This window comes from Apis laboriosa, unplaced genomic scaffold (genome assembly GCF_014066325.1).
Source record: "Apis laboriosa isolate Shangri-la unplaced genomic scaffold, ASM1406632v1 scaffold151_cov152, whole genome shotgun sequence".
In the NCBI taxonomy this organism is placed as follows: Eukaryota; Metazoa; Arthropoda; class Insecta; order Hymenoptera; family Apidae; genus Apis; species Apis laboriosa.
Genome location: NW_025221867.1, coordinates 2,935 through 147,113, shown reverse-complemented (window position 1 = coordinate 147,113; position 144,179 = coordinate 2,935). Strand labels below are relative to the sequence as shown.

The window sequence follows — 144,179 nt, the reverse complement described above, 5'->3', positions numbered from 1 at the left end:
TATATATNATATATATATATATATATGTAGATAATAAATAAGAAAAATTATAAAAAAAAGACGTACATATGAAAATTCGCTTTTTTAAGTAAATAAAAATTCTTTATCAATGAGATTGAAGGATTATAGAAGAAAAATTTGATATTTAAATTATATTTATATTAAAATGATATTAAATTATATATAATTTTAACTCTATTCAATTTAAGTTGAAATATACTTTTTTCATTTTGAAATATTAAAGTATCTTTTTTAGTTACTATAATAGAAAATGAATAGAAATGGATTAATTGTTTTTTATCTTTGATTATCATATATATTTTTTGATAGAAGAATAATTTATTTCAAATATCACAAAAATTAATTAAAAATTATTTAATGATAGATATTTTATTAATATTTATTCAAAAATTCACAAATTATTAATTAAATCATAAGAAAAAAGACGATGTATTTTTTATTGTTAAATGATTGGAAAAATATTGGAAGAATATTACACAAGTCAGCTTTCTTTTGTAATATATTTCTTTATTTTTATTTAAGTAGAACTTAAATCCTTTATATTTATAATTCTCAGAACTATAATTTTGAAAAAATTAATAACTGATTTATTGAGCTACGAACGTTTCAAGGAATTACTTCTTTGAATTATAATCTCGGAAAAATAAATGGGAAACTAATATTTTAAAGACTTAGAAAGGAACGTTAACACTTTCAATTTGACGTCTGATTCATCGTTGATTGCTTCACTAAAGTTCACATGTATTCTAAACTATTTCGTAGGTGTAATATTGAATCTGTATACTATAAAAGTTACAACATCTAATTTTCACTTTTCATCATAAACTTTGTCATTTAAAATTATAAATTTCTTTCTCAAATATTCAATATCATAAAAAAAAAAAAAAGAAAAAGAAAATCAAAAAACAATATTCAAAGGACATTATACTATAATATAATATATAATATAATAATAATATAATATAATATGACTAAAATAGGAGAATATTAATTATCCGAACTAATTGAGAAACAAATTCTAATTTCAAATAATTGATCAAGAAGGGGCAAATTAACCAATAAAACAACAACCAAATGAAACAACTAAAAAATTCATAATAAACAACAATTCTCAAATATCATTATTTATTATGAACAAAAAAAAAATACTTAATGAGAGAAATTTATTGAAAAATAAATTAATCTCTTTTAAACACGTTGAAATAACCAAACTTGGAATAATTTATACTCTATTATAATCCAATCAATATGCCAATCAATATAATCTTAAAGAATAAAATAAACAAAGATGAAACAAATTAATTTATTTCTGTAATATCCGTTTCTATACATTCGTATATCGTATAACTTCAGCCATTGACTGAACTCCTATTAATTTGTTCGAAAAAACCATTCACTTCCTCGTCTAAAATACATAATACATTAAGCATCGTTTTTAACGCTTTGAATTACCATATCTCTATATCTACAACGATCGAATCACTTTCTCGCCAGGTCCACGAGAGCAAACACGAGTCGATCGCTGGCTTTCCAAACGGGATATGTTTCTTTTTTTCGATTCCTACCTTCAAGGCAGAAGAATACATACAAAGATGCGCGCGCCACCTGCACCACCTGGATGAAAGTGAAATTGAATTTGGCGTGCGTTACGTCTTCTAGCCTCCGGGTAGGCGCTCTCTTAGAATGCTCGCGGTATACACGCTTATATGTCAAGGTCGCCCTCTACCATAACTTCTTCGTCAGTTTTACGATTTATTTGCTGTGCGCGCTCATTACGTGCGTCTTCAATTCCCCGAGGCACCATAGGACTCGCGTAAATCCGTTAGATTATAGCCGCTATCGATCATCTCCTTCAGAAAATTCTTAATGCAACGTTTTGTTCCAATCGATCAATTTAAAACGTCTTTTTCGTGATCGAAATTGAATGACGAGCCGTCCATGACGACGTTGTCGTGGAAATACCGCGGATCCTATTAATTGCGCATTATAGGGGAAATGTCTATGAAAGGTATACATGGTTAAATTTAATGATTCTTAGATATGATAGTGTAATAATTAGATTGATAATTTTTTTCTATTCATGCTGACTGCTGATGATTAATAAATGTTACTTTTTTATAATAATATTGAAGATATTAAAATTTGAATTTGATTCATAATTTTATTTTATGATCTTTTATTTAGTAATTTATAATAATTTAATTTTTTTCATTAATTTTTTTTTACTTGTTTATGAAAAAGAATTACAATTGATTATAAATAAATTGTTGAAAGAATTAAGATAATTATAATTGTTACATGTAGATTGTTTAGTAATGGTGCAATAATATAATAATAAAAAAAAGTACTAAGATAATATTAAATTTAATTGTATTATAAATAGAATTTATATATCAGAAGTAATACATGAATCATACAGATTTAAATAAATTACAGATATATGAATGTAAATGTTTTGCAATTCAAATGGATCGAGATACCCCAATCATTTTTAAGCGAATCTATTCTAACTGGATATTCTAAGAAATCCTAAGATTAAAATGTCATACTACATGATTTATTGTGCTTATTTTCTCGTGTAATATTCTTACTTTCAAACAAATATTTAAATTTGCTTATTTTTTAAAAACTATGACTTCAACTCAATTTTATTATTTTTAATTTTCATCTCATTTCGTGTCATTAGAATCTCTCTCTAAGATTATATTTATAAATTACATAATATTATAATTAATTATAATAATCGAATTACTGTATTACAATTGTTTATATACAATTCAAATTTATCAAATGTATTTAAATTCTATTTAAAACTATTAATTTTTTCGAAATAGGTTTTGAATTCAATATTAATGTTCGAATCAGTTATTCAATTATATTTGATACTAAATAACATTCAAATATGATACTTTTTTTCTTACAAAAAAATTAACAAGACATTTGCTATTTTTAGATAAAATATATTTTAAATATAGACAAAAGCAATAATAACTATATTATGAAATATCTATTGTTTCTTAAAATGTCAATGGCTGAAGTCAAAGTTTATTCGCCTATATAATTCAGCATACGTCACATATTTACCAACTTGAATAATACATTTGATTTCTATTTAATGTTTGAACAAAAGAATATGTAGAATGAAGCACGAGTAACAATTTGCTTTTAAACGTTTTTTCTTCCATTTTAAAATGTTTCGTGGCGCCATCTGCTAATATATACAGCAAAATGTATTTTACTTAATACGTTCTTATCCGAAAGGAACACGTGTGCGCTATCAGCTTTACTACGTGTTCTGCATTTAAGCGCATAAATCTGAAGATTCAGTTTTCGCATAAAATTATTCCAAAATTTCGGCTACTCTTTGGACAAGAATTATCCAGGCTTCGAAGCGTGACAAGCCAGCTTCACTCGAGATGGCGTATCTTTAAAACTTCGCATTATTTACTTTGTTGTTGCATAACGTGACAATGATTTTCTACACACCTTCGATTATGTAATAAAATGAACGAGACACGAACCGTTGTGTCACGATATTTCACGATGTATTTGATGTTTGCACTATTTGTATTTGTGTATAAAACTGAAAAATAAAAGAAAAACTCGTTTTTACTTCCTTCTTCCGTATTCCCTTTCCTTCCATATTTTTGAGTATCCTCCCATGTTTTCTTTTTCATTGAGATTTGTATCGCAAACTTGTTGCGGTAATAACAAGTGAAAAATTAGGATTTTAAGAAAAATAACTTTTAAAGATTTTTAAATCGATATAAAAAACATATATAAATATTACATCAAAATAGAAAAATTATTATTTGTTTTCTTATTCTGCGTATAATTTTCTTCTTTACAATAAAATGATCATTTCATCAAAAAGAAATCAAAAAGATTTCCTACTTTTTTGTTCTATTCATTTCTTCTTATCCATTTTATTTTTTAAAGATTAATCACTTCATTGAAAAAAAAAACTATATATAAATATTTTTTCTATTTTAAATTCTTCTTTATTTCTTTTGTTATTCTGTTTTTGTCATATAATTTTCTTCATTGAAAAAATATTTAAAGAAAAAATTAAAATGATCATTCTTTTTATTCTCTTTTTTTCTTTTATATTCTTTTTTTTTGTCATTGATACTCAATTATTTCATTAAAAAGCAATTGAAAAAATTATTACTTTCAATCATATAACTTCTTTTTTCATTGACTTATTTTTATTGAATCATTTCTTTGAAAAGAAATTAAAAAGACTTTTTCTTTTTTCACATTACTTTTTCATAAAAAATTTCGAAAATCTTTCGTATATTTGATCAAAGAATCTAGATAGATTCATAGCTCAAGATTGTTGCAGAAATTTCGTTTCATCTTGTCTTCAACAGATGACATTTAAAAAACGAGTCGCTGAGTAAGTCTTTATCATATGTTGCAATTATGAATATTGTTAATGACATGAATGATACTTCTTTTTGTGTAATTTGTAAAATCAAACAAGATCCTCGTCATTATCTAGTCGAGGAACGTTTATCTGATCATTAAGTCAGTTCATAAATTTGTGCATCTGATGTCACTGTGTGTTATTCCTTTATTATCATTTATTTATATATTTTTTCTTATATCTTAAATATCAATATCAATGAAATTTTTCCCACTTTTCATATTTTTTAAAAATAATATTTTACATTCTACATTTCTTCATAAGTAAATGTGAAACTTATAAGTGAAATAAGTAATGTGAAACTTATAATTAAATATTTTATATGTAATGTTTATTTAAAATGTTAATTAAAATTCATATTTCGAAATTTCTTTAATGAAAAATTCATATTTTAGAAAATTTTTGAAATTCAAATCTATTAATTAAGATTCATTTGAATAATTATTGCATAAATAATAATCATTGATCATTGATTAATGTGTCATGGATATAATCAACATTATGGATTATTTCCTAAAGCATTAATCGTTAATTCTTTTTTGTTCCAAGAACAATTAGATTTTCGAATGTTTACAGATATAATTTATGTATTATATAATGTCACATTTTTTAAATCATGATTACGATATTTCATGAAAGTAATATTGATAATGAGGATAATGAGATTTTAATAATAATTTATCATATCTATATCTTAATTTAATAAAATTATATTATAAAATTTTGCTCTATGATATATTTCAGAACTTTAAGTCAATATTTAATTCTTGATAGTAAATGAATATTCTGTAATGATAAATGATGATGAATCATCTCAATTATTTTCAATTATCGTTAATTGACCAATAAGATTTTTTTACTATAGAAAATATAATTTCAAAAAATCTGCAAAGATAATATTTGATATTTTTTTTATAAAAGATAATTTTCTTATAAGTTTTTAAGATTATCTTGAATTTTTTAAGAAATGTAATTAATTAAGAAATACATCAAAACGAATTCAATAAATATCTTTTATCTAGTAAAAAAGATATTTTTATAATAAACAAAATTTAATTGATTTAATTAAATTTAATTGATTCATTAATAAAATACTTAATTTGTATATTTTATGTGATATAAAATAGATTGATTTAAGTAAACTAATTTATATATGAATATTTAAATAAAATATTTGAATAAAATAAGAAAATAATGATATTTTATAATTTTTAATTATAATAAATACATTGTATGGATTTGAAGTATGCTACTTTGTTTAGAATTCATAGAGAATGTAATGATATGTAATTGAAAAGTCAGGATATGAATAATATTAGTATTTCATGGTCTTCATTCATGAATATAAATTACAATGTTAATACTAAGCTATTATTGATATTAAATCTTCTTTCTTATTATCTCATACTATAATGATCATCATACATAAATTTATGTTAAATGTTACATTTGCAAATTAGAATTTTTTTTTTTCACTTTTTGATATCTATTTTTGTTATTTGTTTCTCTTCACTTTTACAATTTCTTATAAATCATATTTTGTAAATCTTTACTTGTTCTATAAAATAAAAGTTTATTTAAACTAATTAATTTTCACTATAATATTCTTTTATAAAAAAAAGAATATAAAAAAATGTTTAATTTTTAAATATTTAATGTTTTATCATTCATTTGCAAAAAAAAAATTCCAGACAAAATGGCATTCAAAATACGAAAGAATGCTGAAACTTTCGGAATTAATTTTTATTTTTAAAGATATTTCTTGTCGACAAAAAAAATTTTTATATATTAATATACAAAACTATTGTTTAAGACTTAATTATTAAATTATAAAGATTTGAAGTTTACATAAAGTGAAACGAAAATTGAACAAGACAGCTATATGATGAAAATAAATCTATCTATATCTCATTTCTTCTAACACAAACTTCAATTGTTTATAACTTAATAAATAAATTTCGACATTTTTGTACACCAACTTTTTTATTTGTTTCTGTCTTTATCTAGAATCAATTCTTTAAAGAATATCCCACGAATATATTAATACGTTGCATGCAAAATTTTACAGAATACACATAACATAAAAACATCCAAAACACATTATATTTTTCAATTTGTATTCAATACAAATTTCATCGTTCAATCAATTTTAAAAAATTTCATTAAAATCAGAATTATCAGATGATTAATTGAACATATATGAACGATTTCATGAATCATTATAATTGATCTCAAAGTTAAACAAGTATCATACCATTCCACGTGATCACGGCGATCTCTTCTTCTGTCAGTATGGAATCCAGAGGGCGTTGTGTCGTGACGAGGAAGCGAAGAACGAGGTATGCGAGGAATCGCGAAGAAAGAGACTTTCTCCGTCTGGCTGTCTATTGGAACGATCAAATAGATACGAGCAATTAGATCTGCTGATCTAGTTACGCAATTTGGCCATCCAACTTGTTGCACGACTTTTAGGACTATTATACTGTCCGTGCAATAATGCGACCCCTAGCCACGAAGAAGATGCCACATGATCACAGCGCCAATTAGATATTTCGAATTACGGCCATCTCGAGTGTAACTTTCTCCCACCAATTGAAGATTCGTGCAAAGATATAGGTAATCTATGGTTCGACGAGCCTCGAATGCGAAGTTTCTACTTGTTTTGTATTTGAGGAAGCAAAGTTCGTATTTGATAAATGGAATGTACAACCGGGATGGATAGTCGAAGGGTGAATTGTGTATCCATTGATTATGCTATACTAGCTATACTATTGCTGTATTTTTATAGTGTTTCTTTAGAACGTTTTATTAGCGTTGGGTTGCTCATTGTTTGCAACCCAAAGAAAGAGCGGGTTTGTAATAACGTCTTAGAGTAATCATAAGAGAATTTTATATGAATTTCGTGAAAAATTGTAAAAATGAGAAAAAATTGTTTAATTTGATTTTAATAGAATTTAAATTTATAAAAAATATGTGAAAATTTTGTGAATGGAAAATCTTTTTATAAGATATTTTGTATTATTATTTATACTGAAATTAATTAAAATTTTACACGTTATATTTAAAAGATTGGAATTATCATTTTTGTGATAAAATGTTTAATATATAATAATATCGTATTTCGAAATATTTTTGATTTTAATCTTGTCAATTTTAATTTTCATTATTTTTTCTAATTAATAGAAATAAAAGAACAAAATAGAATTAATAGAATAGAACGAAATTTATTTTTATTTGTATTTTTATTCTATAAAATTATAAGGTGTAATAAAATATTAGAAAAATTTTATGGTTTCTATTTTTCTAATTTAATTCTTTTTTCATTTCTCTGCCGAACAAATAATTTTACAAATAATTTAGCATGCAATTTTTTCTTACACATATATAATATAACTAATATCTAACTAATTAATGTTTTCGTTTCACATGCAAACGTATTTTTCACTACGTACATATTTAGTTATAGCATTTATTTTGCATAATTTTTCAAGTTATATCACCAGCGTCCTATTTACAACTTATTACAACTTTCATTACTTACAAAACTGCATTACTAATAATACAATGAAGATCCTCAATTCTTAGATTTCTCCAATCAAATCAATGTCAAACAATTTTTATACAAAAATTACTGTCAGTTAGAATTAGAAATTATTATTAATGAAAAACTCTATACTTTTCACATAAAAATTATCCTTTTAAATATTTTAATTTCTAAATTTTATCATATTTTTAAAAGAAATTAAAATTAACTTTCGAAATTTTATATGTAAATTTAAATTTTTCTAAAAATCAATGAAATTTTTAATTGCATGTAAAATGTTCATGAGCATTATATAAATATTTATTGCAAATCAAAGAATTATCTATCAAAGATAATTTCGTACAATTCTTAACTATGAGTTCCACGAACACAATGCAGTAGCTAATCGTAGTTAACAAATCGGCGATTTAATCGCTTTAATTGACGATATATTAAACATGGAAAATACCTAATGAATTAATTCCAAGGATATCGTCTAAGTATTTATGAAGATTATCGTATTTAAACATCGTTTATTCAACTATTTGTTTTTAAATATTAGATACAATTATTATTAAAATTGAATATAAGTTTATACTTTAAGAAAAATTTATGTTTAATATAGTTTCAGTTTTTTTAAATAATATATCATTTTTATATTTTATATTTCTATAATAGTTTAAATTTTGTAGTTTCTGAATCGATAGAAAAAAAACTATCGTTATTTGTATTTTTTACTAATAAAATTTTTTAATTGAATTTTTCATTATTAGATATTATTTATTTTTCAAAATGAGAGAAAACATTTACATTAATTAATTGTTTTATTATTATATTAAACAATGAATAATTCTTGTATTTGTCTACAAACTTTATGAAAACATATCTTTTCATACATCTTTTCTTTCTATCAATAGAGATTTATTATAAAATAAATAATAAAATATTTGTTTATGAACTATCAAAATTATTTTCTTTGAAAGTATTTTGATCTTAATCTAAATTTTTCTAAAAGAATATCACTTTTTTAATTTTTCTAGAGAAATTGACTTATCATTTGAATTGTGTTTTAAATAAAATAATTTTTTTGTTTATGGATATCTTACTTTTTTATAATATTATATTTTATTATATAATTTTTTATAAATAAATTATAATCTCATTATTTTTATTTATAACTAATTATCAAAAACAATCTAATTAATTGATTTAAATTAATTTGATTTTATGATTATTGAGAATTTCAATTACATATATATATATATATATATTATATCATAGATTAATCTATTAATTAGCTTAATAATATTTGATTCTATTCTATAATCGTTATATACTTCTATAATCGTTACCAATATATTAAATATATTTATGTTACTATAAATGAAGCCAAATCTCTTAAAAAAATATTTATTAAAAAATTTAAATGCGAAGTCATAAAGATTGTACGTGATAGAACAATATAATATTTGCTGATGAAAAGGAATTTAATCTGTTTGAATTGAACGAATGTGGAATTATAGGACATAAAACAAATGAAGAATTGGAAATGAAAAATTTAAAACCAAGAATAAATTACAACGATGCATTTTGACCATATATAACTAAACTAATTTTCATGAATTTTCATGAATATTTTAGACAAAAATATATAAAAATATATTATATATATTTATAGAAAGATATCTTAAAAATAAAATTTAAAAAAATTTATTATATATGGTAAGTTTTATATTTAACCATTATTTTATCATTTATATGTGGTAATTTTATATTTAACTAAACAACAATCATGATACATAATATTATATTTTAATTGTTTCAAATATTTAATTATTGTTATTTTACAATTATCACATTAAAATCTGATTTTAAAAATTTAAATTTATTTATGTTAATTAGATCATAATATTCAAACAAAGTTTATAAAAACAATAATAAAGTTTTTATTAATAATTTCAATTGTAAATGAGAAAGTAGTTAAAAATTATTTTATTATAATTAATAAAATTAATTCAAAAAAAAAGGATTGATATAAAAATTTCTTATAAAACCAGAAAATAATGATACATAATACTAAACATTACTATAGAAATTTGACATTGTTATAGAAATGCTACATGTAATATATTTAATTAACAATTAACAATTACATTTTTGTTTTTGTATAACATTCCAATAAATTCTGACTCAAATAAATCATTATTACAATAAATAAACAATACATTAAATCTACCAATAAATACTACAATTTCCAGTATGACAAAAATTCGATCAATCATCCATAGAGCAATTCTCAAGAAGAATCTCGATTTTTCTCTACTTCGATTCTTTTTTTCTCACCGAGTCCTAGAAATCGGCCAACCAAACCGCGGCCATATTAATTATAATTCTTCTGAATAACGCGTGTCACGTGAAACACGCGCGACTTTTGTGGAACTTGCCTTTTCCCCTGTCGAGCCATGCATCACTGTCGTTTTACGTGTAATGTGTGACAACTCTGAACTGATGTCGGTCAATGGTTAATGACATCATCATATACCGAACAACATTCGTGGAATGTAGCCGTGTATCTTCTGCACGGATCCTCGATGCTTTCCTCTCCGTTTTTGTTCCTCCTTTGTTGTTTGCTCGGAATATTGGGAAATATGGACGAATTAATTGAGAAATGAACACGAAAAGAAACAGTTTCGAAAAAGTGAAAAAAAATAGAAGCATGCAATATGCATTTTGCATATAGCTCAAGCTTATTCGGTCAATGTGAATTCTTTGAGCTTTCTTTCTTTATCAATTAACTAATAATTTCTGTCCAAGTAACTTGAAATCATTTTATTAATTCAAATCTGTCATTTGACTTGATTTGAAATATCTTTTCAAGTTTCAAATTCATATTCATTCAGATTCTTTCAACTTTTCTTTCGAATGATGAATTTATGAACTTATGAAAATTTACAATTCTTTTCTGTTTCTCTGGAAGAAGATAAAAGTTGATATTATTTAAAATTTTTCTTAAGACGATGTTTTTTTCATCATTTCATAAAAATATTTGAAAAAGGAAAGGAAAATTAAGAATTAGAACGTTCGAACATTTTCACAAATTATTGTACATAGATATACTCACAATCAACTGCATTTATTCTACGTACACAGTTTCTAATCATTCCGTTTACGCTTTTCGATCATTGTATCCCCGCAAACACATCACCACGTCAATTTGCATTCGCTCGATCACCACCCATTCTAACCAAATTTAATTAGTTTCAATAATCAATACACTAGAGCTCCATTTATCGGAACTCATGGACAAAACGTTTATATAGATATTGATTTATATTGATTTTCCTTTACCAACAATCATTCTTTGGTTTAATTAGACATTAACATTTCGAGGAACGAATTTAATATATTTATTCGTTTATCTGTTTATAGTGATTACATAAAATGTTCATCTATGTTCTATTTATTGTAACAATAAACGAAACTCATTGCATTTTTCTCCATATTTCACCAGATTTGAATCTAGTTATTTATATTTCAAAATGTTTCAATCTTATAATTAGTTATTTTAATGCGTATGATTATGAAAAATTATAATATTTTTTTGTCTCTTTCTTTCTGATATATTTCCTTTTCTTTCCATCTTATCATATATCAGCATATTAGTATGCTATTTTCACTATAATTTCGTCGATATTTAAAATTCCCTTTCCTTTTAAACTACTTACCTTGACATTACATACATATTTTAAGATACGAAATGGATGTTGTTATTTTATACATATTCTTGAAATTTATATTTTTTCATAATGATAAATATAAATAAATTTTCTCTTTTTTATTTTTACAAGTTATATAAAATCGATATATTCCATTAACGCATTGAATGTTTATACAAAATGAAATTTAAATTGATTAAAAAAATGGAGATTTGATTTTTTATTCTTCGATCATCATAATGCATATTATATTTTGTTGCTTTTTTGCATATTATATTCTTTAGATTTAAATTTTGCATAAACATTACATAATTATTAACAATATTATTTATGTGCATGTTATTAATTATCGACACGTTATCTCGTAGGATTAAATTTTATACTGAATGTTGGAATTAATTAGTCAAGTTAATAATCTCCTTTAGGTAATCTTATGAAGTAACAGAACATTCTGATTAAGATTATTAGATACATAAAAATACGTATAATAAGATATATGTTTATCCTTTCAAAAAATCTATATCTTTTTTTTTCAATAATCAGTTTCTAAATCTTTATACATTTCATTTACGATTGATACTTGTGACGTAAGAAGTGTTAATCAGTTCCTTGAAGAAAGATCTGGCTAATCTGCATGAATAATCGAATCTGTACGTCTAAGCACAAACGTAATTTATCATCTTATTATGCAATTATGCAATATTGTTCCATAATACACTAGTATATAGTGTATATATGCGTTACAAAATTTTGACGTAACACGATAAAACTGACTTTTTAATCTTAATAAAAATTGATCGATTATGAACTTGTTCTCTCTTAATTGTTATGAAACGTTCGTATGAAATCAATCGACACTGAGATATGATATGAATATGAATAATGAATTATGAATAATATCTATGACTGAAAAAAAAAAAATAATAAATATCAATATACATATTCCATGATTAAATTATGGAAAATATTAAAGCAAAAATTTAAATTAACAACATGTGTTTCATCACATTGTTAATTAATCATTTCTAATTATTCAACAGAAATTGAGGATTAAGAATGCCAGAAAACCAAGTACAATAAACAGATCTTAAATATATATTTATCATTTTATATTCATAACAATTTTAAAAGAATTCCAAATTTCTATCTAAATAAATTTAAAATTAATTCTCCTTAAAAAAAGAACTATTCTTCATCCACAATTGATGCGTTACAATCCTCTATTAATTAATTACATATTTGCACATAAGAAAGGATCAGACAAGAAGAAACGACTTAAGAACATAAGATTATTAATTCAATTTAAACGCTTAAAAATTTATTGTATAATTGAGACAAATATTTATACACAACCATTATCATATAAACATCGATCACGTTATCGAATCACGACTTATAACTCTAATTACATATCCATATCTTTTAAAAAAAAAAAAATAATGTCAAGCAAATAATGTCGCGTTGTTTCACGACTCACTACATTAATAACATTTGACGATTCAATGACGAAAAAAAAAATAGAAAAATTAAGTAAAGTCTATATAAAAAAAAAAAAACAAAAATACACTGCGTAACGATGAGCCTCGAAACTTTCGCACTCGATCCATCGTCGGGTCAATTACGCCTTATTTCTACTTTTATTGTTATTCGCGTGTTGCGTAGATCAGCGCGCACTGTCTTGCTCCGGATGGGCTGCGATGTACTCCAAAGCTTTGAGAATCGCGGCCGGGATCGGATGAGGGGTTGGAAGGTGTTCACCTTGCGGCTGGAAGCCATTTTCGTCGGCGACGTACGTCAACGCGACAGGAGATCCCTCTGCATTTGGATAACTGAACGATCCTTGAACGACCACTACCGAATTCGTGTCGTTCACTTGTTTCAACTGACCGTGCTCCTCCACCTTAATGCCGTTTCCAGTTTCGTAGGTGAAGACGTACGAGCCATCTACGTTCGGTCCATCGGCGCTGTACGCTATTATAGGCACTGGCGTGTTGTCAACTGGCGCGGCGGATGCGGAAACCGCGATGACGGCGAAGACAGCGCAAATCTGGAAAGTTGATTTTTCTATCGAAATTTCGTTGCATTTTGAACCGTGGTTGTTATTGGTATTGGTAGATGGAGAAAAATTTGATAAATCTTTGAGTTTTTTTTGTGATTTTATCGAGTTTTTATGGATAGAATATAGAGGATATGGAAAGTTGAGATATTTGATATTGTAAAATATATATTTTGTTTTTGAATTGTGTATAAATGATGTTGATTAGTTTATGCTTTTGAAAATTGAGATTTTTTGAGAAATATAATAATAGATGATATATTCATAATAAAGATTGTTTTATTTAAGTTCTTGAAAAAATGTATATTTATAAATAATAATCTTTCCTTTACAATATAATAGGAGATCAAATTTTAATTCCAAAGAAAAGAAATGTAAATTATTGAGAGATTTTGTTATGATTTTGAATATTCACATTGTAAAAAAAAAATAGTAAAAAATTTAATAGAATAGAATTGTCATGAAAAATAATTATAGATTTGTATAATTCATTTAGATTAAAAAAACTTAATAAATCAAAAAATTGTAGATAAATGTACTAAAATTACAGAAAGATATATATTGAAATATACAATTTAAGTAACTGTTTTAATATACTGTTTAATTTTATATATATTATAAAGAAAATAAAAAATGATTTTTAAATATTGTAAAGAAAAGACACAAAGATAAAATTTAATATCTCTGATAAAAAAATTAGTATTCTCAATAAATATTCCTCATTAAAATTATTATAAAAATTTTAAAATATACGAAATAGTTAACAAAAATTAACCCATTATAATCGAACTAAAAATCAATTTATTATTTCAAAAAATAAATTTTACATACTCAATCTCAAAAATTTTCAAACTTTTACATACAATTCCCCCCTCACACCAAGCAATTTTAAAGAAAAATTTTTTTGTTCAAGCTATCATTCTTCTATTACATTTTTAATTGTTAAATTTATGAATTTAATTTACACGTAATTGAAAATTAATTATTGAAAATCTTGAATGAAAAAGTACACAACAAATCTCTGTTAATACAACACGATTTTAATAACAAAGTAGATGTCCAAAATACCCAACACCATACGGAACTCACCAAAGTGTTCATGTTGACCGGAGTTGTTTTCTGGTTGTAAAGAGCTAGTCTAATGGACGCGTTTATATAGCGGTGCCGAAACCTTGCGAGGTGCGAGGACCTCTCTCCCATTGATAGATTTCTGGCCGAGGCTTAGACACCGGCAAATATTACGAAATTTTCAGACAGGGGGTCTAATAGGGGGGTACGCATGGGTGTTGACCATTTGTACAGTTCAGACGTTCGACGTCTCATCGACGTATAACATCGTGTCTCTATGTTTTTTGGAGAAAATATTCGCATTTTCATCGATTTGAAAATTTGGAGAGATTTACCAATCATCGTGTAACCGTGAGTATAATTCAGATGATTACTTTAAGAAAGAAAAAAGAAACAATGCTTTTATTTTTTTTTTTTATTATTGAAATTTATGTAATGTAAGAAGAAGACGATGACAATTATAAGAAGAGAACATTGGTGATTGATATTTATAAAATTTGAATAAAATTTTGTACTATTATTTTTGTTTTATGCTATTTCTTTTAATTAGAACTGAAAATTTTTTCCATATAAAGGTTTATAAATTGTAAAAAAAGATATCAATAATCGTTTCGAAGAACTTATAAATATATATAACTGTTTCGAAGAACTTATAAATATATATAAGAAAATTCTTTTAAAAAATGGGATAAATTTTTTTAAAAATGGGGTAAATTTTTTTCGTAAAAAGAGTAATGAAAATGAAAAAGGAAAAAATTCTTAGATTAATCTATTGAACAAATATTTAAATTTTCATTGAAATCAGCAATATATCAATCATCGATGTTCCTTTGTAAATATTATCCTATGAACATATTATTATACTTAGATATTAAAATAAGTGATATAAAAAAAAAAAGGAATATTTCTCAAAGATTGATTTTATAATTTAAAAAGTTATAGACATATTTTTACAATTTACATAGAGTAGAGAGTGAAGATTAATTTCATTTCTTTAATCATTGTTATTAATAATAACTGCTTATCGTATTCAATTAAATATGGTTGTAATATTTCATGGTTATTAAGAAATTGTTTCAAAACTTACATTTTTCCTTTAACTCTTATAATATTTTTACAATATCTCAAATGTACAATATCTCTTGTTTCACTGTCAGAGAGTGAAAAGAAAAGTATGTGAAAGCCTCTGGAGAATTTTTTTAAAATCAATTATTTAGAAGTTTTATAAAAATAAAAAATATTTTATATATACATATATATTATAATATATTTCGTTACTTTTATCCTATTTTTAAAAAAAAAATTGAAATTTTATTTCTTGCATCCAAATTGAGTGAAAACGAACAAAATTGAATTAAGAAGCTTTTTGAATCTAATTGAAGCCTTCGTCATGTTCTCACATTTATAAAATTCTCATTAAATTAATTCTAATTTCAAACTTTAATTATCAAAAATTTAATTCCTTTGTATTACTATTACTTTATTATTGCCATTAAATAATAAGCAACCAAATTACTACAAATTATCATTTTTCGAAAAGAATATTTCATCTTCATTCGACAGTTTCATCCGACCATCTTTTGTAACATTTTGTACAAAAAGATGCACGTAATTTTGTGATTCGTCGCAGATTGAAAAGAAGATAGGAAAGGACAGGGGACCGGATGTCATATTTTGAAATGCATTTTAAGGACATAAGTCGAATTCGAAGTCGAATTCCAAATATGGGATTCATTTTCAATGCTTCCATTGACCCGGTGATCCCTTTGTGCGAATTTTCGTATTTCGCGTGTGTTATAAATTCAGCCGTGTAACGAATCTCTGGAGCCTTGGTCGCGGTACGCGAACCGAATATATAAAGTTAATCTATCTTCACCCGTGGCAAGGGGATCGCTGCCAAAATTCCTTTTCTGCAGGAAGTATGCATCATTTGTTTGACCATTCTTATGCACTCCCTGCAATATTAACGCGAACTATTTTTTAGCGTACATACATTGAATTTTTCATTTAGGACTAAGAGAAAATGAATAAATACAATAGAATTATTCGAAATAATTGGTTAGATTTAACTATTAAAATTAGATTAAATAATTTTTAAATACAGAAATTTATTGGATAAAAGAGAGATATATTTTAAAAATTGTAAAAAACAAATTAATCATTTTTTTAAAATGAATTAGAATGTGAATATTTTCAGATATGATCTCGTGTGATAATTCTGTTATTGTATAATCTATTTTAGAAACATATATTTTTATATCTTGAAATAATGCAGAATTTTGTTTTATTTGAAATAGTAGTTATATAAAGAAATAATATTTCAAATGTATTATTTAATATTAATTCATGTCACAAATATTACTTTATGTTTCATTGATATATAAAAAAATAATATTCTAAATAATAATATTTTCAATAAATAGTTTTTAATTTAATTATTAATATAATATATTCAACTTGTTATTTTAATATGATATATAAAACATTCAATTTATTTTCAATGTCAAGAAATAAACACAGTCATGAATATAGTGTAATATTTTTATATTTATTATATTTTGATTAGTCGGAAAATAAGTATTATTTATATTGAATCTGAATATAAATAATAAATAGTATTTGTCAATAATTTAAACATTAAATGAAATAATATCTTGTAGTAGTATTTATTCAACGTACATTTATTCAATTTTACATTTCATAATTAGCAGATAAAATTTAGAATTCTTAACAAATTTTTATCTTTATTTTTGTTTATTGTATTATGTTTTATAAAGAGAGTAATAATCATCTTTCAAGATGAAATTATGAAATTTTTTGGAATAATTTTGGAAAATATTAAACGAAAAATTATCAGAGTTTTAATCAATTGATTTGCATTTAAATATCATAAAAATCATAAATATATAAAAACTAATAGAAATTATTAAAATGCTAATTAATTTTAAAAACTTATTTATTTTGTTATACATTTTATGCTTTAAATTTTTATTCTATAAATAAAAATTTCACCTTATAAAAAATGATAGATAATTTTTACATTTATTATTATATCTTGTATTGTTTTCAACTTATACGTGAAAATGACAAGTTCACTTAAAACTGACTTGACAGAGAATGTGTTAATCTGTTTAATTGCTGTAAAATCGAATACAATGTTGTGTCTTCTAGCCTGTCATCAATTCAAATCAGAGCATCATTTTTCTTCATCTAATTTATCCATTCATAGTTAACCATAGTTAATCATAAATTTTCCTAATTCATGTTTAAAACTATAAATCAAAGTGATAATCATTAAATAAAGATTTTTAATTCCTAGTATTATGAAATATGTATAATATATTATATTAATTTTTTATTAATATTATATAATTTGTATTATATTAATTTTGTATTAATATTTTTGTATTATATTAATTTTGTATTAATATTTAATTATTTTATTCTATTCAATTTGTTTTATTTAATTATTTATATTAAATAATTATTATTTCAATGCTTATTTTTTTTCAAAATATTAAATACTTGTATTTAGTTTATGTGGAAACATTATTATATTTAATCACATATAATTATATTATAATTATATTAATGATTTAAAATAAATATTTCAAATATTTAATATAATTATATTTATAATATAAAAGATGTATTAAGCATAATTTACAATCAATTATTAAAATATTATTTATTAATGTTAGTCTTATCAAAATGTTAAAGTTTCATTAATTAATATTAAATAACTTCTTTAAATTGTATTTTAATAATAAAATAATTTTTGCTATCTACTTAATCTTTAGATTCTTAACTATATGTAGAAACTGGTAATATAATAAGACAAAATAGCAGAATAATGAGAGAATAATATAGAGAGTGATATATGAAGGTAATATAACATTAATTTATCTATAATTTAATAGTTTTTTAAATTCAGATTTTTATCCTATTTTTATACAATTTCAGTGTCTCTTAATTATTGCGCAATTCTCCAATAAAATTTCATTTCAGTTACACGCATCAAAATATGTCGTCTCAAAAGATATCTTAAATATCAGAATTTAAACGATCGAAATTAAACATTTTAACATTGAGAATTCATGTTTGTCTACGAATCTCTTATAATCTCAATTCGCAAGTTCGAACGAACTTTCCAAGGTTTTCAAGACATTCATTCTTACCTAACTCTTCCAGAATACAATTTTTTAAGAATAGAAGAATTCTTCTAAAAAAAGCTCTTTTTTTTTATCAGTCATTAATGAAAACATTGTTTCTTTTGCAAAGAAAATAAAAGAAATTTATTAATTGAATGTTCAATAAAAAACTAATTATATTTGGTATGCAAATAAATTTGAGAATAAAACTCGCAAGTGTTGTTCTCGGAGGGGTATTTTTCATAAGTGGACTTAGCCCGAGGATAACTTTCACTCTTAACACAATGTCCATTATAGAAAAAAATAACTGTCCAGGGCAACTCTCGAGAGTTTTACTCCAAAAATATTTTAACAAATAACTAATGAATGATTGACTATTATTAGTTAGACTCGCAATTAAAATTAATCATTTAATAATCAACACGCGATTACGTCGTGCGTGCAGAGTATTCAGAATGAAAGGGTTAACGAACAATTGTCCAAATATCAATTCATTCGTAACTATTTGAAGAAGGAAGACATGGAATTGTTTACTCATCAAATTTCGCCGTTAAACGGCGAAACTTCCATTTCTTTTTCGTGTTACGCCTACGTCTCCCCCTGTACAAATGCATGTGTATGGTTCTGTAATTTGGCAATAAATCTTCTTTCTTGACCCGGGAAAAAAAGGAGTGGAGAGAGTCAAAGGATCACGTGCAACAGATGTAAGCGAGCGCCATGATGTCCTTTATAACCCACGGCTATCGGATTTCTTTTTCTAAGGTTATGCGAAAACGAACGTCCAAGAAACCGGTAAACGCGGTATTTTGACGAATCGAATTTGGTAATAGGTCATCCTCTCATAGTGTGTTTCGTCATTTCGTCGAATTTTAAAATTTGATGCTCTCATCATGATGATAATTTCGATAGATCTCTTTTTTTGTTATTTGCGCACGTGAGATGTGAATTCATGTGTATTTGTGATTATAATCTATTATTTTTTCTTTTTTATTTTTTGTGTGTATATAAGAATTTAATTATGAATATATATGTATAAAATATCATCGTTTTAAGAAACTACTCATCGTCAATTCTTATTTGATTAACGCTTCTTTGTGCCCTCTCGTTGTAAGATACTTGGTTGGTGAACGTTTGGACCCGAGTGGATGCTGAGAAATATCCTTTTGAGTCATCTATCAGTTTCTGCGTATGATTGTTAGCCAGTTCTTTTACTGTCGGTAAGACAGACAGTTTTATTTGGTTGCAAATAATAAAGAGGTTTTGAAAAATTTAATACATAGGAATTTTTTATAAATTCTATTTTAAATAATGAAATTTGTATGTCTATATGTATAAAGAAGTTGTTATATTCTTTTAGTTTTGATATTACTTGAGAAAAATTAAAAATTATTGATCAGTTGAAATTAATGTTTTTTTTTAGATATTAAATTTATTGGTATTAAAATAGTAAAATTATATAATTTATATAAATAAAATATTCGTTTATACATATATATATAATTTTAGATATAATATATATACATTTTTTATAAATAAATTACATATTCTAATAACAATTAATATTTAAATAATAATTTAAAGATATTTCAATATTTTTCAGAAAACAAGTTATTACATAATTAGAGTTTTAAAAACATTTTTTGAAGTGAAAAATAAAAAAATAAGAAAGTTTATAAATCAAAAAAATGAAAATTGTCATAATTTTATTATTTCTTTATGTTATATAGTAATATTTATCAATAAATATCATATTATTTAAATTTACTTAATTTTAGTATTAATAAAATATTTTTTTTTAGAAATATCTTAATAACATTTTTAATAACATTAGTATTTAAAATAGAAAATAAAATCTTATTTTCTAATGAAAAAAAAAAAAAAGAAACACGTAAAATATTGACTTATAATAAACATAAAAAACAATTCTATGATATCAACAAAAATTTCAGAATAAGAAGTTTACATTATGACCTATTAAATTTTAATCTGCCTTTTATCACGATATTAATTAATGATTATAAAAGAACAATAAATTCATTCCTGTCCAAATTTTATTTCAATGCTCATAGTTCTTGAAGCTTTCAAATTTTTTTATAAACAATAAATGTCATAAATTATTTCGATACGAAAACATAGTTGCAGGAATGTAACTTTTAAGTGAATTTATATTACTGTCATTTCTCAATGCGTCATATATTATTTAAACTTTTATGAAAACTCTTTCAACTCTGACTTTTTTGAGAATGAAGCCTACGTAATTCTTAATTTCAACTGCAAATAATATTATATGTTACAATAATTATAAACAAATTAAAATTTATATGTAAATATCATTTTAAAGAGATGAAATTAAAGTTTCAATAATTTTTCGTTTTTAAATATAATTTTGTGATATTAAATATATTATGATCAAAGTATGTTATAATTATAATTGTATCCAAAATTGAAAAAATTTTGGAACTTTTGGGATTTTATATATTTTCTCAAAAAGATATCCCGCTGAGAAAAGCGTTATACACGTACAAACTTTCAATAAAATCAGAATTTTCGAATAAGATGGATTTCATTGTAATTTAAAATACGAATACTTTTATAAGTAACTGTACACATTGGCATGCAAAAAAGATAATTGTTCGATGCTTCCTGATAATAATATTTTTCTCTTTTCCATATTAATAGTATCATTATTAATATTATCTATATTATGAGTAGTGTAATTATCTATTATTATCTAGTTAATTTCTAAAGAACTATTTATTGGATACTTGCATAAAAGGCAATATAACATTATGCGAATTTTTTTTCCACCTTTTTCTGAAAATTATATTTCTATTTTCCTATTTATCATATTTTTCCACTAACTTTTTACATTCTTGTGCACAATAAAAATTATATTGATAATTTAAATTATAAAAATCACGAGTCAATCTTCTAATTTAAAAATAATTTATTTTATTAAATTATAATATAATAATTATTAAATTATAATAGATTATAATAATTAATAGATAATAATAATTTTGAGATTCTATTTTGAATATTACTTACAAAAACAATAAGTTTATCAACATTGTTGTTCAAGTATGCCTTTCAAAACATTTCCATTCTAAACATACAGCTACATTCTAATCATCCTCCTCCCCCCCTCCCCCCAATCAACAACGCGATTAATATATAAAATTAACTCGTCAAAGTGGAAAATTTAAATAAATTTCACACGCGTCGGCATAACATGATACATCGTATCAATTCCACGAAGAGACAATCATCCTCTTTCACAGATTATATCACAGACATTTTCAAAATTAACGCGTACGGGTGAAAATTGATAAGGGAATCGAGGAGCACAATTTCTCATGCCCGTTAAGTCGTAATAAAGGCGGAGGCCTCGTTGGCTGAAGGCGGATCCCCATGAATGGTGGTGATAAATTATCATAACTCGTCGTATGCGGCTCCTTAATCGTCCGATACCACGTAACTTTCGTTGGACCGGTTGAAGGGAGTTCGGGCTCATCCACTTCGTGAAAGTAAAAATACTGTGGAGTATTTAGGTTAGCGAAGATGGCCACCGCGCGACGAGTTATGGTGTCTTCTTCGCCTTCCATCGCGTGCAGGACCTTTCTTCTTCGTGCACGTAAGTAAAGCCGGGAAGGATCAAAGTGCGAGGTGCCCCGAGGGCATTTTAATTATCGGGTGTCGTAAATTGTCTCGATGAACGGCGAAGCTTATTTATTGATAAATCGAGCTGCACGCATGTTTTTAATAATTCTGTAATTTGGCCGATATAATTTACTCCGTTGAATATTTTTGCTCCCTCGATATAATATTCCTCTTCCATCCCTCCCTCCCCTTCGATGATAATCGTACGTTTGTTAAATCTTACGACGCCGTAACATTGCTTTCACCGGGATGTTATTGATCGGGATAATTAATAATAAGGTGTAGCGAGTAACGAGAGATGTTTTAATACAATTGATTCGAGGAAAGGGGGTATTTGCTGTGGAAAGTAAGAAATATTGTTTGTATTTAAGTGAATGGATTCAGTGATTTTTTTTAAAGAAAGACGATACTGAAAAGAAGGTAAATGATAAAAGAAAATTTTCCCTTGTTAGGTATTGGGGATTTTTTTAATTTTATGTTCCATTGAATTGAAGGGAAAGCAAAGTTGGAAAGTAATTATTTGTCTCTCGAAGGATTTAATTTTAAATATTTTTTATTTCTTTTTTTTTGAAATAATTTTTTTAATGAAATAATTTGAATATTTTTCTTTCTTGTATTGTACATATAGCTAAGTAATTAATTTAATATTATTTAAATAAAATCTAAATATCCAAATTATTTTGATGCATTTATTTTTTAAATAAAATTCAAATTTTGGTTTTCATATAAAAAAAAAAGAAATTGAAGAAATAAAATAAATTGGAAACATTCATGAAATAGAATAAAAGATTAATTGTTCTATAAGAAAACATTCATAATACATTATTGAAATATATATATATATTTATAAGTACGATTAGAAGAATATTATTAATATTCTTGCAAATGAAATTTTTTGTCAAGTCATGTTTATAATGTTGTGACATATATAATGTTAATCCATATTGAATTTTAATTAATTATTTCAATTATTATCTCGTACATTTGCGAGAAGAAACGTTTGAATTATGTATTTCTGTTGAAATCTTTAATTATGTGCTACTTAATATTCCAACACGGTCAAATGATTTAGAATCATGAAATTTTTATCTGCGGCAAACAAACATGTTTAACTTATATCAATATAATGAATATCATTCTAAAAAATTGTGATGAATGATAAATTCATTCAATTTTCAATACATAAACTAGATAATAAGTGATATTATTTAATAATAAAATTTCAAAAAAAATTCGAATAGTGAAAATTTGGAATAAGTGAAAATTGATTGATCCACGAATTAACGAAACATTAAATAAATTAAAAACATAAATTTTTTTCATATCAATATTTTACGATCATTCGAAAGAATTTTTAATTGAATGAAATGAAATATCGTTTCGTTTATGTCAGAGAAGGTACAAATGTATAAATTCTCATTACAAACTTCATCGAATTACAGATTCATCTCTCATAATGATGATATTATCACTGTATTATTACTTTCTTTCAATAGCACATAAGCAATCGTAAATTAAAATTACAAGTTTGTTTTATCATAATTTACAAAAATGTAACCAAGTTGCAAATGTATAATGTGCTTCGTTTAATAGATAACATGAAAGTTGATTTATTCATTCTCTGATATAAATTTGATTTTCTAAAAAACATATCTCTTATTTGTTATTATTTATTATTTATTTGTTAGAATGATTTTTATTTCTTCAAGAAATAACTAATCAAATATTCGTAACTATCTTATTATATCTAAATGAAATGCGGAGCTTGAATTTAATGAAGCCAATACCATCCATTAAATTTCATCCTATCGTCGAGTGATATCGATCACATTAAGGAAGAAGAAATTTTATGTAGTACACGTGTATCGAATGTTTCAGGAAGATTTATAATAGAAATGTTAGAATTTCCTTATCAACTGTCATGAATAATCAAAATATTCATGGATGACCTTTTTAAAAAAAAGTATAAAAAAAAAATTGTTAAAAATAAAAATTCACTATTTAAAGAAACTGATAAATAACGTTATAAATTAAGATTTTTTAAAATTATTTTTCGAGAATATGAATTTTTTGTTATTCTAACATTCATCTTTCAAATAAATTATCTTTTCAAATAAATTATTTCGAAACGAAAGAATTTTTGAATTTTAGAACTTTCAAGAATTAGATGTAATCGGAAAGAAAAATGTAATAAAATCACATTTTGTACAAATATAAAAAAAAAAGATACGTTTTGTATAAATCAATTCTTATTTAAATAACACTTTTCGAACACCTGTAAACATTTTGCATCAACAAGAGTATTGAAATTTTAATTTCTCTACAAGACTCTACAAATCTGATACACGATCGATTAACGATTCCATTCTCTCTTGGTTATGCAGATTTCGACCTTCGTGAGAACTATCTTTCTTTTCATGTTCGAAGGTTTTTAAAAGTAGTAATTGCAGTAGTCATAAAATCCTATCACGATAATCTGTCGCGATGAGGCAATAAACACTTTTGTGACATCAAAATCTCGTTTCCAAATAAATCTCACGTAAAAATTTCATCGTGAATATCACGAATAATTGCAACGGTATTATATATAATACAATATGATAATTGGATTATGAATATTTATGCAAATTGAAATTTTTTATTAATACAATCAAAGAAATGGAACTTAAATAGGGATTTGTTTAACGCTTATAGTAGTGTAAAATATATATTTTTTTTTTCATTTAGAAATTATATTTGTTCGAAAAAATTAAAATTCATCAAAGCTAAATGTATAATTAAATCCATTTGTCTATACAGTTCAGTCAAATAATATATATAAGCGATAGTTTATGAAAAAGTAAAAAAAAAATATATAATTTTTTCGAAAAAATTTTTGAATTTGAAAATTTTTCGAACATAAGTGAAATTTGATTAATTCTCAATTGGAGACGAGTGATTTATCGATAGGAGATTGTTCTATGTGAAAAGCAAAAAATATAAAATTAATTTTATTTTGTTTAAAAATTAGTTTTCGAGAAAAGCGAATTTTAGAATTTTGGAATATAATTCTTGATTATATATATTCAATCTCAATTTTTAGAAATAAGAATTTTATTCTATATTTTTTATTTATTTTTATATGTAGAATATCTATCTATTAATAGTAAAAAAAGTTCATTCGTATCGTATATTATATTTGAAAAAATTTTAAATTTGATTTATTCCATGATGAAGCCAAATAAAAAAATTTTATTCTATATTTTCGATTTATTTTTTCACATAGAATTAGTCTTCATCTTTTCCACATATTCATTTTGTAATATTATAATATATATTTTATTTTAAATATTTTTTATATATTTTATATATTTTTGTATATTTTTGAACATTTAAATTTTCCATAAATTCATAAAAATTGGTAATCTACTGATAATCATCTCGAATCATGACGAAATTTTATTACACAAACATTAGCCTTGAATAAAATGGTAACTTTAACATAAATGATTTCTAATTAGATCTTCAATTTTCTAATTATATTTTATCGTATTATAAATTACGAATAAGTAATAAATTTTCTGGTTAAATAATCGATCTGTAACTCAGATTTATTAATCATCTCACAAAAATTATCTTCTACAATGAGTAAATTTTATGATCATGAATCAGATCAAATTACTGATATTTCTTCTGATATCATAGTTGCAACATTTTTTTTATCTTCGAGTACTTTTAATTATCACTGACATAATTAACTGATAAAGAAATAGAGAAAAAAATATTAGGTTGTTGCAAATGAAATGGCCAAATTCTTAATGTTTATTAATGTTTACAATTTTATTGAGAATAATATCAATCAAAATGATTTCAACAAATTCAATAAATCAATAAGCAAGGATAAAAAATATTATAATCAATTGATTTGTTTGGCTGTTTTTATAATTATATTTGTCAATTTTAATTTTTGTAACATCATGGAAGATGGTTTCTTTTTTTTAATTTTTTTTGAAAATTTTATTAACGAGTTAATAACAATTTTTTTATTCGTAATTTTAACTTCTATAATTTTAAACTTGTATAAGAAACCAGTCGAATTTCATGTTAAACTATAATTCATGAGAATAATTTATTTTTTTATAATAAAAATATATAACAAACATTCAACGAGTTACATTTTTGAATGATTTTATTGATTTATTAACTAAATTAACTATTTCATCTACAAAAATTTAATTTTTACGATACCTTTATCAATACATTTGAATTTTAAAAAAATTATTTTTTATGTCACAATTATTGTCAATTTAATCAAATTATAGTATCAATAACTTAGTATAACAAATAAATTTAAATATCGAATATTTTTGATTAAACATGAAATATTATACAAATACAGTCCCTTATAAAAATTTAAGTTAAAAATTTAAATTTTATTAAAATTTTGCAACATTTTTTAGTAAGAAATTAATGCATTCTACATTTTGACAACGATTAAGATTTTATTATTATTCGCATATTTTAAAAAAATAAATATTACACGAAATTAATAAAAAAATGTTTTTTGAAACAATAGAATGTAAAACAATTTTTATGGTACTGTACATTTTTTTTTTAAAATATGTGTAAACATTTACAAGATTTAAAAGATGATTTTTCTGCGTGAGATACTCGAATATACGATATTTATGATACGAGTCAGAAAATATTGAATATTGAAAGTTTTATATATTTTTTTCGTTAAATAATTTAATAGATTGAAAAAAAAAGAATATCTTTCATAATAGTTAAAACGAATATACTGTTTTAAATATTGTGAAATACTATATTATATTATATTACACTATTTTAGCGTAAGATTGTAAAAAGAATTAATAAATAAATATAAAAGATAAAATTACATTAAAATATTAAGAAAAACTATAATCAATACAATAAATTATTCTATAATTAATTCTATAAAAATTTAACATATTTATATTAAAGAATCTTTTTTATTATATTGCAAATAATTCTACAATTTGATAAAGTTAAAAATAACAGTTAAATGTTACTATTTCATTAGGATGATGGTAGCAAATTTTTATATTTTTTACAATACTAAAAATAACTATATATTTTTATTCACTAACTTTCCGGTTTCTGTTTCTACGTCAAGGACCACAGGTTACGAATTACGCCACTATTCCAATGATCATATATAAGATCACGCTTATGGATATTTTCTGTGATTTTTTTTCTTTTTCAAGTTCGTGTGGATGATTCTCAGGAAAGATGCGAATATTCGTGCGTGGTCGAAGGTTAGAAAGTAAGGTTAAGTGTTCTCGAAAAAAAGCTGAAAAATAAATTATTTAATATTAATATTAAAAATAAAATTAATATAAAATTAATGTAAAAAAATTATTGTATGATACATGAATAATTACTGTGTCCATAAAATTAATATAATATAATCTCCATAATAATTTTAAATTTTTTGTGAAAAAGCCATTTAACATTATGCTTTTAAATAATAAAAATTTTAGAGAAACTTATGAATTTATATTAGTTTTTATTTTTTTTGTCTGAATTTTGTAACAATAAAATTCAAAATTATAAATGACATAATATTACATTGTGATAATTATGTGTATCATAAATTTTATTTTTAATTTATATTTAATTACAAATACATATAATATAATATTCATATTAAGTGTAATAAAATTCTTTCTGTTCACAATTTATGTAAATAAGATTGCATAATAGGCTTTATAAGGCTATTGATAGGTTTAAGCTATTAAAATGGTAAATGTAAATTAAAATTTACAAAATATTTGATATATATAATATTTAATATTATATTTTATAAAATATAAGTTTATAAATTTTTTATTTTAAAAAATTCAATTAAAATTCAATAAAGTTTTATCGTTATAAAAATTAAATTTTTATAAAGACATAATAATAGAATTACATACAAAAGTATACACATAATATATTAAATATGCTGGCTTTTGTATAAAATTAAAGATAGATGTATCATTTATTTTTAAAAACACAGAAATGAATATTAAAGATAAAGTAAGAAATATAACATTTATCTTGTCTTTTGGTAATAAAATTTAAATAAATTTAAATAGATATGTCACTTGTTTCCAGAAATGAAGATAATTAAAAATAATAATAATATAATATAATATTAATAATATAAATATAATAATATAAATAATAATAAAATATTTACTGACTACAAAATTTACATTCTTTTTTTATTATATTATTGAAGCTTGCCAAATATTAAGAAGATTATCATACTAAATGGCAAATCCAAATTCCATATAATAATTCAAACAAAGAGAAATGATCTTATTTTAAAAAAATATAAATAAAAATGAATTATATTCAATGTATTGGTAATTTAATTTAAAAATCAGAATCTTAAGTAAAACAAAGAATTAAAACACTTGCACGATTTAATAATTTGCAATAATTTTCTTATTTTAAAAATTATTTTTATTTTGTAATATCTTTAGAATTTATATATATATATAATTTTTTTTTTACAGTTTTATATATATTCCAATTTTTGATTATAAATTCATATCAATTTTAATTTAAATACACTACAATAAAATTTATCAATGACAATCATTTAAATTCGAATATTCGATAATTCCCTTAATAAGTTATCAATATTTCCGTCAAGAGTTTAAAATTGAAATTGATAAAAAATTGAAATTGATAAAAATCAGTTGTACAGAGAATGTAAAAAAAAAAAATGATGAGAATTCTCTTTCATTCAAATTCAAAGAATCAAGCTGCAATTCGCATATATGCTTTACACACACCAATTGAATTGGCAGTTTATGTATTGCGAACATCTTCGAGATTAAAAGTTTCCCGTGTTACAAATTCTTATGCGTTACGTGCTTTAAAATATCGGAACATTACGTTCTCGGATTTCTTATATAACGTTACGCAAGTACGCAAATGTACCGGATTTTACACCTGCGGGATGACATTTGCCCGTAAACGAAGATGCGTGTCGGAGAATTTACGAGATCAAATTGATTTTATAACAACTTTTAATTTATAAATTGATTTCACTCTCGCCGATTAATCATAATAATAACACGTTTAACACAAGAAAAGGAGAATGCTAAAATATATATATATATATATACATATATGGTTATAATTTGGGTAACTTTTGACAATTAAAATATCGATGAAGTAATTAATTGTAAAAGGCACAATTATATGTGATGAATGTGACAAGAAAGTTATTTAAAAAGAGAATGAAGTAGAAAGTGAAAAAAATTGTTGGAAACTTCATTTTAATAGAAGAAAGAATAAATAGAAGAATAGAAAAATTGATATTTGTATTATTTACATTTTTATATTTTAAAAGAATTATAATAAAAATATTAAGTAACACTAGTTGGAAATAAAAATAATTTGTATTATAATTTATTTATACATATAATCTTTATCGTTTTTTATGGATGTTCATTAATATTTTTATCATTTCTTTTTTACGTACAACATAAATTTTGATTCTTATCTATGAAATAGTATCTTTCTTTTTTCATATGTTTGTTTTAAAATTATGACCATTTCAAATAAATGATTTCTAATTATACACTTTCTACATTATTCATTCTTTTTAACAACTTTTTCATCACATTAATAAATAATTATTAATATTTCTCTGGAACTACAATTTATATAACAATTTATATAATAAAATTTAATTATTACAATTTCTTGGAATTTATAACGAATAATGATTTATTTTACATGTCAAAGATTACTCAAATTTTGATCATTTTTTAACATTCTCCTCTCACTCGCCCGATGTGAAATTCGATTTAAAATTTCATTCAGAATATACATCGAAGACTCACCTTTCCTTATCGACCTTTCCAAATTAATATATCGAGATATTTGTCATCGTCTATTATGCATATCCTAAGCAAAAAGACATTGAAAAAATGCAAAGGATAGAAGATGTATCTCACAACTTTCGAGCACTTTGTCATTCCATATGTCTGGATCATCCGTAAAATTTGAAGGTGTCCTGTTCACAGAGTGGGAGATAAAGGGATGGAGGGGGATTAAATAAGGCAACAGCTTGGTAGAAATTTACCGAATGTTCGGCTGATGGATATATAAAGGGATCCTGTGCCCCATCTTGCAAGTCAGTGTAGCGAGGACCTCTTGCGGAAGAATTACAATTCCTTTTTCAGACTTTGTAGATAAAGAATCAAGATGAACAAGCTGGTGAGTTAACAGTGTCGGTGTATGGTGTTCGATATATTTTTCAATGAGGATATATGGGAATTTAAGAATCGATATTATGTCGTATATTATGTCGACATATTATAAGATATAATATAAGATGATTGTGTAATATAAGATATTGATTCAAAAATATTGAAGAAATAATAATCGTATAAAGTGAAAAATTAAAAATTATATAATTATTTTTAATTTATTTAGTTTTATAAACTTATTGATTTATTTTATGAGGAAGTAGTAATCAGTAATCTAGTTTTTTAATCTAGTTTTAGAATTTCTTCATCCAAAATTGTCTATAAATAATAAAAAAATTTATTGAGAAATTATACTATTGCATAAAAATTTATTAAAATTATGAAATGAATGAAAGTAATTTTTTGGTTTGCTAAAATCATAAACATAAACTTGTTGATAAAACTTATGTTTTAACAAGTCAAATAATATTATTTAAGATAATTTTTATTTATAAAAAAATTATGAATAGCAAAAAAGAATTTTAATCTTTATATTTGTTTCTATTTTAATATAAAATATTTATTTTTGAAATTTTTCACTCAGAATTTTATTAATCTTGTAAGTATAAAAATATTTGATTTTTATTAGAGTTTATTATATTTAATATTGGAAAGAAAAATAATATTTTTGTTCTTTATTCAAGGAAATATATGGTAAAATTTATTTTTCAAAGAAACCTATAAATAATAACTAATAAATTAATTTTTTATGATTTAAAAAAGATATATATAATCTATAAATTGTATTCATTCTTAAAATTATACCATGATATTATTTATTTTTATTTATTTTTATTTATTTTTAATATTTAACATAAAATTAATTATTTTTTATATATAATTATATAGAATATATTTTATAAAATTTATAAACATATTATATGCATAATTCAATACATTTTATGTAAAATTAATATTCATAAAAAGTAAAGATATTTTGTAAATTAGTTTTTTAGTCAACTTTTTTAGTTAAATTAGTTTTTTTTTATAGAAGTTAAAATTATTTTTTTCACTAAAGTTAAAAATTTAATTATTATTATTTTAATCAAAATGTACATGATATATTTAGTCTAGAAATTATAAATTATTTTCATTTTTCTTGCAAGAAACTTTCAAGCAGTATTATGTATTATTCATAGTGTAACCCAGGTTTCTTTAAAATCTGAAACTCTGAAATTCATACATATTTCTCTAGTTAAATAACTTTTGGCATTCTAATAACTATATTGCTTGATTATTTTAAAAAGTTAAAAAATTCTAGAAAACAATTTTCTATTCATTAATTTAATATAATAATATTTTAATTTTCTTTTTTTTTTAAACTTAAATGCCAAGTAGTATGTTAAAAATAATACTTTTTTCTTAATTCTACATGTTTTATATTTGTAATTAAAAAATAAAACTAAAATTATAATAATAACCAAAATTTGTTATAATTCAAAAATTTTTATAAATTTTACGATTCTAAGTTTTAAAATAATTTAGAATTATTAGAATAATTAATATTCTCAAAAATTTTTTAGAAAGAAACTATCTTTAGTTATTTATTTTATTTATTAATATAAAAAATGATTGAGTAATTCAATTTTTAAAATGAATATTAAAATAAATAAATAAATTGTTATGCCATATTTTTTCTCAAAGTTGTAATAATTTAAAAATACAATTTTTCGATCAAAATTTAATGATCTACATATAATTGTTAATCATACTGCAATTCCAATATATTTTTCTACACATATTTAAGTATAAAAACATACTGAATTCAATACAATAATTCACAATTATACTACTTCAGAACTTGATACAAAAACTTCATACAAATGGCTATATAAAAAATATATAAAAATAAATGTAACGTATTAATCTTTTGACTACAATCACCATCAATAAATAATTGCCATCAATAAACGATTCTAAGGAAATCGAAAACTTTTAGCGCCATTATCAATGCATACATACTTAAAAAATTATTAAAATATATCTTTCGCCTAACTAATCACAAAAAAAAACTTTATAAATAATCTCAACCTAAAATTGTTTCAGAAACAATTTTACCCTATCTAATCTACCCTATCTAACCCTTTACTAAGAAAAAAAATATAAACAAACACTCGTGTTACAGATTATCGTATTCTGTGCCCTCGCTTCCATGACAACCGCCGCCTCTTTAGCCGGATACACCACTCCCATTCCCATTTTGAGACAGAGTTTGGACGGTCCAAATCCAGATGGAAGTTACAGTTACAGCTACGAGACGGCGAATGGCATCCAGGCGCAGGAAATCGGATACGTTAACTATGTGGGTATCCAGACGGAGGCACGTGCCGTCCAACAGGCCCAGGGTAGTTACACCTTCACCGCGCCGAACGGTGAAGTTGTCCAAGTGAACTACGTGGCTAACGAGAATGGATTCCAACCCCAGGGTAGTCACATCCCCCAAACACCACCGGCCATCCTCAAGGCGCTCGAGTACAACGCAGCTCACCCCGAGCAGAATAACTACGGCACGCAATGAAACGGGATGAACGAGAGAACAGGATCGGTCTCGAACCTCCTCGATGATTACTACAATATTTGAGCCAAAGTTTGGGGAAAAAGAGAAATCGAATGTTCTCCTTTTTTGTTAGAAAGGATTTGCTCGATTGTGCCCTCCTGAAAAGAAAAAGTGGAGAGAGGAGATTTGAAACTAGATCCTCGTGCTATTTTTTTTTTTAATCTATGAGTTATTATGTTTCTTAGATTTCTTATTTTTTTAAAGGGAGAAATTGTAAAACAACGCACAGAATTATTGTAAATAAATTGTATATTCGAACTTTTATCATGCTTTGTTGATCGAATTATCGAAAAAATGTTTCGACGTATGCGTAAAAATGAATCTAATTTTTGTTAAGGATTAGTTTTGTTAACGGTTAAGTTGAACTAGTTTTAATTTTAATTGATCGGCCGATGTGCGCAAGGATTATTTGAAGATATAGCTTTAGTGTAGATTTTCTGAATACTATGGATGCTACGGATTTGAATATTTATGAAATATTGATAATAAAAGATAAAACGATAAGATTTTCAATTGAATTAATACAACAAGCTTAATATAATAATAATATTGTAATACATACTATGTTATTATCATTATAATTACTTTCATAGAATTAAGAAATAATTGTTGAAGTTTTGTTCAATTTTTAAGATAATCTAAATAATCGTATAAAAGCTTTTTACATAAATATTTATTTTTATAAGTAATTATTTGATAATAATAATATATCATTGATTTGAAATAATGGCAAAATTGCAATAAAGAAATATTTCACGAAATGAAAAAAAAAACAATTTTACGTAAATTGTTTTAGTTAAACTTAATTAATAAATATAATAATGTACACTTGTTGGAAACAAAGTAATTGTAATAATAATTTAATTTTAAATTATATTATATATTATGAAATGTTGCCAATAGTATTAGTATATTTTTAGTATATTAAATTGTTATTATATCATAATTAAAATATCATTAAATTAAAAAACAAAAAAACAATTTGTTAAAATAAAGAAAAACTTATTATATTGAAAATATTTCTGAAATCAATATTTAATTAAAAATTTGCAATTTTGCAGTTGCATTAAACTGAGATTATAATAAATGCGTTTTCCTGACAAATAATTTAAAAATGTTTATAAAATTATAAAGTTTATAAAAAATGTTTATAAACTCATATAAAGAAAACATATATTATATATGCAATAATTTGTTTGTTTAATTCTTCTACCAATTTGTTCATTAGAAAACGCATTTATGATATAAAATATCTCTTTTCTTTCGTGAAAAGCATAAGTTAAAAAAATCTTTGCGAATATAAAATGAAAAATTACTTAAATGATTATTATATTTATGAATATTTATTATATTTATTATTTAATTAATTATCATAATGCGCAGAAAAATTGTTATTCAATTAATTATGAAAATTATTCTAATATATGCAATTAGTATATTATATATAAAATATAAAATATATATATTATATTTATATTTATAATATATTATATTTATATTATATTATATTTATAATATATATAAATATATATTATAATATAAAAAGTACTTCATATTAATATCTCAAAATTTCTTTTCCTTCATTCGATTAAACTAATTCGATTAAATTAAAACTAAAATAATATTTTTTTATAATAAATAATTTATTATTCTATTAAAATGAAAAATATATTGTTAATGTATATTTTATAAATAATTGTATATAAAATATATAAATATATAAATATAATATGTATATAAAATATATAAATATAATATAAAAATACTTTAAATTATATAATACTTTAAATACTAATAATACTTTAAATATTAAAAATACTTTTAAATTATATTATATTTTAATCTTTTACAATTTTACTTGCAAATATATAGAGTTAATAATATTTGAAGCTCTGTTTTTAAATACTTCAATATTTTAAATTATTAGAATTACAGTATTAAAAGTGCATATTTAATTATTCTGGACATAAATTTGACTCTAATCAGATCATTTTTATAAAATGTCTTATTAATAACAATACTTATTTCATTATTTATTTCTGCATAAAATATTATATGAATAATCAAAATTTATTTATTATTATTATTGAAATAATGTGCCAAACTATATTGTTTAAAGTATATAAACTATTATGCATTTATAATTAAAGTAATTAAAATTTTTAAAAAGTGCTAACTCTTGTTTTTATTTTAACAAGTACAATCACATTTAAACTTAATTACTTCGTAAAAGAAATATTTTTTTAAAATAAAGTTAAATGTGTTTTAAATATACTAATTAATTATTTTTAAAATTCATTTAAAGAAAGTATTAAAATAAATATATATATTTACTAAACAATTAGAATTCCTTATCTTAATTTTATTATCCTTATCATATATAATTTAAATAATAATATCTTATATAATCAACTATTACTATACTATTACTATACAATTACTACACATTTCATAATTATAATTATGATTTATTTCATGTAATAGATAAAAATAATAAATCATAATTTTGATTTATCTTTATGATATATATTTGTATGAGAAAAAAACTATTAGAAATAGTTTGTAAAGAGTTGATCTTTTTATAAAAAAATACAGTTAAGCAAAAATAATAAAAAACAAAAAGCAATTTATTTAAAAAAATAATTTGAAGTTTAATTTTAATTTTTAATGCAAATATATGAAAAAATTTTTAAAATAATAAAATTATTTAATATTATATTACTTATATTTATATAAGTAATTTTATATATATCATATGTTTTAATATTTATTATTTAATATTTTTTTTTTTTTACTATTTTATTCTATCTAAAGTGAGTTTGAATTGAATTTTGTTTTTAAATTTAAAGAATTTCAACAAAATTTGAATATATTCATAATGCATACATATAAGATAAAATGTAATTAATGTTGATTAGTTTTTAAAAATATGAAAACGTTTAATATATTAAACTTTTTAAAATTTTTCTCTTTTTTTATTTATAAAATGACTAAAAAATTATTAAATTATTAACATTTTCTTTTTTTATTTATAAAAAATAACTAAAAAAAAATAATTTTCTCAATTAATAATTAAACATCACAGAAATGATAATTTATTCGAATACTGCCTGAATGCGATATTAATACAAAGATATCATTATTTATTTGTAATTAATTTGTATATGTCCAAGAATTTGTATATTTTCTGCACATCATATAAAAATTTTTCTTTAAAATAAGAAATTCTCGCAAAAAGTAGAAAAATATTAATTTCTATTTTATTAGGATAATTGAATTGAATGAAAATGAAACTTTTCTTGGTATTAAATGCATATTTAACGACTAATAAACATCATTCGACAAGGAAAGGAAGACGATTAAAAAGTACAACACGAAGAGAAAGAAAAGAAAAAATAATCAGAAAAATCGATTATATAATCAAAAATAAAAAAAAATAAAAAACAAAAATTATACAAAATTATATAATAATTTCTTTTTAAATGTATTTATGAGATCATAATAAAATATATCAATTATTATATCTTCTAACTTTCTCGAATAAAAAAAATCAATATGAACGTTCATCGATCAAACGAGTCAAATTCATACCAAATGAATTTTCTATGAAAATATAAATTTTATTTTGTACATTGTAAAAAAAAAACTAACATAAAAACTTGTTCTAACAAATAAGATATTCCCTCCTTAATTAAAATTTTTCATCTAACATTTCCATTTTTCATGATACATTCAAATATTCGAAGTTTTATGTACCATTTAAAAATTAGAAAACCTTATATATTTTGCAAAGATTTAAAATTGTTAAAATTAATTTTTGCTTTAACCAATGTTTTCTAACAACACATTACAATTCAATTATTAACAATTCTCACATATATGTATTCTTAAGTAAAAAAAAAAAAAAAACTTAACCTAAAAGTTTTCGCAAACTTAACCTAAAACCTCGCAATCTTTCGAAATAGAAATATTAATTTACAATTACATAGAAATGTTAGACAAGATATTACGGCTAAGGAGGTATTTTAACGAGTCACGGATCACGAGTAATCAGTTTCGTTGATTCGTTCGTGGCGGTTTGTATTGCCGATTAGTGCTTGCTGGAACAGCGTTTTGTTGGCTTGGTGAGTCTTTGCCAGCCTCCTCGGGTTCCGGGGTCGAGGGTTGTTTCGCAATCCAGTCGAGGGCCCTCTGAATGGCTGGCGGTATTGGGGGTGGTGTTGGCACGTGAGTACCGGCAACTTGAGTGCCGAATTCGTCGGCAGTCCAGCTAATCGCTATCGGTGTGCCGTCTGGGGCGTTATACTGCACGGAGCCTTGGATCAGCTGAGTTTCGGACGGTGTGCCAGCATACTTTCGACTTCCGGTCTCCGTTTGCACGATACCACCCTCGGTCTCGTACGTGAACGAGTAGTGGCCACGATTGTCGCCCAAGTTCCGGTTCTCGCTTATGATCTTTTCCGGTTGCCGGAAATATTCCTGGCAGTGAGCCGTTGCGACAAGGGCGAGGAAGATCTGAAAGACGATGTTGAATATATTTCAAACGAAAAATATGGGGAATAATCGTTGAAATAATTTTGGTGAAATAATATTTGAAAAATAAATAAGGGAAAAAAGAAATAATGAAATGATTTTTATTACATGGTGATAAATGCATTTGTGGAAAATGTTGATTTGAAATATAGCAATTATTGATTCAATTATTAATTGAATTGATGATTTTGTAAGATGTATTATACACGAGAAAATTCCACAATAATGATTGTTCCATAAAATATTTTAAGTTTATGTTAAAAGAATATAAGCTAATATATTGATTATTTTAATTAATGAAAAGTAAACAACGTATATTAAATTTCTAAATAGAATTTTGTTACCAAATTTAAAAATTTAAATTATATATTTTGATCTATTTTTAATCTAAGGATCATATTTTTAATTTTTATTTTAATTTCTATTTATTATATGTAATTAATAAACTAAAAAACTAATTTTCATTTGAAACTATACAACTTATATACTTTTTATAATTTTGAATAATTTTTACATAAATAATATTATAATACTTTTATTTTAACTAAGTAAATTATTTAAAACTTTGTATTTTAAAAATTTGTAAAACTTTTTTGAAATAATAATTGATAAACTATATTTTGAAAATAGTTATATTGAAAATAATAACAAAAATTGTACATTTCATATAACAATAAAAAATAAATATATGAAAAAAAAATCTTTTTTCATATATTTTTTTTTATGGTGATCCTTTGTGACACATTTTTTATATTTGGTACCATTTTATTAACGTTCGATTAGTTAAAGAACATGTTAAACATGTCTAATATGCCAATGTTATTTTGATAGAGACTGTCTAGACAAGTAGGTAGTTAATAGTACGATTAGAGAGAGTTATGATTACCATGTCAGTGATTGATGTAAGCAGCTAATGTAACTTACATCATACGTAATGGCTTCTTAAGAAAAGTCGATATGACGAACCGTGTAAATCAGTGGAATAATAATTTTTTCCCTTTTTTTTTTTTTTTTTTGAATATTTAAAATTTCATGAAAATATTTTTTTCATTGTATAATATATCTATTCATATTTTTACGATAATGTTTATGATTACATTATACGATAAAATGAATGTTAATGATTTTAAAATTTTTTAAATATAAATATTTTCTTCAGAATTAGTTTGTAATGTTAGCTATTATTATTCTTTTATGATCAATGAAATAATTAATCTTTAAAATTTATAAATTCTAAATATAAATTATATATTTTTATTTTCTATTGTCTATTTCATTCACAATTAAATTATAAGAAATGTTACTTTATATTTTCATATCAAATAAATATGTAATATTACTATAGGTACAAGATTTTTGAAATTAATAAAATCTTGTATATAAATATTTATATATTATAATAACTTATTATAATAAATATAATAAATATTAATTAAAATTCTAAGTAATAAATAAAAACAATTCATATTAAATATGCAATTCTTAAAAAAAAAAAGTCTATAATAAAATGTATGTATATATGAATGCTTTAATCAATAGATTCTTCATTTATTTAAAATCTTCTTTTAAATTCTTTATTTAAAATCTTGTAATCTACTTCTTCAATTCATATTATATATATCTATTCATTTTTTAATCGTCATTTTTAATTGTTTCTAACTAAAATTTAACTTTAAAGAAATAAATATTTTGTGTGTTTTAATCTTCATCATGCCTGTCCTGTAAATCTGCTGAGATACCTTTCCCCGTGAAAGGTCAGGGTAAGACGAATGTGTTAGAAGGTAGGTCAGAATACTCATTATGATTGCAAGCGGTAAAAGGGACAAACCTGGCTCTAATGTTATTCCATGTAATCAATGAAAAAAATATCCAACCAAATAGTTAATTAATACGTAATTTTTTTCTAGAATTGATTATTTTTCTTGAAAAATTTTATTAATTATTTTTTCATGATTTTATCGTATTAATTTAACAATATTAAATTTGTTACATGATGCAATTTGATCAAAAATTTATTGATCAAATTTTATATTAAAATTATGTTAAACAAAAATTTTAATACTTTCTCCTCGTGAAAGTGTATTTAATTTGAATAATTTTGTTGTAAATTTCATGTTATTATATTTATCATTATATTATTAACTTTTTTATATAAGTATATAAAATTTGCATTTTTTGTCAATTAAAGCTGTTTTTAAAAAATAAATTCTTAAATTGTATATGATGAATAATATATATTTTAAATCAAAGTATTAAATAATTTAGTAATATTATAATTATTACATATATTAATAAATATTTATAAGTTTTTGTTATAGATATTGTTAATATAGAAAATCACTGCAAATCAAAAAGAAAATTTAATAAAATAATTTGAATAACGAAAAAGATAAATTAATAATCCATATTTTTTATATATATTTTGAATTAAAGAATTTTATATAATTTATATTTTTTAATAAATTAATAAAATTTTTTATATATTTTATAATCAAAATTATATTTTATCAATATTTTTTATAATTTCTTCTAATAATAATCAAAAGTTAATATAGAAAATTTTTTTAAGTTAATTCAATATTAATTGTTTATATATTATATTATACATGTGTATTTCATAAAAATTTACTTAATTGAGTAAATTCTACTAATTATGTTTTAAATAATAATTAAAAATATGAACATCAATATTTCGCATTATAATATATTATACAAATGACAATAACTCATAAATAATAACTTTTCTCGTTTTTATATCATAATTATAATTCAAATAAAAAAGTAATCAATTAAATTAACATTATTTATTGCAAATTATCTTCATTTCCAATAAATATCAAGAAATTTTATCAGTCATAAAAATACAAATCATTATAAATATAAATACGCAATATTTTACTATATGCGATTACTATAAAAATAAACTAGAAAATCAAGTTTAAACGATTAATTCAATGCCGTTGACCTGACTTACCCTTGTCACATCATCAAAAGTAATCATTCGATTCTTATTTAGATTTAGATCGTAAATCATCGTATTTTTTAAAAGAGAACAAAAGTTAAAAAAAAACCCTAAATTTTTCATTAACATGTACCAATAACACACTTATTGCATGCGTGATTGAGAATTTCCTATTCTAGGGCGGTTAGCGTGTACGATCGCGTCATAAATTTGTTCAAAAAAAAAAATTTATTTTCCACACTGATCTGATTTTCCTTTTATGCGTTCTTTGTATAAATATATACAACTATATTTTTCGGGATATTCAGGGTTTTACGACTATTCTCTTAAAATTAACACCGGGAACATCCAATCTTTGATTTTTAGCACGGTATTGAACATGTTAACACTTTATCTACAAGCTCCTGATTAAGATTACTCACTCACTAACGACTCGATCAAATCAAGGGGTCGATTAATAGGCCATTGTTCGATAAGCAATAGGCATTAGGAATAAGCTTACCAACAGATAAAGTGTTAAGATCACGGAGCTACGAACGAAAGAGGAAGCGAGTGAAGAAGAGAACAGGTGCGCAAAACGTGGAAAAGAAGAGAATACTTACCAAGGAACGCATGTTGCCAAAACTGCGCAGCGATGTACACGTGCTCCCACGAGAAAATTGCAATAGTGTATATGTGTGTGTGTGGAGAGATAAAAAAGGCGTCAGACGTCACATATAGAGCGGCCGATGGTTGCTGGCGTAAAGTTCGTGAGCAACTCTTGGATCGTTGGAGGAACAGCCGACCTTTATACTGGCGAGTCTACATAGCCAGTTGCCAGCCTTTACATAACCCGAGAAAGTTTATTTCGGGATAGCCACGTCTCGCTCTAGAGCACTTCTAACCGCCGAACGATCCACACCCCCGATACGAAAAAAGGAGCAGAGATGATCGATCCTTCGATCGTGCATGCGCGCAGCTTTATAACGAGATTTCACCGCTGTCCACGACACGCCACTGTCATCCGTCCTGACTTTTCCCCATCCAACATCCAATAAAGAGAGAGAAAGAGAGAGAAAGAGAGAGAAAGAGAGAGAGGAGTTTGCGTAATCTTTCACTTGCGTAATTATGGCGAATGTGTAGGTACCGATGTCGTCTCTTTTTCGGCGAATTCGAACAATGCAACTGGGATGCGAGATGAATGCGATCGTTCCTTTGTAAATGGGATTGACATCTTTAATTTCGAAAATCTATTATTGATCCACGCTCGCAGATGGAATTCTATTTTATAAATTACTGTATATGTAAAGTATATGTTATTAAATTATTAATAATTTTATACGTTGTAATTTATAAAATTAAAATATTTGTTTTAAATTTGTTTAGTTCTAGGATTTGACATAATATAAATTATTCAATAATATTATTATAAACGAATTTAACGAATTAATTATTAAATAGATATAATGATTAATTTTATAATAATTTTCATTTTTCTTTTTTTATTTTAAAACGTATTATTAAATTCTTAAACGTATTATTAAATTCTTATTATTAAATCTAGTGATTTATGGGAATATATGCATCGAGAAATGATATCAGCCCAATGGCACTTCAACACAAAAAATTCACGTGATTTTAAAATAACTGAGAGAGCTATTGTTAATAGTCGGATGTTAATAGTCTAATCTGTTAATAGTTTAATCTGTCACCGTAGATAATGGAAAAGAAAGAGAACTTTTTTCACTATATAAAACATATATCGTCAATGCTAATATTTTAATACAATGAGCACATTTTATGTAAATACTTGAAAACAGCTAGAAATATATTCAGACATAACAATTTCTTGAATTAGCATCAATATCCTTAATAAAATTTTTATGAATAAATTCATGAAGCATTTAAGAATGTCGATGGAGATAAAGATCGAATGCACTCAAAAAAAAAAAAAGAAATTTCGTAAATCTTTATGTGGGCTTTAATGTCAAATGCAAACGAACCTTTTAAACTGCAGTTTGAGAGAATCTTAACTCGCTATTTCTTATAATCTAAAGTGCAATGATGTTTATCATGAACAACATAATAAATAAATTCCTAATCTAGGTCAATGCTGTTTTACTATCATTAAATTCTCTTAATGTAATTTACATTTCATTGACTTATTGTATGTGCATTCTTAAGAGAATCAAATACACTCAAAAGCTAAAGAAATAAATAAAAAAACAATTATAATTCTATATGCTATAATCTAATTTTAAATTGTAAAAGAAAATGAATAAATTCATTAACACTAATTATTGATTAAAAAGTTAATAACGAAAAAATTAATAATTCTTTATTTTTTCTTTTTGAAAATTTTTTTTAAAAATCTGCAGATTTCATTTGCAATAAATTATCAATTAATATATTATAAAGTTAATATAAATAACAAAAAAAATTAATAACTCTTTATTTTTTTGAATTTTTTTTAAAAATCTGCAAATTTCATTTACAATAAATTATCAATTAATATGTTATGAAGTTAATAAATACATTTGTATAAAATAAAGATAAATATGGTTGTATAAATAAAAATATAAGTAATATATTTGTATAAAATAAAGATTCATTAATTAAATTTTCCTTCCTAGATTAATAGAAAGAAATAAATAGAATAAATATCACGAATATAAATATCAATAAATGATATCATTCTGTTTAATTCTTTTTTTTTGATTTTACATATTTTATATGTTATTTTTTTAAATAAAAAATAATCTCATATTTTTCAATATTTTTATATTTTTCATATTTTCATTATAAATTATATTTACAAATCATATTATTTAAATTTTGAATATTATAAGTTTTCTGTACAATATATCACTTTTGCTACATTTTTATTACATTTTTAATAATCTTATAAAACAAAATTAAAAAAATATATTAAATATCACATAAAATTAATCATGATTAAGTTAAAAATTTCATAATAAATAATTTCATAAATATAAGCAATAACTTGATATAAATAAAAACAAAAGAATTAAAAATTATTAATTAATAGTTTTACAAATTAATCCAATATTCTCGTATAAAGAACGTAACTACGATTATTTTATCTTGATCAAAAAGTGCTAGAATCTGCACAAAACGAATTGTTTAGTCGATCGTAAAACATGCTGAACTCACATTATCGAGTTGCAAGTAAGCAAGAAATGTTACATTCAATTGTATCCGTTATTTATCAGGAGGATAATGACATCGACGTCTTAAACACCAGTTACTTGCACTTCTGTGAGAATTCTATGTATACAAGTCCTTGGCATAGTGATCCTTAGTGTATTGCTATGAACGCAATAAGCGTTCATATAATTGCATTAACCGCTACCTAATGTATGCAAATCAATATTTCTCTTTGCAAAAGAAAGATTTTCAATGAAAGACAAAATCTCTATGTATTCTGATAAAAAGAGAAAAAAAAATGATTTTAAGAGTTGAACAAATATTTATAAATTTAAAAACTTATTCGTCACGAATTTTGTTTTAATAACAATTTTATATTTATGTATGTATTATATATCTTTTATTACCTTATGTTCATAATTGTAAATAAATTCTTATTAGGATACGCATAAGATACATGCATTAGACGAAACCAAATAAACTTTAAAATAAAAATAAAAGAAAATTAAAAGATTTTAAATATTGATAGGTATATTTAAATTTTAATAATTATTTTACATTATTCGAAAAATCATATTAAATGTGTACGAAAAAAAGTTTTATTATATAATATAATATATTATAATATTTTTAAATTAAAAAGACTTAAATATTATTTGTACAAGAAAGGAGAAAGTGTGTACGTGCATATGTGCATCTATATATGTCATTAGATTATTCAAATAAATATGTATACATATACAATAAATATAATTATATAATAATATGTTAAAAAAAAGCGATATCATAGAATAAATAAATAATAGTATTATTGATTTTACTATTTTTCATTGAATACATTTTTCTTAGTTTACGTAGCAAACCAAGTTTATATTATGAATGTTGCTGATTTTACTATTTCATCAAATATTGTTACAATCATAAAATTTGTTGTAGTTACTGATTCACAAATTCGTTTTTTAAATTTATAATTTTATATTGTTTAAGTTATATTACATTACACATATTACATGTGTATACACGTATATATACATATATTATATGTAATATTACATATATGTTGATATTTAAGTGATATTTAATATATTTTTTTAATTTTGTTACATATAATTTATAAATATTTGAATATAATTATCTAATGAGAAAATTATAATATAATATATATTATTAATATTAATAAACATTATAAAATAAAATTATTAAATCAATTTTCATTTTAAAATTATATAATAGGAATTTTAAATATTTTTATTCACGTATCTTATATTTTATAAATTTACATAATTATTTTTTTTTATGTTATATTTAATTTTATGTTATATTTTATTACTGTTAAAATATAACAAATAAAAATATATAAAAGAAGGGCGAATAAAAGTAAGTTAATAAAAGAAATATTGTTTTCTCATTTAACAATAATAAAATAGAATCATTTAAAATTTTTTACAATATATCCTGTATTGTACAATATATCCTAGCTATATCTACTATATCTTGATTTATTGAGTTAATACAACAATCATTTAACGTGTATATTATAATCGATTAACTATTATAATCACATCGACTAACTAGTATATTATAATACTAGTGATATATTACGGAAATGAAAGTTCTCAAATAAATTGATATAAAATTTCCTGATACTTGCTATTTTACGTCATTCAATTTCAACGCTAAATCATGTTTGACTTATGAGACTGATTCTATTGACATACATATAAATAACATTGTAATAAGTAGAATAGATTGTCTATCTATAGGCATTAATATAGTCGGCGCGCGATAATTTAAGTTTTTTTTAATATGTATGCAATATAAATAAAACTTATAATAATCAAAATAATATATTATTAATTATTAATATTTTTATTTAAAAAAATTTTAAAATTATATATAAATTAAAAATTAGAATTTATTCCAATTCCAATCCAATATTTGCAAAGCATAAACTAATATATATATATCATTAGATTTTCTTAATTCCTTTCAAAACTTCATTTTGAAATTTTTTTTTTGTTTTTCAAGATCATTAGAATTCGATTGCTCATTTTTAAAATTTTTTTTATAAATGTATATCACAAAGAAATGATTAAAAAAGTCCTGCTAAATCCGCGAAAGAATAATCTTTCTACAATTCAAATTCATCAAATTTATTTATTAATTTTATTTTTTAAGAAATCGAATTAACGATTGCTATAACATAAATCTATAAATAAGTTTAGGAGAATGCCTACATTCTCTCATCAGAATATTTCATTCTAAAACTTTTATTCAATCTTAAGCTTTAATCAGGACAAAAATTTCAACAAACTTTCATTTCCCTTATTCATTTCTTCTATTTGCATTTTCTCATATCATTCTCATACTCGCTATGACTATCTTATTTAAAATTCTCTCGTAGCAAAGTTTCCAAATACCATTTTATCTTCTACCAGTCACTTTCACAATCTGACTTTCTTCTCTCATTCGTTGCATCCTCGATCATCCTCTCGAAGCATCCATCGATCACATCGCTAATGGAAAACATCGTGCAAAGAATAAATCTCGATTCGACTAACTAGAAAATTGTAGTGAAGTTGGATCATCGAGTGGTAGGGATAACGGCCTGGCGAAGATGCACGAATAATTCCGAGCGAGGCGCGCCAGGTCCGAGTCCCAAGTTTCGTATCATTAGTACACGCAATGTCCACAAGAAGGCACTGTCAATTGAAAACGCGATAGGCGTGTGTGTGTGCGTTTGTCGCTGGTGCTGACGCACGATCGGCATACACAACACCGTCGTGACGCGACGTCGACGTACCGTAATCGCGTGCAACCGCAGCAACAAAATCGTTCCGATTTTCGCGATTATTCTACGAGGACGTGTTTCAATTCCCCGAACGGGCAACGAAACTTTTGTCAATTGACAAACGTCACGGTTCCACGTGGACGGTTCCCCTGTTATCAAGCTCTCTGTACATCGATGGGTCTCAGTGACTTCATAGGAATGCAATCGACCCGGTCGAGGCCCTCTTCGATCTGACAGGTACTGGTTCGATAACACGTGATCATTGTCGCTTCACTGTTATATGCGTATCTTTCTCTCATTGGTATTTTCGTCTGACTCGATATTCCATCAGTTACACTGTAATCATTTTTACGTTGAAAGTGCATGTGTTCTTTCTAATCTATTGTTTATCATTTATCCGCGCCCTTTTCATACTGCACATAAAAAAAAAAAAAAAGAAACAAAAAAGAGATTTTGTTCGAGTTATTTTTGAATGAAATTGCTGCAACGATTCAGACTCGGTGTTTTCATTCAGCTCGACGTTTATGAATGTTGTGAAACGATGATAGGTCCGGTTCTCTTCGTTCGATCTTTACTATTGTGACTGGTATACCACGGATAAATCTCAATGCTCAACGCGATTATATACGTTTAATGTTATTTTATCTCCGTGCACTTGTTGTATTATAAATATACAAATATGCGTTAAATAGGTCCATCGAATGAGATAAGAATAATTAGCTCTTGTTAACGATAATTATAAAAGTTTATAGCAATAAATCATCGTATAAATTGATAATTCATTCAAAATTCCAAGCGATTGTCCGTTGAAACGTCGGATATATAAAAATGAATATCGCAAAAGTATCGAACAGTTTTTCGTCGGAATTCTACGTGGTAAGAGTCGAATTCAATCGAATCTCTTAACGAATCCATACGTGAATGTTTTCGCGTTTCCTTACATCGATGAAATTACCGGAAGTTCGTGCAAGTATTCCGTGTAAATTCTTCTCTCTCCCCCTCCTCTCTCTCTCTTTTCCTCCTTCTCTACCCTCGTCTCTTCGTAACGTCTCTCCCTTCCTCTCTCACCTGGCTCTCTGACTCGATCGCTATTTCTGCGTCTCTGTCTTTTCGCTCTTCTCCTTCTCTCTCTTTCTGCCATTAGATCGCCATGCCATCATGAATGCCACGGACAGCAACAGCGGCGTCAACGGCAACGACAGCAACAACACGATCGCGGCTAAGACGAACGCGCACGGCAACAGTGTTCGTCTGCAGAGCGTGATCGGCAAGCAGAGCAGCTGCGTGCGCAAGATGAGCACGATGCCGGAGGAGGAGGATGCCTCGGACGATATGGATCCTGACGTGATAAGGATAGGGCACCAGCATCATTACCAGCATCATCACGACGCCGATTCGGATTCCCCTGTCGAGGAAAGGGGCCGTTTGCTGAGCATCACTGATTCGAGCACGGCCCATCATCGAAAGATCGCCATTACCCCCTCGAGCTCGAGCAACCTCCACCACTGTAACGGCTTGAAGAAGGCCATCCCCCGTAACGACAGCGGGAACAGCATCCACGAGAGGACGTACTCCCGCCTCCAACAATCGAGATCCGGGGATCAGGTCGGTCAACCGGAGGCGAGGCTGCTGCATCGTGACAATCCTCAGGGTATACTCAGATCGTCCGCTCGGGGGATCGACTCGCACGGTGGTGGACGGTATCGTTGCTCGAGCGTGAGATCGGTGAAATCTAATCCGACGATGGATGAACACCATCACCAGTATCATCCACCGGCGGCCAGCTGGGCATCGATCGTGTTCTCAGACGGAAACGGGCAAACCCACGTCCGCACGCTTCCCGATTCCGTCTCTATACGCTCTCTAGCATCGATTGGCATGGGCTCTTCAAACGGGCGGAAGCTCACTATACGTAGAGTTCTCACTTCGCCGTCGGAGCTGCTTAACATGGTACATCCGCCGCCGTAAGTGAGCCACATTATCTAACGCGCGCGTCTCGCCACGAGAAACGTCGGAAGGAGCGGGCTATGAATCATGTTCCGTAGTTTCTCCTTGTCCAACTTCCTCCGCATGCGGTTTCGCGTTCGATGCCTTTAACGCAAGCCCGAGAGTTTAAAGCTTCTAGAACTAGCCGGGGATTACCCAGCTCCGGAAGAGGATTTGGTTTGACTTGGGCTAGGCTAGGAAGGCTAGGCTATGTTAGATAAGATAGGCGTTATCTTGGTAGTTGGATCTATAATTGGTGATGATGGTTGTGATAATTGGTAATTGACGATGATGTTAGTTGGAAGATCATTGATCGTTTGTTTGTTTCTTCGCTCGTGCAACAACGAATGCAATTTGAATGGGGTCGATTAGAGGAGGAATGGCAATGAAGTGAGTTCACTTTAATTAAAATCTTATTAAGTTAAACGAAAATGTATGGAACGTTGAAAGTTATCGTTACAGACATATCTCCACCTGTGTTATACGACGATATATATCATAGTCGAATTATTGGAATATCTTTAATCGACGAAAGGAACAAAAATTCTCAATTTCATTTCATCGATGATCATTATCTAAAAGAATCGAATCACAATCGACATGCTTATTTAATTAGATAATATAGATATCGTTATGAGGTCAAAATATTTTCCATGTAGAGGCATAATCAATCTCGAGTTGAACGAGTCGAAGTCGGATATTTGACTTGATCTCGTAGTACGATTCGCATCTGCCACCTAACGATAAAAGCAAACAACAGAAGACGTTATTTTCCCTTCCTTGCCGTGATCTGATTTCATAAAAGTGAGACTAGTGCGATGCATTGGCTGGTTCGTTCGACTCGCAAAAGACGTGCCTCGCTCTTTGCATCTCTCTCCCGATAACTGAACCACGCTCCAGTTATCTTAAACTCTTTTTCATAAAGCAAATATTGAAAAATAGTGTGCCTAGCCAATTGCATTTCGCATTGAAACGAGTGTATTACACGAACGAATATACATATAGTGTAAGCGAGGGACGTGATTCCTATGTCCGTCTTGTTTAAAACGTAGCCACGGTGTAAATCGAGTTGTTATGCATGTCTAAGTCAAGATTTCGGTAGCAAGAGATGCCGCGTACATCCGAACTGCTTGTGAAGCGTGGTCTCGTCATCCAGGCACCGCAATTCCAGCGTATTGTCCCAGAGACGTAAGTGGATAATAGGTGTACAATGTAAGTCCATACTTTTGTTATAAGTAGGTGTTCATGCGGTATATTGTTGTAGCTGCCTCGCTTCCTCCATTGAAATCGGAGTGGATCGTTTAAAGGGTCATAATTGCTGCTCCACATTTGAAATTTCTATGGGAGGCGGTAATGAATTCGACGCGAAATCACTCTTCTAATTACCCGCGTTTAATTCACCTGTCGTCATTGTGTTGTTTCAGAATCTTTTCAATGGGATTATTTCTCTTCTAGTTGAGAAACGAATATTCATTAATGTTCAAGTGGGTTTAAATATTGAAGCCAATATGTATTATTATCGATTTGTTTGAAATTTCGAGGATGTTTCTTTAAGATTAATCGATTTAATTTGATTAGATTAATCAAATTAGATTGATTGATTAGATTGATTTCTTGTAATCAATGTAAGAATGAAATTTATACTTTCATATCTCATTGTTCTATTGACAGTTTTTAAGACGCTTAAACATTTAGGGTACTAATGAACGTTTTTATTAAAAAATTTTTATTAAGCTTTATTGCAGTCATCACGATCGTTTCGAAAAGATTTTGTATACGAAATTCGTAATGAAACGAACCATTTCATTTCTAACAAATTATAGGAAATATTATTTCAATTTTGTTTCGAAACGAAAGAACTTACGTTTTGTTACGTTTGATCAAAGTTTTCGAAATATTTGAAAGTAGAGAACAGGATAAAAGCGTAACATGAAAATATTTATCTTTATATCTGTATAACTTCAAAGTAAATTTTATTAAATCAATAACTAGATGTTTAATTACACGTGTGATAAATGAGTTTACACATCATAAATTGATTGATTTCAATTTCAGTTATATCATTTGCAATTCTTAAGCAAACGGTGTTTTATTACCGCAATACGTTAATCAAATATATATATATATATATATTTTTATTTGATTTATTTTATAGTTAAAATTTACTATATGCTTTAATTTCATACCTCTTCAAAATTAATTCAAATCATCGTTATTTCTTTTTACAATCACTGTCACATATGCATGCGCTTTTTATTTAAATAAACACTATTATTATTATTTTAGTAAATTCATCTACAAATTATTTTTCATTTCTCAAAATCCGCTATATATATGAATTTCTATATGCTTCTGTAATTGAAACGTTTGCACTCTTCTTCGAAAATTGTGCATACTAATTCATTATCACGTCTGAGGAAGTTGCAAATTAAATTTTACGTATTTTTAAAAAAAGAAAAAAAAGAGAGAGAGAGAAAGAGAGAAGTGAAAATTTAAAATTCTATATTTACGGATATTTTTATAACTATTAACGCGCTACGTTGAAATTGTGCAATGAATGTATTACGTCTACGCTTGAAATTTAGTTATGACACATAAATATGTATATATAATAACTTATTATTATCATCATATAGGTCGCGTACCCATTACATTGTATTGTTTTTACATTGCGAAGTGGCCGGTGAATTTACACAGGTGTGTCGTATTTATTATCGAGGTCTGCCAATTGCCATAACTCTCACTGTGTCGCAGCGGCATTTTCTGCATTCACTATGCCCTACGGATACATGTAGATACGCGATAAACTCGTAAAAATTCTTCTTCATTTTTTCATACCGGTTATATAATAGCCGGGATATCAAGGTCGTTCATCGCTACCGTTATACCATCCCGTGTTTCGCACGATCGTTAATCATAATATAGGCCCCTTACAGCCTCGAGTTTCTTCTTTCTTTGTCCTGACGTCAAAACGCGTTCACGATCAATTTTTTTTTTCTTCGTCCTCTTAACGATCACGATAAATCAAATAGTTAAAACTTCCGTTGATTTAGAATTCTTTCTCTCCAGGAGAAACTATGTCTCGATGTAACCGGTTTGCCAGAAAAGGTTTCGTAAGAAAAAAGCTTATATTATTACCGATTAGAAGTTTGGAATTATGTCCAATTTAAAATTATGTTATGAATTGCTTAAGATATAAAAAGGGATAAGATATTGTTTAGCGCAGAAAATTTTTTTTATATAAAATTTCTTGAAATAGGTAAGATTATATGTAGCACTAATTTTAAATATTAATAAAATTGTTAGAAAATTGTTGATGCAGAAAATAAAGAAAATAGGATTCGAAAAGAAAATACGATTTTTTTTTTTAATATATATATATATATATATAGAAAGAATTTGTGAATATAATTTGAATGAAATAATTTCATTCAATTTCAAATTCTCATTATTTCTTAATGAAAATTTAATTATAAAATGTGAATATTATTATCATTTAATAGAAAACATGTTGTTCTCAAATGGAAAACAAAACAAAGTGTATTGAATATTATGATAAATACAATCATTTGTTACAATAATATGTTCTATGTAAATTCAATTTACCTTCAATATGTAATTTGTGATTTGTAATCGAATGCATATAATGCAGTTGTTATATGCAAATCGAATAATAGATTTTATAAAAAAAATTTATCTGAATGATATATATTTTATTTAAACGATCTTTATCATCTTTTAAGAATTAGATCTTTTAACAAAGTTCAAAGGAAATTAAATCCAAAATAGAATTGCGTTATTAAATAAAAAAAATAAAATAAATAAAAAATGTTTTAAATTACTTTTTTGATAATAATTTGTTTACGAATATTCCTGAAAAATTAAAAAATAAATTAATTCATTCATTTATATAAAATTCGTGAAATATTTAAATATATATACACTCAGTTACAGAAATATTTTTGTATTTTAAATTTAATCTCTTAAATTTTTTATTTAAATTTTTTTTATTTTTAATCAAATTGAAATTTTCAGTACTTTTTCGTTTTTTTTTAAATAACTTAAATAACTTTGTAATATAAAAATAGAGCAAAATTTTGAATTTTAAAATGTTTAGTTTTTAATATTCTATTACTTTGTTGTAAAAAATATCAAAGAGATTTCTTGTCGACTATAAATAATTCATTACTCTATACATATACACAAATTTTAAAAATCAGAATTTTCGAGTAAGTAATATAAGAATATTTCTGTGACTGATTATATTTCAAAAAGATATTGACTTATAACATTTTTCATTGAATTTTATTTTAAAATTTTATGGAATACGTTTCTGTGAAAAATATATATTTTTATAAAAATTAATAACTCTCTGTTTTAAATAATTCATGTACCTGTAATATCGACTTGATTTCAGATCATTCGAAGATGACTTGTCCGTATCTACTAGCTTCGACGATGCTGAAGATGACGCTCAGGATCCAGGAGACTACAGACAATCTAGACGACCACATTGGGCCAACAAAATGCAATTTGTCCTTGCTTGTATCGGTTATTCTGTTGGCCTCGGTAATATTTGGAGGTTTCCTTACCTTTGTTACAAAAGTGGCGGTGGTGAGTATCTGCATGCGTTTGCATAATTTCACTTGTAAATGCTCTTAAGAAGGTAACAAATATTCTTCACGCAAATTTTACTCAAAATAAAATCTAGGAATTCCGCTGTTTCCTATAATAAAACATTTTAATATTAAAATTTTATTTAATTTTTAATAATAAAAAATAGAAACATGTGAATGGCAATAAAAATAAAAAAAAATCAGTGAAAGCTACTGTATATAATATTTTTTTCATGATATATACGATATATACTTCAAACAAATAGTTTAAAACAAATTTGTACGTACTAGATGTTGCTCGTTGTGACATACATACGTCTGTTACGATTAGTGTACCAGTGATAAGAATACGTGTTTATTATTCACATTGCCGGTGTGAAACGTGTCACTTAAGCGAAAAATGGACTAGTAACTAAAAAATCGTTCTAAACCAAATATATTGTACAATGCAAGTATTAATACAAGTATTAATGTTATTCCCAAATGTTCAAAAAATTTATCGCGAGATTCAGACATCAATTACCTAAATATAATTATTCTTTTTTACTCATTTTCTTGATAAAAATTAAAATATATCATATATTTTTTATCAATATGAATAATAAAGAAAAAATTTATTTAGAAAAAAGAAGTATTTGATTAACATTACTAATTTTCAGAATAATTTTCTTCATATGCAGTAGCACGCAATATTGCACGAGATAACACATACTTAATATTATGATGATAAACATTCTTTGACTTGAAAGGTCATATTGAACGTTTTAATATTTATCGCAATAAAACAAGTATCTAGTATTGTTTATATTCTGATATTACAGAAAAAATTACTAAGAATTGAATAAGATTAATAGATAATTTATCAAAAAATAATATAGAATAATAATTTTCTTGTGTTATTCAATCTAAATTCTTCTAGGTTTTAAAACTATAATAAACTTTTTATATTTCTCGCTAATACATTCAATATTTTTTAAATGATAAAACAAAAATACATATACTTCTGTATTTTCATAAAATTATTTTACAAAAAATATTTTACGCAATAAAATTTAACAAATAAAAACATTTATTTTAATTATTACTATAATACAGAACATTTTGGACAATATGAGATCTTTTGTATATTCTATTATGAATAAACTAAACAAAAAATTAAATTCATTAATTAAATTAAAATAATTTTCTTAATTAAAAGATTTCTCAAAAACAATGCTACAACGTATAAAAACGAAGATCAAGAAGATGAATACACGTTAAAGAAAGAATCACTTATCCAATTATAAAACGCGAAACAAAGAAACGATCATAACATCATCCTCGAGAAGAATATCCTCCTTCCCTCCCTCCCTCCCCCCGTATGGAAGAAATTTTTAAAGTTGTCAGCTGTCAAGGCGATTCGCCGCCATTTTTTTTCTCCAACATCCCTCTTTGCTCGCCATTATAGCGCACGTGTATTCAGAGCAAGGGCACGCATTCTCTCAGTTCGGCAAACCGTAACACGAGTTGCGGTATCTCGTGTTACCGGTAATTTTCAAAGTCTGTGAGAGCATCTCAGCTGAGCCCGGACATGGGGGCAATTCGCTCGCGGAACTTGATACATGACCTTGCCGGAACATAGCTAAACCGGCGAGCATAGCAAATGATTTCAATGACACCGGTGGAAGTAATCGGTCAAGTATCATTTCGACCAACCGTTTAAATTGGACGGCCGGAAAACCAGAGCGTGTGGCACGGTTTGATTTCAGTATGGCCAACTGACACGCTCCCTTCGTAATAACAAACTGCGATCCAGCTGTGATAGTGGTTAGGCTAGGTTCAAACTTTCGGCTTAATTGTCATAAGTATAATGGAAATCGAGGCTGGAAGCCCGAACGGAAACCGGCTGTTAGTGTTATGTGTGATTAGTAATTGAAATATTATGTTTTTGATTAAACGAAATTAAATGGAATAATGAAACGATTCGAATAGTTGGAAACGAAACAATTGAAAATCTTGGGGCAAAATTCGTTTTTAAGATAATATAAACATGTAATTTTTTAATTTAGGTAATACATAAGAAGATAATGAAGCAAAGTTGTGAAATCTTTTTTGGTCAAAAATATTGCTCAAAATATTCTGTATTGCAGTTGTTGTAGTAAATATTTTTATTTTATTTATTGCTGCTATATAGTATTCTATTGTATGGTATAAGTTAGATGCAAATATAAAAAACAAGCGATTTATTATGATATTAAATTTTGAATTGTTCTGTATAATAAGAATGCAGAATTGCATTTAATAGAAAATGATATTTTTTATTAATAAAATAGCAATAAATCAATAAATTGTGTGTTTTATTTTATCATTAATAAAAAGCAATTTTTTTATATTATAAATCAATGATAGTTTGAAATTTCGTCAAAAATTGAAATTAAAACTTAATTATTGTATGAAAAAATATATTTTTTCAATTAGTATTTCTTTTTAAATTGCAATGATTTTTATGTAGCCTATATAATATAGCTATATAGCTATAAGAAATAATAATTTTATTATTAAAATAATAAATTAAAATTTATCATTGAAAACAAATTATTTATTTTTCTCGTGAATTTCGTGAACTGTATTAAAATTAATTAAAAAAAAAATAACATTTAGAATTTGTTTATAATATAATATTTTTAATGAAAATGAAAAATTGTATTGTTTTTAATTCTCAGAAAATTATATCATCGTATAAATATTTTATTTTCCTAAAAGAATTATAAAGAATGTTTTTGAAAGAGCGTTAAATGAAACGAAGATTTGTAGAACACGAGATAGAGTATTCTGATTTGCATGAAGCTCGTGGTGTATTTATACGACCTGTGTTCATTTACGTTCTCGTGGGAAAATTCGTGCTGAAAGGAAAGAACGAAAATTCCACGGAAATTAACGTTATCACTTTTATTTGGAGAGATATACAGGGTAGTTTACGTAAAGTATTAAAAGCTATTTTCTTCGAAATCGTTGCAGATATCTACTTGCTCTTTTTTTATCAATTACACAAAATAAACTAATCCTTTTAAATTAGTAAACATTTTTCCTTTCCTAAGTTTTTTTTGAAAATCTTTATTTAAGATTCTTTTTTTTTTTTATTGTGCATGATTAAGAGGAGTTAACTAAACCTCAGTGGATATTTATACACTTATCAGTATAATACGTGAAAAAAAAAATTCTTTCAAAGCGTAAAAGAAGAAATAAAGAATGAAGGTATCATTATTTACAACGTAAATTTACAATGTCCATCGAAATGGTTATCTTATTAAATTGCAACATGAATCACAAAGTCAGATCAGAGACTGTTGTCTGATTTGTCCGACTGGCACGATACAATATTCGTAGAATTAATTTACATATGCGTGAGGCGCACTGATGCGGTACGAATTATTTCAATGATACAACCGGAAACAATGGTTATATTATCCAGAAAGCAAATTTTTACGATAGGTACATTAAATTTATCATAAGATATTTTATATAAATAATTAATGGGAAAAACTTGAATAAAAATAAAACAAAATAAGTAATTTAATAATTTTATAACTTATGAATATAAAAAATAGTTTTTTAATAAAATATTTTTAATTATGGACATTTAATTATTTGAAATATCGCTGAAAATAATAATTAATATAATTTTGTTAAAGTTCTTTACTTAAGAATAATATCAAAAATAATTTTTAACAAAATATTTCTAATTTTTTAATTTCAAAGTTTATTTATTTTTATCTTTTCAAATCGATTTTTTCAATAATAATTTCTCATTATTTGAAAGATTTCATTAACACAAAAAAGTTCGTACACTCGTCAAGAGAATAAATTTTCCTAATTCAAGAGATTAAATCTTACGACACCAATTAATATTATATATGATAATAGAAAACATATTGATATGATGATTTGTGATATGGGAGAAAAATTTGTGGATATGAGATCTGTTATGAAAAACAATAATACATTTCAACAATTTAGTCGAACTAAATGCTTGTTCCCAAATTAAGTTGTAATCCACGGGACTGTGATCACCGTTTATTACGAATAAAGAGTTACATCCAGTGACCTTGTTACTGCCCACAGAATGACGATTAACGACGAGTACTATTACGTATGAGTCGTGTTTAATGCAACCTTTAATAAATCCACATTACACGCAGATTTAGTAACAGCGTTTTTATTTCATGTACGAATAAAAAGAATTAAAGAAGGAAGCGTTTAATCGCAGAAATATTGGATCACAAGATGATGAATTATTTATAACGTCGGAACATGCTATTATCGGTGGATAAGACTTCTATTATTTTCAAGACGATGAAATTTCGAATTTATAATCGATTTTTCAATTTAATTATAAATTGGATTAAAATGTAAAAAATGATAATAAAATGTATTATATTTAATTAGTAATTAGGTAAATTTTTTATCTTATATATCTTATTTTTTCTGATTTTTTGAAATTTGATTTGAAATCAAAATTTCTTAACAATATGAATTCTGTTCATAAATTTTTAAATAAAAAATTGTAGAACAATCGTTTTTTTGTATAAATAATAGTAAGAATTGAGAGTTTTATTTTTGTATATATACTATGTACAAAAATTATATATATACGTATGTAATATTGTGAATAGATTATGCTCTTACATTAAAAGTTTATACCTATTTGATTTCATTAATTAAATAATTTTTCATCTCTTTCACAATTTCTCTTTCAAAACATATATTTTATTACCATTTCATAGTTTTTCGAGAAATTTGTAATATTATAATATTAACATAATATTGTAATATTTACACTTATATTGTAACATTTAAACGTAACGCAGAATTTTTTATAGATTTTTTTTAAAATCATTTTAAAATATTAGAAAAATAATAAATAAAAATTAATAAACTTAAATGACATGTCTTATTGATAATGTAAAAAATAAAGAGAAAAAAGACAAAGAAAAAATAATATATATTCAAAATATATGTATAATGGATGCAACAAAAAATGTGCGTAATTTAATAAATATCTTGGTACTGAAAAATTTATCAAAAAATTAAATAATTGAACGTGCACAATTCGAAGAATCGTATCTATAATTAAAAAATGTTTTAATTAAGTGATTATTTTCAAAGTTGTTGATAAAGAAAAATATTCCAGATAAAAATTATATGTCAATTATATGTTAAAAGATTAATGATTTCAAACAAAATATAATTTGCTGTTATTAATGTTTTTGTAAGTGGACAAGTAAAAGATCTACAAAGGTCAAATATGTCTTCTTAAATAGAATCATATATGTATCTCTTGATGTATTAAACGACCCAAGTTGTTATTTCCTTCTCTGTGAGAAAATATATGAAACGTTACACTAAACGTAATAGCTTAATTTTTATTATGATGATTCATAATGAATCTTATTAAAATATTGAAAAGATTTTTTAATCCGATCCTTCTCTCTTTTTATAATTATATAAAAATATATTTTTTATAAGATAAAATAAAGTACATAAATAACATTTTGTTTATAAATATGAATTAAACTTGGGTAGAAATTTTAAAGCAAAATTATGAATTTTTGAATTTAATATATGACTATATTATAAATTTTGAATATTCTTTTCAATGTCACCATTATAAATTATTTTTATATTTATTATATTTTGATAAAAATACTAATGATAAATATTTATATTGAAATAAATAAATACTGAAAATTTTCATTATAAAATTTTTTATATAATTATAAATAAAAATAATTTTTTCATTTTTTCATTATCAATCTGTTTGAGATTTATGATTTATAAATTGAGAATTCACATCTTAAATTAATAATTATTTAGCAAATAGCAAAAATATATGATTATGTTTAAAGAAATAAAATTCATCTTCATAAGTTTTCTATAAATCCAGTTATAAATTAATTATTTATATTGAATCATGCATATTTTGCATTATTATCAACAGTTTTAAAAATATTCATATAGAGTTCCATTTAATACTAGAAATTATAAATTATATTCAATTTAAATTTGTAACTATTTATATACATTATAATTATTCATTTTAACAATCACAATTCAATCTTAACAAAAGTTAATATTAATTTTGCTGTATATTTTTAATAATTGCAAAAATAGATAATCTAATAAAATCTATAGATTATTGAATTTAAAATTTATGAAATTTTTCAGGTGTGTTCTTGGTACCTTACTTCTTAATACTTATAGTATGTGGAGTACCATTATTGTATATGGAACTTAGTATTGGACAATTTACACGAAGAGGACCTATCGGTGCTCTTGGTCAAATCTGTCCCTTATTTAAAGGTATTTTATAATTTTATAAATTATAAAAATATTTTATCTTTTATAGAGAAATATGTATGGATATTTGAATAACAAAAATTAATAAATTAAATTTATAATAATGTACTATTTTCTCAATTTATTGAATAAAAAATTATTTCTTCAAATTTATTGTACATTTACATTATAAAGAATTTTGAAGAAATTCATTAATATATTTTCAAATATCTATTTTTAAATTATATAATTAAATATTAAATATTAAATATTAAAAAAAGAAAATATTATACAAGATATTAAAATATTCATGAGATATTTTTCAAATTTTAAAGATTAAAAACATTAATATTGAGATATAAATATGAAGATTGAAGCTTATTTATTAAATTATAAGCAATTGAAGTTAAATGAAGTGAAGCTGAAAGAGTGAGACAATTCTATCTTTGTTACACTGTTGTATTCATTTAATATAAACTTAAATTGCTTATAACTTATAATTAATAAATAAGTCTCAATCAAAAATTTTAAAAGTCCATATATTCCACAAATATATTAATAATAATTTTTATAAATTTACAATAACAATAGTATCTCAGAGATAATGAAGAATAATAAAAATCTAAAAAATTTATATATTCTAAACGTTCTCAGAAAGTTTATTGCACCAAAGATGAGCATTAGCTTCTTATTCTATTTTTGCAATTAAAAAAAAAATTCATACAATAATGGCTTCAAACATAATAATTTGTAAGAATTTACATGATTTTTCATATATTTACTATTAATCATACATTTAACGATAAAAGTATATTCACTTAAGATAACTATTTTTAAAAATATGAAATAATAATAGTATTCAGTAATTTATCTTTTTTCTAAAATATATTATAATAATTTATAAATGTATAAGATATAAATATAAATAAATAATTAAATATAGCATACAAATTTTAATAATAGATATAATTTTAAAAATTTGCTATATGATTTTCAAATCAATACATATGTATCTACAAAATATAATTATATATGATCCAGATATATGACATTTTTTTTTTTTAGTAATATTATAATTCATATTATAATTTCTTCATAAATAAAAAACGAATTTTATCTTTCAAAACAGGAGCTGGCTTGTCTTCGGTAGTAATATCATTTTTGATGTCGACTTACCATAACATCATAATAGCCTACGCTATATATTATTTCTTTACGGCGTTCAGAGCAAAGCAACCATGGTCCGACTGCGAAAATTCATGGAACACATTGGCATGCTGGTTACCTACTTATAGTAGCATCGATAATAGAACAAGACCAAACGCTTCAAGAACTCCAGCCGAAGAATTTTTCGAGTAATTTCTTTAATTATAAAATCATTTGTCGAAACATTCTGGCATTAATAAAATAAATTTTCACGAGTCAGAATTAATTTCTTCAATATTAATCTAATTATAAATATTCTGTGCGAAAGTTAATCGACACAGTTCAACATTTAGAATCGATCGTGAATATTTATTTCTTTCTTGTCGTTCGTTAATTTAGCAATAAAGTACTCCAAATTAGTAATGGAATCGAAGAATCAGGGCCATTAAGATGGGAACTGATTGCTTGTCTGATCACCGCTTGGATCATGGTATATTTCTCCGTTTGGAAGTCCATCAAATCATCGGCACAAGTGAGATACCTGACCGCGACTCTGCCATTTCTTTTAATCGTCGTCTTCCTCATGCGGTCCCTTACCCTTGAAGGGGCTGACAAGGGTCTGCAATTTTTCTTCCACCCTCGTTGGGAACTGCTCGCCGACGCGAAGGTAATCCAAGAATTTTCCCCTCGCTCTTTGATGACAGATACGTACTATGTTACTTGATAAAATATTACGCAAGATCTGGGATATTTTAAACGTGATACTCTGTATCGAGTACGGAACGAAACGAAATTACTTTGATCATCTTGAACATCTCTTTGGTTTTCGTGACAGAAAAAGAATGTTGATACATAAAATTACATTAATAGGATAAAATTAATGCAATATATTATAATTACATTATAAATAATATAAAAATAATATATTAGATATTAATTAGATATTATGTTTTTTTTTCTTGAAATGAAAATTTAATTTAATTTAAATATTTTAAGCAAAAATTATTAATTTAGAAAATGTTTTAATTTGATACATTTTTATTTTATAAATTATTGTATGAAAAACAAGGAAAACTTTTTTTTCATATCTTTCACATGATATGTTTATATGTTATATAATGCAAAAAAGTTATTAATCAAATTATATGTTTCTCTGCATTATTTAATATTTATTTGAAACATTTTTACACTATAGCAATATTATTAAAAACGAGCAAAATATTCCTGAATCAGCTTATTTTTTCTGATTAATTAAGTAATTAATGTAATATCATAAAAATATATTTTATTATATGTCATGTTGAATAATTTCTTTCGTTAATTAAAAAATTGTTATAAGAAAATTCAAAATTCGCTTGTAATCTTTTAAAAATAATAATATCGTGTCTTTTTAAATAAAAATTTTTATATTAACAATTATAATATATTATGAAAATGATATATAATGAATATTAAGATATATAACCCGTAATAATTATAAAAAATCAATTAAAAAAAAGTAAATATAATTTTTTTTTAAAAAATAATATAAATTATAATAATTATTTCATCGAATAATTCTTGTGTATAGGTCTGGATCTATGCAACCGCTCAAATTTTCAATTCCGTGGGCATAGCATTTGGTTCGATGATATGTTTCGCGAGTTACAACAAATTCCATAACACCATCCTAATAGACACTATGGCTGTTTCGCTCATAAACGGTTTTAGCAGCTTACTTGTTGGAATATTTTCATTTGCTACTATCGGCAACATTGCTCTCGAACAAAATATGTCTGTCGAAGATGTTTTAACAGATGGTACGTAAAAAGTTGTATCTCTTATTTAGCAATTATAATTATATATAATTTTAATATTATCAAATAAAGAACATACTGTAGTTAGATATATTCATAAATAAACATAAATATTAAATTATGATAGTGATAATATTTTTTATTTTGATAAATTTAATGGAAAATTAAATTTTATATTTTTTGAATATATATTTTTTATTAATAAAAATAAAATATTATCTCATAATGCAATTAATAATTATTTATTAAAATATAATAAAATTATTTTTTTATCTTGGTGTCAATCAATGTCAGATTAACTTCTCCTACAATTTTATAGACAAATCATAATTTCCGTTCAAGGACCTGGCCTCGTATTCGTTCTTTACCCGCAAGCGTTAGCCAAGATGCCAGCATCGCAAGTGTGGGCCGTGTTATTTTTCTTTATGCTAGTCTGCCTTTCTTTGAATAGTCAGGTACGTGACGATTTCTTATTTAATTAATATCACTTGTATAATAATAATAAAATATTATTAATGAATAGATAATATTAACGATGGATAAATAAGTTTGCTTTTTATATTATAATTTTTACGATAATTTCAGTTTGCAATAGTGGAAGTTGTTGTAACATCGATACAAGATGGCTTCCCGAAATGGGTAAAACGTCATTTAACATGTCATGAAATGTTAGTACTTTTAATATGCGTTATATCATTTTTGTTTGGCCTACCTAATATTTCACAGGTAAAATATTTTTTTAATAAAATGAATTTTATTCTCCAATTTAAATTTAAACTTAATTTTTAAATTTGTTTTATCTTATGAATTAGTGGTCGATATTATGTTAATCAATCTTAAATCATATATGAAATCTGTATAACACAATTATTATTTATATTTTCAAAATTATATATTTTTTTCAAATATTACTGTTTTAATATTTTTATTTCTATAATATAATTTTAATTTCTATAATATAATATAATTTTGGTTCTTAATATAATAATGAAAAGAGAGAAAAATATTAAATTTATTATTATTATTGTTATGAATAATAAATTCACATAAAAATATATTCAAATTTTTTTCTGTATCGCAAATTATTTTAATGTATAAAATCTCTTTCTCTCTTTCTCTCTCTCTCTCTGTCTTTTATTCTTTATTTATATTTTTATTAATTAAATTTGCATGATTTTTACTTACAGGGTGGGATTTATTTTTTCCAATTGATAGATCATTATGCTGCCTCGATATCGATAATGTTTTTAGCCTTCTTTGAAGTAATTGCGATATCTTGGTTTTATGGCGTACGAAGATTGTGCAATAATGTGAAAGAAATGACAGGACGCGTACCGTCTTTGTATTTTCGGTTTTGTTGGCTCATCGCTGCACCTTTTCTTATCATGGTAAAGTTGATTATAATTTTATTAAAAATAAGCAAAGAACTGAATGATTGTAATAAATTAAATATTAATAATTATTAAAATAATTATTGACACAAATTATTAGAATATTTATCATTCATATCAATTTTCTGTATTTTGGCTTTGACATTATTCAAAATTCTATTATCAAATATATTTTATATTTATTTCATATTAAAAGATTAAAGCATAATAAAATGTATATCATATAATTATAAAAATGTTATTATCGCTCGAAATTAAATTAATCAAGTTCATATTTCATTGTATTAATGTTTAATATTTCAATGCTTATATGTTATCTATTAATTAGCAATTAGTTGAGTTTTAATAAGTTATAACAAAATTTTGAAAACAATTTTATATGTTTTGAAACAAAGCTATATAAATGATATTTTAGAGATCATTTTTCTCAAAATAATTTGATTATTTTACATACAGATTATTATTTTAAAAAATAAAGTCGTAAATTATATTTTATGACATACATAAATAAGATATATAAAGTTCTCAATGTTTATTTATATATATTATGAATATTAAAATTAGAAATTTTTATTTGTCAATATTTTGATCCTTAAAAAGTAAAGTTTGACAACTATTAATTAAATTCTAATAACTAATTAAATTAAATAAGTAACTATTAAATTTATTATTTTAAATTGTTTAACTATACTCATATAAATATTTAAATATATATACTTAAATATGAATATAGTTAATAAATACGTATTTAAATATTTGAGGAAAAGTATATTATTACACAAATAAAAAAAAATTTATATAAATGTAAGAAAAAATGAATATTAAAAAGCTCATGCTAATATTAAAATTATTTTACAATAGAAAAAACAAAAGTATATGTTTTGATCATGAACAATAACAAAAGAATAATAAATAAATCATATTAAATATATTATTTAAGAATAAATATATTCATAAGCATATTGACAAAATATTCAAAATATTTTTTTCATTTCTAACCTTGTAGGATTTTGAAGGTTATTTCTAAGATATTTCCTAACCTATGAGTCACGATCTTTAAAGAAATCACTATGATTATTTCTATTTTATTTATACAGATAATTTTAGCATGAAAATTTTCATACATTTATTTATTATTTAATATATTTGATCAAAGAATAAATTATATTATATCATGAGTATTGAAAAAATATTAAATATTTTATATCTGCTACAATGTACACTATTATTTTATCATTTTTTCATTAATTCTTATGTGTATGCGCGATTTATTGAGGCTGTTTGAAAAAAAATATTACATTTATTTTATCCTATTAAAAATATATTCTTTATAATTATGAGAAAAAAAACTATGCCATAGTTTATTTGACTATTATAAAAATAGACTGTGTCCTAAAAAATATTAGGAAACACTGACATAACATGGACGAATTCACTTTGACACATACTTTTCTATGACATAACAAAATATGTAAAATATATATATAAACATAGATAATAATAGATACGTTAATTAACATTAAAAAATCATTTTTTAAAAAAATATTTACAAATATAAAAGATTTACATATTCTATTACATTGATCATAAGAAACTGCGAAACTTTTTTCTTTTTTTTTTAATTTACTATTTACAAAAAAATAATTGGTAAAATGTTCTAATACGAACACTACATTATCTATTTAATTACGAAAATCAATTTGAAATTGATCGTTTACCACGCATTTCTCACCTATTAATTCACATATCATTATCTCCTTAATATATGATAATAAAACATTATATGAAAACTAACCGTGATATCGACCGCACACCATATAAATCACTGTTTCAGGCTGTGTGGGTATTCAGTTTAATTGATTATGAACCACCGACCTACCACAATGGTGAGTACAAGTACCCGTGGTGGGCAGAGGCGATCGGCTGGGGAATAGCCTCTCTTTCGCTCATTTGCATTCCCGCTTTCGCTATCTACGAGTTCATCAGAGCCAACGGGAACACTTGTGCAGAGGTACGATAACGCGATCCACCAATTAAAATTTCATTCCACGCGCCATCGCCCCACCATAATTTCCCTACTTTGTCTTTCAGAAATTACGGAACTCTATTAAGCCGCATTTCGAAGCGTGTAAAATTTGCGGCCAAGAATACTGTAACGAGTCCATGCACAATTTCGAAGAGGATATGATTAAAGAACAACAGGACGCGAATAGTCCCATACAATTGAGCATCAGCCCCCCTCTGTCGAAATCCCAGACGTAAAGCTATAAAGTTAATTCGAAAACACGGGTATCTTTTATATATATATATATATGTTTTTGGAAATGAAAATGGAGGGTTTAACCGAAAACGTTGGCTAGAATTAATATTTGATTTCTTGCTTTTTATTGTTTAGTATATAATTTATTGTGGTTTAGTTATTTGTCAAAAATTAAGCTTTAGAATTCCAAATTTTATAAATTTGTTATACGAAAATTATAAAAAGTATTTAGAATTAAATATTAAAATCGATATTTAACAATTTTAATTATTAATAAAAAGATATTATCCTTCGATGTTGATAATTTTTTAATATTAAGAGATCATCGAGATCGGAGGAAATTTTTCAATGTTAAATAAAATATAAATAACTTAACATAAGAAAAAATTTTTACAAAAAAGTTATAAATATTTAATTTATGATGTGACATATCAGTCTACTTGGAATTCTAGAGATTAAGATAAAAGATAAGATAATTTATGATCTTGCAATATTATAATATTTTTTTCATTGCGAAATAATAAATACTCGCAATTATTTATGAATATTTTTAAATGCTTGAAATAATAGTTATTCAAAAAAAATTGATTTTATATACTATATTCATCGTTATATATAAAAGAAAATTCAAGAACATTTGTGAGAAACTTGGAGCATCCGACGAGGTTTTACGAAAAACAAACTTTATGAATTATAAAGAAAAGTAGTGTTTTGCTCAAATCTATCAACGTCGACGTTATAAAAAACAAATGAAATTTTAATAAGATTACTCCATTAAGAACAAAGTAATATAAATTTTTATGATTATTTATCAATTACCAAGATATATGTATATATATCTAAAATTTCAAAAAAATTTTTATTGCAGTAATTATTATTAGATGATCTTGGATTTTTGAAACGCTTTCTAATGCATTGAGCATTAGAATTTTTTAAAAATTTGATTCAAATAAATATCAAATGAAAATCCAATACGCAAAGTAGAAGCACAAAAGACATATAAACGATTTATTAAATCTAATAATTCTTTTCATAATTTTAAAAAAATATGATACAATTATTATATCCATTACTATTAAACTAAAAAAAAAAAATTATAAATGAAATACTATTATTATACTATTAATGCAATATTAAACCTTAATGGAAATTTCTTCTCCCTTTTTTTTTTAAATTATTAAAAAATTGAAAATGTAACTCTGAATTATATTTTATAACAATCGAGGAGAAATATCGAATTACGATATTTAAATATTTTATTATAAATTTTTTATGTGAAAAAAGTAAAATAATGTGGTATATTTTATAAAACTAGTAGACAAGGATAATTAAAATAATTCACGCGTACGAAAACATTCATATATGTTTCCCGTTTTTACATTTTAACATTTCATTTTGAAATGGAAATTTTTTTTTCAAATACCCGCAACTAGATCGATATTATGTGTATTGATCGTAAAATTTATTCCACGAAAGATATACGTAATGTGATTAATCAAAAATATTTATAACTATTGCGCATGCACATTCAAATTTGTCGCATGAATAATTAAAAATGAATCATAATCGTATCGTGAGAACTGTTACGCATCCACAATTTTTTACTTTAATTATATGTGTTCCGGTATTATTACATATACGTACCTTTAAGTATACTTCGTACATAGATGATTCTAAACATGCTATGATTCTTTTTTAAGTAAAACTAAAGAAAACTGCTAAAGAAAAAAAAAAGATTAAATTTTTATTTTAACCTATATTTTCTATATTTTACAATTATTCCTTTATATTTTGTATATTTTTTTTACACATTTTTATATATGCAAAATAATATACAATTTTTTCAAAATTCGATTTAATTAATTGAAGTTGATATATTCGAATATCATTAAGTCAAAATAGATACACGAAATAATAAATATTTTAGATTATGTTAATAAAAAATAAAAGATAATACTTAAATATAATCGTCAATTAATTAATAATATTATCTATTGTTGATTCTTTTATTTACTTAAAAAATAATCTGTATTTCGTAATATTTAGAATCATTCTAAATTGTTACATGACGTTGTAAAAGATAAAAATCTTTTGTTAGTTCGATCAAATTGACAACAAATCTAAGGAACAGAAAAATTAAATAATATAATGTTAAATTAGAATATAGAAATCATTTATAAGGATTAGTTACAACTATCGACATAGAAACGAGTCAATGATTCTTTCTTATGTTTTATAAACATAAAGACAGTTGATATTTCATTGTACTTCATAATTAGTTCTCATACATGTTTAAAAATAAATAGAAACTATATTGTTACGTATGAAAAATGACATCATTCGACTAGACATCGTTCATAATATGTACGTGTTATAATATATAATCAGTTAAAAATATTCATATCCTATTTTATTTTCGTATTCCAGAAAAATTCTGATTTTATTTTATATGTATGCAAATCATGACAAATTATAATATATGGAATAATTTTTTTATCGATAAAAAATTTCTTTAAGAATGAGAAATCAATCACCAAAAGTTTCACAACATTTTTTAAATTTTGAAAATATTTATTTTATAATTTAAAATTTATTTCATATCATTATAAAATTATATTTGAAAAAATAAAAAATGAAATGTTGAGCATTAATCATTAAAATGATATTTCATTAAAAAAAAGTTATCATATATGTACAATTTATCCTCTAAATAATTAGAAAGTTTCATTAAAAATAAAAAAAATAACTTTTTTTAAATAAAAAAATTATAAATAAATAAATAAATAAATAACGTAGGATACGAATACTTTTATAACTGATTATAAATGCATACATTGATATGATATTAAAATGCAAACGCATTGGACGGAAGTAGAATGATAATCGTTCGATACATTGCGATTAACGATCGATATAAATTTAGATGAATATGTCATATAATAATGAGTACAAATGCTAATTTCCCGTACTTTTACATTTTATTGGATAAGTAGCACAAATAAAAATGATTGTTACGCAAAGGCAACAAGAAGTAGCTGCATAAGCTTGTTAACAACGTGACTGTACACGTGATAAGAATAAAATATCATGAAGTGTGATATACATCGTATATAAAAGACAATAAGTTAATGTACAAAATTAAATTGTCAATTAGAAAAAGACATCGAGCATTTTAGATTTATAATTAATTCAGAATTTTAATAAATTATTTTATTCTCATATTACCTTTTCCTTATTTTATTTTTAAATATATTTATATTCTTCTACTATTATGCCTTATTATTTTATTATGAAGATACGATATTTAATAAAATTATATAAATATAATTAATAAATGAAAATAATAAAAAAATATTATTGTTTTTTATTTTTGTATATTAAATTATATTATGTTTATATTAATATTAAATACAATCTGAATGTGTTTATAATAACAAATACGATTAAGGATTATGAAAATAAAATATGTTTTTTTAAAGATCATTTGAAATACTTAAATTATTTTAATATGAAATTTTATATTCTTTAATACAGAATTTGCTATCATGCACATGCGTAGATTATGTTATTTATTAAATATATATCTATAACTTAGTAAAGAATGTTTATAGATAAACTTTATATAATATTTTTTCTTTATTTTCATTATCATTATGTAATATATTTCTGAAATTTTGGCAGAGAAAATATTAAAATTATAAAATAAGCATAAAATTTAAATTAATATTTAAATAGTATCTTGCAATATAAAATAATGCAAATTAAAAAAATTGTATAATTAGCTATATTTTTGAAATTTTATATTATTTGGTTGTATAATATATTCATTTATGTTTCTTTATTATTAAATAATTTTAATATTTAATAATATATATACCATTTTAAAAATAAATAGAAACATATATATTGTTGACTTTTTGCCATTTTTTAATTATTTAAAAATCCTTTCATTGTAAAACTTATAGTTTTTTAGAAAACTATATATAAATAGAATAGAAAAAGAAAAATGAATTAAATTTTATAATAATTGCACTAATGAAAAAAAATTAAATTAATAAAGATAATATCTTTTGGTAAATAATAATATCTTTGATAATATCTTGATAATATCTTTTTGGTATCTTTTTTGCAAAAAAAAATGAAATACAGAGATAAAAAAAAATACCAAAATTACGTTAAAAAAATTATAAAAGACGTAATTATTCAGCTTTCTATTATTTTCTTTTTTCTTAAAATTTGATTTCATAATTTATCTTCAAGAAATATGATGTAAGTATATTCAAAAACGATTTAATCTTCACAAAATTGAATAAACTCAATTTTTAAATTTCTTAAATTTCTTTGTTTTTTAATGTCATTAGTTGATTTTTTAATTAATTTAGTCACGTAACAATTATTATTATTTAAACATATTTCTTATTAACACCATACCTATAAAAATTTAAACTTTGATTATTTTCTTCTCAAAGTTGTTTCTAAAATATTTTATATATCTTCAAAATATATTTGAAAACAATTTCCTTATATAAAAAATATATAAATTTTATCTAGCTTCATATTTAAAATTATATAAGATTGTTTATATTTGCTAATCAACACAAAGCAACACATCTATATGCAAGAAATTGATATGAACTGTAAAACACAATGAAAAGAAATATTTTCTTTTTCTTCTTTTTTTTCCTGAAATAGAAAAATATAAAATATAAAAATATAAAAATAAAAAATAATTATTTATTAACGATATATTTTAAATAAAAACTAACGCATCTTATATAAGTCAAAAATCTGTTACCCGATAATTTCTCCCCGATCTCAAGCTAATCCTCATACGTTAAATTGGATTTTTCTAATCCCATTATGAGTCTTCGAGCATTGTTTCACGGTAGAATCGAGTCATTCGAGTCTTGTACTATTTGAAGTTCACATCAAAGTATCTAGAAAAACCGGACCATCTCGCCGGCAATAAACTCAAAGTAAAGTTGGCGACATGACAAAGAAATTCGAGTTTAATTGGCGAATCGAAGTGCCAGAATTATTGAGAAATGGTTCAACGTTCGATCGATGGTTTGAAGATAAGGAAACGACCGAATACGAACCCAATTGTTTATTCAAAGTCGATGAATATGGATTCTTCATTTATTGGAAGAGCGATGGCAAGGTATATTCTGAAAAAAAAAAATAAATCCACTATAGTATATGTTCAATCAAAAGAAATTATAAGATGATATGAATTTGTTTGATAAAATGAATATGACAAAAAAATATATGAAATATGAAATAAATATATTATTTAAATTTTCTTTTATATAATATATATAAAAGTCACATTGATAAAAGAAAATTTAAATAATATATTTAATAATATATTTAAATAAAAATTTAAATAATATAATAATATATTTATTTCATTTAAAATTACATTTAAATAATTTTAATTAGAAACATTTTTATGTAGGATGGCGATGTAATAGAATTAGCTCAAGTGAGTGATATCCGTTATGGCGGCACGCCCAAGGTAAATGATATTTTAATTGTTTGTTTGCAATATCTGTTCACAACAATTGTGCATTTAATATTCGATTAATTTTTTATTTATTTTAAATATTAACTCTTTGCAGAAAAATTGTCATATCATAAGTTATAATTAAATAATAATAAAATTAGGTTCTAACAATTATTAAGTAATAAAATTTTCATAAAACAATATATATATTTTTTTTATTCTTAATATTCAGGTTTTTTAATTTATAATATAATAATTTTTACAAAGACTATATTACTGAGAATCAAAGTCGAGAGATTCATCCGCAAAGCGTAAAAATATTTTAGAATTTAATATTTTAAAGACTTAAAATTTTTTAGGATCCAAAATTGTGTAATAAAATAAGTAAACATGGAACGATGGAGGAAATAGATCAGAAAAGTTTAACTATATGCTCGGGTATTGATTACACTAACATTCATTATCAACATGTTGTTTGTTCGGATGCACAAACGGCTAAGGTAATTGCAATAACAAGAAAAATCTATCATTGAATATTTGGACAATATATTTTCAAGTTAACATTCATCTTTGATTTAGGACTGGCAAGCAGGTTTACGTTTAATCACGCACAACACGAAAGCTTCAAATGTTTGCCCAACAATACAACTGATGAAACAGTATGTAATTTACGTTAAATTTTATTTTTTTTAATTTTTTATAATTCCTGAAAAATGTATGTGGTACATTTCATACATTTGACATAAAAATATATGTATATTCATCACTTAACATCACTCATTTCTTTGTATTTTTTTTATTAGATATTATAATATTTTTATGAATACTTTTATATATTATGTATATAATATTTTATAAATATTTTTAATTCGCAATAAATGACAATAAAATTAAATATTGAATACAATTAGTTATTATAATTAATTATAAATAAAATTTAAGTAACGTATTATAAGTATATATTAAATTTTTTATACAAAAATATCTAGTGTTTATTTATATTAATTTTTCTAATGCTATCTTAAATTGAAAACTGATTTAATAAAATTTTACAAGTCATGGAAATAATGTTTATTTAGTTATATTAATTTTTCTAATGCTATCTTAAATTGAAAACTGATTTAATAAAATTTTGCAAGTCATGAAAATAATGTGAATTATAATATTAATGAACTTTAAACTGTAATTTTTATATTTATTATTCAGTTGGATGAGATTGAGTTTTCAAGTGGATCCTAAAGGAAAAGTACCAGTGAAAGTTATATCGAAAACGTTTGCCTCTGGAAAAACGGAAAAGCTTGTTTATCAAGGATTGGCAGACATGGGCTTACCTAGTGGAAAAGTAAGTTTCACTTTCAATTCAAATTCATTCTTACAAAGCTACATATTTTAAATTAATTATTTTTAAAATTCTTTTTATTTTATAATTTGTAAAAATTAAAAAATTTGTACAGAGATATAAAAGTATTTGTCCTGTTCAATATCGTATTCAATTAAAATTTTTATAATTTTTACAATTTTAAATCAAATAATTAATACTTGTTGAAAATTAACATTAAAAACTACATTAAATCAATTAGATCATAATTTTTGAATTCCTAATTAAATATTAAGTAGAAAATAATTTTGTAAATGTAAATTAAGGAATTTTGTAAATTATTTTCATTAATTAATCATGTAATATTTTATTTTATTAATATTATCTATATATCCTTATTTATTCAATTTAATTTTTTTATTAATAATATAGTATTAATTTATAGTATTAATTAATAGTATTAAATAATTCGTATTAATAATATTCTGTATTTAATAATATTATTAACTTAATTTTTAGTAATATTTTGTCCTTTTTTAATAAAATATAATATATAATTAATTGAATAAAATTTAATTTATTTTTAAAATATATTATTCAAATAGTTTTAAAATTAATTATATATGTATATGCAATCAGGGATAATCCATGATGAAAATATTAGAAAACTAATAAAAGAAATAGCAATGAAATTTATGCACGGGAATATTAAATGCACGGGAAAAATTAAAAAAAATAATTACATATTAAAAAAAATAATTATTAAAAAAAATAAATATTATTATTTTTAGAGCGATAAAATTGAGCCTAAGGATTTTACATTCGAGAAATTTAAAAATTTATACTTTAAAATATGTCCTCGAAACGATATCGAGGAATTATTCCAATCGATGTAAGTAATAATTGCATCGTTGTGAATTGCATCATAAATCTTTCTGAATAATGATTATAGTGGTTACAAATGCTATCTTTCAGAACGAAAGGAAAATCGGATACGATTAGTCTAGAACAATTAGTGCAATTTATGAACGAGAAACAAAGAGATCCTAGGCTGAACGAAATTTTATATCCTCTTTATGATGAGAAACGATGCACGGAAATAATCAATGATTATGAAGAAGATGAGAAAGCAAAATCTAACAGTGAGTTTATTTTTAAACAGAGATAGATTATATTAAAAAATCATGAAATTATTTTTATATTGCTATTCTTTTTTTTTCATTTTATCAAATATATTGTGTTAATATATTCGTGAAATTTTTTTGAAGAATCGATTTAAAAAAAAACCAAAATATATTCATACTACTTAAAAGAAAGATGTTATATTATCTATTATAATTTTTTTAATATCTCTATGAAAGAATATTTCTTTCTAAAAATAAATGATAGATATAATTTATATTTAAATATATTTAGATATCTAATGTCTTTTAATAATTAAAGTAATAAACTTTATGTTTTCTTTTATGATAGATTAATTTTTTACAAATTAAATTCAATTTTTAACTTTCTAAGAGTTTTTTAAATTTGAAAATATTGTCACTTGTATTATATTTCTTCTGATTTTTTTAATTATTTTTATTATTCTTATTTTTTTTCACTAATATTTATTTATTACATTAAAAATAAAGAAACAAATAAACAAACAAATCTATATGTAAAAATATATTTTATATATAGAATCTTTAACTAAGGAAGGGTTCATTCGTTATTTAATGTCGGACGAAAACGCACCCGTGTTTTTGGACAAATTGGAAGAATGGATGGACATGGATCAACCCCTTGCTCATTATTATATTAATTCCAGTCATAATACTTATCTAAGTGGCAGACAAATAGGTGGTAAGAGTACTGTTGAGATGTATAGACAAGTATTATTAGCAGGCTGCAGGTATGTACATATGATTATTATTTATTAATAATTTAAATTTTTTCAAATTTATTCAATTTAAATTTCATACTGCACATAAATTTTTTCATTAATTCAATTATAATTATAAATTTGCATAATTATATTATTTTATTAATGAATTAAAATTGAACTAAATTATTATATATTTTTTATTTTATTTCATACTTACAAAGAATTTGTACTTACTTGATTTTATTATAAATTGATCATTAATAATGATTTAATATCAAAAATATATAGAAATTATATAATTAAACGTTTTATATATATCAATATTTTTATTTAAAAAAATTTTTATTAAAAATTAAATTATTTTGTACACACATATTCTTTTAGTCCATCAAATGACACACGTATCTTTGGCATATCTTACATCATTTGCTGATACATACAATATATTCTGTGAAACATCCTTTAGAAAAATGATTCTAGAAATCAAAACAAATATGAAAATTAATATGCAAAAATTCGGTTGAGGATTATTTATTAATTTACAAGCAATTTAAGTTTGCATTAAATAAAGCAAGTAGTTTTATCTCTGTCACACTATCTGTTTTTGCCTCTTCATTCAATATAAAATTAACTAATAATTTAATTAATAAATTAATTGCTATTACAATAAAATAATATAAATTGTATAATAAATAATATTTTAATAAATGAACTTCGATTGATATTTTTGTCTCTAGAACCTAGAACTTTCAAAAGTGTCTCATATATTTATTAAAACTCTCTATATTTAAATGTCTAAACGAAAGTTATGGAAATATTATATCATTATTATACCAAATATAATAAAATAAGTAAATATTGAGATTATGAAAAATGCTAGTATACTATTGTATTTATTAATAAATTTATTAAAAAATAATTTGAAGAAAATTAATAAAATGATCCACTAGATGTGTAGAGCTCGATTGCTGGGATGGAAAAGGGGAAGACGAAGAACCCATCATAACTCACGGCAAAGCCATGTGTACTGATATCCTGTTCAAAGATGTAATATATGCTATAAGAGACACAGCATTCGTCACTTCGGAATATCCTATAATTCTAAGTTTCGAAAATCATTGTTGTCTGAAACAGCAATATAAGTTAGCAAAATACTGCGATGAAATATTTGGTGATCTGCTACTAAAGGAAGCTTTGCCAGATTATCCGGTATGTGCTACTTTCTCTTTCATTGAATCTTGGTAAACGAAAGATTTAGTGTGGTTGGTATCATGTATGTGAAAATGAATTTTGTTATAATTTAAAAAAAAATCGAATAAGGAAATATGTAAGCAATAATTAAATTAAAAAAATTTTAATTATTCATATTTCTTTCAAATTAATGATTGTTTAAATAAACAACACTATAATTATTTTTTAATGATCATTTTCTCGAATATTTTATTTAAATAATACTCAAATTTATTTTAAAGAACAATAAGAATAATCAATAAAAAATTATTAATTACTATTACTATTATTAATTACTATTACTTTACTATTAAAATGATAAAAAGATAATCAATCAAATATTAATATTACCGAATAGAAAATCAAATAAGAAGATATTCATTTAAAAATCGATGTTAAAAATAGCAATTCGCAGAAATATTTCGTTTTGCAACTCGTTTGTGTAACAATATTTCGTACAACTCGTGTTTTACTGCCAATGCGGGGCTTATGCTAGGGGGAATTTTGTAAATTTTTAACAGTACCGTTAAAAAATACGAGTTCACCGCATCCAACGTGAACAGATCAAATGAAAAAATGAGGAGTGTGCTTATCGCGTGGATGAATGTCCCGCGAGAAATACGTTCATTTTGTAAATCGTAAATAAAATGGTGCAGCTTGAACCCGGGCATCCACTACCACCGCCGAGCGCGCTCAAGCGAAAGATATTAATCAAGAATAAAAGATTGAAGCCGGAGGTGGAGAAGGTCGAGCTCGAGTTATTCCGCTCTGGGCAATTCGAGGCGAAGGACGAAGTTGTCGAGGATGCCAGCGCACCTGCTGCACCTCCTGCTGAACCTCCAAAGGTTGACCCTATTGATAATATTTATTGTTTAGAGCTTGATATACATTTTTCTAGAAATCTTTCTAATTTGATGAGTAGATTAATTATAATACGATTGATGATAGAAATATGAAAATTATCGATAATAGATAATATCGATAATAGATCTATGAACTCTTCGTAAACTATAGATATCTTTCTCATCTTTTTCTAGAATATAAATAGTTTAATTAAATATATAATACAATAATATGAGCAATAATCAATGGTAATCTTATAAATGATTCTTAATCTTGATACTTATTTTTATAGATATAGAAATCTTTCTTATTTTTTCTTAAAACATGAATTTATTATAAATATAATATAAGAATGATTAATATTTATAATATTATAATATTAATACAATAAAATTTTGATAATCCAGTATATTAAGAGTTTCGATAATGTTAAATTATTAAATATATCTGATTATTGAATTATATTTCTAATAAGATGAAAAAAATTATATAATATAAAAATTTGTTAATAAAAATACAAAAAATATATGTGATATAAAATATATAAAAAATAATATAAATATACCTATTTCTATATAATTGGGATGATACATATCAAAATATTGGATACTGTATAAATATTCATAGTTGATATAACTAATAATTCTTAGTTTTTGAGATTTTAATTAACATAAAATAAGATTAATTCTAAAATTTTAAATCGACATAAATTGATTTATTTTAAAGAATGATTTTTTCTTAGATTTGCTAATATGCTTATTTGGATGAATAGGAAATTCTTTAGACATTTTTTAATTTCTATTGCCACGAATAATTTTTCTTTTAAATAGTTTAAATATAGTTTTTAAATGTACAGGTTGTGGAAGAATATAGCAAGCTGCGGTTTACTTTTATTTTTCAGTGTAATTAATTTTCTGGTTAAGCTTTGATAAAAAATAGCTTTTGAAAAAATTGCTTTGTTGAAAACTTATAAAAAAAGATATAGCTTGAAGGAAGGAATATTGTTATATTATTATATTATTAATATCGAATATATCATTAAATAATATATTGAATTAAAATAAAATTAATTTATTAATTAATTAATTTCAATAATATTTATATTATTGAAATAATTATACAGAAAAAAATAACTCAGTGACAAATAATGACAAATAATATTTATCAAATATGTTGACATAAGAATCGAATTAAATTTTTTTATTTATTAAAAAATATACATTTTGATGCTAATATATTTTATTCTATTAATTCTGTTAAATTTTTAAATATAAAATAAAATTATTTTTACTTCATAAAAGTTTTAAAAAACGTATATCTTGTAAAAGGATTTTACAATTTCATATTTCTTCCAAAACAATTGTAAAAGGATTTTACAATTTCATATTTCTTCCAAAACAACTTCCCTATACATGATAGTCAAGGAAGAACAACTCTTATTAATTTTGTAAACAGATTCACAGTGAATTCCTTGTAGACTGCTTTAATCTGAGAATGTTTTTAACTAGATGTATAACTTTCTTAATAGAATTAGATTGCATAGCAAAAGAGCTTATTTTACTTGTTTTAGAAATTCTGACTGACTAGTTGTTTAAAACTTATAGAAGTTTGTTTTGAAATAAACTCATTTCTTATTTAAAAAACTTGTTTTAAAAATTTTGTAAAAAAGAATGACAAAAAAAATACAAATTTTATTTCTTCGCGATCTTCATGTTACTGTTACTATGTTACTGAATTATTATTATTTAAATAAAATTAAATTCATACCGTTACAAAATTCTCGTAAATTATAAATTATTTTTTATGAAAAAAGTAAAAAATTTTCAAGTTCGTGAACTCGAAATTTTTCAAATTTCGAAAAATTCATTTATATATATATATATATATATATATATATATATAATAAATAATATATTATTAATTGATTCTTTCTATCTATACCGTTTTTTATACCACTTTATGCATTCTATTTGAAAATATTTTTCAAACGTTTCAGCAAGAAGCTGCGCCGGCCGAAGGCGCACCACCAGGTGAAGGAGGTGCTGAAGGAGAAGCGCCTCCAGTTCAATATACTGGTAGCACGATGGCCTGCCATCCTTGGCTTTCTTCTATGATTAATTATGCACAGCCAGTGAAATTTCAAAGCTTTGAAACTGCGGAAAGTATGTAAAATATATTTTCTTTCTTCCATAGTAATATATAGAAGCATTATATTTCATAATCTTTTGATAAAGTATGCTATATAATATCGAACAAAAATTTAAGGTAATTATACACACGTACATACATCTTTTTTTATGTATTATTATTAACTCGAAAAGAAACTACATTACAGATATTAGATAATCTACAATTAAAAATTATCATCATTCTATTTATTTTCTATTTATCTTCACACATATTTGCATTTTACTTATCATTTTTTTACGATTTTTAAAACATATTATGTCAAACATGACTTTTTTTTATGAATAAATTAAATATAACTGTACGATGTATAATTGTATGATATATTGAAAAAATGATATTTGATATGATTCAATATGATATATTGAAAAAAAATAGATTTAAAATATTCCTATTTATACATGATTTTTTCAGATTTAATTAATATATGCTTTCATAATTTAATATTAAAACAAAAACATGTTAAAATAAATAAAAAATTGTATAAAAGTAAAATTATTTTTAAATTATTGTTAATTAAATGAATATATTTAGAAAATAGTCTTAAACTTTTGTCTGTAAGTGTATTTTCTATCATTAGATTCATTATGCTTTTTTTCATTAATATTTTTAAGATACAAATAAACAATATGATCTATTCTTATTTCTATGTAATTGTTTCTATATTCTAATATTTTTTATAATAATACTATAATAATAATAATATTAATTAANATAATAATAATAATAATAATAATAATAATAATTATAATTATAATAATTAATAATATTAATTATAATAATACTCTAATAATAATATTATTATTATTATATATTTATTTATAATAAAAAGAAATAACTTTACAAGTAATGTTAAAATTTATTAATAATTTACTAAAAGTTATTAGGTTTTTTATTTCTTATATATGATTATTTCTTATATATGAAAATTTGAATCTATATCACAGTTAGATAAAATTAATCATTTCTAAATTTTTTCTTTTGTTAAATATTAATATAGAATATTGACATTATTGATATTTTTTATAATCATAAATATTATATGAAAATAATAGAATAAGAATAAAAAGTTTTATTAATTTTTATAAACAATATAGTTGATTGTTTTAAATTCTTCGATCGATAAAATGAAATAGACGAATAAAATATATAATAAATATATTATTTTTATCCAAAAATGTTAACAGAAGTGTTCTTCACACAAATATTCAAAAAGCAATTGAACGCATTATGATTGTTAAATTCATTAAATTATAATTTACTATTTTATACAAAAATCCAACAAAATTTGAAGTAAAATCAATTTCGTTGGTATATTACTGTAAAATTTCAAATAAATTAAAGAACACAACAAGAAAATTTAATGGAAAAAATTTAATGAAAATTAAAACAATTAATTAATAAAAAGATTATCTTATTTTTTATTTTACATTATAAATATATAGTTATCGATCTTGTTAAATGAAGAAATAAAAAAAAATAAAATAAAAAAAGAAAAATTTTTTAAAAATAGCAAGATTTCAAAGTTGCTTAAAAATAAATTTCTTGAAAATATTCTAAAGGCAGGACGTTGATGTTTACTTAGTTAATAATAGAATTGAATGACTTACGTGAAATAAAGTTCTAAAAATAAAAAATTATTTAAAAAAACTAAAAAATAATATTAAATTTTTTGAATTAATGAAAAATATTTTTCTTCTTTATATCGCTAAAAATATTTTAATAATTAATTTAATATAATTTCAATTAATATTTAATATATAAAATAATAATTTCAATAATTGAACATACCTATCATAAAGAAAAAAAATATTATTATTGTTGCAGAAAAGAACATCCATCATAACATGTCCTCGTTTTCGGAGACTGCAGCACTCAACTACCTGAAAACAAATGCAATAGAATTTGTTAATTATAATAAACGTCAAATGAGTCGAATCTATCCAAAAGGTACTAGGGCTGATTCGTCAAATTATATGCCACAAGTGAGTCATTATTTATATCGTGTTATTTGAAATGTTTATCGTAAAATTTAGAAAAAATTTAAATCAAAATTTTTATAAATATTAATAAATATTTTATCAAAGGATATATTTTATATGATTATTTATTTTGTTTGATTGTTGCCATTTATTTCATAGCTTTTTATGAAAAAATTATTTACAAACTACAAATGGTTTAAAATATTTGCAAATTTTTATTATAAAATATTTTTTTACAAAAAAATAATTTTGCAAGAAAATAAATGATAATCGAACAATAGTTTAAATTTTTAATTAAGTAGATAAATAGAAATGATTTATATATGAATTAAAATCTAATATCCTTTTTATTTAAATAATTTTAATATATTTAGATTATTTTGCATTAGATTGTATAAAAAATAAAATTATCAAGTATTGGAGATTGTAAACAGTTCGATATATTATTATCTTATTATCTATTACTTATATACTATATACTACTTGAAATATGAGATTTGATGTTTCTATTAAAAATATCTTTTCTATTGGTTAACACTATATTTTTTTTATTTAATTGACATATTTAATATTCAACTGAGAGGAATTATTGTTAAACAACTAATTTTTTAAAATACACAATAAATATAAATAAATAAAATATATGCAAAATATAATAAAATATAAAATACACTATAACTCGAAAAGAAATAAATCTAAAAGAAATAAAATAAAAGAAAAGTCGAAAATATAAAAAATAATTATTATACTAAAAATTCCTATCTCTTTTTATTTTTCTTTTTTTAATTTTCGTCGAATATAATCTTTTCAAAGAATCTAATAGTTAAAGATTATATTAATGTTTATATATTTCTTAGGTATTCTGGAATGCAGGCTGTCAAATGGTAGCCTTAAATTTTCAAACACCCGATTTGCCTATGCAATTGAATCAAGGAAAATTCGAATATAATGCAACAACTGGATATTTATTGAAGCCTGATTTCATGAGGAGACCGGACAGAAGCTTCGATCCATTTTCAGAAGATGTAGACGGAGTTATCACAGCCCAATGTTCCGTTCAAGTAATTTCAAATGAAAATTTAATTTTATTATAAATTAATATTATAAATAATTACATATTAACAACAATAAGAAGATAATCAACATCTTATTATTATGTCAATCAATTTTATTTTTGCTCTATTATTTATAATTAACCACATAATTTAAAATGCAACAAAATCTAGTTAATTTTTCATTTTCTTTAAAATTCTTTAAAACATTACATTTCTATTTATGTTAGATAATAATGTTAGATATGTAATATAAGCATTTATAATGATTTATTGTTTTATTTTGATACAAATTTAACTAAATTATTGATATAGTAAAATTTTCTTTTAGCTAATTTTTATAAATTTTTATTAATTTAATTATTAATTATTTTTTCAAAGAATTTAAATCGTTATGTAATAAATTTTATTTTTATAATATTATATAAATATAAGGAAAAATTTATAATTAAAAAAATGATAAATTATTATTATTGCTATTATTAATACAGTATATTTTATACATCAGGTGATAGCAGGACAATTCTTGTCTGACAAAAAAGTCGGCACTTACGTTGAAGTGGATATGTACGGTTTGCCAGCAGACACGATAAAGAAAGAATTTAGAACTCGAATGGTGCCTGGAAATGGTTTGAATCCAGTTTACAACGAAGAACCGTTTCTATTCCGAAAAGTTGTACTTCCTGATCTGGCTGTACTCAGATTTGGTAATTTCAATATTCAATACATAATAATTTTAACAAGATTTATGCTATGAAATATTTATAACCAATAAGTTGCAATAGATATAAAGTAAAATATCTAGATATTTTTCTTTAAAGTATGGTAAATATAATAGTAAAAGGGGTTATTCTTAAACTTAATCGATTTGTTACAAAAAATTATTTAACTTTATAAATTTAATTTAATCATATCTTAAATTCAACAATTTTTATTCCGAACACTTTTCCATTGAATAAATCTTTTCTCAGAATTTTGATATGAAACTTTACATTTGTATCCTTTCTTAATATTAACATTCATTAAATATTACCTCTCTAATACTTTTCTTCTGAATGAATCTTTTTTCAGAATTTTATTATTCTAGGATAATGATCTTGCAATACATAAAAAAAATTTCATATCATTTATTCTTTTCTTCTAATAAAAGACCGTATACTATTTTTTAACGTTAAATTTAATAATGATTAAAGAAGCAAGTTGCTTCCACTATCAGAAAATAATCATATAATTTTGATTTCTTCACTTGACATTTATTGTTCGGATAGGTGTATACGAAGAGAGCGGAAAACTGTTGGGTCAACGTATTTTGCCGCTGGACGGCCTTCAAGCCGGATATAGACATATTTCGTTGAAGACCGAGGCGAATTTCCCCATGGCACTGCCAATGTTATTCTGCAACATTGAGCTAAAGATTTACGTACCCGATGGATTCGAAGGTAATACCTTGAGCAAGAACAAAAATAGAAATATATCACGATGACTGTGATTCGAGCATGCTTTCTCGACTTGCAGATTTCATGGCTGCTCTGTCTGATCCGGGTGCATTTAGTAAGGGAGCAGAGAAACAAGCAGAGACTATGAAGGGATTAGGAATCGAGCAAACCGATACGAAGGCAGAGGCGAAGAAGAAGGAAGAGGAGAAGGCTAAAAGGGGTATATATATATATTTTTTAATAAATTATATTTATAAAAATTAAAACGATTGTTTCAAAACTTTTATAAGATAAATTTTTATAATTGTTAGTATTAATTAAATTATTCGTTCATAGTTTTAGATTTATCAAAGTTCTTATCGATTTATGAAAATTTCATCGAAAATTAAAAATATTTTTATTACGAAAGTAGAATATTTTTATACGATGATTGTGTGAAGCAAGTATTGTGAAATATAAATATAAAAAATATATAAAAATTTATGATGAAATATATATAAAAAATTTGATTAATTCTTATTTAAATAATTCTTGCAAGGTTCAACATTTAAAAATCTATTATTTATCGTTATTTATTAATAACATTTGTTTAATTAACAATTTAAAAATAGTTTTAAAGAATTGTTTATTCTTTCATTCTGTTTTTTAAATATGTATATATTATACATATTATGCAATATATGTTATAATTTTTTTTATCAGATATGTATCTTTTTACAAAATTTTTCATTTATATAATTTTTCAGAGGAATTCAAGCCAGAACCGATTACGATAGAAACGTTGAAGAAAGAAAAAACGTATAAATTTGGTAAGAAACAACAAAAAGAATTGGATACAATGAGGAAAAAACATTTAAAGGAACGACAGACGATGCAGAAAAACCATTGCAGTGCCATAGATAAATTGGTGAAGGGAAAAGAGTATGTAAACGAGGGAAAACTTTGGATTTCTTTAACTAAAAATTATTATGATTAATATTCACTATTAATTATTGATATCTAATCTAATTTGACAATGATGAATCTTGAATTTATAGCAAAAATGCGCTGCTCCAAGACGCTAACGTGAAAAAAGTTATAAGTGAACAAACCGCGCAATGGTCCGCCATGGTGGAACGACAACGGAAAGAAGAATGGGAAATGCTGAAGAGTCATACAGAAGTTGGTAGAGACGAATTCAAAAGATTAATTGACATTGTACAGGCTAATCAAGTTAAACAGTTACAAGCGAAACACGACAAGTATGCAAGACTATCTTTAATTTTATTTAATTTTAATAATTTTTGTAAATATTTTTTCGTTCGTATTTAAATTAATTTTAAATAAATTTTCTAAATTTTTTAGGAATACATTTAAGAAATATGAAATTCTTAAATTTCAAGTACTCAAGTACTTATAAAATTAAAAGTATTGCTTAATTAATTTATGAATTCTTTTTGATAAGTAATGTATAATTATATTATAATTTATATATTATAATTTATTATATTTATAATTTATAATTTGTAATTTTATTATTTATTTATTTCGTTATTTATTTTTTAATATATATTAATTATTATATAATAATTATATGATATTGATCTGTATTATTTAATATGTAATAAAAACTTAATAATATTGTTTCTTAATTTCAGAGATATGAAAGATATGAATGCGAATCAAGCAAAAATATCCGTGGAAACGGCCAAAGAAGTAATGAACGATAAAGCATTAAAGACTAAAGGAGACAAAGATCGTCGACTTCGTGAGAAAAAGGAACAAAATACAAAAAAATTCATGCAAGAAAGAAAAACTGTACAGATCAAACAAGGACGTGAGAAGGAAAAACTAACAAAAATTCACGAAAAACAAGTGGCAGAATTGGATACCAATATTGACTTGGTAAAATTTCATAATTTCAAAAAATAATTTCTTCTTAATTTTTTATCAATATGAAAAAAGAATGATAAATATATTTTGCAATCAATTACTATATTAATCGTTTAAATATCATTAATTATAAAATATATTAAATTTATTTTTTTTTCAATAATATTTTCAAATTATTTAGCTTGAATATGGCATATATAAGAATGTATTTTTATTACAGACTATCGAAATGTACAAGAACGAAGTAATACACTTGGACTTGTCGTCTAAGACAGAATTTTTTGTCTAAATTATGAAATTGAGTTTTTCTTTTTACTTGAAAGTTAATTTAAAAACATATTTTCATTAAATATTTACTTGATCTTACTTTTTATCTTATTGTTTTTAGATATTATGTGATTATTTTTTATCTGTATTATTTATATACATGCTTCATACGATAATACTTTTAATCACTTTTTATAAATCTTTACACATATACATATATAATTCGTTTGATACTTCTTTATACGAATTATATATTTGAAATTTTCGAAAAAAGTATATTGTGTAGAAGATTTATACGAACATTTAATAAAATTTAAAATTAATCAAAATTTAAAATATTCCTTGTTACTACAAATAAACTTTATCTTTACAATTGTAAAGTTTTATGAAATCACATTTCAATAAATTTCTAAGAATATAAAAATAATAATCTTGAAACATTTAATTACAATTACAGAGCACTAAATAATCCAGAATAACTTATTTTTCCATATAATTATAAAAAATTATTATGTATCATTTAATTTCGATATACATACCGTTAATTTCAATTCGAACCATTGTGTCAAAATTACCACTTTATAAAAGATTTTTTTTGTGCATTTTTTATGTCCTTCGAAGCAATCTGAAACATTATAAATATACTCTGTAAAGTGGTAACATGAACACATAGAATAAGTTAAATAAACGAACACAAAACTAACAAACTCGAGCAACGACCTGGTGTATCTTTGCCAGTGATTTAAACTGTTCTCTCCTTATGCTGTTTCACATAGCATTGAATAAACGATAGCTTGTAAGCTCGTAAAGAGGTTGTCGATCAAGCATATATCCAATAGGCTATCACGTGCTCCATGAAGAAAGTTCTCAAACATCCATATTTCAAGGAGGCATGATTGAAGTAGTTACCCGAATAATCGAAAGCTGAAATCAGCATGAAAATAAAACAAGTATCGATGAATATTCGAAGAATAAAGATTTCTATGATTCGATGTATTATATGATGGCTACAATACAATGTAGAATATCGAATACTTATAACGTAGATTAAATATTTGAACATTTATTCGTAGAAATTTTCTTGAATCAAAAAGTTTATTATCTTTTTATTTAAGGCACAAGATTTATTAAGATAAAAGATGTAAGATCGTAAAGAAATTTTTCAATGGAATAAGAGAAAGAAAAAGTGGAATAACAAAGGAATTCATGGTTGAGAGAATACAACGAAAGGTGAAAACAATTGAGTATACTTAAACATTTTATGCGGATTTTTAATACGTTATGAGAAGAAGACTATAAATTTACGTTTTTTTATTATTCGTCTCTTTAATGATAATAAAAATATGAATTTAATAATCAAAAGAATTTTAAAATATTAATGTATTTATATTTTTTTGATAAAAGAATACTTTATAATTTATTTATAATTTACGAATTTTCCAATTAAATATAATTTTTATTTCTTTTCCTTTTTTTTGTAACGTTAAAACATTTATTCAAAACTTTAATTGTTTCTTAGAATTTAAATTTGAATTTCTTATTATACCTGAACAAAGGAATACGTTCGATTCAAAAAGAATTGATTTCAATGAAGAGAATTAGTTTATTGAAAATATTTTTTAATTTATATTTTATAAATAATTTATCATTTACTTACAAATCAGTAATGCAATTTTCGAATTCCTTGTATTTTTGCATCAAAATGATTTCCATATAAATAGTTATGTTCGTTGGAAATTTCATCTATTTTTCAAATTAATCTTATTAATATACGTTTTATTTCTTTCCATCATGGAAATTATCATTATATTATACAAATGTATTTTAAAATCATTTAAAAATTTCAAAATTAACATACCTTGTATCTTTTTTATTTCTTCAACAATTCTATTTACTTCTTAAAAATTTAATTTTTTTTTTTTTTTTGGATGACTTTTACACATTCACATATTTCAATTTAATAATTTAAAGAAACATTAATTTGCTTCTATCAACAATGCAAGATCAAGTAATTTCTTTATAAAACTTGTTTGTAAAATTTTCATATCAATTCTCTCCTCTCTAATTTAGATATTTCGATAATTTCTACACGATTATAATTTGAAATTCACTGAACAATGTCTTATCATGGAATAAGCTTGTCAATCATAATATTCGTTATAAAAACTCTGTACAAACATCTTTCACCTTTAAGTAAATCAATATTATTCGATTTTCATTTCAAATTTGATTTATATATTTATATATTTATATTTATATTAATTTGTATAGTCTTGATAATTGTGACTTATAGTAATTACATTATTTTCTAAATTTAAATTTATAAAAATAAAAGATTGTTAAAACAAAAATTAACTATCAATAAAAAAAATAGTGTAAAAACAGGAATATACAATTAATAGAATAAACGTAAAAAATAATATTGGAATTCAAATGATGAACCAATAAAACGCTAATACATCTAATCAGGCGCGTATTTATTTTGAAAATTATATAAATTAAAACAATTAATCTTATTGGATAGAATGTGATATAAATTGTTAGGCAAATATTCTTCTAGTTATTCTACTCACACTATATCTCAAGCTTTTATTTCATCAACAAATTCTTGAATAGCTCATAATGCTACGAACAAAAATAGAAATACAAAATGATAAAATATTGCAAGGAAATAAGTTGCAACGACTATCAAATATTGCTTTACAACAAATACGAAGTTCGGTATATAGTTATACACAAAGGCAAACATTTACAAATTCAATACAACAGAAACCATTATCACAATTTCAAAAAGAAATTATAAAACAAAAATTTTCATCTAAAAATGTGTATAATGCTATGAATATCGAATCTTTGAAAATACGAAGGAAAACAAGTGCAAATTCACAACAAAAACAATTGTTACTCTCGCCACAGTTACAAGTTCAAAAACAAGCTACAAAACAAAAATCTTTATCTAAAAATGTGCATAGTGTTATGAATGTTGAATCTTTGAAAAAGCGACGAAAAACAATTGCAAATTCAGTACAGCAAAAACAATTGACATTCTCGCCGCAGTTACAAGTTCAAAAACAAGCTACAAAACAAAAATCTTTGTCTAAAAATGTACATAATGTTATAAATGTTGAATCTTTGAAAAAGCGACGAAAAACAATTACAAATTCGGTACAACAAAAATTGAAATATTTGTCTTTATCACAATTTCAAAAAAAAGTTACGAAACAAAAATTTTCATCTAAAAATGTGCATAGTGTTGAATCTTTGAAATCACAACGAAAAATAATTACAAATCCTGTGCAACAATTGTCATCTTCGTCACAATTTCAAAAAAAGATTATAAAACAAATATCTTCATATAAAAATGTATATAATAAAGTAAATATCGAATCTTTGAAAAAAAGACAGAAAACAATTACAAATCCAGTACACCAAATATTACCTTTGTCACAGTTACAATTTCAAAAGGAAATTTCGAAAGAAAAATTTCCATCTAAAAATAAACATAATATAATGAATGTTAAATCTTTGAAATCTCCATCGATTTGTGAGAAAATTTCAATAAATCAACAATGTTCTTCTTCACAAAGTGATTCAGAATATAAGTTTTCTGAAAATGATGCTTTTGTTAAAAAAAATATTCATAATCTGATACATAATAAAGTTCAACATCAAATAAAAGGAAATATTGCAAAAATGTTAGTTGTGTTTATTAATGGTGAACAGAGATTAATTACATTTGAGATACCTCACGAAGATTGTACAGTTGAAGATTTATTGAAACAGGTATTTTAATAGTTATCAAAATATAGTTGTCATAATAGTTATAAAAATGCATAATCAAAGATTGATATGTTGATTAAAAATTATTTGTGTTTTTAGGCAAATATTGTTCTTTCTGAGAAATTAAGTGTTTCATTAATTTCTAATCCTACATTGGATATAAATTATTTAGTAAAAATTGAATCTGATACAATTACATCACTTGATATGAGTAAAAATGATAATAATTCTCAAAATAACATAAATAATAATTCAAATAATTCTAATAGGTAAGCTTTTCAATATATTTTTTTTATATAAAATTCATATATAAAGCATCTCAAATATAATATTAATCACTTCAGATCACCAGATAAAAATATTGATTCTGTACAACAAAATAAGGTAAATTTTAATTTCTTTTAAAAATGAAATAATACAATTAAATTATACAAATTTATAACAAATATTTGTGTTAGTATTTAAAAATTTTTGTGGAATTGCATCATTTTAATATATTATCATTTTAAAAAAATGTTAATACATTTTGTTAAAATATATTCATTAAATATATTTTTAAATTTGAATTATCATGTTAATTCTCCATATTATTTTACAAGATAAACAATGAACATAATTCATCAACAAAATCAGAAAAATTGGAACAAGATGCGTCTATGCATAAACATAAAAGAAAAAAAAGAATTGCTTCAAAATCAAGGCCTAGTCATAAAAAACCAGGTAAAAATAAAATTTTATAATTTTATTTTAAAAAGTACATTTTAATCTTCAATTTAAATACTAAATATATAAGATAAAACAAATATAAAAGAATAGATCTAATTATCTTTATTTAATAAAATAAAAATATGACAAAATTAAAATTATTTAATGAAAAAGATAAAATAAATATAAAATTAAAAATCATATATCTTTGTATTTGAATACAAAAAAAAAATAAAAAAAAAATACAAGATTACAAAATTAACAAAAAAATAAAATTATAAAAAAATAAATGTTTAACCAATATTAATTTTCATTTATATTCTAACTTTACTTTTGATTTGATATTTTACTACTTGATACATTATTTTAATTTATAAATATATTAATATATCACATATTTATAAAAAATTTATTATTATTATCTATATATAAAAATTTATTATANATATATATATATTATATATAATGTATATTATATATTATATAAATTGATTTTATATTTTGCATTATATATTGCATTATAAAAATATGTAATAATAAAAATTAAATTGGTTTTGTATTCTTTTTTTTCGATTCAAGATATTAAAAAACATGAATCAATGATTTTAGAGAGAAAATAATATTTCTATTATCCTATTTTTTTTTTTTACAACCAAATAATTTTCATGATTTAAGAGTTTATATGCCAAATTGTCTTATAGAATATAGAAATACTTTAGATTGACATTTCTTATTCAGAATGTTTAACAATATCATCTGATGAAGAAGAAAAAAGCAAAGAAAGATCAAATTCTAATAACAATACATTTTCAAATGACACGAATAATGATTTTAGTAATGAAATGGATATCATTCTTGAGAAGAAACCAATAATTACGAATAATTCTATTTCCGATACAATTTCCGATTATGTAGGATGCAAAAAAATAGAAAATATTTCAGGTAATTTTTAAATATATTTCATATATGATTACTTCACAATATATACATTCTATTTATTAAATTTTGAATGATAAATATTAGTTAATTATATATTGAAAGAAAAAAAATAAAGATAAATATTTTTTAGATGACATTATGCAATCTCCATATACTTCTTTATTATGTAAAATGGTAAGAATAGGTTCTTACAAATATATTCCTCGGGATAGAGTCTTAATCTCGCAAAATGGAGTAAGATTTGGTGTACCTTTATTGAAAGATGGTATTTATTTTACTAATTATTATATAATATTTATAATAATATAAAATAATATATTATTTTTATTATAATTATTTTGATAAATATTTATTCTATACAATTATTTACATATATTGCAGAAAAAACTTTTGTAACATTAGACGTTAAGATTCGAGATATAGTAAAAGTACTAATTCATTTTGGTAAATCAATGCCAGTGCTTTTCTTTTATACATCTATTAATATTGGAGCTATAATTCGTAAATTATTAGGAATGCAGGATCCAAAAGGACCATACTATGATCCTGCTGGAAAAGGTATCAATTTTTTAATTATTTAATTTATATTATAAAAAAAATAAAAATATGAATATTTTATAGATCATACACATAAACGAATAACTTTAGTAACAGAGAAATTATCAGAAGAATCAAAAGTTTTAATAAAAACATTGTTTATGCGAAAAAACTTATTAGAAGAATTAAATACGAAAGAAGCACATGATATTTTTGAAGGATCATCGCCGAAAAATGTATGTACTGTATATTTTCAATAAATATAAAAAATTGAAAATATACAGTTTGAAAGAATCTTAAATGTAATCTTAATTAATTAAAAAATTTTTTAAAATAATTCAACTTTTTTAGAATGTACAAATAAAAAACCTATCGAAGAAAAAAATTCAAACACAAATAACAGCTAATTCAAATAATACTAATATACAAACGTAAGGAACATTTTTATTAATTTATTTTTTAAAAGAATTTATTAAAAAAAAATTTATTCATTATATTTCGTATAATTCTTTTTTATTTCTATCTTTTTTTATATATATTACAGTAACAGTACATACAATATTTTTTATACGATTTTTGAAACATTCTATAAAATAAATGTAAAACTTAATATCATACAACTTTTTTTCGTATAAATATTTTTTTAATATATATTTAAATATCTTCATATAAACCATAGAGATAATATAATGTTAAATTATTCTTTACAGAATAACTATATATCCCCCACCACCTGCCAAAGGTGGTATAACCATTAGTACTGAGGATTATTTATGTCTTGGAGAAGATCAATTTTTAAATGATGTAATTATAGTCTATCTAAAATATTTGACATTGGAAGTTCTATCAGAATCTGATCAACGGAGAACTCATGTATTTAGTTCCTATTTTTATAAGCGATTGACAAGTCCACATGCTCAAACAGTTGAAAACAATATGCCTCTTACACCTGCTGCTAAGAGACATGCAAGAGTTCAGAAGTGGACGAAAAATGTCAACATATTTGAAAAAGATTTTATTATAATTCCTATAAATGAACAGTAAGTTTATCTACTACACATTTTTTTTCTATTTTTCTTTAAATTAAAATATTAAATAATAATTGTTATGTATAAAAATGTTACAGTGCTCATTGGTTTTTGGCTATTATTTGTTTTCCCGGATTAGTGGGTAAAGTTTTTACACAAAGTAAACGATCTGATGAAAATGATATTCGTAAATCTATACAAAAAAGTAAAAAATTAAAAGAAGTAAAACTTCAAACTGTTACTATTGGAAGTACAACTCTCAAACCAATGACGACTATTGTAACTATAGATCAGGATGATGGTGGTTTAGAAAGGGATAAAGCTGAAGGTGATAATGAAGAAATGAAAATGATTAGCAAAGATGATGTAAGTTTTTTTAAATTAAGTTTCATAAATTATTTTTTTTTATATATATAATTTAAGCTATTAGAGCATATTTTATAAATAATTTACAATAGGATGAATTAGAAATAATAGAAAATATAAATGTATCGCCAAAAATGAAACAAAACATACTACAGGAAAAAGATACTATAAAAATGTAAGTATTTTTAAAGAATTAAAATTAAAAAATTAAAAAATCAAAAAAATTATTATGTTCCAAATAAAATATAAAATATATTTATTTTAGACCTTGCATATTAATATTTGACTCTCTTGCTGGAACAAGTAGAATACATGTAGTAACTACATTAAGAGATTATTTAAGTTGTGAATATGTAACAAAAACGGGATGTGAAAAAGTATTTTCAAAAGATACTATTAAAGGAGCATTGTTAAAAGTTCCTCAGCAATCAAATTTCACTGATTGCGGATTATATGTATTACAATATGTAGAGAGCTTCTTTAAGGTAAATTTATTTTTTGAATTCATATATAATATGGAATATCATATTTGTATTATTATATACAATTATCTCTCAAATTATCTATTATTCTAAAAATATTTCAAATATATATTTCAAATAGAACTTTTCTTAAATTAATAAATATTTCGAAAGAAATCTTATTTTATATATTATTAATCTTTTATTTCAGAATCCCATTAAAGATTATACTTTGCCAATAAAAACATTGAAAAATTGGTTTGAGGAAATAGTAGTAACAAGAAAACGGGAAGAATTATCAAAATTATTAATTAAATTGATGAATGCAACAAAAGGAGACAAAAATATAACAATACCTGCTATAAACTTTCCTACTCAAGATGGTAAACTAAAAATTAAGGCTAAAAATCATATTGATGCGAAATCTGTAAAAACTGATGTTGAAGATAAAAAAAAACCTACTTTAGATGGAGAAAATCGTACTAGTAATAATATATTAAATCAAAGTAATAAATCAATTATTGAAATGGTAAATAAAACTACAAATCAGATTGGATGCATTCCATTTTGTTCATCTGAAAATAATTCAATAGAGATTAATTGATTCTAAAATTCCTTGCTGATAAATTTCTAATTGTTTAATTAAATAATAAATAGTTATTCTATAATGAAATCGATAAATTTATTAAGGAATCAATATCAATATATTAAAGAATCAAATCAATATATTAAAGAATTTATTTGAAACAAAAAAATATTTATTTTAAATATTGTAAATGATAAATCAATTCGAATTCTATCATAAAATTTACAAAATTTATTTATATAAATTATAAGAAAATAGAACATTAGATTAATATTATTTATTATTCAATCGTTAATTTTGTATCATATTTTAAGTAAAAAAAATATATCTATATTTCTATTACAGATTATTGAAACGGACAAGAATGGATATATTTAAAACAGAATTTTTTATGTCAAATATTAAATTAAGTTTTTCTATTTGAAAATTAATTTAAAAATATGCTTTCAATAAATATTTATTTAATATATTTCATTATTGTTTTCAAATTTTATTTAATTGTTTTTTAACTTCATTATTTAAATACTACTTCATATTATTGTATTTTTATAAATATTTACATATGTATGTAATTTGTTTAATGAATCTTGTATATATTTAAAATTATTATAAATTAAAAGAATTTTTATTTCATATTTGATCTTCTTTGAAATTGATCTTTATTGAAATTAATAAGAAATTTAAACAATTATTTAAATTATTTGTTGTTATTACAAAATCTACAATTATTTCTAAAAATATTATTTCCAAAATCAAAATATTTCTAAAAACATAAATTAATAAATTCTTTATTAATTTTTTAAAAGTAATAATCTGAAATAATTTTTAAAAATAATTTGAAATATCTACATAATAAAAATTATATCTATACAAATTATTCAAAATAATTTTATTTCTTTGTACAATTATAATTCATTACAAACATGATTATATACATGATCAAATTTATATTAATTTGAATTCTATTTGAATATAATTATTATATACTTGAATATAATTATCACCCTGTAAATCCAAAAAACGCTTCTATTTTACAAATATACGATAAGTGACTAATCTTGTGCATGTATTCCTTATAACAATCTCTATTTCAATCGTATTATAAATTTATATGCTTTGTAAAATGGTAACGCAGACAGAAAACGCATTTAAATTAAATAAACAACAGAAAAATCGAGTGAACACAAATTCAACAAACTTGAGCAATGATCCGCTGTATCTTTGCTTACTTAAAGTGTTTTCTCCTTATACTGTTCCATATATTGTTGAACGAACGGTGATTTATAAACTCGTAAAGAGGCGATGGAACCGGCACACGCACCAACCCAATAGACTATCACGTGCTCCATGAAGGAAGTTCCCAAACATCCGTATTTCAAAGACGTGGCCAGTGCAGGATTGAAGTAGCCACCGGAATAATCGAAAGCTGAAATTAGTATGAAAATAAAACAAGTATCAATGAAGTATCCCTATATTGATAAGTATTCAGAAATAAAAGATCCGATTTATGAATATAATACGATTGAATATCAAATACTTATAACAAATCTAATATTTGAACATTTATTCATAAAAATTTTCTTGAATTGAAAAAGATGAGGAGTAAATGTAACTATAAATTTACGTTTTATCATTTGTTGATGAGAAAATATTTATTTAAATAATTTATAAATATAATTTAATAATTTATAAATTTTTTTATCAATTACTTATTTTTGTTAAGTTTTTTTTTTCTTTTAATATTGGAATAATTTATTGATGACTTTCATCATATTTCTTAAAAATTTATTTTCAAATTTTGAATATTTTGATTTTACCTTTCTTTCAAGGAAAATTTGACATAAAATGTGATATATAATATTTGAAAGAATACTATTTAAATATTTGAAAATAATATAGAAAAAGAAGAATAGATAAGTAAAAGGATGTTTAATTAAAAAAAAATTCATTCAAGTGTTATTCTTTATTCTAATAGAAATATGAAATATTAAATGCTCTATAAATAATATATGGCTTAATTTATTAAAAGCATGTGAAATATCTAATATCTATTTATCATTAATTATTAATTTGTAAAACTTTTCCTCATTTCTTTAGCTATTTTAGATACAAAAATTTAAACAATATGAAAATAAAATAGATATAATTTTGTGTAATTATATAAACAATTAACCAAACCTGCAATAACTAAAGTAGTTCCAATAAAGGAATCGATAATAACATTAATCCTCGAATTTATCTCGCTCAAACCACGTGAAACTACTCTGTATATACAAGTAGCCACACATTCGATAAATGCTCCAAATATTACGGGTACCTTAAAAATAAAAGGAAAATGATAAAAAAAAAAAAAAGATTCATTATTATTCAGAATAATATATTGTGCCTTAATTTAATTAATAATCAATTAATAATTAATAAAGTAAAGTAAATTAATTATATATTTTCTAATTTCTAACATTATCAAAATACTATAGTAAAATTCAAATAATATTTCGATATTCATTAATTCAATAATCATAATTCATAATATATAATTTCAAACATTAATTTAAACATATTTATATTGTTCTTTGTATATTTTATGATATATATTTTTCTTTCTATTCTTGTTACAAATTATATTATTATATTATATCCATGATCGTTTCTACTTTATGATATTATACTTTATGATATACTTTATGATATATAATCTAAAAATTTAGCATTTTCTAATAAGAATTATACTATATTATAAGAATTTTACTGTACATTATTCTTAAATATTATATTTAAGTATATTTAATTTAATATTTTTCTTTATGTTATTATTATAATTAATTTTTAATTATATTATTACAAAGTATATTATTTTGAAACATTTATAATAAAATTTATGATATATTTAATATTTTTTTTGTATCATTATTGTAGTTTTTTATTGTATTATTTATTATATTATTTACATAAATTTATAATCTATCATCTCACTTACTTGTAAATCAGTAGTACAATCTTCGAATGCTTTGTTTTTATGCGTCGAAACGATTTCGAGCGCCCAAAGCAATTGAATATATCTAAAAACGGCAAGACCACCTACAAGTTCGGCCCATATTAAAAGAAATGCATCGCGTACCGATTTTGTTCCTTCAACAACTTCTTCGATATGTGTATACGGACAAGCGGTAGCATCACCCCAATTTAGAGACCACCAAATCGTCAGTACAAATAAATATACACCATACATAGAAACACCCCAGTTGTCCGCAACTAAGGTATAATATAATTAAAATAATAAAAAACGCACATACATTACAAAAATGTAATATTTTTACAATTTAATTAATTTTATTCTTATTTTAAAAATATAATATTTTTATATTTTTATTATTCAATTAAATTTTAATTCAATACATATATGTATATATAGTAAAAAATATATTAGCTGAATAAATTTTTTTATGATATTTAAAATTTTTACTACAAATATATTACATGCTGATGTTTTGTTTCAATTAATTAGATAATTTATTATTTTTAATGAATAAATATCGATAAGTTACACATGATAAATAAAAAAAATAATATTTATTAAATCCAAAAATCATGTCTTTAGTATTTAAAGATCAGTTCTCATTAATTTTAAATCCATAATGAAAGTATGTGAAAGATAAGTTATATCGTAAATAAATACAAATCATAATCGAAATTAATCTTAGTTGTTATTGGTAATTAAAAATCATTGTCTTCGGTAAACTTACTTATTATTAATTCGAAACATGCTCCGCAAAGTTCACCGGTAGCAATGGCTTCTAAAAATAGAGATCTTACGAACGGATCACGTATATAATAGTCGGTATATCTTCTCATCCAATAAGCTATGAGAGTTGTAAGTATAATGTACAATGTAGAAACTGCTAGAGCAATTATTGTTGCAGCCATGGTGTTGATTGAATATATATATGTGTATATATATATAAATTTAATGTTATAAGATAGAAACTATAAAAGTAATAAAATCATGAAATTAGAAATTATAATGCAATTATATTTATAATGTCTTTTGCTTTATAATTTATAATCTAATCTAATTTAGTAATCTGTAATATTGTTTCTATTTAAAAATTTATTTTTATTTTGCATTTTATATTATAACAACAAAATGTACATGTACATATTATACGTTACAAATATTAATCTAAAAAAAAAAACATAAAGTAACGCAATCAAAATACAAATTACAAATTAATTTTAAATTTATAAATTATTACAGATAAATGTCACATATATATAATATACAAGTAATAGGAAACTAAAAGAACATTATGCAATAGCAAACATTATGCAAAACATTATTCAAATCTATAATTTTAAGTGATTTTCAAAAAATATGTTACGAATGTTAACTTACATATTTATCATCGAATTTTATTCACTTTTACCATTTCTTCCAAATTAAATATTCACACAATATTTATTTCTCGATCTTTTCCTTCATTTTCCACACAACAAGATTTTACTTAGCTGTTATTTAAAACGAACGAATGTAATTGAATATATCTGTGTGAATATGTCGCGTGGCTTTAAATAGCTAGTCTCTCAAATTATCTGATTGAACATTCACATCACGATGGTTATCAACTATTTTTCAATGCAGTCATAAAATATAAAATATTTAATAGTATTTTTGTAAATATATAATATTAATAATAATATATCACAAGTATAATATAATTATTACCTTGCAATTATTTAAAAATATTTTGTTCAATTTATTTTTTTTTCTTATATTATTACTTTGTTTCGCGTTTTAAAAATCAAAAAACACAAAATAAATGTTTAATTTATACTTACAACAATTATTTTGCATTATAATCTTTTAACAATTATCTATTTGATAATAAAATAAAATTTATATATTTTTTAATTTTATATTTTCCTATTTCGAGAAGATTTTGAATGTTGAATAAAATAAACTTAACGCGCCAACAATAATTCTTGATAGAGTTAGTTGATTTGAATGAAATAAAACGATATCCTAGAAATACATATTAAACGTTTAACCAATCAAAATTATATTAAAGATACGTTAATGGTTCAAAAATCAATTCAAAAATATCTATATATACAAATAATGTAGAATGAATTTTGTAATATAGTTTTTCCTTTTGTTGATAGTGGCAAAAATTTTAATTACAACATATACAGTTATGATTGGATGTTTTTATTCGTTTTATGAAGTATTAACTACATTTATTACATAGATAAATGATTTCATGTTTGTTTATGAATGTGGGATAACTTTAGCATTATAAAAAAGAAAGTAACATTTATTTACAAGAATCAAAAGACTCTCCTTTGTGCTTCTTGGCCATTTGAGAGTCACCTTGATTCTCTGTTTTTAACATTAACCTGGAAATCCGTTTCGATTTTAAGTAGGACATTGTTTCGCTTGATGATCTAAAATGAAAATTAATACTATTAAATAAATTTAAAAATCATAAATATAAATTATTTTGTATATTATGTTATTATATAATTATTATATAATTATATTATATAATATATTCTGCAATGGAATCGAAAAATTTGGAAAACATTAAAAAATCAAAAAATTATTTTAAAAAAAAGACATATAAATTATAATGTTAAATAATATAAAAAAAATCTTCATTTTAATTGAATATCCATTTTTATACTAAGAATTTTAGACATAAAATATTAATATGACATTAATATAATAATGATATTAATAAGAATTGCTTATTACTTTCATAAGTTTAAAGAATAATTCAAAGTTAATGAAATTTTATGAAGAAATCAATTCAATTCAATTCAATAAAATATACTTGCTAATATCTATCAATATACTACAAAATATATTATAAAATTGTATATTATTGTATTATGTATATAATTGAATATTTAATGTTATGTATTTAATTTTAAATAATGCATTTTTCTATAAGTTATATTAATAAATATTTGAGAATCGAATTTGGAATTGATTTATTAATTTATAAAATAATTTTAGTTTAAAATAAATCATTAAATACAATATCGATTTTGCAGAATAATTAGAATATTTAGTTTTCTTTAAAATTATAAAATTACCTCGAATGAGGAGTTTTAGTCTCAGTCAGCATCTCTGTCGAATTACTCTCAGACGAACTAGAACTTGTACATGGAGAGCACGGAATGATCTGGTATGTAGTTCTATTAACTACTTCAGTACTTGGTTCAGCACTTTCCGTTTGATTTGGTATATTATTACTAGTACGATTTTCTCCATCTAAAGTAGGCTTTTTTTTATCTTCAACGTCAGTTTTTACAGATTTTGCATCAACATGATTTTCAGCCTTAATTTTTAGTTTACCATCTTGAGTAGGAAAGTTTACAGCAGGTATTGTTATATTTTTGTCTCCTTTTCTTGCATTCATCAATTTAATTAATAATTTTGATAATTCTTCCCGTTTTCTTGTTACTACTATTTCCTCAAACCAATTTTTCAATGTTTTTATTGGCAAAGTATAATCTTTAATGGGATTCTGAAATAAAAATTTATTATATATTATATACTTAATAATTCTTATTTTGTTTAGTGATTTTACCGATAGTATTAAAATAAAATTTAGTTAATAATTAAATAAATAAGATATCCTAATATTGTATACAATTATATTCTAAAATATTCATTAGTCTAATAAAAATTTTATTTGAATAATAGATAGTACGAGAGATAATTGTATAAATATATAAATATAAATTCAAATAATAAATTTACCTTAAAGAAGCTCTCTACATATTGTAATACATATAATCCGCAATCAGTGAAATTTGATTGCTGAGGAACTTTTAACGATGCTCCTTTAATAGTATCTTTTGAAAATACTTTTTCACATCCCATTTTTGCTACATACTCGCAACTTAAATAATCTCTTAATGTAGCTACTACACGTGCTCTACTTGCTCCCGCAAGAGAGTCAAATATTAATATGCAGGGTCTATAAAAAAAAAAAAAAAAAAAAAAAAAAAAAAAAAAAAAAAAAAAAAAAAAAAAAAAATGAATAAATCATATATTTTATTTGAAACATAGTTCTTTTTAAAAATACTTACATTTTTACAGTATCTTTTTCCTGTGATACATTTTGTTCCGTTTTCGGCGATAAATTTTTATTTTCTGTTGTTTCTAATTCATCCTATATTAAAAATCATTCATAATGTATTCGTATTATTAATTTTATTACAATTTACGAAATTTATTACAATTTAATTTATATAATATATTTCTAATATATATAATTATAATATATTTATATATTTCTAATAAATAAAATTTTAAAGATCGATTCTAAAGACCATTGATATAAATTAAATAATCATAATATAAAAATATTGGTTGAATTTTTTTATTAAATTATAAATATTTATTTAAATTTATATAAGATAAAAAAATGGAATCATTTTAATTTTCTTTCATCTAACATAAACTTATTTATTATGTTATAAATCTCAACAATTTTTTTTTTTGTCAATCTTTATATATTTTATATATATTTTTTTAAATTAATATTTGAAAAATATTCCTTAAATATACTCATATATTCAACATCTATAAAAAGCTGTAAAAAAGTTATATATTAATTTACTTACGTCATCTTCGCTATCCATTTCCATTTCTTCATCATCGCCTTCAGCTTCATCTCTTTCTGAACCATCATCACCCTGATCTATAGTTACAGTAGTCGTCACTGGTTTGAGAGTTGTACTTCCAATAGTAACAGTTTGAAGTTTTACTTCTTTTAACTTTTTACTTTTTTGTACAGTTTTACGAATATCATTTTCATCAGATCGTTTACTTTGTGCAAAAACTTTACCTACTAATCCGGGAAAACAAATAATAGCCAAAAACCAATGAGCACTGTAACATTTTTATACATAAGAATTGTTATTTAATATTTTAATTTAAAGAAAAATAGAAAAAAAATGTGCAGTAGATAAACTTACTGTTCATTTATAGGAATTATAATAAAATCTTTTTCAAATATGTTGACATTTTTCGTCCACTTCTGAACTCTTGCATGTCTCTTAGCAGCAGGTGTAAGAGGCACATTGCTTTCAACTGCTTGAGTGTGTGGACTTGTCAATCGCTTATAAAAATACGAACTAAATACATGAGTTCTCTGTTGATCACATTCTGATAGAACTTCCAATGTCAAATATTTTAGATAGAAGTCTATAATTACATCATTTAAAAATTGATCCTCTCCAAGACATAAATAATCTTCTGTATTAATAGCTATACCACCTTTAGCAGGTGGTGGTGGATATACAGTTATTCTATAAATAACAAATATATAAATATATAAATATATTATATTGTGTTTATGATTTATATGAAAATACAAATAAAATATTTTTAATAAAATATTTATATGAAAAATATTAAGAAATTTTGTAAAATATTAAAGTGGTATTTAATTCTTAAACAAAATTCTTTCTTAAACAAAATATTCTGAAAGTTATGCAAAAGATAATAAGTCCAAATATACTATATAATATACTATATAAATATTACTATATACTAAATATACTATAAGCATAAATAATATTTTTATTCTATATATATTAATATTTGATACATATAGAGTGTGTTGTGTGTGTGTGTATGTATGTGTGTGTGCGCGCGCGCATACAAGTATAATTAATAATTTTTATTTCATAAGTAACTTTATTACTTACGTTTGTATACCACCATTGACATTCAAATTAGCTGCTGTTCCCATTTGAAGTTCTCTTCTTGATAAACTTTGCATTTGTAGACTCTAGAAAAAATTTATTATATTTTAAGTTTTTCAGGAATACAGTAGAACCTTCAGTATTAAAATTATATAACACTATATTAATGTTGTGTTTTTTAAATATTCTATAGTTTGAACATCAATAGTTTTATATCAACATAGTATTTTAAATATTGTATAGTTTAAGCATTATATAATATTTTTTTTTTTATTAAATTATATAATATTAAATAATATTAAATTAGTATATATAATATTAATTATAATAATATTAATAATATTAAAATAGTATGTGTACATATATATGTTTATTTTTTTCTGTAAAATGAAATCTATATATAATGATTCAATATGAAATTATACATACATATATATATATATTTTACTATAATCAACAAAAAAAGTATAATACTAATTAAAAAAGATATGATGTAATTAAAAAATTTGAACATAGAAAATATGCAAATATATTATAAAAATATATTATAAAATATATTAACATTAACATAATATAATTAACATAATATAATATAAAAAAAAAAAGAAATTTTATTTATGGGAAATAGCAAATATATTCTTAACGATTAAGATTTCGGACTAGCGGAATTTTGTAGATATAGATAAAACACAAACTTATTTTTTTCATAAAAAAATAAAAAGATATCCAAATTTTAAAACTAATTATGCAAATTAATTCATGTAATGAATATTCTATTACAATTTTTATTTAAAATTTTTTAAATAATAACTTTATATATTTAAGAATATATAAATAATACATACATCTTTCGGTGATGCTCGTATAAGAATATCATTTGCTTCTTTTGCATTTAATTCTTCTAATAAATTTCTTCGTGTAAACAATGTTTTTAATACAACTTTTGATTCTTCTGATAATTTCTCTGGCAGTAAAGTTATTCGTTTATGTGTATGATCTATAAAATATTCACATTTTTATTTTATTTATAATATAAATTAAATAATTAAAAAATTGATACCTTTTCCAGCAGGATCATAGTATGGTCCTTTTGGATCCTGCATTCCTAATAATTCACGAATCATAGCTCCAGTATTAATAGATGTATAAAAGAAAAGCACTGGCATTGATTTACCAAAATGAATTAGTACTTTTACTATATCTCGAACTTTAACGTCTAATGTTACAAAGGTTTTTTCTGCAATATATGTGAATAATTATATATATAGAATAAATATTTATCAAAATAATTATAATAAAAATAACGTTATTTTATATTATTATAAATATTATATAATAATTAGTAAAATAGTAATAAATAATAAATAATAAATAATAATTAATAATAATTAATAATAAAATTAATAATAAATAATAATTAGTAAAATAAATACCATCTTCCAATAAAGGTACACCAAATCTTACTCCATTTTGCGAGATTAAGACTCTATCCCGAGGAATATATTTATAAGAACCTATCCTTACCGTTCTGCACAATAAAGAAGTATGTGGAGATTGCATAGTATTATCTGAAAGATATTTATCTTTATTTTTTTTCTTAATATATATTCAATTTATTAATTTATTAATTTGTCATTCAACATAATAAATATATCAATATATATATTATGAAGAAATCATATATTTAAATATATATTCAGAAATTACCTTTAATATCTTCATTCTCCATAGTATAATCAGGATTTGTATCAGAAACAGAATTATTCGTAATTATTGGTTCTTTCTCAAGAATAGTATCCATTTCATCACTATAATTATTACTCATATCATTTGAAAATATATTGTTACTAGAATCCGATCTTTTTTTGCCTTCTTCTTCTTCATCAGATGATATTGTCAAACATTCTGAATAAGAAATATCACATCTGAAGTATTTTATATTCCATAAAACAATTTATTTAAAAAATCTCCATTGTATATGAATTTTTAAATTACAGCCATGAAAATTGAAGTTTTAAAGGAAAAATATGATAATAGAAATATTTTGCTTATGTATATCTTTAGAATATAAATTAATGAAATTAGAATATAAATGAAATCAACAATTTATAAAATATACAATAGAAAAAATCTAAATTAAATCTAATTTATAATTCAAAAAGAATAATATAACAAAATTTTGGAAATTGAACAAATTAGAAATGCAAATTTATTAATTTTTTATTTTTAGATTTTGTTGTTAAAAATTTTTAAAATAATTTTATAAAAACTAATTTATAATAAAAAATAAAAATATATATATTATAATTATTATATATAATATATAATAATATAATATATATAATGTTATCTATGAATTATATTATTATTATTAATAAAAAAATTATTATTTAAACGTTAAATTGATTATTTAATAATTGAAAATAAATAAATGTTATTATTCCACACTTATACCACACAATTATAATTATCACTTATTATTGAATTCTTTATATAATTTTTTGTATCAATTGCATAATTGTATTAGAAATATTATCTCAAATAACAAGTGAAGAAAAAAAATTAGAAATTATAGTTATAAATCCAGACTACCACTGTTTAAACATTTATTTTTATATATTTTTCACATTAAACATCTTGTAATGTGTCAAACAAACAGAGGATAAATACATACCATTAATTTTATGTTTTTTTTTCTCTATAGTTCAAGTATTAAACAAAATACATAATTCCATTTAAGAAAACATTGATGACTTTGAGGAAAATAATTCTTCCATTATCATATTTTCCTTTGGAAAACTGATTAGAATTTTGTTACATTATATTTAGGAATATTTTTTTATATGTCTCCTATCCTATATATGTATTATTTAAACTTACACAAAATAGATTTATACTTTAAAATAAAATCATAAAATATTTCTTTCTTTTTTTTTTCTTTTTTTTTTACCTGGTTCTTTATGAATAGGCCTTGATCTTGAAACACCTCTTCCTCTTCCTCTACCACGTTTATACACAGATCCATCTCGCTCCAATTTTTCTAATTTTGCTGATGAATTACGTTCATTGTTTTTCTTGTAAAAAGTCTGAAAAAGAATATATAATTTAATTATTCAACTTAAAAATTATATAATGATCATATTTTAATAATATATGTTAATAAAATTTTCTTTAAATTTATAAAAAAATGATATAATAATGTTACAAATAGTTTAAAAAATTTTTTTTAAATTTCATTTGTTCTATAATAATATCAATAAAATAGTCTTATAAAGTTTCAAATTCTTACATCAACAGATATCATTGTTTCTTTCTTTTCTTGCATACCCATTGTCATTGGTATGGATTTTACATCTTTTGGTAATTTCCTTTTACATCTTAGGCATCGATTAAAATCAATAGAACTAATGCCACAATGAGAACAAACAGCCAACATTCCTTCTATATATATAGGTTCCTGTAAAATAATTAAAAATAATAAGATATATTAAAAATAATATGAATATAAAAAATACATTTTATTTATATTATACATTTTATTTATATTTTTTACATTATATTTTTTTATTACACTTAAAATAAATGAAAATCATTTATAAAAATATTTCTATATTACAAAAAAAGTATAATTATTTATTATAATATTACTTATTATTATTTATTTATTATAATTATTTATTATTAATTATAATATTACTAAAATTGAAAAAAATATATAAATCATTTGATGTGTGCACTATAATCATTTTAATATTTTACTTTGTTCCCTTGGTCACAAAATTTTAATATTTACAAGAGATATTTCTAATTAAGAAATATTTTTGTGTTAAGAATAATTCTATAAAAATTTTAAAAGCTATTTAATATAATCTAACGAAAATTCACAAATTATTAATAAAACAATGAAAATTTATATTTCATACAAAAAAAAACTTTTTTAATGAAAATAGAAAAATTATATATCTAATTCATATTAACAAAAAAATTATATTAATATTTTATCAATGAATACATAATATTATATAAATGGCTCACGAAAATTTTCAAAAGCTTGCTATAAATAAAATAATAAAAATATATATATTGGATGCAAATTTTGAAAATATTATCATAATTATTATAAAATACGAATATCGAAATTATATGTAATTTTCTTTTTTTTAGTCAACTATTATCTTAAGAAGATGAAATAAATCCTTAAAATTTCAATGTTTTTTTTTTTATTTTTTTAGGTATTTTTTCATTGTTTGAAATCAAAAAAAAACCTAAAATATATAAAAAAAAATTCGAATTTTAATGCTCTCTAACATTATATTCTAAAAAAATATTTTGAGATAAAATTTAAAATATGAACAAATATTGACATTTTAAAAATAGATTCTTTTAAAAATATTTTTCATTGAAAAAAAAAACTGCTGCATATAAAATTCATGTACAAGTCATTATGCTCTATATATACATAAATTTTTATTAAAATTAGAATTTTCGGGTTAAATAATAATAATAAATAATTAATGAATTTTCCAGTAAAATATTTGAATATTTTTTTGAACTATTGTACATGTTTATTAATATAACATTGTGATTAAATTAATACATTAGATTAAAATTTTATATATAATTATAAATTACATATAAAATTTATTATAATATTTTATTTTTAATGATTTTAAATGAATCTTTATATAAAATTTAATAATTCTTCTTATATAAAATTTAAAATATTAAAATTTTTTTTAAAGAATACAGAATATATTTTAAAAAATATGTGTATATGTATCAATAAAAATATCAATTTTTTTACTAATTTTAGTATTAATTTATAATTTAATATTTAATAATTTTATTTAATTTATATTTAATAATTTAATTTTATTACTATTAATAATTTCAATTTTTTTATTATTTAATGAGATTAAAATATTTATTTCATTGTTATATATATTTCATTTTTTATATGTACACATATTTTTACATAAGTACTTTTGAAACAATTATATAATTTAGATCCAAAAATTATCTTGTCAAAATTTTCATATTATTTTTTTTTAATAATATAAAAAAATTAAACATTTATATTTTAACACAAATTTTATCTAAAAAATTTATTTATTTAAAATATACAGTAATAACATTATATAACAAAATTCTTTTATATTATTTTTTCATTTTTATTTATTATTTTAAATTTTTATTTATTATTTTATTCAGTTTAATTATTATTATAAATTTGAAAATTTTTTCAAAAAACATTTATTAATTCTAATACATTTCTAAAAAAAATTAGAAATCAGAATTAAAAGTATAATTATTTAAATTTTTAATAATAAATTTTTATAATAAAATATTTTTATATAAAATTTTATATAATAAATTTAGCAATACATTATAAAATGCATATATGCATGAAATTGCAAAAAATATTTGACTTACTTTCTGAAAATATATTTCAAAGTATATTTCAACTATTCTATTTAATAATACACATTTAAAAAGAAAATTATAGTCAATAAACCAAAAAAATATACTTATATTTGAGATTTTTTTAAAAATAAAATTAAATGAATTTTAAATTAAAATTTTCGTCACTTACATAAAAATAAATAAATTTTTTATTTAAATTAAAATGTTATAGAATCCTAAATAGAAGTGCATTTTGTGTATTATATAATAGTGAATATAATATTTTATCTACTTTGTTCAATATTATAGCAATAAATTCAAATGAATGTTAAAGTAAATAAATATTTTTAATATTCATTACAATGTTTATTATATAAATAATTATATATTTTAGTCAAAATTTCACTAACATATTATATATGATATGTAACAATTCTGATATATTTTTTAAAAACTTTGTGCCACATAAATAAATTTCATCTTTTTTATAAATTTTAAAATTTCGCATAAATATTTTATAAAGATTATATGTTAAATATATAAATATATTCTTGAAAAATAATTTTTTAAAATTCTTGATTTTCCATTTTATTATATAAGTAATTTGTTAGTTTTATGTATTATCAATAATTCACATATTGATACTTTCTTTATAATAATATATTTAAAATACTTTTATATTTTATAGAAAATAATATATTAATATATTATTTAATATATTATATATTTAATATATTTTTAATATATAATATGTTAATATTAAAGAATATTTTATGAATATTGATTCTAACAAAAATAAAAGTTGATATAGAAAGATCAATTAAGACTTATTTATTTCAGTTATAATTAAAATTCATATTAGATGAAACGAGATAAAAACACAATGAGATGACAATGTAAAGATATTAATGTAAAAATATAATATAGATATTTTATATTCGTTTTACTTTGGTTAATACAAACTTAAATTATTTATAACTTAATAAATAAATCTTGATTGAATTTTTTATATAACAACTTTTATATTTATTTTGATTTCTAGAATCAATTCTTTAAAGATATTTTATGAATATGTTAACATCCTAAATTAAGTTATAAATCTTAAAACATTATTAAATATATATATAAAATAATAAAATAATAAAAAATATATATATAAAATTAAAAAAAAAGATATAAATTAAAAGATTAAATAAAAGATTAAAAGATTAAAGATTAAATAAATTTTCATTAAAATCATTATGAATGCTATGTTATTGTATAAATCAATATGAAAAAAAAATTAGAACTCACCTCATTTTGTTGTACAGGATTACTATTCTCATCAGGTGAACTGAAATATATTATAATATAATAATATAATATAATAAATTAATATCATTTATATGATATTAAAATTTTTTATATTCATATGTAAATTTTAAATATCTAATTAATATATTGAAAAGTTCACCTATGAGAATTATCTAAACTACTATTTGTATTATCTTGAGAACCATCATTTTCATCCATATCAAGTGATACAACTGCACCAGGTCCAGCTTCTACAATATAATTTATACCCAAAGTAGGATCAAAAATTAATGAAACACTTGTTTTTCCACGAAGTACGATTTTTGCCTAAAAATACAAATAATTTTTTATTAATATATTAATTTTTGATTAAATATTTTTATAAAATTTATTATTATAATTATCGAAATACCTGTTCCAATAAATCTTGAACTGTACAATCTTCATGAGGTATATCAAATGTAATTAATCTCTGTTCGCCATTAGAAAGTTTAACTAACATTTTTGCTGTATTTCCTTGTATTTGATGTTGAACTTTAGTATTTGTTGGATTATGAATAATTTTTTCAAGAAAGGCAACACTTTCAGATAAATTATTTTCTGAATCAGTTTGTGAAGAAAAGCTTTGTTGATTTGTTGGACCTTTTTCACAAATTGATGAAGATTCCAATGGTTCAACATTCATAGCATTATGAACATTTTCAGATGGAGATGAAAGTGATGATTGTTCAAATTGAGATTTTTGTGTTGTTTGTTTTTGAAATTGTAACTGTAATGAAGATGACATTTGTTTTTGTTGTACTGAATTTGTAGTTGTTTGCTGTCGTGTAGGATTATTTAATGAAGTTTGCATTGAATGTGAAGCAATATTTGATAATCGTTGCATATTATTTCCTTGCAATCTTTTATCATTTTGTATTTGTCTTTGATTTTGCATTTGTTTTAATCTTGTTTGTTCCATTTTAGGCTGTTGCATTTTTAAGGAATTTTTTGGCAAAGTAGAAGCTTGAGGTCTAGTATGAACTGTACTCAAAGGAGGATGTATCTGCGTAGAAATTTGTGTCACATTCTGTCCAGTAGGACTAATTGTTTTATTACAAAATGAAGGTGCAGATACTCTGATATTAGACGCATTAGCGTTTGATATTTGAGTTCCAATATTATTTGTTACATTCACCCTATCAATGGTTGAGATTCCTGTTTGTACACTGTTTGATACTGGTCGATTTCTGTTTTGGTATGATCTAAGTGGTTTCCTTTTTACAAGCTCACTATTCTGTGATAATTCACAAGATCCATGTAATAGACTCTAAAATTATATATAACTAATATTGCACTTAATAATTTGCAAGATAAAACTATGGGTTTTTATACTTACTTGTGAAGAAGTATTATTTTGATTTTCATTTAAATTGGCAGTTTGAGTTTTTTCTGATATCAATGCACCCTGTTTTGAAACTGCATTTACACTAATACTATTTTCTTGCATTTTTATCCATTGTATCTGTTGTCCATCGTTATTACAACCTATAAATGTTTTAGAACCTAAATAAGAAAATGATGTTCTCATAAATTGCTTTTTAATTATTGTACAATTTTTCTTATTTTATAATAGTTATATCTTTAATAATAATTTCTTTCTTCATTGTATTTATTTAAAAAAAAAATAAAAAATTATATAATTGCACTAAATTACCTTTATTATCCACAATGTTTACAATATTTCCTCCTATAGTATTATCATTCACTGTTGTAGTCTTTAATACACTTTGAGGTGAAGTTAATTCATTTGTATTTGTTTTGATTATAAATACATTTTGTCTGAAAGTAATAATATATTATATATTAATGAAAAAATTTGAAATAATAAATATTTTAACAAAATAATGCAAACTACTTTTTTTGATTCATTAATATACATTTATAAATCAATTAAATATTCCCTTTCTACAATTTTTAGTTTACATTTAAATAAATTGAAAACATATTTTATCAATACCTAATACAAAAATTTTTTATGAAAATTTGTTTTCATTTATGAAAATTATATAATATATCAATTATATATGTTTAATTTAATTTATGTTTATAAGTGAAAAGCACGAGGAAAAAAAAGGGTGCATTGGTCTCTAATTCCATTGCATAGAATATAATTGAAAGAGATATTCATTTTATATACATTTAAATTACAAATAAAATATTAATAAAAATTGCACCATAAAATTTTAATCTAAGTGCTTTTATATGAATTATAAATATTTCAATATATAAAATATTTTATATGAATTGTAAATAAAGTACAATATATATTTGTTATAATTTATATGTATAAATTATATATAAATTTTCTAAGATTTTAGTTTAAAAATATTATTATTTTATGAATAATTAATTACAAAAAAAAAATAAAAATAAAAATAAAAAATATATATAAAATTGTTAAAATAATTATAATTAAAAAAAAATTAATATAGAAAATTTAATATACTATATATAAATATAAATTCTCAAAAAAATTATAATATTATGTTATAATTATGTTACAAATATATGTTACATAAATTTTCTATTTAAGTCATGATATTATGTCATATTTAAAGATATTTGATTTATTAGTGTATATTATATTTCACATTTAAAAGTAGTTCATTTTTTATAAACTATTTATTCTATTATATTATAATAATATATTTAATTATATTATACAATAATAAATGAATAATTTTATAATTATAGTAAATTATTCATATATTTGATTCTTATTTAATGAATGAATAATTACATTTATATTTATGACTTATTTTATAAAATGAATAATGAAACTTACATAATATGCATTTCAAGTATTTTACATAAATTTCAAATATTTTACATAAATTTACTATAATGATTTAAATCACCCAAATATAATGTTTCATTGTTAAAGAAAAATTTAATAATTAAAAATTTATTAATTATAAAAGACTTCTTTGAGGCACACATGTACAATATATTAAAATAATATACTTCAAATTTCTATAGAAAATTTTCACTATAAAAAATAAATAACGCATTATTATCCTTAAAAATATTATTAATAAAGTTTTAAACAGGTTTTAAACTCTTTATATATTTTATTTCTATATATATAATTAGAAGACTACCTTAAGAAGTTTTTATTAATCTGTTATATTTCTATAATACATATCAAAGCAAATATATAATCATTTATTATAATCATAATTTTAAACATTGACAAAATTTTAATTGTATTCTGTATACATAAAACACATTATATACATGAAATTATATAGATCTGTCTATAAAATTAAAGTATTTAAATACTATATAATCACATATAACACATTATAAAATATATTTCTACAATGCAAAAACAGTAAAAAAATATTTTTTATACTCTAATAACATGCCAAATAATTGGTACTTAGTTTTCATGATTAGCATCATATACCAATATCCCTTTATTTTCCTCGAATATCTAGTATTTTTTATATTTCTGTATGTATATCAATATACATATCAATAAGATAAAAAAGCAAAAAGATACCACACTGCTACTTCAATATTTGAATAATTAAAATACATGCGCACAAATTACCCTTGATCCAATTGTGTTGTAGAAATTTGACTCCCTAAATTAATTTGCTGTGAAAATATTGCTTGCCCAGTGTTTTGTGGTGCACTAGTATAAGTCAAAAATTGTTGAGAACCATTACCACCATTATTTATGTCTTCAACAACTAATTGTACACTTTGTCCCTCTACAGAGCAAATTCTCTGTACTTCTTCAAGTGTTAATGTACCACTGGCATTGGTCACAAAATTATAATATTGTGCCATAGTATTCAAGACTTAAATGCTTGCAAATATTATCTTTCGTCAATTTATTTAGATAAAATCGATCAATGTCAGTACTACACTGAATTACACCAGTCCATCAATATCATATCTGTAGAACGATGAATTAGTATCTGCACAATAAAACCTATTAAAAGTAATTTAAAGTTACTTGTGTTTTTTCTAATATATGCTTATATAAATTATTATTATTTAGAAAAAGAGAAGACAAAAGTATATGCAAAAATTTTTTTAAGTTAAAATATATTAAGCTTCTCTCTCTCTCTCTTTTTCTCTCTTTATTAAAATAGTTCAAATTAATACTACTTAATATTTTTTCATAACCATATTAAAATGTGTATCATATTTAATTTTAATTAAATATTTTTCTTAAATCTAAAACAAAAGAATAAAAATATATAAAAATATTAAATATTTCAATAATAAAAGATTATATATATATTAAATAATTTATATTAATTAAAGATAAAAAAATCACAAAACATGATTTTTCCTAAATTAAATAGTAATAATTTTTTTATATTAAATTATGTTTTTTACTAGAAATTATTTACTATATACAATTTTTATTTTTTAATTATATTTCATGTATATTATGATAAATGTTTCAAGTGAATATATTTTAAAATAACATATATCTTATTAAATTACAAAATATAACATTAATAAATAGCAAAAGCATAAAAATATTTCATTTTATTTATAAATGGACATAAAGTAAAAAGTTAAACTTCTTAAGTAGTCTCCTACAAATAATTTTTTTTAAAAATTGCATAAAACCACCCCATATCATATTATAATTAAAAATTAAATCTAAATATGAATTTCTGTTGCACTTTATGCAAAATGAAAATATTTAAAAATTATTGTACAATATGTGCTTCAAAGATTTATAATTTAGACAAAAATTTATTAATAAATAATTTTATGAAAACTACAGAATAATTAATAATAATAATGATAATAATAATATTTTTGAATTTTAAACAAAAGCATTTCTTTAATTTATACCTAACATGCAAAATTTTAAATAAGAAAATTTTTATAATTTTAAAATTATTAAAATAACATATTAAAAGATTCATTAAAATAATAAATTACATATTTAACTGTATTAATATTATTTTCAAAAAATTTAATATTATATTTTTCTTTATTTTATTTCATATTGTGAGATACGTTCCATTATTAAATATATAATACGTATTCACATATAAATAGTATAAATAGCAATAGCTAATTGAAAATATAATAAATTATTAAAAATTTTCAAATATTCAAGATATTTATAATCAATTCATATAATATAAAAAAAATACATTATTAGAACATATATTATTAAAATGCAATAAATTCATTATATATTTAATAAATATAATAAATTTAATATTAAATAACTATTGAATTTTTTTAATATTTTAACTTATAATATTAATATTTCATTTATATTATTTTTTTTTTAATTTCTCTCAATAAAAATATTTATATACAAATATCTATTATTTTTAAAAATATAATATTTTACATTTAATAATATAAATAACTGAAAATTAATAATAAAAATAAGATTTCTTTAAAATTACAATTTTATCTTAGCATTAAAAGTTATTTTTATTTAATATATTTTAATAATCTATAGAATATATAATTATATATATTCTTAATAATAAATATCATAATTATAAAAATTATAGAAAATAAAGATAAAAGAAAAAAAAATGATTAGTAAAATATATTATAATAAAAATGTTTATTTAATAATATTTTATTATTTGTTTCTAAATAATAATTACATTAACTTTTATTTAGTTTAATAAAATAATATATAAATTAAATATAGATATTATAAATTTACAATTATAAAAAATTGTAAATTTAATTTAAATATAAAGACTATTTTATAAAAGATATAAGGAAATCTTTCTAATGATTTGTTGAGATTTTGTAACACATGTGATATAAATTGATAAATAAAGTGCAATTACCTATTGTAATATAATATATGAATACAAAATAAATTTGAACATATGATGATTATTTTTTTTACAGTTTCCGATATTATTACTGTTTTAGCATTTATAAATATATAAAATGAGAAATTAAAACAACTTGAATATGAACAATATTTAAATTTCACAGAATCATAACCTAGAAGATGAAGAAAGAAATCGATCTGGATTTTATATATCCATTAAGGAATTAAAACTACAAATAAAAATAAAAACACATGCATTAGCGATGTGAATATTATAATATATTATAAAATATATATGTAATTTATCTTCGAAATGCGCAAGATATATGATAGCAAAATTGTTTAAGAATTTTATCATAACCTTATTTCAAAATTTGAACTATCTTAAACAAAAATTATAATGAAATAATAATACAAACATTTACATTTTGCTATACTATAAAGCAATTTTATTGTCAATTTCATATGAAAAACATGCGGAATTACCGACTTGAATATGAACCGACGTCTAGTGCACACGTTATAAATTTTTTATTAAATTGACAACTATGATACTTACAGTCGTTTGTGTAAGGAGAAGTAAATACACAATTCCAAATTTAGCAGTAACAAATATTCCTTATATTGTAATCTAGTTATTTCGTTATACTTCGCGTAAGTAAATAACACGTCCAATTCGCCATTTTACGTTACCGTTTACGTGAAAGAATCGCAAAGCAACCGATAGACCGCAAAAGATTACGCCACTGCGTCACTGAAGTAGAATTTCCGGCTCCGGTTTTCTAAGATACTAATGGCGCGAAATTTGATATATCATGACAATTATAGTTTTTATACAATGATAATATGATATATATTTATATTTATTATTTATGATATAGACATTTTATTATTAGAATCTTACTCAATTCATACATATGAATAGTGTTAATAATGAACATAGCTCAGATTCTTATAATAAAAATAACTTAAATTTTTTTAAATAAATTCATGTTAGTATAATTTAATATTAAACTTTAACATTTTTATACAAAACATTATAAGATGTATTAAAAATGCATTAATTTTCTATTTATATGAAAGAAAATTAAGAAATAAAATTTATAAATATATATAAAAATTAATATATTTATATGTATTATAAAATTCAAATATAGTTAGAAATTTAATAAATAATAAAATTATAATTTATTATAATTATTATAAATATTTATATGTTTATAATTTAATCATATATAAAATTTAAAGACATATAATAACAAATTTATGTGTGAATTACATTTTTATTGAATTAAAATTCTAGTAAATTATTTATAATTATTCTACTTATTTTACAATACTCTTATTTTTATAAATATTTAATTCATTTAAAAATATAATTGCAAATAAAATCAGAATATATTAAAATATATTCTATATTAAATTTGAAAAATTAAATCAGTTATATATTATATATTAGATTTGAATAAACGCGCCATAAATTTCATAGACTGTTATGAATAAAGGTTGCAATATGAATTGTATTTTTATATTATTTGCATTATCTTGTATTATTTATTTTATTTTTTCTATATCTGTATATTTTTTTCGTATATATTAAATTTAATAATTTTTCCTTATTTTAATTTATTGTTATATGAACTGTGAATCTAAAATTTGGAAAAAGATGATAATAGTAAAAAAAGATGATATTTGAAACGTCATTAAATTTATTAAAGATATTTCAGAAAATCATCAAAAAAATTCAAAAGAAATATATAAAAGAAATATACAAGATAGCAAAAATAATTTAAAACTTAAAAAAAAATCCAAAAAAATCACGAAACGCATATAGTAGATGTCAAATGCATATAATGCATACATGTGAAAGAGCAAAATTTGAACGAACAGAAAAAACAGGATGAATAAAAAAATTTATCAGTCAATAATAATTGAAAACAGATACAATAAAATATGAATTCCTGTTATATATAATTGTAGTTTTCGCTATATAATTATAACGAATGCAATATTTGTTAAATATATATGATGTATACTTATTAAATCGAGAAAATAAATATTTTTGATTGAAAAGAGAAAAGGAATAAAAAAATTTAATAAAAATATTAACAATATATGAGATTTGATAGGATTTAAAGGAAAAAAAAATCCATTTTATCCAAATAAAATAATAATAATAATATTAAATAAATCTTTAAAATTACAGAATATATATATATATATATATAATATATAATAGAATAAACTATACTAAAAATTGACTGGTTTTTTGTTTTATTTAGTAAATGTAATTCTTTTGATATTTTTTTGTATTATGTATTAATTTTCTTTTAATTTTAAATTAAAAAATTTTAAAAAAATCCAATATTTATTATATTTTAATATTTACAAAGTATAAAAAATTATAGAGTAATTTATAATAAAATAAAAAATTAATTATATTTTATATTGATTTGGATTAAGCTAAAGACATAGATGATAGAAAATTTTGTACGGAAGATATAGAAATTTTTATAAATCAACTTAATTAGAAGATTAGAAAGCAAAATTTGTTAGTTCATCCATAATGAAATATTTAGCATTATTAAATATAATAAAGGAAATTATTTATGTAAAAAAAACTTTCTGAACATACAAAACAAAACAAATAATAAAGAAAAAATTAAAAGTTAAAAAAAACTCTGATGATTTATTATAATAATCGAATTCAATTAAACAAAAATAATTTATATTATAATTAAAACATATATATTATATATTATAATTATAACATATTGATATAAAATATTATTTTCGAAGAATAATAGTTGGAATGAAAAGATATACAAGTAAAATACAAAGAAAAGAAATATTAAATAAAACTATAGAATAAATAAAAAGAAATGAAACTTTCGAGATTGAAAAATTAATAATAATTTTTAACTGATTGTTTAATGTTTAAAAATATTTGTTTCAAAATTTTTGAAATTTATGAATTTTCATATGCTTTTATAGAAAGTATTGTATTTGAATAAGTATTTTAAATTTTATAAACTACTATGAATGAAGATTATAACATAAATTATTTGTGAAACCATACGTTTTTGTCTGTTTTGTATTCGTATGTTCATTCCGCATACATTAATTTATTTTGTATTTTCATTTTAATTTATTGTAAATATATTAATTACAAGTTAAACTGCTAAATTTTATCAAATATCTTCCCTATATTTTATAGTTGTTCTATGCTCACTACTATTAACATTATCACGCAATATAGGAATCATTCTTTGTCCACTTCGTTGTAATGTGTAAAAACTAAATGGGAAAAAATTTTCTATTGTAGATGTTGTTCCTTTTTTACTATCAAAAAGTGGAAGCTGATTTCGAGTATTATTTTCAATTATAGTATAACAATATGCTAATTGATATATTCTAGTAATTTCTGCAAAATTATGCATAATTTCAGGATGACAAGCTTTTAATGGATTTAATTTACATGTTATAATTTTTGCTAAATCTAATTCTTGTAAATATAACATATCTGAAAAAAAAAATAAATAATATATTAAATGTTTATAAAAAGTATATCGAAAAGATATATGTCATTTAATATAAATTGTTTACTTACACTTTCTTGAATCAGGATAGTCATTATGTCTTTTAGTAATTATAAGAAATAATGCCTGGCAAATAGAATAAAATACATTGTGTTCTTTATTTTCGTCTTCCATATAATTTGAATGGTCTTGCATATTAATATAATTATGTATCCATTTGGATATTTTAAATTGCACTGTTTTTACTAATCTAATGAAAATAAAAAATATATAAAATATATGAACATTTATATTATAAATTTCATATCACTAAAAACATACCCAGTTGTAATAAATGTTGCTGTAATTACCAAACTAGCAATGTAAGCTATAGATGATTGTCGTATAATTGAAGGTTCATTGGGATCAGATGCTTTTCGCCACAACCAATCTATAAAAGCCTCCACAACAGCTGCTTTAAAACTACAAATATAGAACATAATATATTGTACGTATTGACTCGCATGAGTAGGTAATATTACTGTTTCGAATATTCGTAACATATCAAAATAGAGACTTTTTAAACATTCTATTTGCAAAACTTTGTTAATAAAACAAGAGTTATGCATGTATTTCAGAATCAGTTCCATGCATACATCCAATTTATGAGCTATTGGATATATTTTTTCTGTTTCTGTTATATTATTTTCTTCAACATTGTTCTCAGTATCAAGTGTACTATCACACTCACTACTATCATCCATCAAGTCTTCTTCTTCATTATCTATCTCTAAACGTGGTATGTTTACATCTAATACCATCAATCTATTATAAACAGAAATAACTCATCATAAAGTGTTTTTATTCTAAATTGGTAAAATTTAAATATAGTAATAATTTACCTATTAATAATTAGAGATAGAATATCAGATCGTAATTGTGGTGCATATTCTATTATTTGAATTAATGCATATACATAAACTTCATGTGTATGAGTTTCATGAACAATATATGGGAATCTTGCTCTAAGAGATTGTAGTAGAACTTTACTAGACCTAAAACAGATTTCATATAAATAATTATTTTAAGTTTTATTTATTTTTTACATACTATATATGAAACATATTTCATATATTATTATATTTACTTCCATATATTATATATATTTATTTATCAACAAATCCTTACATTGGTACAACTTCTAAAATTTTTTGAAGAATATCATGTATATGATTCAACCTTTGAATGTCTTCTTCTCTGCATTCTCCATTTTTCCATTCAATATTATCATTTTCATCTACATAAAATAAAATTTTCAATTAAAAATAAATTTATTAAGATTTTTTTGTATAATTATATTTCTATAATTATTTTAAAATATACCTGGTTTAAATTGTTCAACTAAATTGTCTATTACATTTTTTGCATAATGAATTTGCATACAAATTAAATCTTCAATAAATGCTTTATAAGCAGATGTCATATCTGAAGAACGATTTGTCCATTTTATTTGTAAAAGCGTTTCTACAAATACTTTATGAATAGGATTAAGTAATGATATACATTGTCTTACATTTGATAAAAATTCTATTAAATCTGTATCCTAAAATATAAATAAAAAATAATAGAAACAAATCAGAAATATTAAAATATTTTAAATTAATTAAGAAATATTAAACTAAATAAAATTGATATAATAATAACTATCCTATTTTAATAACAATTACAATAATATATACCTTTATATTTGAATCTCGTAAAGTACATATTAAATCTTCGTAATCTTTTGTTCCATTACCAGTTTCAAAATTATAGATAATACTTTTAAGATTTTTTGGAAGTTTGAAATATACTCTATTAGACTGTCTAATAAGTTGTGATCTTATTCCAGGAGTTTTTAAAATTGATGAAACACTGCTCACTCTTGAAGATACAACTGACATCTGTTAAAAAATAATATTATATACCTATTACTTTTAATATAATAAAATTATACATATTTGTATTTACTATTAAAATAATTAAAATACATATCTTGTAATACATCTAATATTTATTAATTCTGTCAAGCACACGTGTGCAAAAAGATAAATAAGGAGGTTATGATATAAAGTAATAAATTTTTAAGTAATTACTTACTTTTAGAATTATATTTATACCTTTTTGATACGATAATATTTTTAATAATTTCAATTTATATATTTGTTTACATTTTGAATTTATATTACTGATTAAATAGCTCTTAATATTTCTATATATACTTTCTTACATGTGGCCGGATAACCGCTATTGAACATGTATAGTTTTATAATGATATAAATTCTACATTATCGATTTATACTATAGATAAATCGATAAGTTTAAAATTTCTGAAATATTTTAATTTTTAATATTGTTAAAAATATAATAAAAAAAGTAATAAAAAAAACATTTCAAGTAAAATATAAGATTATCTTTAATATATATATATGAAAATTATAATAAATATATGAAAATATGAAAATAAAAATTTAAAAATTTATTTCAAAATTAAATTTTAAAATTTATTTTAAATTATATCACAAAATTTTTGAAATTCTTGAAATATAAATATAAATATTATAAAATTCTTTCTTAAATCCATATTTTTAAATTGAAAAAAAATTTTTATAATAAATTTAATATTTATTTACATAAATCACAAATAAATTATATAGAATATAAAATTCTTTTAACGGAAAAATTAAAAAAAATATATATAAAAAAAATTAAGAAAATTTTAATTACTTTGTATATAGTTTTGTATTTTGCTAATTATTAAATTGTCAATTAAAGATTCTATACTACAAATAAATATAATAATGTTATAATATTAATCAATAATATATTAAATAAACAAGAAAAATTTTACACATTCTAAAGTTGGTATTAATTTTAAAAAGTTTTTTTATTTTTATATATATTATACTATAGTTAGTATAGTTAGTAAAATATCCATATATTATATATATAATATAATATGTAGTTTTTTAATATAATATAATATTTTTATATAATATATGGTTTTATAAAAATAAAAATTGTTATGACATATTTATTTAATATGATTTGAATTTTGAAAAAAACTTTTAAGTTTTCACTTTCTTTTTTTTATTACTTATATAAAGTTACGAATAAATATAATAAACAATTAAGTACATATATATATATATATATATGTATTATAAATATATATTATTTATGTAATGATATTTAAATCGAATTAATATTTCAGAAAATTTTCCAAATAGAATTGTATTGATAAAATATTATATATGTTACTTGTGCAATTGTAAATACTAAATCATTTTTGCATTTCGTACATTAGCATTGTTCGATTAATTTATTAACAATTTGAATATAAAAAATAATACAAACTTTTTTATTTGCAAATACATTAAATATTGAATTTTCCTATAACAATTTTAGTGATAAATTATATTGATTTGATTTGAACATCATTATTGCTATATTTTTACTAAATATATATTATATGATATATATTAATGTGCGTTGTATAAATATATATTATACATACACTTAAATTTCTTTTTTTATTTTTAAATTTTTGTCTTATTTAATTATTTTTTATTTTGACGCTTTTTTTTAACTCATAATCTTTCTAAATTTATTTCTATTTGAAATTTTTTCATTAAATTTTAATCTTTTCTAATTTTATTAATTTTTATATTAAATTAATTTTAATAATTAATTTTTATTATATTTTTCATATATAGATCTTTAATATAAAAGTTGGATGTTAAAAATATGCAATTTATACAATAATTTTTTGCACAATTTTAAATGGATGAACTTTGCTATACTAACCAATTAAAAAGCCACTAAATGAATCAATGCTTATAACACTATTCATTGAAAATTAAGATAACAGAACATATTATATCGATTTATAAAGATAAGTATCTATTATAGATTATTAAAAACATTGTTTAATTACTTATATCATTTACACTTATATATTATTTGTATACACTTATATATTATTTATGTTGTTTTATATTGATTGTTTATTTAAATATTATTTTTATGTTTTAAATCTTTTAAGAAATTGAATTATGCTTCTTATTTTATTTTTATATTTTTATATAAAATGTATATTTATTTATGTATATTTAAAATATATACATTTATTTCACGACTTCCTATTTTATTGTTGAACAACCAAATACATTGAAAGCCAGTAGCACATCATAAATAATTAAAATAATTTCCTTTTCTACAATGATTGATATGTACGATTATATTTTCATTATTTAATATTTTATTATATGAATGATAAGAAAAAATTTTTATCCAATTTTTATATCTAATTTATTTTTGTATGAGTATTCAGTCCTAGTATTGTCATCAATTTTCGATTTATTTGCTTTTTGATTTTTCATTGCATTATATATTCATTTTTAAATTGTTAACGCAATATCATGAAAAATATTCTTTGGAAAAAGTTCTTAATCAAATATTAATATTACAATATATAAAATTGTAATTTTTCAGATATAAAATGTTATTATTATATTACAATATTGAATATTTTTTAACAAATGTATAGAAATATTGAATGTTTTTAATATAAGATAAATACAAAAAAAAAGCAATTTTTATTATGAAAAAAAATATAGTGAAAAAAATTTAATTAGATATAGAATTAATATCAATACATAAAAACAGACTTCTATGGAAAGTAATAAGTGATAATAGAAATGATAATAGAGAAAGTATCTTTGTGAAACTTATCTATTTATTTACTTATTTATTTTTTTACAATTTTAACTATTTTTCATTTTTATATTATTATAAAATATTATTAACATTACCCTGAGATTTATACAAATAATAATATTCTTACTTTATAGTAGTTATTTTATAGAATTCAAAACATTGTTACAAAATAAAAATATATGTATCTTTTCCTAAAAAAAAAAAAAAAAAAATGAAAAAATCATTAATAAAAAATTGCATGCTTTCAAAAGTATAATATACAATAGTATAATTTGCTTTTCATTGCAAACATATTTTGTCATAAAAATCAAAGATCAATACTTTGTGATAAATTTTTTTGTTGTTCTACCAGCCTATTAAGAACTTTTCCTACATTTTCTGGTAAATGATCCAATAACATTCGTGGCATTACAATCAATTCAGTAAATTCTTCTGGTTGTGCCCACCGCATTTCGAACGTCTTTTCTTTTATTTTTAATTTCTTCCTACAAGAAAAAATATTACACATAGTTTATCATTAAATATTTTCAAAATATTGCTCAATTTTGCATAATGTTATACATAAAATAAATTTTATATACTTTTTGATGTCTGATTTATCAACATTGCGTTCAGTTATATGGAGTATTTTACCGCTTGTATATAATCTTACTTGAGAAAACCTCCTTTTTGTAAAATCAGGTTCATATATTCTATTTTCCTATAATATAAATTTCTTTTTATTATATATATATATAAATTTTACGTTAAATTTTATAGAAGAAAATTTATAAAAATGGCATAGTTGAATAAAATGGAATAATATTATATATATTTTGTTATTTCATTTATAACTTTGTTAATATCTTTTATGTGTAATATAAAAATACTATAATATAATATAATAGTTAAAAATAATTAAAAATAATTAAAAATAGTTAAATGTATTATGATAAACATATAACTAATTATATTTGCATAATAAAATTTTTTTTATTTTTGCCACATCTTCCTGATTTTTAATTAAGTAACAACTAAATAATTAATAATGTATTAAAAATGACTTTTATTTTTTTTTATATTTAAATTTTCGATAATTCATTTTAAATTTTTGATATTTTTATTCAAAAAATACTATGTACTTTTTTGTTGCAATAGATTGTCTAACAAAATATTTAAAATATATCTTAATATATATATTAAAATAATATCTGAAATTAATAAAATTTTTGAAATCTTAATTTTCCAGAAGCATCAAATTAATTCAATATTATATAATAAACATTTAAATTATTCATTTATAGAATATTACTTGAATATTATAATATTTTTTTAAAAAATTCAAGATTTAATATAATATAAGATAAAACTCAAAAATTAAAATTTTCAACATAATAATAATTAAATTTAAAATAATTTAAATTAATAATTTAAAATTTAAAATTTAAAATAAAAATATTAAACTATATTTATTTATCAAAACAAATAAAATATCTAATTTTAAATATTCCATTTTGCTTAACTTTCTTTATATTTGTATTTCAATTTTTAAAAACTATTTTTCATTAAAAAAAATTAGTAAAAAATAAAATATATACCTCTAGTCTATTTATATTTCGATCGTTGAGTAAAGGTGATTCTCCTGATATAGTTTTTATCACACTATTGGGCTTCCACATTTTTTCAAGGTCTTTTTCAGGAATACCAAATAAAACGTAACCTAGTCCATTTAATACTACTCTATACTGAAAAATTGACATACAGTACACATTTATTGTGATAATTTAGAAATATTATAAAATTATAATAAATTAAATTATTAATATCATTTTTAAATTTCATTTACATTCTAATGTTTTATATGTTTATGTATATAATTTTCAATAAAATTCAAATTCAAATTTCGTTTTTGTAAATAAAAATAAGCATGCATATTTAAATTTGAATAAATTATGAAAGATTTTATAATAATTTAATTTTCTATTTAAAAAAATTGAAATTTAAATAATATCATATTTAATATATTTAATATCAAGAAAATATTTGAATATTCAAATATAAAGATTTCGTTAATTATTGTAAAATTATTTAATTAAATCAATTAATCAGTTAATTAATTAGTTAATCAATGTTTTATAGTAATATACATATAAAATAGATTTTAATCTTACCAAATATCTCAGAAAATGTAGAAGATATAAAAAAATATTTGACATAAATTTAAATAAATAAATATCAGTTAAATAAATATCAATATTTCATTAATTTTTTTTTTATATGAAAATCGATATTTGTATATCTTCCAAAATCTAAGTGTTAAAAAACAAATTTTTTGCTTTTAAAGTAAGATATTCCCTATACAAAATTTAATTGCTCTGATTGAAATATTTTAAATATGAATTGAAATATTTTAAATATGATGATTGTACCTTTGGTAATCGACAAGCACGAAGTACCATAAGTAAACGTGTTCGTAAATTTTCTATACTATCAACGCTCAATCTCATCACGAAATCATCTCCAATTCCTATTGTGAAAATGAATTCTTCCGATATCCTGGCAAGTTCTCTCGAAACTAGACCCGCTAAACAGGATATATTTATTTTTTAATTAAAGCATTGTTATAACAAAAAATTACAAGATAAATTATGTAAATAAAACTTCATAATATTTAAAAAATATACCTGGTGTAGCAAATGCATAAACTTTCAAAGATGGATATCGTTGACGTAATAAAAAACCTAAAAGTGTACCTATACCAGCACCTAAACTGTGACCTAAAAATAAAACATTTTTATAAAAAATTATATGAAATGCTTAAAAGAAGCATAAAACTTCAACAGTAAAACATAAATGTAAATTCAAATGTATATATATATATATATATATAAAAGTATATATAAGTATTTTTAAGAAATTATATTTTTTAAAATAATAAAGATATATATATATCGAAATACACAAATCATAATTGAAATAAATTGAAATATATAAATAAATATATAAATAAAATATAAATAATAATTATTATATAATATAATTATATAATATAATATAATTATAATATAAGTATATGTACATTTTCAAAAATGTATATCCAAATAATGGATATAATATGTAATTTTTTTATTATTATTTTTCTTATATTTTCTTTTTTTATTATTTAAATAAAAAATTAAAAATTTCAACATTAAAACTTCAAAAAAATTTGAAATCTCATAAGCATTTTTAATATATTATTTGCATATATTTTTTATTTGTCAAACATATTTTTATATATATATTACACAAAAACTAAAATATTTATAAAATAAATATTAATTAAAATAAATATTCTATATGTTTGCTACTTCTCGACACAGAAAATATACAATATGAAAAGAATAAAAAAAAAAATAAAAATGAAAATATAATGGTCAAATATAATTAATCATTTTTTATACTATACATAAATATCTTCATTATTATTTTCAATTATCTACAATTATCATCAAACAAACATACGAAAATTTTATCATTATGCAACGAATATCTAATATATTATAACGAATATCTTAAAAATAAAAATAACAAAAATGTTAAAAAAAATATGGAAAAATGAAATATGAAATATTTTATATATAAGCATATGACATTGAATTCCAAGATTTATTGTTTTTTAACACTTTTATTTACCTGTAATCAATAAATCATAATGAGGATACATATTGAATGCTCGTTCTAAAACTTTGTGATTATCTAACTGCCTCAATATCAGTTTAGCTCCTTGTATCATGCCTCTATGTGCCTATATATGTAATTATTTCCTTGATTACTATCTTTATGAATAATTCAACAAATTTCCTTATAAATGCAAATAAAAAAATCTTTTATGTTTAACTTCGATATTTACCTGAGCACCTGGTGGAACACCTTCACATTCGAAAATAGCAGAATCTGCAGTAATATCGGTTATTACATCACGCAACGAGAGAGAACCTCGTAAAATTATAACAATTTTATTTGTTTTCTCATCTACTACTACAAAAAATGGTATCTGAAAGTATTTAATACAAATTTTGTTTTGAATATATGAACTATGTATATAAACATGTAATATATTATTTAAATACCAACCTCACACAAATTATTTTTAAATGATGCAAATAGAATATCATCAGTGGATAATTTTGATAAGTATTTCACTCCAGTTAAGTAACAATAGCAACAATTGTCACCCTTAATTGGAATACGTTTTCTTCTATAATTAAGCAACGTACATAATTGATTTATTCATTTAAATTATAATTACTATTAATATATAATTAATTATAATATTAATAATTTGTAAATGAAAAATTTGCGTTTTTTCTTTAAGGACTACAATATTACTTTATAATATTTTAATTCTGATTATTAATTGAGTCTTTACATTATTTTATTTAATTTACTTTTTATATTTTTTATAAATCTAATATAAATCTAATATAAATATAATATAATATAATATAATATAAAAGTAAATCTAAAAATTTTCATTTCATTACAGAAGATTATAAATATTTATTATATCTTATATTTTATTATTATATCATTATATCTTTCAGACATTTAATTATTTATAAATGGTTTAAAAAATTATTATAGAATTGTAATTGTAATATAATATAAAAAACAATAATAAAATTTATTATATTTTATGATAGATATATACAAATTACACATAAAAATTTTTCAAGAATCGAGAAATCAATCAATAAATTAAACATAAGAATTGAAGTAATTTTTATATTATGAAATGTATTATGTAATATATAACAAAAAAATGCAATTATATTTAAATTCTTTATAATATAGATATTTATTTCTTTTTAAAAAAATATTTTATAATATTATTTATACTTTAACAATAATAATAATAATAATAACAATAATAATAACAATAATAAAGTTGTATAAAATTTGTACACTTACCGAAAACAAGCGCAACAAGTCAAATTTTTCATAAGATAAAAACATCCAGAACATTTATGTAAATATAACATAAATAGCCATCCGTAAATGGCCTCTGAAAGCATCATGTAGTGAACTGCATTTTCCAAGGACATCCATTTTGGCATATTTTTAAAAATTACAGTTGCATCTAGAATAACAATTTATATATCATTTTTAAAATCGTTTTTATATTTTTAATTTAAGATTTATATTTTTTTAATACATTCATCAAATCATTCAATTGAAGATACAATATCCTTTGAAATTCCAAAGAAAATGTAATTTGATTTCATCTAACATTAATTATTTTTTAATAAAATTATTTTTTAATTAAATTAGTTTTTATAAAATATTTAAAAAATATCATATATATCATAATAATATTATTTTATTTCAGAATTTTTAAAATAAATCATACAATAAATTCGAATAGTTTTATATTTGTATTAAAAATAAAACTTTTATTAAAAAAATATAAAAATAGAATATAAAAATAATTTGAAAAATTAATATTTAAAATAAATATAGCTTTTAATATTATATTCTACAATTAAGAATGTGATTTTCATTATATTATATTTTATTTTGTAATTTTTATATATTTATAATATATTATATTTTATATATTTTAAGTAAATTATTTATTTTATATATTATTAAATAAATATTTTCGAATAAAATTATTTTTATATATTTTCGAAAAAATTATTATAATCTAGAAATAGAATAGATTCTGAAAATATTAGTAAAAATGAGTATAATAAATATTTCACAACCGCAAAAAATTAATCTGAGCTGAGATTTTTTGTGATACGTAAACAATTTCATGATGCGTAACTTGATTAAAAATCAAATATTCGAGTAATGAAACAATAAAAGTTTTTCACTTTACTTAATTTACTCGTATAGAATATTCTGTACATAATTAAATATACATATATATCATAAATTTTTGTAGACTAAAATTTTAAAATAAAATTAAAATTAAATTGATAATAATTAAAATCATAATAAGAAGAATAAAATACATACCGGAAGTACATACTGGAGTAGGGAGTAAATTTATTCGACGTAATTCATGACGCTCTCGCTTTTCTTGAACTCTTAGCAAGATAAGTCCTGCGATTACATCCGAAGGAATTAAATCCGTCCCACGGCTTAAAGCGCATAACAAAGCTATAAAATAATTATTTTATAATATTAAAATTATGATATTATTATATTATATTATTTCTTATAATATGTAATATATTTTAGTACATGATAAAATATAAATACAAATACTGTTCGTAAAAAAATTTATCAAATATCAATATTTAAAAAAAAATTTAATAAATAAGTATTATAATTTATTAAATAAAATTTTAATATACAAACTTCATTTTAAAACGAAGAAAAAGTTTTAATTAGTTGTAAATTATTACTTTCATTTTTTTTTTAAAATCAAATGCAAACAATCTTTTTCATTCTGAAACTTTGAACAATATAATCTTAATTAAGTTAATTATAATATTTTTTTACATGTGATAATTTTTCTTTTGACAAATATATCTCATCTTATGTATTTAAACAAAAATTCTCTTAATATTCTTTAATTTAAAATTAAGTTGAAATTTCTTTAAATGTTTATAATTTTATCATTAATTTTATCATAATAAAAGAAAATAAAAGAAAAAAGAATGACTTTCAAATTATATTATTAATTTACAATTTATATTGGATTTTAGTATACTATTCTTCTTTCTTATTAATAGATAATAATACACATTATTATTAAAAGGGAAAATTTTGATTTTCATGCATACATTAATTTTTCGGAAAAAAGTCCTGTGTTTTAAAAAAAAATTAGGATAAATGGAAAGAGATCAATACTGTGAATTTTAATGAAATATTATCATCTATAAATATTATTTCTATATTTGTATACGATATTATATTACATAATGTATAAATTTTATAAAGGATCGTTAAAATATAATTCAAAATCAAATTAAAAATATCTATCCATCATAACATCATAAATTTATATCATATATATATATCAAAAAACTATCCATTTATTAGAATTAACAACACATATAAAAAGTTACTATTTATTTGAAATAGTCAATGAACTTTTATCTTTTTCTATTTATATAATTTTGCAATATAAATAACTTTGATTATAATTATAAAACTTTTTTATAATTATTATAATAATTATAAATATAAAGATAAATAAATTAAATTTCTATTTGATAAAAAATTATCTGAATATCTAATTAGCATTAAATTTACTTATTTTTACTTACTTAATTATAGAAAAACGATGTGTAATTTCAAATGACTTTTTTTTCTCGATATTGAAAATAAAAAACATATGATATAAATAGATACTTTAATTCCAATTACAGCAGGACTTTTTCTAGGCCAGTCGTACCTATGTCTCACCAGCAGCATGTTGAAGAGTGTCTTTAGCGCTCTCATCTTTCTTTATCCACCAGCAATACTTCAATCTCCGTAACCAGGTCTTTGATATTTTGGCATGTTCCATTGAATTTTCTAAATATCTCTTATTTAATGAGCCTATCGGATCGAAAATTAATGCCAAGCCGCCAATAGTAAGACCTATAAGAACCCAATCGAAGAATACCAATGTTTGAACAACCGACATCGTATAGTGTTCGTAACTACATTTAATGCTTGATCCATACATCCACAATGTTCCTAAAACGTTCCATCCTATTTCAGGTAAAATTAATAATATCCTGTAAAAGCGAAAGATATATTTTTAAATATATTTGCATTGTGCATTTAAATCTTATGAAATTTGATTAATCGCATGCTTAAAGTTCTTGTATTTTATTTAAAAATAGCTTCTAAAAGAATTGATAAATTTGTCGAGTATTTTAATATAATTTTTAAATAAAAATTTTTAAGTGAAATTAATTTTTTTCGAAAACGAAACTTGAAAATGTATTCTTTTTTTTTTTTTTTTTAAATTTAAGAATAAATGTTTAAGTAATTGAAAAATATTTTTCGTTATTACATAATTAGCAATACATAATTTAGCAATTATTAAAAATATCTAATGTAATAAACATGATCTATTGAAAAGACAATAATTTTTAGTGCAATATTTTAATGTGATATTAGTTTAAAATTAAATGAAATTTCTTTCATAATTCCTATAATAATTACAAATGTAATATCTGTTTATTATTAGAATATTATATCTGTATATTATTAGAATATTAATATCGAGTTTTCTTTAAATAGAATTAAATAATTAATGAAACTATAAAAAGTAAAAAAAAGTAAAGTTTTATAACATTTCATATCATGCTTTTTAATATAAAAAATTACTTATATGAAAAATTATGTCTTTTTTATTATGTACATTAATTGCATATGAAATATGTATGAAATATCAATATTATAAAAATAATTTATCTCAATAAATCTTAGGTATGAAGAAAATTTTTTATTTCAATTATATTAAAATGAATAATTTTAATACTATTAAAAAAAATTATATTTAAAAGAAAATAATGTTATGAATAATATATCCGATAAACTATAAATTAATATATTATAATATGAAACATGTCGGAATAAAACAAAATATTTTAAATATTTTATAATGAATAACTTTATCAATAATAATAAATAGTTCATTAATGATACATAAATTGCTATATAATTTTTATATATTTACTTACTTAATTGCTAAAAATGGTTCAACATATTTACGAGCTTGCGTTTCCATGATAGATCCTCTTGAGCTTAATTTTATGATAATAAGTAGAAGAAGTATAGATATAATAAGAAATGAACCTTCTCCTAGAAGATACACACGAACTAATACTCCACCTGATTGACAATTCCATGTATATTCGTAATATTTGATGCAAGTTATTACAATTGGGACTAACCTATAAACAATTAGAATTAATTGTATAAAAATTCAAATGATCTAAAATTTATTCAATAATTTTATAATTTTATTTTATTTTATAATTTTTATTATTTATTTATATATTTATATTATTTATATTATTATTATTATTATTATTATTATTATTATTATTATTATTATTATTTATATATTTATATTTATTATTTTATAATTTATTTTATTTTATTTTTATTTTATAATTTTCGAATTAATAATTAATAATTGTATAAAATAAATATAAAGAGCATAATATAGCACGATTTAAAGCGGTAAAAATCTGCAAATAAAAGAGCAAAATGCAAAAATGATTTTCACCTTGAAATTCAAGATGAAATTTTTTTTTTATTGCATCGCATTTTATTCATTGCAAAAATAAAAATTTTTTTCTCTCTTTTTCTCTACTTATTTACTTATTTACTCCTTATTTATAATATTAGCAAAGTAGAAAAGATTTAAAGACTCGTATTTCTATAATATATATATCCAATTTCATTGCGTTTATTTTTCTGTATTTATATTATTTTCGCATTGAAAATCATTGTATATCACATATGATTGAATTATTTATTTTAACACATTATATATATTTATATTTAACATATATTCCAATTAAAAACAAGAATATTTCGAAAGATATCACATAAAAAATTTATACTATTATATTATAAAAGATAATTTTTCTTTTTACAAGTTTTAGTTTATAAGTTTTAGTTTACAAGTTTTTTTACAAGAATTTAAAATTTTGTATGAAGAGTTATAATAATATTTGATGAAATAATGAATAAAAATGAATGATATATTGGAATCATTTTTCATTAAACAATACAACAAGATATTTATATAACAGACAATATAATTAATGAAGATATTTAAAATATCCTTTTATAATTGAGAAAAATTTGTTGATAATTATTTAAAATAAGAATCACTTCACCGATTTTAATAGTTTTAAAAATAAATATATTTTTTACTCTTTCCTATATATATAAATATCATTTGATTATATGATAATTATATAATGATTTTAAGTTATAATGATTTCTCATCTCGAATAAAAAATGCGTTAAGAAAAACTTGAAAGTAATTAGTGATGAATTTATTAATAAATTCAATTTATTAATAAACAAGGCAGGAAGTCAACAATTTACGGATATTTTTAATTTAGCACAGAATTTGCATAATTTTCTAAAAAACTTATTGCAATTATTTTATGATTATTTTAAAAAATTTTAAATTATTTATTTTTTTAAATTGCAAAATATAAATAAAAAAAGATTTTTAAGATTTATTTATTATTATCAATATGATATTTTAACATTTAATTTCTAACTTTAGATAAATAATGGATAACATTATTTGAATAAGTAAATTTAATATCTATTGCAACACATATTTTAAAAATAATTTTAAAAATATTAATTATAGCAAGCTTTTACTATTTTTTTTAAATTACTATCGCAATCTTGTTAATTCAATCATAGGTAGTATGAAAGACGATTGAAAAGGATAAAAAACATTTATAATAGTTCTGCTTATTTCTGCTTATAATAAAATTACATAAAATTAATAAAAAGAAAGCATAAGAATTAGATTCATCAATTTTAATGAAATTTTTAAAATATTCAATAATATTCTATTACTTTAAAAATTAATTTTACTTATTTTATTCATTTTATTCATTTAAAAATTGATTCAAAAGCTTTTGAATGCTTTTGATTTCAAAATTCATGATGTAAGTAATAATATCTTGCTAATACATTTTTTACTTCTTTATGGAATTTTATGGAATTATTCTTATAAATTCCTGAAAATATTTTGGATGGAGTGAATGACTTATACGTTATGTTTATATTTATGTTTAACTTTTGATTAGTATTGATTAGCAAGAATCATTAAAATAAGAAAAATAAAATTTTTATATTTTTACAAATTTAAATGAAAGTGATAATAAATTCAATCATAGTTCAATGAATTTGTATTACAAACAATAAATGAAAAAAATAATGTCGAATTTTCCTGTTTAGTTTCATTAAAAAGATCAAATTGACAATCTGCAATTTCTGTAATTATTAATGTTAAAATAATTTTTATGTCATTATTCCAATCTTATAATAATGAGAAAATTATACTGTATGTATATATATATTATACTTTATTTAGTAATTTGAAGTTATAAAATACATAATATGTATTGAATAAATAATTAAATTTGATTGAACGTGAAATTTTATTGAAATTTCATTTGAAATTTCATTTTGATATATAATTTTTTACTTTTTTCATTTTAAATTATTTTTATTCAACGAATACAATCTATAAACTTTTTACTACTAAATTTTTTTTACTTGATTTTACTTTTACTTTACTATTAAATTTGACTTGTTTGAACTAGAATTATATAGGTTTTACAATGTTTGAAGATTTTTTTTTAGATTTGTTTTTATTCTATTATTAATAGTTAATTCTATTACTATTAATTGTTTTAATTCTATTACTATATTATTATATTACTTATATTTAAAATAGAAATAAATTCAATTAATCAACTTATTATTTACCAAGTGATTCGAATGAAAACTTCAAAGAGACCTGGATAAACACAGTCGTCGGTTGCAGTCAACCATTTTCTGCCGAAAAGTTTTATCGCCGGCATTTCTCTGTGAAGAATATAACGATTTATAAGATTATTTTCTTTACAGAGATGGAGATACTTTCGAGAATATTTTTCGCAAGTGGAAGCAAGATTATCATTTTTTTCAGTGGCCTTGATTTTATCGTAAATTTTCAAATTTCGATTTATTTATATTTTAAATTATAATATTATAATATAAAATTATTTTTTTAAATTATAATATTATAATAATTATAATATTTTTGAAAATATTTGAAAAGATTAAAATAAAAAATTCTTAATTATAAATGTATATAATAAGTTCTCTTAGTCTATAATAACAAAGATATATGAAATAAACTTATAATAAAAATGAGGCTACTTAACTTTAACTATCCAACTTTTCTTTAATAAGTGAATTTAAGAATATTTTGTTATTAATTAAACATAATTCATCGATATAAAATTTGATCAATTCTTTTTATCAAAATCTCTGATTGAAAAATTTTTTCAGAATGTTTTGTTCTTAATTGAACACATATTTCATTACTATAAAATTTTATTAATATAACTTTTTTCTCTTTTTCGTTTTCAGATTTTTATTGAGATCTCCAAATGACAATTCATTGATCATGACAATCATCAATCAACAATTCTGATTGGAAATAAACTTATTACTAATGAAAGTTACTGTCGGATAGTTACTTTCAATGCAGTATATATTTGCGAGAAATATTCATGAGAGTAACTCTCCAGAGTTTTACTCTCAAATGTACGTATTCATAGCCTAAGTCTTGCATGGGTAACGTTCTTTAGAATTTAATGTTTATGTGCATGAAGAAGGAACAAATGACAAAAAGAAAAGATTTATATATTTAAAAATCAGATCAATAAAATTCTATCAATGTCTGGTTCAAAGATTAAAAAAGCATGTAAAATTAAGCAGCGATATTTTATGATTATAAATTTTTTCAAGAATTTGATAATCCTTTGTATATATTACGGCAAATATATGTATTTTTCTTGATAGTAAATTACAAACTAGAGAAAGCGTTGAGAGAAAGTCTTTGTCTATCCTACATCTGAGAGTATTGACATAACTTTACGGTATTCATAACTGGACCCTGACCCTAAAATAAAGATCAATTTTACATCTTAAATTCTAGAAATAATTTCAGATTCATATATATATATATATATATATATATATATATATCTCTTTTGTTCGAAAACATTCTATTTCCTTTCAATACCAATGACATTATTAATATGTTTTGTACTAATAATATTTTTATTATGTAAGAAAATTATTTTCTTTAATTAAAAGAACTATTTTGATCATTGTAATTAGTGTCGAAAAAAGTTTTTTATATTTATATTTACATTTTTATATTTATGATCAGTTATTTGAATAATTCTCTTATGCATGAGTTATATAACTGATGATTCTTGGTGTGATTTCAAACAACTTTATCATTTATTACCATCACGACAAGACTCGACATATTTTGTTTCAACTTTTTGTTCAAGTCTGACGACTCACCGGCGATATATACCTAACACTATAATTGTGGCGCGATAATTTTACGCGCTCTGTGATTGGCTAGTGTTTTTCATTAATTATTCGTTAACAAAGCAGAAAGGAAAATATTTGCAAAGGAAAAAATTGCTTTGAAAATTAAGACCACTCACAATTTTTAACATTTTTCGTGTTATTAATAAAATTTAAAAAACTTAAACAAAATTTAATTGCGAATTTTATTAATTATTAATTATTTCATATATACATATATATTACATATTATAATTTAATAATTTATATATTATGATACATAATATTTTATTATTTTTTTATATTCCCAGGCAACGTATTAAACTGATTTAAAACAAAAAATCTGAATATTTGGTAAAATTAAACAATAAAAAATATACAGATAAAAACAATTAAAACAATTATAATCAAAGTAAAGAAAGAAAAAATTAATAATATATATATACTTAATATAATTAATAAAAATAATAGTTAATAAAAATTATTATTGAATATCGTATCAAAAATACAAAAAAATGTTGAGAATTATGAATAATCTATGATATGATATTTCCAAAAATTGTACACAAGTATTTACTAATTATACATTTAAATATAATATTTTTGGAACTTGTTCATTTTTAAATTTAATTTCATTTGTAAAGAATATTTAATATATTTTTTACAATCATAACTCAGAAGTGATTTTTTAATAACGTTTTGATAATATTTTAAGCAAAGCATGAAATTATATATTTTTATATGTACAACATGTTTGGTTCTTTTATAAAAATTGAGAAAAAATTAAGATTTTTATGAGAAGAAATGTATAGATATTATTTTTATTTAGATAATATTTCGAAAATTGCGTTATTATATGATGTTATTTGATGATTAATAAAATATAAAAATTATAATATAAAATAACAATATTTTTATATAAAAAATAAAAAATTAAATATACAAAAATATTTTTTTTTGCAATAAATATAATTGTAAGAAATAATTTACATTAGAATACATTAGAATAATTTATAATTATTATGTATACAACATCATAAATAGATATTAAATACTAATAAGCTATAATATGCAAAGTCTAAGTCCATTTTTTATTCAGTTATTACTTAACTCTCTTTTTAAAGTTTAAACTTTAAAATAATAAATATTTAATAAATATTTTTTATATACTTTTAAATATCAATACATATATATTACACATATTTATTTATATATAAACAGCTTACAATTTCTACATAATCTTCTACATAAATATGACACATCGTATATTTCATTTTCATATTGTTTTTGAAATTTTTATATATGTGCATTTTTTAAATGCACGAGTTCTATATAAGTAATATTTTCTTCACAAGACAGAGAATTTCTACGTCTATATACTTTCGATTTATTTATTATAGTAATCGACATATTACGAGAAATACTTAATCAAATGGGAATAATTAAATTTTTAAATATATATTTACCTCTAGAACAAAGCGTTTCACTGTAGAATTTTGAATCATTCACAAGAGAGCCAGTTTCTCATATGCACAATCCGGTATTCAAGTATATACGGTCAAGAAACAAGATGCAAACTTTTTCAACTTTTTTTATATGACGATTTCTTTATATATTTTAACAAGGAATGATTTTTAGCCCACGTGCACCGAAATATATATCATAATCGTATTCATTCACGATCAATGGAACTTGAATGATCCGAAATGTGATAATGTCGATGAACAGTTGCTGATCTAGCAAAATATACGACGAGCTAAATGATATTTCATATGCCTGATGTGATTAGAAAGAAGCGCGATTTAACATGACTGGCGGAAAAAAGTTTCGACTTGCGACAGCAAAGTACACACACACAATGCGCTCGTAAACCCGTTCACCTTGTTTCGAGTAGCGAGCATCCCGCGTCGAATCTCGCGAGCTGGTTGGCGGTGACTGTCCAGTACTTTCCCTTCGTTCCTCCCAATCACACCGTTCTTTCGCTTAAGAACAAGAAGAAGAAGAAGAAGAAGAAGAAGAAGAAGAAAAAGAAGAAGAAGAAAAAGAAGAAGAAGAAAAAGAAGAAGAAGAAAAAGAAGAAGAAGAAAAAGAAGAAGAAGAAGAAAAAAGCCAATAGCACGGACAACAGGTAATGGTAGGAACAAGTATTGCCCCTAGTATTCCACTATTGCGACAACTTTTGTCGCTATGTTTCATATAAAAATTAAATTAAGCTCATCATTATGATCATCGAACAAACAAAAAATTTTATTTTTACTTTTTAACGCGACGGAAAATGTATGTTTACTCGTTGAAATTAAAGTTTACTTGTTAAAATTATATTAACTTTGCTGGATAAGAAGAAAGAAAGATTAAATATATATATCGATTTTATAAAAATAATTCCGAAAAAAAATTTTCTTTAACAAGCTTTGTATATCATACTTGTTTGTTAAATTAATGAGATAATTTAATAATTAATTAATAAGATAAATTTTCATTAATTATTGTGATTAATGATTACATTCTGTATATGATAAAAAATATTTTGAATTTATGATCATGAATTATTTAGTTTGTAGATATGTAAAGTGCTTAATTATAATGTATGCAGTCATTTTAAATTCTTGTATATAATAATATTTAAATATCTATTTCATTTACAGTAGAATAAAAAAATTCAAACGTTAAAAAGATAATGTCTGAATCATAAATTTATATAAATTTTCTTATGCACATGCTTAAGTATTTGTATTTAAATATTTATCTCTTCTATTCTTTTCAATAATTTTAGACAAAATTTTTTACTTGTCTTCTTTTACATATATAAAATGTTAATATATTCTTCATTTTTGAACTATCAATTCTAAAAGTATATATATATAAAAATGTCGATTGATACTTATTTAATTTATTTTAAATTATAAGCTGTTTAAATTTGCTCTAGATGAAGCGAGACAAGGATAAATCAAAACGACAGAGATAGATTATCTTATTATACCTATTTCATAACGCAATTATTACTTGGTTTATAAATAACCGACATTTTTGCATATCAAATTTTGTTTTGATTTTGATTCTGACAAAATATCCCAAGAATATATTAATATTCTTATATCTCTATCTTTTTTTTTTAAATTCTCTTTATTAATTGTTTGATAAATGATGATATATAAAATCTATAATTAGCAAATTTTTAAGGTACGTGACTATTTGAAAATTTTTCAGTATTATCAACTTATAAGAAATATTCTCGAAAGTGATTAGTGATAATTTTATTCTAAATGAACACATATCTTTAGATTTGTGAAGAATAAAATTGTAATATTTGCAGATACGCATTAAGAATTAGAAATAATTTTTCTTGGAATTATTTTTTTCAAGAAATCTTAAAAAAAAAAATATTGAAAATTAAATAATTAAAGATCTTGCATCAATGATCATGAAATAATCATTTATATATTACATATTATACATATATTTATATTTATTATTTTTTATTACGTTACGATATTATTCAAATGCATTGCACAAAATACATAGAGATTTAAAGATAATTGTTTTTAAATATTAAAAATATCAAAATATATATAAAAAAAAATAATTATATAAATACATATACATTAAATATATATATACATTTAAATATATAAATACATATATACAAAACTTTCAATTCGATTTTAATGATTTTAATAATATTAATAATATTTCATATTGTTAATAACTATAATCACTTGAATCAATAATTTATATTTTTATTTATAATTTATATTTAATTTTCAATTATTTTTAATTAATGATGTATGATACAAAAGTTACTTAGTATAATTTGTAATAAATTATCTGAAAGTAAATATCATAGATAAAATGACATATTAACATAGGAATTTTAGATACACAAAAGTATGAGTTTTTCAAGAAGTCAAGAATTTTAAATAGATGGTTGTCGTAACTGTGTTTATTGTGTGCAATAATTTCTTGGAAAAAGAATTTAAAATTTTATTAAATTCTTATAAATTCAATATTTGAAAATGCATTTAAATAATATGGCATTGAATTTAATTTAAATTATAATCGAATTCCTAATTATTTATTATTGCTAACAATTTGTAAATATTAATAAAATATTCATTTGGTGAAAGTGGCAAAAAAAAAGTGGCAAAAAAAGGAATGAAGACTTTTGTCATTGACGAAAATGAATATGGATATTTTTAAATTTGTACTAATGAAAAATTTAATTTACAAACATAAAAATATGTTAAAATATTACTATATATATATATGTATAAAAAAATGTATTTTACGATATACTGTTTATTATAAACTGTAATTTATATATAAAATTTGTTGAAATTATAAAAATAAAAAAAGAGAGTCAATTTCTAATTTTTCTATAATGTACTTGCATAATTATACATATATGCGTAACATTTTATATATAATAGAAATATATATAATAATAGTAAATGTAAAAATATTAATGTACGTATATGTAATAATAAATCAAGTAATAAAAATTAATTTTATTTTGGCTAAAGAAGCTCGAAAAACTGCTTCATCACTGATTTTGATGAGATTGTTTTTAAAACACTTTCTTGTGACATACATATAATGGTAAATATAAAGAATATTCAAATTCTGATTTTGAAAGAATTACAAAAAAAAAAAAGTATAAAAAGTCTATATTCTTATCGTTTTTAATTTGTTATAAACAATAAAAAATATTTAAAAAAATGTTTCTATTTCAATGATATTGGAAGTAAAATTAGTTGCATTAATTATTTCCATTAATGCATTCGATAGCTTTAACAAGGCTATATTGTCAAATTAAACCTTCTTCATTTAATACAGAAAAATAGTAATAATCGTCAATAATCTCAAAAAAAAAAGTGACAAAAAAAGGAATGAAGACTTTATAGCTTTGTTTGATTAATACAAATATGTTATTTTGATCATTTTGATACTTACAAATTCAAATTAATCGCAATCCTGTTCAAATGATAACCGGCCATACTTGAATCATAACAATAATCTAAAATATAACCAATAATTGCTTCACGTGTTTTTCTTCTATAAATGTATAATTTATATACATAAATAAATATGTAATTTATTTATAATGGATATATATGCAACCATTTATGTCTAATATTCAAATTTTCTTTTTTTATCATATTTTTTATTGTAATTATATTGTTTGTTCGGAATGAATAAATACTATGTAAATACTAAGATAAATGTTAAAATGTTTTTGATTACTTTTTTTAATATCTATTATGAATGATGACATGCAAAGTGTCAATAGCCAAATTCATGTTATTACGATTCATAGCTATTGGTTATTATGTATTTAAAAATTGTGAAATAGAAAAAAAAGAACACATATCCGCGTTTATGAAAAATTACAAATCGTCCCTTAGCTCGAAAAATGAAAATCGTTAAATAAAATTATTAAGAAATAAAAAAATAAATTTAAAATAAAAAATAACATTACGTTTTATGGATTAAGAAATATAATAATATGATCAAATAAATATTTATTTGTGGAAATTAAAAATTTAAATCAATTTTTATTTGAAAATATACAAAATATTGAAAAAAGTTTAGTTTACATTCACTAATATATAAAATTACATTATTACATAGAATATTATCTATTAGCAAAAAATTATATCTGATAAAAATTAGTCATTAAAGAAAATTATAAAAATATGAATATTTTATATGCATTATCATTTATTCATTTCAAGCGATTCATAGTCAATTATTAGCGGCTATAATACTTATTCTATAATATTATTATTATGCATAATTAAAATTAATTCGCTATATTTCAATAATAGAATAATAAATTCAATATTTAATATTCAATTCATTTATCAGAAATAGTAAACATCGAATATCGAATTAATAGGAAAATAAAGTTTTTTCCTATTTTTTTTCTATTTGATCTATAAAAATCAAATTAACAAACTTTGATATCGAATCTCAAAAGAAATGATAAAATCTATTTATAGAAATTTCGTTCTATCGAAGTTTTCAAATAAGAAAGATTTAACAAGATTTAAAAAATTTTAATATCATTTTTTCTAAATTTCAAAAAAAAAATTTATTATTTCTATTTTATTTAATTAATCTTAATTTAATTAATTTGTAACATTTTCGTCAAACAAGATTTAATTATCTTGATATACAAAAAAAAATCATATGGAGAAAATGAATTATAGGAATTATAGGAATATTAGGAATTTTGCGCATTATGTCTTTAAAATAACAATTTTAATTAAGAATTTCTTAATATTAGGCAAGAATTGTTAAAGAAAGAACGAATATTTCTAATTTTCAAATGACGTATTATATTATAAAATATTATCTATCATCAAAAATATAATTCTATTAATAAGATATTCAGTTATCAAAAAATACTAACAAAAATACTATCAAAAACTATCAAGAAACTTTTTTAATATTATTTCTCATTAGTGTTTCACGATTATTATACATATATAATATTTAATTACAACTTTTTGTAATATTCAAATAACTTATTTTTTTTTTTATATAAAAAAAATTAAAAATTTTTTGAAGAATTATTAGCAGTATTATTTAGATTAAATAGCAATTTTATTTTGATATTTCTATAATGTAATTATATGTGTATATATATGTGCTAAAAATGACAGCATTATGTGGGTCATGACTAACAAAGAACTACTGTTCTAATGCCTAAATAAAATTAGTAAGGTCATACAACTTTCCTTATAAACTCGAAATAAACTCAAAGATATTCCTAATTGGTTAAATATTACATTATTAATTATACCAATTAGTAATAATTATATTGTAACACAAATTAAAGAAACATAAACTTATATAAACAATATTTAAGCTTATACAAAGTGATTCTCTAGATATATAGATTATTATCTAATTTTATCAGTATTATTATTAATAAAAAAAAAAAATTTAAAGATCAAATCGAATGATTTTAAGAATATTCTGATATTATTAATTTTTTTGTAAACGAAAAATACGTGAAACAATATTTTATTATTCGTGTTTTGCTTGTCTTCCATATGATAAATTTTCAAGTTAATAATCTTTTAAATTAATGACTTTTAGATATAGTAAAAAAAATATGATTTAAATATCTTTTACGGATTTATTTACAAAAAAATTAGTAATGTAAAATTAATAAATAAATTTTTTTAATTTTATAAAAAAAAAAAGAAACATTTTTTGTTATGGATAACAATGAT

The 144,179-nt window shown here is 21.8% G+C and overlaps 10 protein-coding genes across 16 annotated transcripts; 4 read left to right on the top strand and 6 right to left on the bottom strand.

Moving 5' to 3' along the window:
• Positions 1-13,082: 13,082 nt before the first annotated feature.
• Positions 13,083-14,945, bottom strand: LOC122710740 (larval cuticle protein LCP-17-like). The gene is made up of 2 exons (XM_043928782.1): positions 14,835-14,945; positions 13,083-13,736 (listed from the first exon to the last, which is right to left on the bottom strand). Exons 1-2 carry the CDS (start codon positions 14,943-14,945, stop codon positions 13,353-13,355), a joined length of 495 nt encoding a protein of 164 aa, XP_043784717.1. The 3' UTR covers positions 13,083-13,352.
• Positions 14,946-30,779: 15,834 nt separating this feature from the next.
• On the top strand, positions 30,780-33,862 carry LOC122710744 (larval cuticle protein 65Ag1-like). The gene is made up of 2 exons (XM_043928786.1): positions 30,780-30,868; positions 33,026-33,862. Exons 1-2 carry the CDS (start codon positions 30,857-30,859, stop codon positions 33,416-33,418), a joined length of 405 nt encoding a protein of 134 aa, XP_043784721.1. The 5' UTR covers positions 30,780-30,856; the 3' UTR covers positions 33,419-33,862.
• A 3,299-nt stretch (positions 33,863-37,161) lies between these two features.
• Positions 37,162-41,690, bottom strand: LOC122710748 (endocuticle structural glycoprotein SgAbd-4-like). Its single transcript, XM_043928790.1, has 2 exons — positions 41,555-41,690; positions 37,162-37,972 (listed from the first exon to the last, which is right to left on the bottom strand). The coding sequence occupies exons 1-2, from the start codon at positions 41,564-41,566 to the stop codon at positions 37,508-37,510; spliced, it is 477 nt and encodes a 158-aa protein (XP_043784725.1). The 5' UTR covers positions 41,567-41,690; the 3' UTR covers positions 37,162-37,507.
• Positions 41,691-46,333: 4,643 nt separating this feature from the next.
• Positions 46,334-66,611, top strand: LOC122710739 (sodium- and chloride-dependent GABA transporter ine). Of its 3 annotated transcripts, XM_043928779.1 has the most exons (12): positions 46,334-47,127; positions 48,035-48,854; positions 53,294-53,490; positions 59,697-59,831; positions 60,937-61,162; positions 61,353-61,620; positions 62,524-62,752; positions 63,092-63,204; positions 63,335-63,475; positions 63,937-64,137; positions 65,975-66,151; positions 66,232-66,611. In XM_043928779.1, exons 2-12 carry the CDS (start codon positions 48,049-48,051, stop codon positions 66,400-66,402), a joined length of 2,664 nt encoding a protein of 887 aa, XP_043784714.1. In that variant the 5' UTR covers positions 46,334-47,127; positions 48,035-48,048; the 3' UTR covers positions 66,403-66,611. The 3 variants fall into 3 exon arrangements, with proteins under 3 accessions (XP_043784714.1, XP_043784716.1, XP_043784715.1); XM_043928781.1 differs by lacking the exons at positions 46,334-47,127; positions 48,035-48,854 and adding an exon at positions 48,871-49,266; XM_043928780.1 differs by lacking the exons at positions 46,334-47,127; positions 48,035-48,854 and adding an exon at positions 49,277-50,064.
• Positions 66,612-71,328: 4,717 nt separating this feature from the next.
• LOC122710734 (1-phosphatidylinositol 4,5-bisphosphate phosphodiesterase-like) lies at positions 71,329-86,101 on the top strand. Its single transcript, XM_043928774.1, has 20 exons — positions 71,329-71,561; positions 71,859-71,918; positions 72,266-72,406; positions 72,486-72,565; positions 73,113-73,248; positions 74,016-74,116; positions 74,200-74,366; positions 74,905-75,115; positions 76,039-76,297; positions 76,975-77,163; positions 79,158-79,323; positions 81,176-81,333; positions 82,188-82,391; positions 82,891-83,089; positions 83,651-83,821; positions 83,898-84,038; positions 84,565-84,739; positions 84,856-85,059; positions 85,456-85,702; positions 85,911-86,101. The coding sequence occupies exons 1-20, from the start codon at positions 71,391-71,393 to the stop codon at positions 85,977-85,979; spliced, it is 3,249 nt and encodes a 1,082-aa protein (XP_043784709.1). The 5' UTR covers positions 71,329-71,390; the 3' UTR covers positions 85,980-86,101.
• A 2,427-nt stretch (positions 86,102-88,528) lies between these two features.
• On the top strand, positions 88,529-94,377 carry LOC122710741 (sentrin-specific protease 7-like). Its single transcript, XM_043928783.1, has 14 exons — positions 88,529-89,740; positions 89,837-90,006; positions 90,082-90,121; positions 90,337-90,457; positions 91,181-91,384; positions 91,512-91,646; positions 91,763-91,939; positions 92,003-92,154; positions 92,270-92,349; positions 92,629-92,958; positions 93,045-93,312; positions 93,405-93,487; positions 93,578-93,797; positions 93,985-94,377. The coding sequence occupies exons 1-14, from the start codon at positions 88,580-88,582 to the stop codon at positions 94,375-94,377; spliced, it is 3,534 nt and encodes a 1,177-aa protein (XP_043784718.1). The 5' UTR covers positions 88,529-88,579.
• An 879-nt stretch (positions 94,378-95,256) lies between these two features.
• On the bottom strand, positions 95,257-98,983 carry LOC122710743 (aquaporin-11). The gene is made up of 5 exons (XM_043928785.1): positions 98,753-98,983; positions 98,103-98,343; positions 97,337-97,611; positions 96,538-96,676; positions 95,257-95,785 (listed from the first exon to the last, which is right to left on the bottom strand). Exons 2-5 carry the CDS (start codon positions 98,281-98,283, stop codon positions 95,589-95,591), a joined length of 792 nt encoding a protein of 263 aa, XP_043784720.1. The 5' UTR covers positions 98,284-98,343; positions 98,753-98,983; the 3' UTR covers positions 95,257-95,588.
• Positions 98,984-99,544: 561 nt separating this feature from the next.
• On the bottom strand, positions 99,545-116,321 carry LOC122710752. Of its 5 annotated transcripts, none has more exons than XM_043928798.1 (20): positions 116,169-116,321; positions 113,375-113,761; positions 111,473-111,597; positions 111,155-111,321; positions 110,189-111,085; positions 109,937-110,103; positions 109,777-109,816; positions 106,370-106,537; positions 106,031-106,166; positions 104,788-104,985; positions 104,514-104,648; positions 104,141-104,317; positions 103,926-104,077; positions 103,084-103,166; positions 102,349-102,681; positions 101,995-102,262; positions 101,458-101,540; positions 101,126-101,345; positions 100,456-100,889; positions 99,545-99,801 (listed from the first exon to the last, which is right to left on the bottom strand). In XM_043928798.1, exons 2-20 carry the CDS (start codon positions 113,614-113,616, stop codon positions 99,672-99,674), a joined length of 4,155 nt encoding a protein of 1,384 aa, XP_043784733.1. In that variant the 5' UTR covers positions 113,617-113,761; positions 116,169-116,321; the 3' UTR covers positions 99,545-99,671. The 5 variants fall into 5 exon arrangements, with proteins under 5 accessions (XP_043784733.1, XP_043784730.1, XP_043784734.1 ...); XM_043928795.1 differs by having other exon boundaries at positions 110,189-111,052; XM_043928799.1 differs by having other exon boundaries at positions 111,155-111,303.
• Positions 116,322-118,733: 2,412 nt separating this feature from the next.
• On the bottom strand, positions 118,734-121,272 carry LOC122710749 (RNA polymerase I-specific transcription initiation factor RRN3). The gene is made up of 8 exons (XM_043928791.1): positions 121,267-121,272; positions 120,867-121,070; positions 120,511-120,730; positions 120,316-120,424; positions 120,030-120,182; positions 119,470-119,952; positions 119,220-119,398; positions 118,734-119,132 (listed from the first exon to the last, which is right to left on the bottom strand). The coding sequence occupies exons 2-8, from the start codon at positions 121,068-121,070 to the stop codon at positions 118,801-118,803; spliced, it is 1,680 nt and encodes a 559-aa protein (XP_043784726.1). The 5' UTR covers positions 121,267-121,272; the 3' UTR covers positions 118,734-118,800.
• Positions 121,273-124,027: 2,755 nt separating this feature from the next.
• On the bottom strand, positions 124,028-139,322 carry LOC122710742 (diacylglycerol lipase-beta-like). The gene is made up of 14 exons (XM_043928784.1): positions 138,405-139,322; positions 135,334-135,432; positions 132,540-132,752; positions 131,269-131,585; positions 129,871-130,014; positions 128,818-128,986; positions 127,981-128,104; positions 127,757-127,900; positions 127,540-127,651; positions 126,549-126,641; positions 126,294-126,448; positions 125,463-125,609; positions 124,467-124,585; positions 124,028-124,370 (listed from the first exon to the last, which is right to left on the bottom strand). Exons 2-14 carry the CDS (start codon positions 135,426-135,428, stop codon positions 124,193-124,195), a joined length of 2,010 nt encoding a protein of 669 aa, XP_043784719.1. The 5' UTR covers positions 135,429-135,432; positions 138,405-139,322; the 3' UTR covers positions 124,028-124,192.
• Positions 139,323-144,179: the final 4,857 nt, after the last annotated feature.

Coding starts and splice junctions, on each gene's coding strand:
- LOC122710742 (XM_043928784.1), bottom strand. CDS start 135,428: ATGCCGGCGATAAAACTTTTCGGCAGAAAATGGTTGACTGCAACCGAC. Junction 131,586..132,539: donor GAACCATTTTTAGCAATTAA/GTAAGTAAATAT, acceptor TCGCTTTTACAG/GATATTATTAATTTTACCTG. Junction 127,901..127,980: donor TTAAAAATAATTTGTGTGAG/GTTGGTATTTAA, acceptor AAATACTTTCAG/ATACCATTTTTTGTAGTAGT.
- LOC122710749 (XM_043928791.1), bottom strand. CDS start 121,070: ATGTCAGTTGTATCTTCAAGAGTGAGCAGTGTTTCATCAATTTTAAAA. Junction 120,183..120,315: donor ATTTTAGAAGTTGTACCAAT/GTAAGGATTTGT, acceptor AATCTGTTTTAG/GTCTAGTAAAGTTCTACTAC. Junction 119,399..119,469: donor GCAACATTTATTACAACTGG/GTATGTTTTTAG, acceptor TATTTTCATTAG/ATTAGTAAAAACAGTGCAAT.
- LOC122710739 (XM_043928779.1), top strand. CDS start 48,049: ATGAATGCCACGGACAGCAACAGCGGCGTCAACGGCAACGACAGCAAC. Junction 64,138..65,974: donor CTGCACCTTTTCTTATCATG/GTAAAGTTGATT, acceptor TCACTGTTTCAG/GCTGTGTGGGTATTCAGTTT. Junction 66,152..66,231: donor ACGGGAACACTTGTGCAGAG/GTACGATAACGC, acceptor TTTGTCTTTCAG/AAATTACGGAACTCTATTAA.
- LOC122710752 (XM_043928798.1), bottom strand. CDS start 113,616: ATGGCACAATATTATAATTTTGTGACCAATGCCAGTGGTACATTAACA. Junction 110,104..110,188: donor TTCAAGATTTATTGGAACAG/GTATTTCGATAA, acceptor TTGTATTTTTAG/GCAAAAATCGTACTTCGTGG. Junction 100,890..101,125: donor ATGTAGAGAGCTTCTTTAAG/GTAAATTTATTA, acceptor TTTTTATTTCAG/AATCCCATTAAAGATTATAC.
- LOC122710743 (XM_043928785.1), bottom strand. CDS start 98,283: ATGGCTGCAACAATAATTGCTCTAGCAGTTTCTACATTGTACATTATA. Junction 97,612..98,102: donor ATGTTTCGAATTAATAATAA/GTAAGTTTACCG, acceptor ATTATACCTTAG/TTGCGGACAACTGGGGTGTT. Junction 96,677..97,336: donor ATTGTACTACTGATTTACAA/GTAAGTGAGATG, acceptor TTTATTTTTAAG/GTACCCGTAATATTTGGAGC.
- LOC122710741 (XM_043928783.1), top strand. CDS start 88,580: ATGCTACGAACAAAAATAGAAATACAAAATGATAAAATATTGCAAGGA. Junction 91,940..92,002: donor CTATGATCCTGCTGGAAAAG/GTATCAATTTTT, acceptor AATATTTTATAG/ATCATACACATAAACGAATA. Junction 92,959..93,044: donor ATAATTCCTATAAATGAACA/GTAAGTTTATCT, acceptor AAAATGTTACAG/TGCTCATTGGTTTTTGGCTA.
- LOC122710734 (XM_043928774.1), top strand. CDS start 71,391: ATGACAAAGAAATTCGAGTTTAATTGGCGAATCGAAGTGCCAGAATTA. Junction 79,324..81,175: donor AAGCTTTGAAACTGCGGAAA/GTATGTAAAATA, acceptor TTATTGTTGCAG/AAAAGAACATCCATCATAAC. Junction 85,703..85,910: donor TGGATACCAATATTGACTTG/GTAAAATTTCAT, acceptor TTTTTATTACAG/ACTATCGAAATGTACAAGAA.
- LOC122710740 (XM_043928782.1), bottom strand. CDS start 14,945: ATGGGAGAGAGGTCCTCGCACCTCGCAAGGTTTCGGCACCGCTATATA. Junction 13,737..14,834: donor CGGTCAACATGAACACTTTG/GTGAGTTCCGTA, acceptor TCAACTTTCCAG/ATTTGCGCTGTCTTCGCCGT.